This window comes from Ursus americanus, chromosome 22 (assembly GCF_024610735.1).
Source record: "Ursus americanus isolate L20-20 chromosome 22, mUrsAme1.1.p, whole genome shotgun sequence".
NCBI classification, from domain to species: Eukaryota; Metazoa; Chordata; class Mammalia; order Carnivora; family Ursidae; genus Ursus; species Ursus americanus.
In genome coordinates, this window is record NC_142148.1 from 46,496,461 (window position 1) to 46,639,743 (window position 143,283).

Below are 143,283 nucleotides of genomic sequence, written 5' to 3' on the forward strand. Positions count from 1 at the left end.
TAAATGAGAGAAATTTTATCTGTAAGACATTATTGGTTTGGGGCATGTCTCACCTGCCATAGCAGAACCTAATCTCAAGTGAGGAAAAAGATTTGCAACAGGGGCAGACAGTGAGTGTTGTAGGGGAATGGCCCTGTCACAGTGTCCTGGGGAACCAAACTAGACCCAGGTGCCCTCAGAATTCACACTGTAATCGGAAGCAAGACATTAAAATGGTAAATAAATTCAGTTTCAAAGCCACAAATGAAGAGTGGTCAAATCAATCCTACAGATACATGCCTAGCAAGCAGAGACAAGCAGTTTAGCTGAGATGCTGGTGAAATACTTGTGAGATTGGAATTGAGGTCTCAAACCACAGTGTGGAATTGTCAAGACTCCAGAGCTCTGTCCCATAGGGAGGCCAGTGGAGCGGGCTGGGAGGATTAGTGCAGAGACTAATATGGAGGGAGACGCTGGGCTTTAAATCTGAAAGCCCTCCTCCTTAAGGGGTGAGGTAGGAAGCCACCTGCCTCACCTCAGCCTTGGATAGAAGGTGCAAGTCCCATCAGGCCATCAGAGAGCTTGACGTGAAATCTCTGGAGTCTGTGAATCACATTGGCCTGAAAAGTTTCAAGACAGCACCTGTGGGTGTTCCTGTGGGACAACAGGTTTGGGAAATTAAAAGTATAGATGGCATTCTGAAGAGCACCAGAGCACCTCTGGTGGCCTCCCATTCTCCCCTCCTTCAGGAACAATGGAAAGTGGGTTTAGTTGGGAAAGCACTCAGATAAAAGACCAGCCTTCCCTAGACCACAGTTAATGTGCCCTGAGACCCAATGGGGCCAGTGCAGTGTATGAGGAAGGGCTACGAGACACTTCAGGGAAGTCTTCCTGAAAGACTGGGGCAGCCAATCTTTCTTTCCTCCCACCCAATCTTCCTCTACCCTGCCATTTGGAAAGCAGATATGAGAGTTGATGTTCTAGAAGCTCTGTTGGGCCATGAGGCTTATTTGGCCACATGCAAGGGGTGGAGGAATGGGAAGCAGGCCATGAGGTCCCTGTGAACCTCACGGAGTCCCTCACCAGCCTTGCATGACCTCCCTTGGCTCTCAGGGGAAACAAGAAATGCACTTCCATCTTGAAGCCACTGTTGTTTGGGGGCCTTTCTACACGCAGCCAAATGTACTCATCAATAACAAACTGGAGAAAAGTATGTACGACAAAGGACAGGCATAGTATTTCTTTACTATATAAAAAACCTTCAAATCAGTAAGGGAAAAAAATTAAGAGAAAAAAACAATAGCACAAGAAAAGAACAGGCAAATCACAAAAATATATATGGAAGGGTGGTGGGAGGGAGGGAGGGAGAAAGGAAGAAAGGGAGGGAGGGAGGGAGGAAGGAAGATGCATAAACTAACAATTTTCATCCCCCTCCCTATTGTACAGCAACCATCTCAGTGATGGCAGGCGGTACCATCTCCCATCCAGTCAGACTGGCAACAGCCAGGAAACCCCAGACGGTGCTTGCCAAAATGGGCCATCAGGGTGCAAGTGTTGATTTCTTCATATGATGGGTGAGAGATGGTAAAGAAAGTGGAGGGAGGGAGGTTGAGCATTTTGGGGAGAGGTTTACTGAGAGAAAGCTGTCCCCTCACCTCAGCTCCAAGCCCTCTCAACAGGGAAGTGTGGAGAGGTGCCACTTCCCTTGCCTCTAGCCCAGAGAGAAGGGGCTTCAACAAGGTCTGCCTAGCTTGACATGGACACAACCTGAAGGGGCCCAGTGGCTGGTGCTGTGGCATCCACCTGGGATGGCTGGGTTAGATAGGGCATTGCTGCCATGTTGGGAAGGGTCTTACTTCCCTCTGACATGAAGCAAAGGGTTCTGAACCCCGGGGACTGGATGGAGAGCCAGGAGGACTGAGGGGACAGGGTAGGAGGAGGGGCAGCGGCTGCCCCTGTACACAGGAGCAAGGGGTGAGCCTGTACACAGGAGCAAGCCTGGATCAGTTTTCCAGGCTGAGACATGGGCCTGAGCAGGGAGCGCAGGCTGGAGGGCATCAGGGGAAGGCAGACAAGAATGTGGAGGTGGCCCTTAGGGTTCCTCAGAGTTGCTAGGGGAGCAAGAGCCCCCAGAACAAGAGGTCTGTTCTTCAAGGCCAGAATACCTCAGAGATGTGGGGGCCTCAGAAAACCCACCCAAGTGCCCTCGGAGAGGAAAAAATCACAAGTTCAGAAAATGCAAACTCCTTACCAGAACATTCACCTCCAAAGGCTCATGCTTGAGAAACCCAGGAATGACAGAGGTGAGCGCAGGTAGCCAAAGGGGTACCCCTCCTCCTCCAAGATGGTGGCTGACCCAGCTGAGGGACGGGACAAGGCACAAAGCCTTCTACTCACGCTTGAGGCTTTGGGAAGGGAGGTGGAATTGAGGTGAATGCAAGACTGTTTCATCTACGAGTGAGCATATGGTGTCATCAGGATGATGGGAAAGTGCCGCCTCTGAAGGGACCATGCATGGCAGCGTGAGCAGCCCTCTGGCCCCATCCCACCAACAGTCCCATCAGAAAAAAACCCAGTTTTCCCAGGATGGGGTTCCTAGAGGTGGGCTTTCAGTGCTAAGATAAATAAAGTCCTGAAAAAACTAGAACTAGTTGGTCACCCTGCGCTTAGCCCAATTTATGCTGCAGACCAATAAACTCTAAACTGCACTGTGGTCTCTGGAAATAGGGAAGGAGGGGAGTGGTGGGAGCCGCGCCCAGCCGTGCTGAGAACAGGAGGTCATCAGGCTTTCCAGCAGAGTCCTCATGGACAGACATGTCCCACCAGCCACCCGGGACTCCTGAGCACTTGAAATGTGACTCATATAACTGAGGAACTGGGTTTTTGCTTTATTTTAATTAATTTAAATCTGAATAGCTACATGTGGTTGGTTCCGTCTATATTGGATGGTACAGTGGAAGCAGAATTGCTGGTCTAGAGACATTCCCAGGTAGCTGGGAAACCCAGAGATGAGGAAGGAGTGTTACCACCGGGGCCTGAGTGTCCATCAGGGACAGGGAGCTCCTTACCTGGAATATGTCTCAGAACCAGACAGGGTTCCACAGTCCTTATTGGGCACAGGACAGGAAATGCAGACCCCCCCCCCCTTGCATCTCCTAAGGAGAGAATTTCTCCTGCCCATCGAGTTCCATGGAAGCAATGGAGGAAAAACCTCGGCTCCCTGCCTGTGCTCTGCTGCCGTCCTGCTTGGGGCTTTACCGTTACTGTTCGCCTTCCAGTTGGGAGAAGGAGATGAGTCAGGCGATCAGTCGGCTTATTTTCACTGACTAGCACAAAGTATATAAGGCGATCCAATTCCAGAACATTCTTTCTCCTGATAGGGTCACGTGGGAGTGGAAAGGCTAGAGTATGTGCCCGAATCTTCTTCTCTAGCCAGAAGATGAGCTGTTTCACTCAGGAATGCCCTGCATATGTGTGAAATGCTGTGCATGTGGGGGCCAGCTGCCATAGGTGAGCCCTACTCCTAACACTCCTCCAACCCCTCCACCTCCAATTCCAGCCTCACTAACTTGGCAACATTTCCACTGCATTTTTATATTTCAGGATTTCATAACTAGGTCCTTTTATAGGGCAAGGGAAAAAATAGCTTGTTAAAAGGGAATGATAGCCAACTGTAAATTATTCAGCAGATAGGCTGCTCATATTCAAGGTGTGAACTTCAGTAGAGCACAGGGCTCCCATCCACCACAAGGAAAGTGGGGCCTCCACATTACAGACCGTGTAGAGGGCATCCCCCTGTGGAGAGCGAGCCCTTTCTCTACCCCTAGCAGCCCTGTGAAACCTATCTCTGTGTGGTGACCACGTGAGTGGTTTCAAAAACAAAGGTCTGATGGGAGTTGCATTGTGGACAGCCCATAGACCACAATGAGGACACTCATCTGGCCATCTGTTTCTTGGGGCTTCATGGGCTGTCAGTGGACTGTGCTGACATAGAATGAGCAGGAAGGGACAGAGCTGAAAAACCCACCCAGGTCTAGAGATGGGACTTCCATCCCATGTGGCATCCTCCATGTGGCATCCTCCACGTATGGCCAGCTGGTCCCTCTTTTCATCCATGTTGGTGTAGTAAACATTGACAGCTTGGTGGTAGTCAAGCACACCAGCTCATGGCATTTATTGAAATATACTGAAGAGGCCATAATCTTGGACACTGAACAAGGCAGCCTCAGAAGTGCTCACATTTCAGGACATCAGGAGCTGCAACCCTGGGAAGCAGCAGGAGTCTTCAAAGACTGATCCCTATTTCCACATGCACTCTAGAGCACTTGGAGAGAGTGATTCTCTGGACCATTAGCTGGGCCCTTGGACTGGGGCAGGAGACGCAGGCAGGGCCCAGCGATCCATGGCATGTCATTCCTGCACCCTCCCTCTGGTGCTCGGCCTTTGCACTGGCTGTTTCTCCTGCCTGGAGATCTTTTCCAGGTGTCCCCAGGTTGTACCTACACCCCCTTCAGTTTTGAGCCACAAGCATCAGACTGCCCTGCCCCCAACTCTGCAACTCGGCAGGCATCACCTTCTAGCCTTTATATATTTAATGTTCTTATTTGTCAGTTCTGTGGTTGCACAGGCCAGACTGTGACTTCGTGGACCAAGGACTTGTGGAGTGTTTTTTTCACGTGACAAGCGCGATACTTACAGTGGGAGTTGTAGGCATGGGAATCCTGCCTGACAGGATTACATTTTTCTTTTCTCTAGCTTACTTTTTTGAAAGAATATAATATATAATACATATAATATAGAAATATGTGTTAATCAACTATGTTATCAGTAAGGCTTCTGGACAACAGTAGGCTATTAGTAGTTAGGTTTTGGGGGAGTCAAAAGTTGTATGTGGATTTTTGACTACAGAGGGGTCAGTGCCCCTAACCCCCTGTTCAAGTGTCAACTGTTTGAGTATTTTGCAGATGGCCATATACACACACCACATATTCATACAAGATAATTCATCATAGCAGTCTTTGTGATAATAGTGAAAGCATCTCAAATGTCTAACGCTAAGAGATTAAGCAAATTATAATATTCCCACAGAATGGATTATTGTGCAGCCTTGAAAACAAGAGGCAGACCTGTACATGATATGAATGACATGAAATCTTAGAGATTCGTGGTAGTCAGAAAAATTTAAAATCTTTGTAGAATATTCACAATAGTTATCACAGGCAGTGCAATCAACATTCCAAGAACTATTCAAAGTGTTTTGCACTATTTCCAACCTCATTTTACAGATGAGAAAATTGATTTTCATGTTTAAAAAAATGAGATCCCATATAGGCTTGCTCTGTATGCATGGGCTTTCTGGAAGGATTGGCAAAAACTTAATGATGGCTGTCCTTAGGGGTGGATTCTAGGATTTTAATGTGGGGACAAGGCATTTGGTGGTGTATGTTCTCCCAGACCCTCCATTTTTTATAGTGTGCATGTCTTGCTTTTTCAATTAAAATCTCATTTAAGAATTAGGAGTATGTTTTCGTAGGCAGATGTAAAGGGCATTCAAGTTGCGGGCATCCACGATGAGAGGACTCACTCCTCCCCACAGAACAGCCGACCTGAGCATGACTTGGAACAATGAAGTCTCCAGGTTGATGTTTCACTGAAACACATTGGGATCTCACCAAAAAAATACACATTTAAAAAAGTTTTAAATCACGAATTAACCTTGTGAGAAATAACTTAAAGTTCTTATGATCTGTCCAATTTTCAGGCGGATGCTAAAACGCAAAACTCTTAACTGACCCCAAGCTGTGTAAAGACACTTCATTTGAGCTACTGGAATTTAACCTACTACTTTGTCTTTTGGAGCCTGGGAATCCAAACGTTAGGAAAATCACCCACTAGGCGGCGCCGTCGTTCCTCCCCCGGAACCCACACCCCTCCCGGCTCTGGGTCGCAAGGGCCTCGACCGCTGACGGGCCTACTCTCCCCTCGCTGGTACTCGGAGGCCGCCTGCAAACCGGATGCCCATGTCCCCAGCGGCCCCCTGAATCCGCACCTTAGCGGGACTTCCAGCGTCTCACGGATGGCGCCAACGTCATCACCCTGCGACCACCCAGGACGAACTGGAAGACGGCCTGACAGCAGACACCCGCGGGGGCGCGTCCCACGTGACCCAGCACCCCAGTTCCTCCTCATGTCCTCAGAAGAGCCCTGAAAAGGAGAGGTCTCGGCGAGGTGGGGCGGGACCAAGGCCCCGACAACCAATGGGCGCTGAGCCGCCCGGCCCTCACCTCCGCTATGCTCCAGGGAGTCCGTGAGGGGCGTGGCCCCGCCTGCTGGGCGGACTCGGGTGGTGCAGGGTGAGTAGCTGGGCGGTGTCGCGGCGGGCGGGGCCAGTGCTGGGTGGGCGGGGCGTGGCAGTCACGCGCGTCACCACCGGTCCCAGGGCAGTGTAGAGTTCGGTACAGTTCCTCCAGTCTAGTTTTATAGATTCGTTATTAAATCAGATCATTTTTTATAATAGTGTAATCTTCTTTACTCATTATGATATAGTGAGCATTTTCCCAAGGTTTTCCAGATTTATTGAAGTATAACTGGCAAAATTCTATTTATAGTGTACAACTTTATAAATGTATACACTGTGAAATAATTACTAGTTCCATTAAATAATTTTAAACTTTACTTCAATGCATAATAAATCAATGCATAGATATATTGTAAATTATTCACTCCTCTCCTTATGGTTGTTTCTAAATTTTTAGTAATATAAATGCACTCCAGTGAACTCCCTTACGTGAAAATTGTTCACTCCCTTTTACTTCTTCAGGATAGCTAACAGGTAAGGACAGTTCCGTGGATATACAGTTGGATAGTCAGATAATTTTTTTTTTCCTAACTGACCCTGAGATTGCATTTCCCATGTGTACTTGTGCTGCATCAAACGTTATGTTTAACTTTGAGTCAATTTATCTGGATATTGGCCTCTCATTATTTTTATACTATTCCATTTGTCAGTGAAATCTCTGCTATTTGTACTCTTAAGTGTGAATTGTCTATTTGTGTTCTTTGCTAATTCTGTATTGGGTTGTTGGTTTTTTTCTTATTGATTTCCAAAAGTTCTTTAAAGAAGCTTGACATAATTTCCACCTTTGAACCTGATTATGTGGCATTTCTAATGGGAACTGAATATAAAATTTATGATAATCACATCTGGTTTCTTCACTTGGTCAAGCACTAAAGCTAATTATGACTCCCAAATGAAGAAGTCTTTCCGGCAGTGAATGCTAACTAACTTGCGTGGAACACAGAATCCTGGCTGCTTTTGTCCACATGTTGTTTTTATGACTACTTAGACTTCTAGCACATTCTAAATCCTTCATGAGCTGTTTTAAATATTTACATAGGATCCTTGATAGTGATAAAGATTGCAGTATTGTTACAGCAAGGTTTTATTTGAAATTGTTCTATAAAAAGTGGTGCATCACCCTTTTTGACATTCCATGTTGAAGCAAACTTTATTTAAAAGCCAGATTAAATTTATCTAAATGTGAGGGCTGGATTAAATTTATCTGAATGTGATGCTCATGATGAGAAGATATATGCATTTTTAACTCTTAATGGAACCTGAACTTTTTTCAAAATAAAGTGCCATTTATAAGTATGTTTCCCATCTCCCATCGTGAATTATCAGATAGGCTTTTCTTGGAGACATTTTATTTGGGCTCAAATCCTGAACACTGAGAACTGTTTTTTTTTAAACTACTGACAGTATTGAGAGTTTTGATAAAACTATTGAGAATATCATGCTGAAAAGATTATATATGCGTAAAAATCTCTTGCTTAATTCAGTCCATTGTTGAGGATATAGAGAAATTAGAAACAGAATTACTATATGATCCAGCAATACTGGTTCTAAATATATACCTGAAAGAATTGAAAACAGGGACTCAGGTACCTGCACGCCAGTATTTATAGCAGTATATCCACAAGAGCAAAAAGATGGAAACAACCCAAATATCTATCAACAGATAAATGGATAAATAAGACCAGTATATACATAAAATCGAATATTATTCACACTTAAAAGATAATGAAATTTTAACAGATGTTATGACATGGACGAACTTGTGCTAAGTGAAATAAGCCAGACTCCAAAGGCCATAGTTTGTATACTTCCACTCAGATGAGGTCCCAAGAGTGGTCAGATTCATAGAGAAAGAAAGTAGAATGGTGGTCACCAGTGCCTGGGGGAGTTGGACTGGGGAGTTATTGTTAATGGGTACAGAGTTTCAGGTTGGAATGCTGAGAAAGGTCTGGAGATGGATGGTAGTGATGGCTGTAGAGCACTGTGAACGTACTTAATGCCCCAAAGTGCACTTAAACATGGTTCAACTGGTAAAGTTTATGTTATATATATTTCCTCACAATAAAAAAAAAAGATGTAGTCCAGAAGCACTGTAAAACGATTTACAAAGTTCTTCAAGGAGCAGTGCCTTAAAGATAAAAAGTGTTTTTAAAAGGCAAATGGCCTTTCCCCAGTTCTTCACCTTTAGTGCTTAGACAGAGCTTCTGTCACCCGTTTTTCTTAATGCTTGTAGTGAGCTGGAAGTCATGCAGCTGTTGCTGGCAAAACTGGGATTGTGCTGCCAACACCTTGCCGTTCTTGGCAAGCGCAGGAAGAATCTCATGAGCCTGTGTGAGATGAGCTTAGGCCAGCTGAAACCAACAACCTCCACAGCTCCAATTCCAGTCAAACCTTCAACTAACTACATCTTAGAGATCTTTATGGATCCTTGTGTAGAAACTGTGTCCCTCTGTGGGCTCAGCTTTGCCACCAAGTAGCATGCTCTGAGAGAATATGTCAGTGGTCCCCACCCATCACAGGTGTGACTGTCACTGGTGCAAGCCGGGAGGATGGAAGGACGTTTGGAAGTGAGCAAAGGTTAACTTTAAAGAGGAGTGAACTTTAGCCAGACATATAACGCTCTTAACATTTAAACACTTAAAAAATAACTCACAAATTAATATCTGCTGAAAGAGGAGATAGCCTGAGGCCCTGGTCCTCCTTTTCCTTTAGCAGATGGGCCTCCAGAGGCCTGTGAAGACTTTGAAACTGTGTGCAAGATTACGTATGTGTATATGGTTGCTTTTTTTCCAGAAAGAAGATCCATAACTTTCAATTCGATCCTACCAGGATTGTGCATCAATTTAGAGAAGTGCTCATGACACACACTGTGTGGCCGCCACTTAGACATTTTGCAGATATCAGCTGGTTTAGAATCCTAGAAACCGTGATCTGTGATCATAACCTGAATCCAAAGTGACAGGAGCACTACTACTGTATGGAGTACTCCTCAGTGAAGGCCAAGACAACCCCTTCTGCCACTGGGGCTCCAGAGAACCTCAACAGCCTCCCACATAGTAGTAGGTGCATTGAATGCATTTCTCTGGCATTAGGGAAATGAAATGAAGCTGTGTGATAGGTGTTTCTTCTTGCTTAGTGCATCTGAACTGAATTCAGCCAGGAGAAGCAGGAGATAGTCATCTGAAATCTTGGTAGTTGTCTCCAGTTTGGCTTCTTTAGGGCATACAACAATGCCCATATCCCACATCATCACATCCAGGACAGCACTCAGAGTCAATTCTATCAACCAGACAGACCGACCATTGGCAGAAGAATGAGGAGGCTACAGAGGATAGGAAAGGCTGGGAAGCTGCATGGCACCTGCTGTGAAGTTTCCAGGGAACCGATGACACTGGAGGCAGCTAGCAGCCTGGCAGCCTGGGGGGCGCTGTGCAAGAGACAAATGAGTGGCCATTCCTTGATTTATTCACTCACGCATTCATTCATTTAGCAAGGACTTAGGTGCCAAGATGCAGAGTTGGCTGCTAGGGATTCACCATTCTGTGCTCATAAACCCCACAGCATAGTTGGGGGAAGAAAGATTGTAATCCAACAATCGATTACTTGTCATGTGTGTGAGTACTGAGTGGTACCTGGAACTGTGAGTTTATGGAATAGGGCTCTGTCATGGTCAGGGCGCTGGGGTTGGCTTTCCTGGGAAGGAGACAACTGAATGGAGGCTGAAGGGATATGTGGGAACTATGTGGGGAAGAGGGAAGATCAGGCCAGGATGTGAAAATGGCCTGGGCTGGGAGGCTGTGCGGCCACTGCCAGACTGGACCTTGGCCTCGGTGCCCAAGAGTATAGAGGTGAGAGATGGCAGTGAGGCTGCCAGGCAAAGAAGGGCTGGATTCCTGGGCTCTTGCATGAACCACACTTGTCAGTGTTCACTTTTGGATTCATACAAACCGAAGATGTGGCACTTTTCCAAGGTTATTTAATCATACCCTCCCCAGCTCCCTTTGGATTTTTACCTGAGCTGGGAAGCCTTATGGTCTGGGCAGAGCTTGCACTCTGGAGCTTCCTGGCTCTGTGGATCAGATCCTGGCTCTGGCCCTTCAAATCCTTCTCCTCTCTGTGCCACAGTTCCTTCATTTGTAAAAAGGGGTAAAAATACTACCGCTTCATAATTTTGTGAGAAGAACTGAGTAATGCCAGCAATGTACTTGGCATGGTGGCTCACCCACTGTAAGCATGAAATGCATTTTGTTCTTCTTATTAACCTGAGAATTGGGACCAGTTTTGGGGGGAGGTTGCAGGGAAGGGACCTATGTTTGCAATGTTTGAAGGAGGAAGGGAAAGTCCGGGGTCAGGGGAGAAGCAGGAGCAGTCCTGGATTGCAGAAAGGCCAAATCCTTAGTATGCATGGCTAGGGATAAACCCCATCCTTTAGGAACTGAGATGGCATCCGGAAACCCTCTTGAGGAAGGGGAGTGACTGTGGGATCCACTTCTAGGTGAACAGCAGGGCTGCGGGTGGAGGGAGGAGGAGCCAACAGGTATGGGAGGAGGGCGAGAGCTGTTCTGGAATGATCAGAGTTCAGCCATATATATATATATATTAAGCTGGAACAAAGATAGTAGAAACCATAAGTATCAGAAGCTAGACAGTAGGGTGGGGACAGTTGGTGGAATTGCTTTGTCGCTGTTGGGTGTTCACTCCCTGAGGTCACTGACTCCTGTCCACACCCAGTGAGAGCAGGTGTGTGCAGGTAGCTTGAAGGGGGCCCAGAAGAATCTGCCCTGCGTTGAGGAGGAGCCTGTGGCCTAGGCAAGCCTAGCCATCATCACAGGCCACAAAGCTTCCAGGCTCACTGACCCCATGTGCCCTTCCACCACGGCATACTGCTTTCACAAGGCTGAGTCCTTTTCACACTGTAATTCTTCCCCTGAACAAAAAAAGCTAAATGATGGTCATTAAAATTATAGTCAGTTGCTCCAGTTCTGCTTATTTCTTTTTCCTCCCTCTCTGGCCAGACAGAGAAGCAGCAGAAGCTCATGAGTCATAAAGCTGCTGACTGGATCCGAGCGTACTGCATGCCCCTCCAGGCTGGGCCAATCATGGGACTGCGGGCTGTGATGCCACACCCTGCTCACCTGGGGACCCTGGAAGCCTTTCTGGTCCAAAAAGGATCTTAGCTGTTTCAAGCAGCTGCTTCAAGGACTGTCTCAGAAATGAGATGCCAGACGTTGAGACAGATTGTTTTAGATGGCATTTGCATCAAAGAATCTGCCTCATTTCTGGAATTTGTTTACAGTGCACAAACTGAACCAGAAAAATTGCACTGAAAGAGAGGCAGCCAAGAGACCTGAGTGCCAGGGTGTACTGGATATTTGTGAAGAAATGAGAGCAAATGGAAGGCTTGGAGGAACATCGCAGAGCACCGGCTGTGTGAGTGGTGGGGCCTCAAAGTCTGGGGGCCAGGGATAGGAAAAGTAGATGTTTCCCGCCAAGAGAAAACTGTGGCACATGTGTGCACAAGCCTCGTCAGCAGATGGGCAACTAGTATGGTGGGAAGAGCCTGGAAACTAGATATGCCCTGTGGGCAGATGGGAGCGCAGCAGGCAGGGGCTGCTACAGAGATAGCCAGGGAGCGGCCAGGCCTTGCTGGGGAGGCCCATGCAGTCATGGCTGCATTCCCTTCAGACCCCAGGGCCTCGAGAACTGTGGGCAGTCCCGAACGACTCAGTGACTGCAGGTGGGATCAATATTCTCCAGCTGCCAGGAGAGCAGCACTCCTCGAAGTGCCCTCTGACAAAGTGTCAGGAGACTGTCTTGTTCTCTAGGGGCACAGAAAGAGGAAATCCTCCAGGCCTGTCACTTCCTTCACAAAGTGCAGTGTGCCAGGCACGCTGGAACCCACACTAGGAAAAGCCCCGTGAATGTGGATGCTGCAGAGCTGTGCGGGTTCTGTAACGAGCTGCCTGCAACACTCATGTTAGGGACGTACGTGTGTGTGTGAGGGTGTGTGTGTGTGAGAGAGAGAGAGAGAGAGAGAGGAGATAGAGTCTGTGTTCAAAATAAGTTATGGCAAGTTTTGTCAGGGTTTAAACTAATCACTTTGACTTTCTATTGGAATTGCTTAATGAAGAACCAGCAAAAGAGAAAAGACATTTAAATGGCAGATAGAAACATCTGGTTTATCACCAGAGAGCTAAGACTTAAAATTTGATTTTAGAACCTGTGGGCTGGACTCTTGTTTTGAACGTTACAATAGGCAAGTGAATGAATTATCATCTAATGTTGTATTTCTTTATAAGAACTTGTACCAGATATTCATTTGAGGATAATCAAAAATATAAAATACATAAAAATATAAAATCCAATTTTAATAAAAACTATCAGAATTTTTACATTATAACATAGATTCGTTAAAAAGGAAACCTCTTTCAAGTATAAATTTGAATGCAGTGTAATGGACTCATATGAGAAAATGTGACACATATTTCAAGTAGTCGTTTGAGAACTTTGGAGAATTAATTGAGGCCATGATTTAATAAGTTTTCTATCCTGAGAGTATATCTTAGTACCAAGAATTTTCAGAAAGGATCAGAAAGTGACAGAGTTGAGGGGAGGGGCAAGGGGAACCGCTTAAGGTCAAGGTGCTTAGAGGATATGGAATGGTGGACTTGCTCTAGTGTTAGTCCAGGCTCTCCAGAGAAACAGTAGCTGGATATATTGATAAATAAGAGACTCATGACAGGAATTGGGTCATGAGGCTCTGAAGGCCAAGAAGCCCCATAGTCTGCTGGCTGCAAGGTGGGAAACAGGAAGGCCAGGGAATCATTAAGTCTGAGGTCAAAGGCCACTGGTGTACATACTGGAGTCCGAAGGCCCAAGAACTAGGAGCTTCAAGCTCCAAGGGTAGGAGAAGATAGACGTCTTGGCTCAAGAAGAGAGAGAATTGGCCCTTACTTTGCCTTTTTGTTCCATTTGGGCCCCCAATGGATTGGATGATGCTGCCTGCCCACATTGGTGAAGGTGGATCTTCTTTATCAGTCTACTGAGCCAAATGTTAATTTCTCCTACCCCTGCAGACACACACAGAAATACTGTTTTACCAGCTCTCAGGGCCTCCCTTAGGCCAGTGAAGTTGGAACAAAATTAACTGTCACACCTGGGATAAGACCAGAGACTAGAAAAATTGAGGGGAAGGAAAATCTCAATTCTTGAACAAGGAATTTGTGTGTGTGTGTGTGTGTGTGTGTGTGTGTGTGTGTGTGTAATTCATCCTTTATGATTTCCATAAAGAAGGCTGCTACTTGCTCTTCAGCATTTCTGCTGCTGAATTTATGGGTACCTGTCTCCTTGCCTTGGTCTGGAGGCCTCCGCGTGAATCTTGTGCACAGATCACGTGCTTCTTTTATGCTCTTAGAGAATTTTACTCAGTTCTCTCTGGTCTGTCTCTGGTTAATTCTAAGATCTCTTTGGTTCTGTCGTTCTGCAGTTTCATTATCTTGTGAATGTAGACATCTGTCTACATGTGAATTTATTTTTATCTGTCCTTCCCAAACCTGAGAATTTCTTTATTTAGTTCTGGAAAATTATCAGCCAATCTCTTTGAATCTTGCCTCTCAGTCTTTTTTTTCCTTCTTCAAGTCCTATTGGGAGTATATTAGACTTTATTATTCTTTCCTTCATCCTTCTTAACCTCTCTTTCATATGCCCCATCCTACGTCTCCACTACATTCTTGGTCATATCCTCAGGTCTGTTTCTAGCCCAGTAATTCTTCAGTCATGCCGAAGCTACTGCTTACCTCAACATGGCTTTCGATTTTAGTGAGTATATTTTGACTTTCAGAAGTTTTACTTAGTCCTTTTTCATATCTGCTTGCCCTGTATCTTATTCTAACATATTTAAGTCCTCCTTTTGATTTAAACAATGTGAACGTATTTATGGTAGAATCTGAGAGTCCTACTAAAGCTTTTACGGGTCCAACCTGCTGTCTGTTACACTGCTGGCGTCCACTTGCTCAGGAAGCTTGCTCCCTTGTCTGTCCCTCCAGAGCAGTTTTGCATTTGCTTCTACGGGTGCTCCTGGGATGTTTCTGGTCAGAGACCAGGCTTTCTGTTAATTTCCAAGCTAACGGGTTCCCAGGTCTCAGGGGCAGCATAACTTGAACCACAACTCCATGTGCGGAGGCAGGCTCATAGTTATAAACCTTCAGGGGAGCCTTTTACACCCCTAGCTCAGGGTAAACTCAACAGCTAGTGGATTGTGCTGATAGATTTTTTTTTTCTTCTAAACTACTGTTTCTTTGAGGGTATGGTTCTTTGTGAGTCTCAGCTTTATGCAAGGTCTCACTGTTCTTTTCTGACTGTGTGTGTGTGTGTGTGTGTGTGTGTGTGTGTGTAAATCCAGAGGCCTACCTCTATTATCAAGACCAGATCCACAGCCCCTTCCAGGGTGATGCAGCTCCCTCACTGACAGGCTTCATGTTGAGCTCCTTCTTTATTTCTGGACCCAAGATTTTCTAAATTTCTTGCGAACTTGGCCATGAATTCAAACGACAGTTGCTATATTTAAGCTACCATTTATAAGGGTACCATTAAGCGACCATTATAAGGGTTTGTAGCAGAAGGACTGTCAAGTTATTACATAGTTGGCTCTATTGCTTGAATTTTTCAAATCTTGTTTCTATAACTTAATTGGGAAAGATCTTTGGTTCCTGGCAGGGTCAGCAGTTCAAGGTGACACATACTGTTCTTTTGCTTTGCTTGCAAGAACAAAGTGGGGCTGTACTGTAACCAAAGAGACCATGTTGGTGATCTGAGTGACCTAATAACTAGTGTGGGAAACAAAAGACCAAGTAGAGGAGCCCTTAAGCCACAAGTCTGCAGTCAACAATGGGGCATGCCCACTCACTGAGTACATGTTCCATTGGTAGAAAGAACAGGCATGTCTTCTTTATCTCCTTTTCTTTTCTTTTTACTGAAAAATAAGACACAGATACAGAAAACTACACAAAACAAATATTAAGCTTAGTAACAGACCCCTCTGTAACCACCACCCAGGTCGAGATAGATGTGCAGCCAGCCACTCCAGCAGCCTGTCCTGTGCCCATCCCAGAGCTGCTGCTCTACACCCAGGAAGTCTCTGAATGGCACATGCTACTTTCTTGCCAATCTGTGTATGTTTTAGGCTCTCTGCCATGTTTGGACACTAGTTACCAGGGAGCTGGCACCACTAACCCACCGAAGCACGTTCTTTTAGTGTGTTCAACACCACGGTAAAATAAAGTGCCACCTTCACTGGAGATGTGAGATGTTCCCAGGGCCTCCACCTGTCCAGGGGCTCTTAGAGAGTCATGCACTGACAGACTGGGTGAGCTATTTGCCTCAAATCATGTGGTTAAAGAGGAGTATTTTTTACTTGGAACCCACGGGTCTCTCACCAGCCTGTTTCCCCCTTGAGTCTTCATCCCCACATAGAGGATGCGAACTGTACATTACATCTCATTCCAATGTTCACCTTATTTGTTAGTTGTCTAGTTCACGTAAATAAGTGTTTATCTACTGCAGTTATATCTTGTTTTTCTACAGAAAAATACATGAATCCAGATAAGACAAAAACCTCAGCCAGTGTGCTGGGTGGTGGTCCCACTCACCAGCAGATCAGAGGCAAGAGATTATCAAACAGATGTACCTGGAGGAACACAGGGGTAGCAACAGACCCTGGATCCTCAGCCGTAGCCAATCACAGGGAATCTGTTGGCGGTGAAGAGAAGGCAGCAAATTCATTTAATGCAAATTTGAAGAAGAGAGAAAAGATGAAAATGATGATGAAGAAGAACACAGAGGTCAGTTCATCTCAAGAATGTTCTTTAGGATATATATTTCCCCACAATGTATATAAAACTTCCTCTGAGCAAACTAAATTTGCTTTGTTCTTCCTGGTAGACAAAGCTTTATGGCCTTTTTCTCTTTGGCCATCAAGAGTCTCAGAGCCACATCTGAGCCTGTTCTGGACACTATAGGTGCTTGGGGCATCATCTCTGCACCTTCATTCTTCCTGTTCTGCTTTACATTTAGAAGTGTTTTCTGAGCTTAAAATCAGCAGAAGAAACCCAAGAGAAAAGACTGACGGAGGAGCAAAAATTCTAAAACTTCTCCATGAAAAAGGAAAACATACACACTAACCAAGACAGTGTGGTACTGAGGATAGTCCTGTTGATCAACTGAACAGAGTCCATAAGTAAATGGTGGCATTCAAATGATTTTTGACAAGGAGGCCAGACAGTTTAATGGGGGGACAGTCTTTCCAGCAAATGTTGGGACAACTGGATAATCACGTGCAATTAGAATTAAGTAGGACCCCTACCTTGTATGTATACAAAAGTTAACTCAAAATTGATCAAACTTAACAACTAAAACTACAAAACTTTTAGAAGAAAGCAGGGATAAATCATCATGACCTTGGATTAGGCAACAGTTTCCAAAAGAAAAAAAGAAAAAAATAAGATTGGAGTCCATCAAAATTAAATACCCCTGTGTTTCAAAAGCTACCACCCAGAAAGTAACAAGAAATATCTACAAAATATATCTGATAAGGGACTCTCATCTAGAATATAAAAAGAACTCTTACAACTCAATAATAAAAAGAACTAAAAAAAAAAAAATAGAATATCTGAATGAATAAAAATGTTTCCAAAGGAGATACACAGATGGCCAACAAGCACTTAAGATTTAAGTAAGGAAGCAAATCACCTTTTAGTAATGCAAAACAAAATCATAAAATAAAAAATTATTCTGGACCTGGGGCCACAAGTGAAAATTGTGTTCATACCAGTTTCCTGGAATCATGGACTACAAACAGAGTGTGCCTAAGCAAAGATGCCTCTCATTCACTCTTCAAATACTGAGTACCTTGTTGGCTCCTGTTGAGGACATAAAATTGAAAATAAAATCATCTCCCCAAATCTCCGTAAGGGTAGTAAAGAAAACACTTCTATTACTGAACAAGCCTTAAATCAGAATGTGATGTGCATCACAGGCAATTGACAAAGATATCTCACCCTTGCCATGTTAGGAGCCAGGTACAATCTGTCTCAATGTAAACAGTAGTAACTTGTCCTGCAGTAAGAGGACTAGGCAGTACTATTGATCACACATAGTTCATGCTCTCTACCTGGTGACTGGGATAACCATCTAGGTCATCTATTTAGTTTATCCAGAGTAAAAACACACTTCTCATACTTTTATGACAGGAGTTAGTTGTGCAACTTTGGAACACGGGGCCCATTAAAGTTAGTCTCCTAGGAAACTGGGAGATTGGGCGCTTTCTCTCTGGATGTTTACACTGCAAACAGATGGCTCTGGGAGCCCTTGAGCAAGGCTTTTCTAGGTTCTAGGTCCTAAAGCTAACCCAGGGCCTAGGCAGTCTTCAAAAGGAATTAGGTTCATTTCAAAGAGCGAATACTTAAAATGATCACTTTTCTAAACTACATGCTCAAAAAAGAGAGGAAAATATTTTCAACAGGAAGAATTAAGCGTCTTATTTTTAATCTGCGTTTTATAGTCCTACACGTTACCGACACACCCTGTAGGTAAGACACCGCCCAGCGCAAGGCTGGCCGCTGTGAGTAAGAACAAGATCCCGCAAGCTTTCGAGGTGGCTCGCAGCGGGAAGCCAGGGGCCGGATGAACCGAGAACTGGAAGTTTAAGGCAAGTCTTCCAAAGCAGGATTTTGATTAAGAGTGCACAAGGATGCGTGGAAGCAGCAAGATTTTGGGCTGACGGATTCGAAGACAGAGCATGAATTCTTTCCACCGAAGGGCGGCTCGGTCTTTGGGAAGCTCCGTAATGACCACTCAGACCACGTGCATGGCTGCAGACTCCCAGGACACTAAACCGCACGCTGAAGTAAGGTCTGAGGTGGGGTCTCGGCGCTCTTGGGCCGGGGCCGACCGAGGCGGCGACCCTGTGGGAAGAATGCCCACCGAGCACCCGCCCCTCGCCAACCCCGTCCTGCAGCACGTGGAAGCGCTTTGTCCGCCACCCGCCAGTCCCAGGACGCCCGCGGGCCGCCCGCTCCTTTCCGGTGCCGGTCGGCGTTGTAGACCCTCCTTCTCCGTGTGGTGGACACCGCCCGAAACTGCGCGTAGCACACGGACTACTGCCGCCACGGGCGAGTGACCGGAGACGGATCGGAACATGACCACGCACCCCTCCCCCGCTCACGTGACCTTCCGGGGCTGGCCTGTCTTCGCCCCCTCCGCGCCATGAACAGATGCGGAGCCGCCTTTGCTGTCTTCTGCGCAGGCGCAGACCTTGACTCGCGACTGTTGACGCAATCCTGAGCGGACTCGGGCCCCAAGCGTATGTCGACTCACGTACCTCTGCCCGAACGGCCTCCGCAGTCGGAAGTGCGCGCGCAGTCCCCACCCCAAGCCACGGGAGGGGGCGGAGCCGTTTGGGGGCGGGGCGGGCCCTGCGGCGGCCAATCGGCGGCGCCCGCCCTGTTGTTCCGCCCCGCCCAGCCTGCCGTCGGTCCCCGGGGGCCTGGTCCGGCGGACGCGCGGTAGCGGCGGCGGAGGCGGCGACGCCGGCTGGGAGGTGAGTGTGCGGCCCGGAGGCCGTCCGGGCTTTTCGCCCCAGCTGCTACCTCCTGAGTTGTCTGAGCGTGGCGAGTGGGCTGGCCGCGCGTGCCCTCCCGGAGAAGCGGCGGGCCTCGGGGGCGCAGGAGCCGGGGGCGGCCCGGGTTCGGAGGTCCAGGCCCGATCACGCGGGCGCCGTGGATGCCCGCGGCCCAGGAGGCAGCGGATCCGTTTGCAGAGGGGGCGTGTGTCCCTCGGAAGTGTGCGGGTCGGAGGGGCCTAGGGGGCGGGGGCGTGCGCCGTCGGAGCGCGATGCGGACCCGGACGCGGCCGGGCAGGAGCGCCGCACCCTTCTTAGTGCGTTGGAGCCTTGGAGAGCGGCCGGCGGGAGGGAGATGCTTGGGGACGGAGGTGCGGCTGGGCGCTAGCCAATTACAGTGGGAGATGCAGCTGTCACCCAGGCCAGAGGATTCCTGTCGCCATGATCACTGCCTTCCCTTCCTGTGCTCAGACAGTATGGGAAATTGTGCTCAGAAACCACTTTATTGATTGACTCAGAAATCGCTGTCCGGTCCCCTGTAGGTTCGCACGTCTGCTTGAGGGCCCGGTTGGCAGAGGTTTGGGGAAGTGGAAGGCTGCAGGTGAGGATGGTTATCAGGTTGAGAGAGACCTCTGCATCCATTTCTACAAGGCTGGGGCTGAAATCGGTGACAGTCCTTGGCGTACTGTACCGCCCCTCCCCCGCCCCACCCATCTAGGCTTGGTGGGTGTTTTCAGTTGACTGTAGAGTCTTCTTCAGGTGACTGCTTAGGCCTCCTGGATGTTCTTGTTACAGTTGAACTCTCAGAGGGCAGTCTTTTTTCATGTTTTGGGGTGGCTGGTGGTTGTAGGAAGCCAACTGTAGTCCTAGGTACTGGAAACAGTTTCACTGGTGGGACTGGAGAACTGGGTAGAGGTGAGGCTGGTTTTCCAGGAAAGATGACCACCCAAGACATGTTGAATCTGAGGTAACATCCAAGATCTGGTTGAAGGGCAATAGAAAGAGGATGGGTACTTTGGACTGGTGGTGGAGATTTAGGAACCAAAACGTACTGGGAAAAGGAAGGTAGATTCTAGAGCACAAGGTTGGGGTGCATCTTGAGAAAGCACACAGGGAGTCTGAGGAGAGAGTAGCTCCACTAAAGCAGAAGTGACCCATGCTGGTGTGGGGTGCCACGGAAGCCGGGAGAGGAGCCCTTGGAGTGGGGAGTGCAATCTGCAGTGTAGGCAGCCCTGGAAAGATCTAGGGAGGAAAAGCAGCTCTTTGCATTTGGCATTGCTGAGGTGAGGGGCACGCTGAGCAGTTTCAGTGTGAGTCCAGAGTCCCATCAGGTCCAGGCTCAAGCCCCAGCCCAACCACTTACTGTTACCTTGTTAATTCCTCTTCTGTGAAATGGGGATGGTAGTAGCGATAATAGCACCTGGGCCGGGTGTATGGGAAGCCAGTAGCAAGTAGCTTACAAGCCTCAAGTGAGGCTGTAAGCACTTGACATGTTTGGACTCACTGGAGTCTCATTGGCTCTGGCAGTTCTCTGCAAAGGGCAGACTGTGGTTCAGAGAAATTAAGTTAGTTGCTCAGGGTAGCACAGCTCATGAAATTATTCTTGTAGAGTAACAGTAATTCAATTATGAGGTGTTTAGGGGTGCTGGAAATGGCCATGGATTGTCGACTACTTTTTCATGAAGTTTTCCTCATGGAAAGTAGTTATTTATTTAGTTGGTTGTTTTCTTTTCTTTTCTTTTTTTTATCTTTTTAAGATTTTATTTATTTATTTGTCAGAGAGAGAAAGAGGGAGAGAGCCCACGCGCATGTGCCCAAGCAGGGGGAGCAGCAGGCAGAGGGAGAAGCAGGCTTTCCACTGAGCAAGGAGCCCGATGCGGGACTTGATTCGAGGATCCTGGGATCATGACCTGAGCCAAAGGCAGTCAACCGACTGAGCTACCCAGGCACCCCAAGTTGGTTGTTTTCAAAGGCAGACGTGATTCTCTAAGGTTTGGTGGCCACGTGTTTTAATTATTTGGTTTCCTGGTCAAAAAGCTAGACACTATTGTTGCTGTAAATTCTGTTACAGTTTGGAGGTCTGTGTCTGTAAGCAAGTTCGAAAATGACCTAGATAAGCAAATTAGTGCTATAATATATTTCATTAAGCATGACTTTGGTCAATTATGTTTATCATTGGGATAAATCATAGTAATATTTTTTATTGTGCAAATATTATCTTATGAGGGTACATTAGGACTTCACCTGCTAAGAAGTAGTGTGATTTATATCTTTAGATGAAGAAAGCTAGGTTTTGGTTGTTAATCAGTTTCTATCCTCTAGAGAAGTGAAAATAATCCTAATTTTTAATCCTTTCACTTTGGTGTTTGCTCAGGCATGAATAATTCTTGTGTCTGTTTTCAGAGCTGTTATTAGAAAGGAGAAACATGGAAAGTGGTGCAGTTCTGCTGGAATCCAAATCCTCACCGTTCAACCTTCTGCATGAAATGCATCAACTACGCCTTCTCGGTCACCTGTGTGATGTGACTGTCAGCGTGGAGTACCAGGGCGTCCGAGAAGAGTTCATGGCTCATAAGGCGGTGCTGGCAGCCACCAGCAAGTTCTTTAAGGAGATGTTCCTTAATGAGAAGACTGTGGATGGTACGAGGACTAACGTCTACTTAAATGAAGTGCAAGTTGTTGACTTTGCCTCATTTTTGGAGTTTGTGTACACTGCAAAGGTACAGGTGGAAGAAGATCGGGTGCAGCGAATGCTGGAAATGGCTGAGAAACTAAAATGTCTGGACTTATCGGAGACTTGTTTTCAGTTGAAGAAACAGATGTTAGAGTCTGTACTTCTGGAGTTGCAGAACTTCTCTGAGTCGCAGGAGGCAGAAGGGAGCAGTGACTCCCAAGCAGCTGTTGCTCCTGACCCCAGGGCAAGTCCCCCCAGGGACAGTCCTCTCCCTAACGGCCTCGGGGATTCCTCAGATCCCCTAGTGGAGACAGTCAGCAATTGCCTGTTGCCAGATATGCCCCCGAGGAAGTCCAAGGAGAAACCAGACAAGAAAAAAGATGCAGTCAAGCCTCCCTACCCGAAGATCAGAAGGGCCAGTGGAAGGCTGGCTGGAAGAAAGGTGTTTGTGGAAATCCCTAAAAAGAAATACACAAGAAGGCTGCGGGAACAGCAGAAAAGTGCTGAGGACGACATGGGGGATTACCGCAGCCCCCAGGACCCCAACCTGGCAGCCCCAGGAGCAGAGATGGAGCCCATCACGAAGCATGAGGAGTGCGGCGTGGGGGTGGAGGCGGCACAGGTACTGCCGAAAGCAGGCAGCAGGGAGGATGCAGGCCATGGGGAGGACGATGACGACGATGACGAGGAGGGCGAGAAGAGGAAGAGCAACTTTAAGTGCACTATCTGTGAAAAGGCCTTTCTGTATGAGAAGAGCTTCCTGAAGCACATCCGGCACCACCACGGGGTGGCCACCGAGGTGGTTCATCGCTGCGACACGTGCGGCCAGACCTTTGCCAACCGCTGCAACCTCAAGAGCCACCAGCGCCATGTGCACAGCAGCGAGCGCCACTTCCCGTGCGAGCTGTGCGGCAAGAAGTTCAAGAGGAAGAAGGACGTCAAGCGGCACGTGGTGCAGGTGCACGAGGGCGGTGGCGAGCGGCACCAGTGCCAGCAGTGCGGCAAGGGCCTGAGCTCCAAGACAGCGCTGAGGCTGCACGAGCGGACGCACACGGGCCACAAGCCGTATGGCTGCACCGAGTGCGAGGCCAAGTTCTCGCAGCCCTCAGCGCTGAAGACCCACATGAGGTAGGGCCGTGGCCGCCGGCCAGAGCCACTGCGAGGGTGCTCTTTGCCCGAGATGCGGCCTATTTGTGTTCTGGGGATAGGGGTGTGGAGAGATAGAGGTCGTTCTAGGGTTTGACCGACGTGGCTGTGTCTGCAGACGTTTCACTTCTTAATTTGTGCCCTCTAGAAATTGGGGGGCTACTTTGGGACGTCTGTGAATTCTCTTCCTGGGTAGAGGTATCTCTTCTTCACTCAGCCCTCCTACAGGCCCCAGGCTGATGGCTGTCCCCCTCACCCTGTGCCAGCGCGGAAGCCTGGACACGGAACCCTGGCCCCCACCGGTCTTGTCGCACGGCCACAGCAGGCCAGGCTTTCCCGATCCCAGAGTAGCCTCTGGAGCTTACGGTGCCCGCCATGCTTATGCTTGAGGGTCGGTTGGGCTCATGACCTTCATTGATCTTTTCCTGACTCTTCATTTAGAACTTGGGCCTGTGACCAGCTGGATCCCATGGTCCCATTAAAGACCTCAGTGAGAGGACGTTTAGGGCTTTAGGACACTTCTCTGGTCTTAGGTGTTTGTTCTCAGGGCTTGGAAAGTGCCATTGGTTATTCTAACCACCAGATTCAGGACAGTGTTTTCTGTTCATAATTTTTGAACTGTAGGTGGAGTACACCAGTTTTTAAATAGGTTTCCTTCAGTGCTGTTTATGCTTGAAATCCAGACAAGCAGTTTCTCCTCTATTCTAGACCTGCCGTCAGGCTAGGACGTCTTTGGGGTGGTAGTATGGTGTTCACTGTCTTTTTACTGTGTGATCAGTTAAAACCTTGGTGTAGGAAGTGCAGAGTGAGTCGTGGTTGATGGCTGCTTCATACTAGTTGTGAAACTCAAATGCTGATACACACTCCTTCAGAAACCAGCTTTCTTCAGCATTTTGAGAACCGTTCTTTCTGGACTGGTCACTTCATCTTAGGAATCGACAGTAATGTTTTTGATCACATGGTGCTTGGTCAGCTGTAGTCCCCAAGGTGTCTGTGGTCGATTACTGTGATGAGGAAGCTTTGCAAATACTGCACGGTACTATTCAGTGGTGAAGAAAGCGAGCAGAGGCGAGTGTCTGCCGGCCTGGGCTGTGCAGCAGCCCCCTGGCGAAGCGCGGCAGCCGGCTGGCCTCCAGAGGAAACGGACGTGGGGATGGAGGTCATGGGCCTGTGTACTTCCACTTCAGCCATTCTCATTCGGTCTCTTGGAATAACCGTCCTTGCAGGCTAGAGTGGAAATTGTATTGCAAAGTGAGCTTTGAGATACATCCTAAGTTATCATCTGAATGTTGTACTTTCAGAATTCATACAGGGGAAAAACCTTTTGTCTGTGATGAATGTGGTGCAAGATTCACTCAGAACCACATGCTGATTTATCATAAAAGGTGTCACACAGGTAAATACTCAATGCTGTTGTGATTGAATGTCTTTCTAGCTGTAGAAGAAACTGCCATTTAATTTAGAAGTTGGCATCTACCAAAGTGGTGCAGGCTAAAGCCATGATATAGCTTTTCCATCTCGTAAGTGAGCAAAAACAAATAATTCAAATATGCCCATGGCTCTGGTGTCGGCGTGCTCGTGGCAGCAGCCTGTGCACACTGGGCAGTAGGAGTGGCACGTGAGTCTTATGTATCGAGAGGTATGAAACAGTTCCTACTGTTGTAGCCCCAAATTGCATTTCCAGGAATCTGTCTTAAAGAAATTGTTCAAAATATGGGAAAAGCTATATGCTGTCATTCCCCTTCTTGCTCTCCCAAATAACAGAGCATTGGAAACAGCCTGATTGTCCAATCACAAGGAAGTGGTTCAGTAAACTGGTAAATCCATCCCTTCCCGGTGCCCGATGGGGCCACTCCCAGGGCTCTGAATGTTATGAAAAACACCTGTGCTTGGATGTGGACTGGAAAATGCACAATTATGCATACAGCTAATCCCAACTACATTGAAAACCTGCACATAAAAGACTAGAAGAAAATAAATTGCTATATAATGTATTAGGTGGTGGGATTATCTCATTTCTATTTTTCAAAATTTTGTGATGATTTTATTATATGAGGGAGAAAATTTAAGTTGACTTTATTCAAATTCAGCACAACACCTTATTTTACAGGATACAGAATCTAACTGTTGTACACTGCTGTTACCATACTAACCCAGTTCTTAATTGCTTGCATTTTAAAATTTTTATCTCTAAGCACTGCCATATGAGCCTCAAGTTCAAATGCAGGCGAGGCAAAACTGAGGCATTTAATGATGGGATTACTGAGACTCTAAAATGAGAATTGGTACCTAATGGAAGGTTGGGGGTGGAGGTGAGGTCAGGTGACACAAGCAATAAGTGAGAACCGGTCATTTGATGAAAATATTAATGTATTCGGGTTCTGTTAAAGCCAGTATTTTTGTTTTGATGTTTGTAAAGTCAGGGGCACACCTAATAATCAAATGATTGTGATTTGTGGAATTAAAAGGCTCAAACCATAGAACATGGAGTGAGAACATTTTTCTCCTGTTCTGTAACCCAGCCAGGTTGATTGGAGTGGCTACCCTAGAGCAGCCGTCCACACGTGTCCATGTAAACTTCCTCTCCTCTCAAGGGAGACTTTTGTCCCAATAAAGGGCCACACAAGAGCTGCTCTGAAAAATCCAGCAATTCCCCCAAACAAGTTGTAAGATTAATTTCTTGTTTGGAATGACTAAGTTTCCAAAATGTGGGCTGACTGAATGATCTAATTCTAAGCTAGTGGAACCCTTCTTGGGATTCCCAAGGGTATTTTACCAGAACTTTCAGGAATTAGCAGGCATCTTACGCGAATAGATGTTTTAGGACAGTTTTAACTGGAAAACATAATGTGCTGTGCAGCACACGCTTCTGAGTTCATGTGTGTTCTAGAGTGTGGGCCGGCTCGTCGAGTGTTGTGGTGCCTGTATCATTTCTAACTTTCTGTCTCATCTTTTCATGTAGGTGAAAGACCTTTTATGTGTGAAACATGTGGCAAGAGTTTTGCTTCTAAGGAGTATTTAAAACATCACAATAGAATCCATACTGGATCCAAACCCTTTAAATGTGAAGTTTGTTTTAGGACTTTTGCCCAGCGGAATTCACTCTACCAGCATATTAAAGTCCATACAGGTATGGCTGGCATGTCAGCAGGAAAGGGAGTTGAGTGTGGCTAGGATAGGTCCCAAAAGTTTTAGATTTACTAGAAAACTATTTGGAATTTAGCATTGTTTTGTGTGTCATAATAGCATTTTTAAATTTCTGAGTTTCTGGTTTCTGGCTCTCACAAACTGGAAAGGTATGGTGTTTGGATGTGGATATGTGGACATTTTAACATTTTCAGATTAGAATTCGGGGTAATGGTCTATACATATTAGTGTACACACACACAAATTCAGTTATTATGGGACTTGGAATTTTATATTCCGTTACTGTGGAAAACAGGTGAACTTCTGTAGATGTAGTACCAGCTTTCGGCTTTGGCCCTTTTAGGGTGTAGACCATAAATTCCTGGTGTTATAGGGATAGATGTGTACCTGTCAATGGACTCTTGAGTCATTCCCAGCGTAGCCTTCCTGCTGCTGCTTTCCAGTGGTCTCCCAGCAGCATGATTCCAGAGCTTATCAGAATTCAACACAGTAGGCTGGAGAGATCAACCTGAGGCTTTCCTCTCTTCCCATCTCAGGGGAACGTCCTTATTGCTGTGACCAGTGTGGGAAGCAGTTCACTCAGCTCAATGCTCTCCAGCGTCACCATCGCATCCACACGGGGGAGAAGCCATTCATGTGTAACGCGTGCGGGCGGACATTCACCGACAAGTCCACTCTCCGGCGGCATACCTCGGTAAGCAGTAGCGTGACTTCTGAATGACAAATCGCTGGTCCCCAGGTACACGTAACTCTCGACAGTCAGAAGTGCCAGCCATCATCCCATAAGGTGGTCATAGAAGATAGTGGGTCTTTCCTTTTCAGGTTTTCTCTGCAGGGAGTACATTCAGTGTGAAAAAGAACCGAGGCTCAGGGCTCCAAAGGCACAATCTGTGATAAGCGCTCCTTAACAGTGACAGTGGTGGTAGGTACTTGGCCATTAGTGAAAGGGTATTTTGCTACGGTGGAAACTAAGTTGAAAAGAGACTGTTGCTTTAAAAGATGTACTTGTTCAGAGACACGTTGTGACTTCTGTTTTGTGTTTGATTTGTAGATACATGATAAGAATACTCCATGGAAGTCTTTCCTTGTTATTGTAGATGGCTCACCCAAGAATGATGACGCACACAAGACTGAGCAGCCAGATGAAGAATATACGCCATCCAAACTTTCGGATAAATTGCTGTCTTTTGCAGAAAATGGCCATTTTCACAACCTAGCCACAGTCCAAGGCAGCATACCCACAGTGCACGAGAACAGTTCTGCAGACACGGCCTGCAAGTCGGACGATTGCGTGGTGTCTCAGGACACGCTGCTGGCTACCACCATCAGTGAGCTTAGCGAGCTGACCCCACAGACAGACCCGATGCCCACACAGCTTCACTCGCTGACCAGCATGGAATGAGGGCTTAGTTACCTGCCAAGCAGATCCTACGCTGCGTCTCCGCGTGTGTGATTGTTGTATGCAGGCTACCAATAGTCAGGGGCTAAGACAAAGAACTGTCTGGGGGCAGAGTGGGCAAGAATACCTTCTGCACATTTTCCTGAATCTCTGCTAACTTGCACGTCTTTATCAAAGCATTTTTAGAGCTTCCCCTTAAAAATCCCAGTCTGCATGATCTCAGCTATGCTTGATCGACAAACAAGGCAGTTAACATGACCTCACTGGATCCTGGTGCAGGTTGTATGCATAACGCTTGTCTTGATGTGTAGGAAGTTTGGACAGCCACATAACTGTAGAATACAGAGCCCTGGCCCAGCTCATGAAGTTACTGTTAGTGATCTCCCTGGTCTCTCAGCCTGCCTTACCCTTCTGTGTGGGTTTAGTTCCCTGATCATTTTAAGCTATTTTTTCTACCAACTTGAAATAAAACTGGGACCATGTATTTTCAGCTCTTTCCTTTTGCACTGAAGCAAGTCCAATTCGCTCTGGGGACCCTTGAGTTGGACTGAAGAAATGGATGGTTGCATTCATTCCCCTCCACCTCCTGTCTGTAGGCACTAAAAAAGGAATGACAAATTGAACACTTGAAAATGGCTTCGTATAATCTGTACTTACAGCACATTTGCAGCTAGGAAGTTGGCCATAGAATAACTGCTGAAATGAAGTGTGGCTGTTGGGTTTCATTCCTAAAGTCTTATTAGGTAAAAGCTGTCCTACCAAAGATTCTAGCAGCAAATGGTGTTGTAGTTTTTGCAGAGGTGTGAAAAGTGAAGAGGCTTTAGAACACTTGAAACACTGTCCTTTTATTCACAAGTAGCAATGAGGTGACCTGGCAAATCTTAGAACAGAGTGTTAGTATTTTTGGCTAGGTTTTCCTGATTTACTCTGTGATTTTCAGAAACCCAGAATTTCTCATTTACATATCAAGAGCTTGAAACAGGCAAGTAATTCCCACACGTTTGTTTACTTGGGAACATGTGAGCATATAAGCAGAAAGGACCAAAAGCCTTGGAACTTGTCTTTGATTATGCCTTAAGAGTGGATTGTGAAGAACCAGGAACTTTGTCTTCAGTGCTCCTGTGGCTGGCTCATGCTGGCCTTCTGCTTAAAATGAATTTGCAGTGAAGTTAATTCTGCTGTATTTGCTAAGCCCGATTCCTGGTTCCAGTGGCTTGGGTATGTTGCCGCATGCTAAGTGCTTTGACTCACATGTAACCCTAAACATGATAATTTAAAGAAGAATTCTTTTGTTCACTAGTTGCTCTTTTTCTTACATTTTAATTTATTAAACTTGCTGTGAAAACATGTTCATTTTCTAAGAGAAAGGTACTTTATCCTACGTTCCAGGATGAAGGCACAGCTGCACTATGCCAGAAACTAATGTGGGAAGACTCTCCCTAAATGCTTATTTTGTTCTAACTGGTAACATGTTAATAAAAAGCCACTCTAAGATGTTTTAGGTGCTGATAACATGTTTCACACTTGCTCTTGAAGATGGCAGAACTGAATTTTCAATGACGACAGCATATCCTGGTTGTATTTACAGAACAATAAAACTGTCACACAACCATTTTACTTTTGGTAAGAGAATGAGCCTGCCCAGCTGATGTACTGTTTCATGGAATAAAGTCATCTTAATGAGAAGGAATTTAAATAATAGATTATTTTGTTACCTACTGGAAGAATTTTTGTCTTGAATTTGTTTCTCTAGAAATTCTACAAAAAATCATTTAATGTGTTAATAAATGTTTGCTTTCTAAAAAGTTTTGCAAGCCTAGAGTTTATTTCCACTGTTAGAATCTAGGCTCTGTAGGGGCACCTGGGTGGCACAGTCGTTAAGCGTCTGCCTTCGGCTCAGGGTGTGATCCCAGTGTTCTGGGATTGAGCCCCACATCAGGCTCCTCTGCTGGGAGCCTGCTTCTTCCTCTCCCACTCCCCCTGCTTGTGTTCCCTCTCTCGCTGGCTGTCAAATAAATAAAATCTTAAAAAAAAAAAAAAAATCTAGGCTCTGTAGAAAGAAGATTCTTAATTGGAACAAGTATAATTCTCTTCCATTTCATGGGTGATGAAATGCAAATCAGGGTCTGTAGTCTTAGGAATGTCTACATAACTGTCTGGCGTGCATATTGATTAGACGTGAAAGCCTGGTGGTGAGGGAAGCTGGCCTCTGTCTGCAGGGGTGGCCTCCGAGAGGCCTCTTCAGTGTGATGTGTCAGTCTCTGTCACGAATGTGTCTCCAACTAGACCCATGTCTGTCCTTCCCAGGAGGGTAAGGTTACGCCCGAGGGCAGAGAAAAGCAAAAACACTGCAGACGACCCAGCACAGAGGGATTTGTGGAGTGTCGTGATTCCTCTTAACCCAAGTAGTCTTGCTGAGAGAAAGCAAGGCTGCCTTATATATCGGTCCTGAAAGTGTGATCAGAAAGTGCCCAGGGTGCTGGTGCCGCTCCTCCCAGAGCATCATGAAAGGCAATGGAGGGAATGATTTAGTGCCTTCCAAACACTTCGTGGGAAATGCTCTCAGCAGAGTCTAAAGCACTCCGCCACTTTTGATTTTACCAAAATTTATACAGAATTTGAAGAAGCAAGCCATGTGGTGGTGGTGGTGGTGGTGGGGAAACCTATACTAATTGACTTTAATAGAAATGTGGTTTTGCTATAGGTGATAATCCAAACCAACAATTTGAGCGTAAGTTTTAATTCTAACCTGTTCAGTTTTATCTTGCCACACCAGGGACATTTTTTGAGACCAAATGAGTGCTTGTCTCTTTAACTAAACTTGATGGTGTTCATGTTCCTTGAAATAATATTATTTCAGTGGGGAGTATGGGGCCTGGGGAACTCATGCGAAGGGTCATTTGTTCACTTGTACCAAGGTGGCCAAAAATAACCAAGCAGGATACAAACAAACATGGCTCAGAGGGTTATCTGGCATATCATTCTAGTTGAGCCCCAGAAACCACCCACTTACCTCTGCCAGTCTGTACAGGGGCCCTTACCACTGCTGGCAAAACCAGGTTTTTAACCCACCATGGTGGCTTCTATTAGGAAAGGATTCTGAGAAGAGACATCTGAATGAGCTAAACTAGAATGATCAACTTCTCAGAATACTTAGCCTGGAACAGCCTGTTCTACCATTCATTTTTTAAAATTTGCTTTGAATTATCTTTAAGTTGTTGTGAATATACTTATGGACCTGACCACTGTTCTCTGAGGGGAGGAACCGGCCGGTACTAGCCCCTGCCCCCAACCGTATCCTCCTCCTCCCCAGAACTTGAGGCCCAAGTGGCCCGCGGCTAGACCTGCCCCAGGAGCACATGTCGCCCTGTATGGACCTCTGCAGAGTGACACGAACACCCACACTGTGAACAGACTTGAGGGTCTTCAGGGTTCCTCACCCACTCCCACCTAACAGTCTTCTAGAAACCCGCCCTCCCTGCAACTGGCAGGTGACTGTGGCCTGAGGGATGCCACCAAGCTTTTCAGGGATGGCCAGAAAGGAGGACACTGTGCGAACCCAGGGACTGCACCTACAGGCTGGAACCAGGGCTTCCTCATAAACCCTCTGCTGGCAAATCCACCACAGTGCCCTGCATTTCCAAGTGATGGAGGTTCTGAGGTAGCCAAACTCATTTTGGATGGATATTCAAAGAGCCTGGTGAATATTAATGTCCACTGCCTTAAACCTTAATGGGAACAACTTCGAGGAAAGGAAGCTACTCTTGATTTGTGTAAATTTACATAGGAAAGACCCATCAAAATATTATTCATAATCTCCACTTTATTTTCTGTACAGGGTGACATAAAACATACATACTCTTTCTGCTAAGGTAGAGTGATCGTCACATGGTTAGTTTTCATAACATAGTTCCCCACCCAAGAACATGAGGGAGGAGACCCCGCAGTGCCCGACATATCACTTTGCAGGCAGGAGCCTGCTCCAGGCCACAGCTCACACTGCAGGCAGGTGGGTCGCAGGCGGCATGCTGCGCTGCCGGGTCCCCTGAAGGAAGCCACAGATGTTTGCATTTGGACATTTTAAATGCACGGTATCAGAGAAAACAATAAATACACACGCTTTGGTTACAGGGATGTCATCACACACAGTCACAACTGTGCAAAAATACTGTTTTTGAATCATTAAATAAAAAAGGAACTCACACAAGCTATAAAAATGTTGCCACAAAAAGCAAAGCTTTCCTGTAAGAAATTTTAACTGCCTTGACTATGAACTAACCCCAGATTTGCTAAAATATAAGAACCAGAACATAAATAGTCATTATATTTTATTCATAAAGAACATTCTGTAACTCCTGAAAACCTAACTCGGGCCTCTGAGTCATGTTACTACCCTATGTTAATGGGACATTTCAAAAGAAGGAAGTTTGGATAATGTTAATGGGACTTTTTCTTCTCATTTTCCTTTTATCTTCTGGCAGTTCTGTTCTAGCCATTACAATTACTTTCATTTTTTTCATGTGAAATATTAAAAACAAAAAATTCTTAACCCAGCCATTGATCCCAGTGTTTATTTCAAGACAAACAAGCAACTCTCCAACTGACATAACAAAATGGTACCAGTACTGTTTTTACAAACCACACCTCTTTCTCAGACAGGGGTCTGACAGGGACCATGATGAAAGCTAAAGGAATCCTCTTAAGAGAAATCATTCGGTTTTTACTTTAAGTGGTCAGACCAGAAGGTCCTTTTAGCAAGTGAAAACAAACCTTGCACACTAGTGATGAAACAAGCACGCTGGCAGGTTAGGATTTAAATGCTCTCCAGATGGGACAGACTTACAGCCCCATGCCTCACTTTCACAAAAGTGCATTTGGCTGGTTGTGGAACACATGAGGCATAGAAACCCACTCTCTGCTCTAATCATTTCTTCATAAGAGATTCTGACAGGAAGTGAAGAAGCACCAAATGCATTGCATTCCAAATTGTCCCATAAGCGATAGCCAGCTTTCTTTTAAGAATCCCAGACCTTTGAAGGAAGGAAAGTTCATCAGATCCCAGGGTGCAAGGTCAGAGTGTCCATGTCTTCTGGCCCATTCGGCCCGCACAGTGACATCGCTGACCTTCCTCTCCACCAGGCTATGTTGGTACAGGTGACCCCACAACTGCAGCCAGGAAATCCACAGCCACCTGAGGGACAGTCTCCACTACCAGGCCTCAGCTGGCCCTTTCCAGCTACTTTCGTGCTACTTTCTCCTTCATCTCAACCCAACCCGCTCACCATCCCCTTGCCTTCCTCCACGCTCAGCCCTTTTCATGGCCACACTCTACTTCTGCCCAAAAAAAGCCTAACCAAACCCAGTGGAGGGACATTCAAAAAGGAAAACACCCTTCAAATGCCAGTTTCCATCTGACATAACATGGGAAATTTCATGATCTGTCTTTAATGATAGCAGCATAATTTACAAAGATCCACAAGCTAGGACTAGCAAAAAAAAAAAAATGCATGTCAAACTTAAGTTTAAGCATAAAAATACACACAGAGAAGATTCAGAAAACAAGACCATGTCTAAAGCACAGTGTCAGCATGTAAGTTCATAAATCAGTAGAGCACATATTATGTAAACCAAAACGACACAACTAAATTCAAACATACAAGCCAAACAATTCCCTTTAGCCGAGAGGAAAATCAATTCTCCTCAGAAGCTGGCTGCCCTTCTTCCCCAAATGGACACATGGTAAACCTCTGTACTGTACTTAACCCCACCTAACCCATCACGTTCAATAAAAAGGTAAAATTAATGACCTGCTCTCTCCGCAGCCTTGATGAGAATTCACATTGTGGTGACACACCAGGCACCATCTCAATGTGGGCAAGTGTATGAATGTGAAAGTAAACAAAAGGGACATGCCGGTCAAATCACTTCTATGTGAATATAAAGGGTTCCACCCCAACTAAAAGTGGAAACCATCTCCAGGAAAAGGAAAAACTCTGTTTTGTATAATCTCTCGTGTGTGAAGGAGTACAAATCCATTAGACTCACCCTGACATTCTCCCACACACATCAACAAGCCCTGCCAGGAAGCTTCCTTTTCTCACAACGTTAAGTAAGTGATGCTGGCAGACCCCGGCTGTTCTGAATTTTTGCATGCATGTTAGCAAACACAACAATATAAAAAGCAAACAAACGGATCACTAGCACCATCGAAAGAATCACAACAACAACAACAACAACCATTTCTAGCAAGTGGAAGTCATAAAGCTCATTCCTAACAACCATCCTGAACTAAACATGTACACTTAGAGAATATGTCCAGGTGCGAATTTACAGAAAATGTGCAAAGCATCTATTACAATGATTAGGTTGGGTACTCCAGTCCAAGAAAAAGACATAAAAATACATGACAAAGTTACACACGGGCTATGCAAATGTCAAAATAACAGGAATAGGATTCTGAAGTAGTTCTCAGAAAACTCTGGGGGCTCTGACAAGCATGAAATAGCCCATCACACCCACAATAAGCACAGGAGCTTCCCAGCTGTCCGCTTCACGAAGACACAAACACAGGGAGCTTAAACACACAGATGGTTTGGCTCATGTGCAACAGAATTAAGCCATTAAATGGGCATCCCAAAAAGATCATGTGGCCCTAACATGAAACTAAGGAGGAGTCAGCTGCATGCCACAAAGACATAAATGTTCACTTTAGGTCCCCATCTCCTTCTCCATCCCCTTGGATGGACTTTTTGATACGAAGCAACATGGTCGTGAGCCACTGATCCAAACGAGATATTGAGTCAAATTCCTTCACCTAGTTTAAAAAAAAGAGGAACAGTGTATGGAAATACAACCAAATCGCAAAAACACAACACCCCAAGTTGTTTAAACATTTCTAGTGATAATCCTCCAACTTGCTTCACTTAAATCATTCATTCTAGTTTATAACTTTCTTCATGAAAAATGGTTTGTTTAAATCATTCATTCCAGTTTACAACTCTCTTCATGAAAAATGGTTTATTTGTCCTGTGACTATTTTGATGCAGCTAGTGACAAGTTCCTGTGCTTTTTAAACTGCTCTGTGCTAACATGTTGAGCTCCTAACCCCCTTTGTACCTGGAAGAGCATACTTAATGTGACAAAGGAAACGAGACCCTGTATAAGAAGGGAATATGGAAAATTCATGGTCTTCCAATATTCACTGAATGTGAATCAACGTACTTGCAGAGACATGACGTGTGAAAGTGCAATCCCTTTAACTCATTTCCATGAATTACCAGAGAGTGATACTTCAATAGGATGCAAAGAGTTTGGTAGCCAAAGTAAAACGGGAAAACATTCCTTTCCACTACTGCTTCAAAGCCAAGAGTAAATTAATGGAGGATACTGAGAAATCTGCTTGATTCTAAACATAAGATGGCAAATATGGGAAAACAGAAAACTAATGAGTATAAAAAAAAAAAAGTCTTCCATTTCTTTTACGCCAAGAATATAGCAAACTCTAGTGAGAGTTTTTATAGAGTTTTTATATTTTAAGCTGTATTTAAGTGATTTTACTTTATACTTATTTATGGATCAGATTATTTCCAAAGGAAAACATTAAAACAGCAAATTTTAACAGTATGTGATAGTCTCTTAAATTTGCCTCCCAGATAAATTCAGCATGGTTAATGGAATTAAGCGGTTGTAAAGGTTTGTGGGATACATAAAACATGGCCTTGGGGAAATACATCTTAGGTATATTGGAAAAATGTTCAAATAAACGTTCAGCACTCATACAATGAAAAGATGTTTCTGTAGTTTAAACTTCCAAGAATGTACTGTATCCTGAAGACGTAACTTACTGCTTCAGTGTAAGCTTCACTGTTCTGTTCTTCATGAGCTTCTAGAAGTTTCTGGTAGCATAAATATGGAAAAATTAGTTTGGTAAACTAAAAACTTCCATCTATGAATAGATACTTTAAATACAGAAACAGCCTTAGTATCACATTAACTGACATTGCCAAACACCTTACAGAATAGAGGAAATACTCAAATAGAAGCCACGAGTTACCCCAAGTCAGGGACCTAGTTTTTGTGCTAACATTTCTAGGTTGCTTGCTTTAGAACACAACGTATATGTCCTTGACTCTGCTGGCATCTGAGAACTATTCTACAAAAGCCAAAAGCAGGAGAGTGCCAGTGCTCCTCAGAGAATTAGAGTTTCACTTTAGACCCAATCCCACCTGACAAAGGCCTTTTTTCTTCTTCAAAGTTGTGATGTTACTTACTTTCAATAACTTACATTCCCTTGAATCAGTAAATGCTGGAAACATTTCCTCATATTTCTCAAGAGCAAGCTGAAAGAGAAAAGCCACGCATTAATGTCCCCCTCACTGAATCAGGAAATAAAGCCTTTCTATCTGAACATGTTATTACTTCAGTGAGATTTATCTGCAGCCTATTTAAATGTTTAAGAAGTATGCTGTTAAACTCAACATCAAAATCAACACAGGTAACCCTGTTCAATTTGAATTACCAACTTCAGTTAAGAATAAATTTCTAAACCAGTTTTTCTGAATTAGGTTGCTGTAGAGAAGACAACGTGGACCAAATCTACTTTGAAAAAACTCAGAAACCAGGTGTCTGTTTCCATCTACTACATAAAGAAGCTCTTCCTTAACACTGTCCAGATTCCACATAAATCCCAGTCAGACCTCTGCTTGAGGCTGGAAGGACGCCTTTCCTCTCAGCAGCTTTACCTCTGCTCTCCCAGACGCAAACATGCGAGGCTGCCCGTCTCTGCCTCCTGTCTCCCCAGTCCACATTCCAATGTGATTTTGGCGTTTGAAACAAAGGATGCTATTCTACTTTTATTGTCTCTCCCCTTTGCCCCCTAATTCCTTTCTTTCTTTCTTTTTTTTAATTTAAGATTTATTTATTTATTTGAGAGACAGACAGAGCATGAGCAGGAGGGGCAGAGAATCTCCAGCAGATCCCCCGCTGAGCAGGGAGCCTGAAAGAGGGCTGGATCCCAGGACCCTGAGATCACGACCTGAGCTGAAACCGAGAGTCTGATGCTTAACCAACTGTGCAACCCAGGTACCCCAGCCGCCTAATTTCTTTAAAGCAAAACTACTGAAGGGAACGCAGCTACCACTTTGGCAGCGGTTTCAAGATTACAGCTGGGATGCCCAGCGTAGTATTACTGTTATTACTATTAATGCACTCAGTTTGATCTTGCCATGACCGATATCACCCAAAGAAGCACATCATGAATAACAGAGGGACTGAGGCCTGTTCTCATGGGTAAAGTGCAGCAGAAACTGTGCGGGACTCCTTACCTTGGCATTCAGCTCATCTACTATGAAGTGACAGAGGGCAGCTTTAAAGAAGTAGTCCTTTGCACTGTACTTCAACAAAGGATTATCCATGGTGTTTGCCCCAACCTAGGCACAGAAGCAGAATTAGATTTCAAAGGTTTGCCTTCTTATAGTAGGCAACCTGATCCTCATCTGCCCTTTAGAAAATACTTGTGTATCTTACATCAGTTTAGCTATGAATATATCCTTTTAACCCAGTATCACACACTAGAAAATTTTACTAGATAAGAAACAGTATTTAATACATACAGTGCTAACCTGTTAAAAATGACCCAGAAGACTTCTATTTCCAGGAAGATGGAATAGACATTATTTTTCTCTATCCCTTCTGCTAAAAGCAACTGAAAGCCCCAGTCATTTTATAAAACCAACACAAGGAGACTGAAAAATGGAGACAAGACAGCAGACCAGCTAGGGACCTTGAGACACACAGAAAATAAAGCAGGAAGGTCTCTGGGTTTTCTTTTTCTTTCACATATCCCTGACTTGGAAAAGAAAAAGCCAGCAACCCATAAATGCCACGCTAGATGCAGCAGAGAAAAAAAGAAAGAAAGAAAAAAAAAAAAAAAAAGAATACACAGAAGTTTGTTTTCTCTAGCTGAAGGACCGAGAAAAGGGCAGCCTAGCAAGACAAAAAATTTTAGGTAATTACTGCTCTACTCCAGCCAAACACCACAGAACACTATGGCCCCATCCCTATTAACTTCAGTAAAGACCCTAGATGGAGCTGAGATGTCAATGCTTTTGAGACCGCGATTGTGGAGGAACCCCAAACCCCTGCCCAGGTGGCTTCACAAAGGCCCAGAAGGGGGTCCATGCCTTCATGCCTGCCAGCTTGTAATGGCCCACCCTCCTCCACCCCTGCTGCAAGGCAATGGAGCCAGTGTGGGAAGCCTGGGCCTTGCTTCCACCCAGGAGGAATGAGGTATCATCCTTCATCTCCCAGCAGTTATGGTCTCAGAAGAGGCCTAGTGGAGGCTTAAGACTTCTATCACCACCCAGCAGTAATGAGAACAATCCCAATGTGGTGTTGGTAGAGAGCAAGCAAGGGCGGGAATGGCCACCTCCGCCCAGCAGTGAAGGAACAGGCTCCTTCTGCTGCTAGAGCAGGGTCACAGAAAACCAGCGGAAAGAGAAGGTTTATTTATTTATTTTAAGGAGAGAGAAAGAGAGCATGAGCAGGAGGGGCAGGAGGAGAGGGAGAGAGAATCTCAAGTAGACTCTGGGCTGAGTGCAGAGCCTGACACAAGATTTGAACTCATGATCATAAGATCATGACCTGAGCCAAAACCAAGAGTTGGACCCTTAACTGACTGAGCCACCTAGGCACCCCTGAGAGAAGGTTTAAGTATGATCCAGTCCAGTTGTCACAGTAACTCACAACACTAGGAAAGGAAATCTTAAAGTGAATGAAAAACAACAACAAACAGATGACAGCTCTGAGGTGACAGAAATGTTAAGATTACACAACAAATATTTTAAAGGACCTCAAAAAAATGCTTCAACAGGCAATTTACAAAAATGTTTAAAACTAAAGAAAAAACAGAAAGCATCAACAAAGAAAAATTTCCAGCAAAAAAACCCCCATAAGATCTAAAGAAGAAACAAATGGAAATTTCAGAACTGAAAAGCAAAATAACTACATAAAAAGTGGATGGGCTCAACAGCAGAACAAACAGGAGAGGAAACAATCAGTGAATTGATTTCAGGAACTATTCAGTCAGAATAAAAGAGAGCAGATGACAGACTGAAAAAAACAAATGAACAGAGCATCTGGGACCTGTATAAAATAAGGCCTAACACTCAGGTTGTCTAAGTCCTGGTAGGAGAGGATAGCGAGAAGGGCTGAAAAAGTACTTGAAGAAATAATGGCTGAAAACTTCCTAAATTTGGCAAGAAACATAAACCTACAGAGTATTCAAGAAATTTAGTGAAAAGCAAACAGGATGAAAACAAAGACACCCAAGCCAAGCAGCATAAACTTCCGAAAAAATGAAGCTAAGGAAAAAACTTTAAATGTGGCCAGAAAAAAACAATACCTTACCTACAGGAGAAAAGTAACTTGAATGAAAGCAGATTTCTCATCAGAAACCACGGAGGCCCTATGTGGCACATTTTTCTTTAAGAAAAGAATTATCAACCCAGAACTATATACCCTGGGAAGACATGCTTCAGGAATGAAGGGGAAATCATAACATTCCCAGAAGAAGGAACACAGAGAATCTGTTACCAGTAAAACCTGCCCTAAAAGCATGGCAAAGGGATGTTCTCTAAATGCAAAGCAAACAATGAAAGATGTAATCTTGGAACATCAGATGAAAAAAAGAACACAATAAGCAAAATATGTGTAAACACAATAGACTTTTCTTCTCCTCTTGAGTTTTCTAAATTATGTTGGAAGATTGAAATTAAAATTATATAATTGACTGAGGTGGCTCTCAAAATACAAAAACAATTTATACTGAATGGGTAGGACAAAGGGACAGAAAGTAAGAACTCTATATTTCACTGGAAATGGTAACACCATCAGCTTGTGATAAATCAGGTACCTGTTACACCTAGAGCAACTACTAAAAACGGCTAGTCAAAGACATTTACTCAAAAATACTACAGATAATCAAGCAACCCACTATAAGGTAGGAAAAAGAAAACAGGAAAACAAAACAAAAAAAAACCCAGAGCATAAACAGAAAACAATAAATAAAATGGCAGACTTAAGCCCTAATATATCAATAATTACATTAAATGTGAACGCTCTAAATACACCAATTAAAAGACAGAGTTTGGGAGAATAGATTAAAAAGCATGACACAACTATATGCTGTCCATAAGAAACTCACTTCTATTACAGTAATAAAGGCAGGTTCAAAGAAAAAGAATGGGAAAAGATATATTATATAAATATTAATCAAAAGGAAGCAGAAGAGGCTATATTAATGTCAGGTAAAGTAGACTTCAGAACCAGGGACAGAGGGGGACATTACATAATGATAAAAGTGTCAACTCACCAAAAAGACATCGTAATCCTAAACATGTATGCAGCAAACAACAGAGCTGCAAAATATGTGAAGCAAAGACTGATAGTAATGAAAGAAGAGAGACAAATCCACAATCACGGTCAGAGACTACAACACTCCACCCTCAGCAATGGATAGAGATAGAAAGTCATCAAGTATACAGAACTCAACAATGCCATAAACCAAGAAGATCTAATCAACACTACAGAACATGTTACCAAGCAACAGCAGACCCACAGAACAAATGTAAAGTCAGACCATATTCTGGGCCATAAAACTTTAACAAATTTATAGGAATTGAAATCACAGAATGTATTCTCCAGCCACAATGGAATCAAACCAGAAATCAACAACAGAAAGATAAAGAGGAAAATCTCCAAACACTTGGTAATTAAGCAAAACACATCTAAATAATCCACAGATATCAATACATACAACAAAATAAATAAAACAATGTAACAGAATTGTGAGACATAGTGAAAGCAGTGTTTAAAAGGGAACTTATAGCACTAAATATGCATACGCAACAAAGAGGAAAATCAATAAGCTCAGTCCTATCTCAACTCCCTAAAAAGAGAAGGGTAAAATAAATCTAAAGAAAGTAGAAGAATGAAATAATAACATTAGAAATCAATGAAACTGAAAACAGAAATACAGAGAAATCATTGAATTCTACCAATTGTTTAAGTAATTGTAAACCCTATCAAATTCCAGCTGGGGACAAACTGATCCTAAAATTCATATGGAGATGACAAGGCCCCAGAATAGCCAAACAATTTTGGGGGGGAAAAAAGATCAAAGTTGGAGAACTAAAAGTTCCTGATTTCAAAACAAAGCTACCTAATCAAAACAATGTAATACTGGCATACAGACAGACATGTAAGACCAATGGGACAGAATAGATGGTCAAACAGAATATCAGTCAAATAATTTCCAATGAGGGGGCCAAGACCATTTAATGGCAAAGGGACAGTGTGTTCAACAAAAAGTGCTGGGAAAACTGCATATCCACAAGCAAAAGAATGAAGTTGGGTCCTTACCTAACACTATATATAAAAATTAACTCAAGATGAATCAAAGACCTAAACCTAAGAGCTCTAACTATAAAACTCCTAGGATTTCATCAAAGCTAAAAACTACACGTCACAGAAAATCAACAACAGAGCAACGCACAGAATAGGAGAAAATATGTGCAAATCACATATCCAATAAGGGATTAACATCTAAAATATGAATTAAAATATAAATAAAATATGAATATCTAAAATAAGAATTTTCTAAATTCTTAGAAATAAGAATTCCTAAATGCAATACTAAAAACCAAACAACCCACTTCAAAAATGAGCAAAGCAATCGAACCAACATTTTTCCAGTGAAGGTATAAAATGGCTAACAAGCACACAGGGTCTCAACATCACCAACCATGGGGTAATGGAGGTAAAAACACAACGAATCACTTCATACTCATTAGGGTAACTATTACCAAAAAACCGGAAAGTACTGGTAAGGATGTGGAGCAACTGGAATCCTGGCACATCACTGGTGGGAATGTAAAATGGTGCAGGCACTGTGGAAGAGTCTGGCGGTTCCTCAAAAAGTTAAAAACAGACCTGCCACATAAACTAGCAATCCCAATCTTAGGTATATAACCAAGACAATGGCAAGCCTCCCCTCACAAAAACACGAACACAAGTGTTCAGAGCAGCATATTTCATAAGAGTTCAAAAGTGAAGAAAACTCAAATGATAAACATTCACTGATAAACAGGTAAACAAACTGTGGCATATTACTCAGCTATGAAAAGAAAGGAAGTATCATTATATGCTAAAACAAAGGTGAACCTTGAGAAAACTATGCTACGTGAAAGGAGTCAGTCACAAAAGGCCACCTATCCTAGAAGGCCTAGAATAAACAAATCCACTGAGACAGAAACTAGATACTGGTTTCCAGAGACTGGAAGGAAAGAGGTGAAGGGAGAGAAGGAGGAGGAAGGGAGAATGCAGTGTCTCCCCATGGTGAATAATGAAAATGTCTTGGAATTAGGTGCTGGTGATGGTTACACAAGTCTGTGAATATATTAAAACCCACTGACTTGTATTCTTTACCAGGATAAATTATATGATGTATGAATTATATCTCAATAAAAAGCAAAATTAAATAAAATGTATAATTAAAAAAGAACAAGATACAGTGATTTCTATCTACTGGAAGTTGGTGAGACTGCAGCAGCCTCACCTGCTCGTAGATCTCGATGGCTTTCTGGTACTGCTCCAGCTGGGCGGCATACGCTGCCACTTTCAGCAGACACTTGTTAGCTGAACTGTAATCAAGAACCAGAGCAGAGCGAATAACAATTCAACAGAAAAAATTAAAAGGCATCCCAGTACACCTTCATTTGGTATGCCCGATATGCTCACAGAGTACAGTAAAGGTTTGTCTTTTATTGCACATAATAAAACCCATTTAATTATATTAAGAAAAACAGCACTTGCCTGTTGGATTCTTCCCCTTTGTAATAATCAGCCGATTGTTCATAATGCGCAATAGCCTGAAAAACACACATGTATTTTATTCAAACTACTTCTCTGAAGAGCTACATTTAAGAATTACATTCGCATAGGTATTATTCCTATAGATAAACCTATTTCAACAGCACACCTTTCACAACTTGGCCTCCTTTATTTGGGGAAGACAAGAAAGCATGTACATCCAGAAGCCTGGTGGCAGAATACTCACCATCCATCAAAATCTCTTCTTCCCTTCCCCTGAAGCAAACACCTGGCTACACCATTTCCCCAGCCCCCAGTGCAATTCCAGGCAGCTGTAACCTGCTTTTTCAACAGAATGTAGAGGCATGCTGTAGGCTTCTACCAGGCTTGGCCTGTCCATCTAACTGTGCAACTTTCTCCAGGCCTCTTCCCTTCCCAGGAGCTAGAATGCCAATGACCAAGTCTGGAGTGACAGTGGAAGCCACAAACTGAAGATGGCTGAACTACTGCCTGGTTCCTAAATAACTACAAAGGGCAGAATGTACTTCAACCACCATGTACCCACCGCTGCCAAACCCAGAACAGCTACACTGGATGGTTATTTTAGAGGCATATAAAGCCCTATTGCATTTTAGATCTATTGCTTGCTACAGCAGCACAGACTTTCCTCATCAACACCTAAAGTTCATCTAGAATAAGGGTGTTGTGTTGCCTTCAGTCTAAAATGTGTGGTGCTGAATTAACAGTCAAGTGGAGAGGAAACAAGCTGCAGGCTGGAAAGCTAGAAGCCCTTGTCCTGTTGTAGCATATGATTTGGTGAAATCAAGCATACAACAACTCAGAAGACAGAACACATCCCTATTGGAGCCAGAAACTCCAAGGGAAGAAGCTCTATGGAAAGAGACAGACGAAGGTGTATAATGCTGTTTTCAGCAAAGTTTTGTAAGAGAGAAGAACTCTGGAAAGAATTAGCTTGTTTGTAGGTAATTATAAAGGGAATAGACAAAGTCCAGTGACAGGGCCTCGAAACTGGAAAGGCCAATTGCCTCTATATCCCGAACAGCAAACGTAACCCTGAACAACATTTTAAACTAGGGGTCTGACAAACTTTTCTGTAACAGCCCAGATTATAAATATTTAGGCTTTGCGAGCCATATGATCTGCTTCAGCAACTTAGTTCTCCTGCAGGGCCACAAAATTGGTGTGTCTATGTTCCAAAAACTTTACTTATAGACAATGAAATGTCAACTTCACATGATTTTTATGTGTCATGAATTGCTTTTTTCCCCAACAGTGATTAAAAACGCAAAACCTTAATTTGTGGGTGTATATAAACAGGTGGTGGATCTATAGACCTCTGCCTTAAATCTCAAGGTTTTCCCAGTAAATCCTAAAGAGGAAGCTAGCATTATGCAAACATAAGACTACAGGTGCTCCCTTCCCACTAAGCCCATAGCTTCAAGGAAGTCCCACCTAATGACTTAAGAGAGAGGCACAAAGACAAAACAACAAACAAAACAGGCTAGGGAACTATGTTAAAGCTTTGGCTATGGTTTCTGAGAGCTGAATGGAAACAGACAGACCTGGCCATAAAGCCTCAGCCCCCACTTTCTGCAGGTACTAGTGCAATGACCAAGACCAATAATGACTTGGTTTACAAAATCTGTTTACCTCTAAGGCTTCAGGCTGAAGGGGCCACAGCCAACATTAGCCATGTCTAATAGGGACTGCAGAGCACCACTGAGTGTGTGAAAAACTGACATTTCTGCGTCTATTTTATTTTTTAAGATTTTATTTATCTATTCGATAGAGAACACACGTAGGCAGAGCAGCAGACAGAGGGACAGGCAGAGGGAAAGGAGAAGCAGGCTCCCCGCTGAGCAGAGAGCTCGATGTGAGGCTCGATCCCAGCACCCTTGGATCATGACCCAAGCCAAAGGCAGATGCCTAACCAACTGAGCCACCCAGGTGTCCCAACATTTCTGGGTTTAAATAATTATGTTTTGGGTCTTTTTGGTCAGCCTACCCTAACTAATATGCTCCCTAAACAAATTTTCTGAGTATTATTTACAACGGGGCAAAACTGGAAACAAGGTTAAGGTGCTAAACATAATAGCCTACAGTGCTAAGATTAAGAATAATGACACAGCGACTGGGTGGCTCAGTCGGGTTAAGTGTCCAACTCTTGATATCAGCTCAGGTCTTAATCTCAGGGTTGTGAGTTCAAGCCCTGTGTTGGGCTCCACACTGGGTGTGGAGCCTCCTTAAAAAAAAAAAGATACTGAAAGAGATAATCAATATGGAAATTTCTTCATGAAATATTAAATTAACAAATAGCCATGAAAGAACAGATACACTGTGGCCTTCATTTTAGAAACACATAAACACATACAAAAAACATCTCAGATAGATTCCTCTGGAGCATTTGTCAGACTGTCACATACACATACCTGTGGGATGATCTGATCAATGTATGTATTCTCCTACCAAAATGTAAATTCTGTGAGGGCAGGCTTCATGAAAGTTTTGCTCACCATTATGTCGCTGAGCGTAGCATAATGTCTATCATACAGTAGGTGCTCAAAAAATAGATGCTAAGTGAATGAAGGCAAGCTGCATTTCAAATGATGGTCCCCTATTAAACTACTGCCAATATCTTAATCTTGAATGCCCACAAAAGTTTTTCAGTGAATTCCTAATAAATCAAAAATAATCTTTTTTGAACACTCCCCAAGCTCTAAAGTATTTGGCACTCTTTTCCATCATAATAAATGGGCTAAAGTATGAGAAACATGACCAAATCACCAGTTAAGAGTATCAGATTACATAACCTCCTGGGGGTAGGGTGGAAAGTGTCACTACTTACCTTGCTAGTTCTCATAACACCAGAACTCAATGGGTAGTGTTGGGTTGAACTGTATGTAACCGCTGTTTTGGGAGTAAAAATAAATGGCCAAATGTGGACAATCTGGTTTGACCTATTTAATAGTTCTTGAATAATGATACTGGTTCATCAAAATGTTATAACTGTAAACTGGCTAGATTTATCATAGTAAAAAAGAAAACTAAAGCTTGGCTTTTAATAATGCTAGTTAAACCAATAATCAAAATTTTATGATATTCCCAAGTTTTGACAGAGGCTGCAGTTGAAAGGAAAGCTTATCTAGTGGCTTAATAGAGAAGTTCCAGAGAAAAGAGGCTGTCACAGGTCATCTTTGGATGTTCACACCTGGTTTAGAATTTTAACATGTAGTGAAATTTACCAGGCACAAGTAGACCCTTCCACATTAGAAATCTGCTTGCTGTTTCTTACAATTTCAAAGACCGCGATAAATGTCAAAAGTAGAACATAGCCACCAATAACAACAGCACACATAACAATAAACCAGACAAAAAACCAGCTCGTTATCTTGTTATTTAAGTAGCCCACCATAGGGATTGCAATAATACTTCTTCTTCGGGAATCTGGTAAGTGTCACGATGCTGGAAAATACACGAATCCTGAAATGAGAGACAAGACCCTCTAGGACTGCAGTCCTCATCAGTGTCTCAAAGCAAATGTAATTTCCAAGTCTCAAGAAGAGTCCACTTTGTAGGTGGACTTAGATATTCTTCAGATGGGATCAATTCTTTTAGAACATATACCCCCAGATAGGACCTAATATGAACTTGCCACAGACATACTACATGATATCAAACAGTACTAAATCATGTTCTTGAGGGTCTGAAAGAGAAACGGATCACAGTTCCTCTGGGTCATTTAAAAGCCCATTTAGGGGCACCTGAGTGGCCCAGCTATTTAAGCATCCAGCTTGTGATTTTGGCTCAGGTCATGATCTCATGGGTCATGGGATAGGACTGAGCCCTGAGTCAGGCTCTGTACTCAGTGGGGAGTCTGCTTGAAGATTCTGTCCCTCTCCCTCTGCCCCTCCCCCTGCTCTCTCTTACACACAGGTGCACGTGTGCACGCTCTCTCTTTAAAATAAATAAATCTTAAAAAACAAATAAAAAATAAAAGCCCATTTAAAGAGGACCCACTTATTATTTTGTTTTATTTCATAAAATCAAAGAAATAATGTGAGCCTTTGAAACTTCATACACTTTGTTGTTCACTAGCTAACATTTGTGAATGAATCAGAGAACATATAGCAGCTTGTATTAAAAGGGAAAAAATTCATTTGTAATAGATGAAATGTAAGGTACCTTACATTATAAATATACAACTGATTTTTCAAACTTAATATATATAACTGATAACATAACTGATTTTTTAAACTTAAACTTCAAGTACCACTGACTACAATCTGGTGAATCCCACCAGGGAAGCAAAGGCAATGATGTTTCTAAACACAGGAGTCCTTGGGGCACCTGGGTGGCTCAGTCAGTTAAGCGTCTGCCTTGGATTCAGGTCATGATCCTGGACTCTCTGCTCAGTGGGGAGCCTGCTTCTCCCTCTGCCTCTGCCTGCTGTTTCCCCTGCTTGTGTTTGCTCTCTCTCTCTGTCAAATAAATACATACAATCTTAAAAAAAATAAATAAATAAACACAGGAGCCCAAACATCAGGGAACACCACAAAGTAACCCTGTGTGTGCTGAGTAATACTCTTAAATTGCTTTTAAAAGGGCACATTACATCAGTGAAGGGAGATGCCACCTGCTGGTCAACTAGTAGAATGGCAGGAAAACCATGAGTTTACGAGCTTCAGAAGCTGCCATGACAAAATAACTTTTTTTAAAAGAAGGAAGACAAGAGTATGCTATAGATCATTTTATCCACCCTGAATTTCAGGGAGACCCATGTGTGAAGTAGTTGCCCAAGAACAGACCTGGCAGAGAGGCAGCACAGTGCTGTGGGCTCCTGCCCTCAGAGTGCTTTCCTGACCACGCTGGGCAAGGAGTCAACAACTCAACCTCTGCTAGAAAGACACTTCTGCAAGAATGCTATCCCCCCAAGATGATTCAACATTAATAAAGATAGTATGCCCAAGACACCCTGACCAAATAAATACGCCAGCCACACAAGGCCCATCTCGTTTCTGTTCCATCATCAATTCTGCACCAGGGAGAAAAGAAGGGCTCAGGCCTGGGTCTCCTCATCCTCTCCAGAGTCTACAGATAGCTTCTCCAACGAGAAGGGGCACATGCAATGTACTCAGTGGCCCTGATTTAGTCACAAGCAAAATATCCTTAGAAAAACATGGCATATTATGACAAAAATGGCCAAATCATGAATTCTATGTAACAAGTCAGTGAATTTTGTGCTGGTGGAGGTCAGCATGAAGTCAGAGGGCAAAGGTTAACAATGCCAATCCAACTTTAGCAGTAACAGACATCTCCCCAAACCAAGATTCTGTGTGTTTTGGAAAGTATGCTGCTATGGCAGAGATGGGTGCGTCGTTTGCTTATTTATCGGAGCCTAATATGTCCCAGAGTTCTGGGCTCTTGGGATACATCAGCAAACCAGAGGCAAAGCTCTGTGCTGATATGGGCACCCACTCTAGTGTAGGGAAAGATGACAAATAACAGGAATGATGAGCAAGCATTTGTAGCATATGATGTAAGGTGACAAGTGTGCTGCAAAAAAAGAAAAAGCTGAGGTGGGGGAGGCGCCTGGGTATGTATTCGTGACAGGCTGGGGTTCCAATTTTAACTAGGTGGTCATGATAAGTCTCATGGAAAAGGTAACAAACGAGCAAAAATTTGAAGGACAGGGGGAGTAAGCCATGTCGGCATCTGTGGAAAAGCCCCACAGAGGAAACAGCAGTGCAAAGGCCCTGAGACTGGAGCTCATCTGGCATGTGTGAAGATCAGCAAAGAGGTCATGGTGGCCAGAGCATGGTATAGCATGAGGGAGGAGGGTGAAGAAGAGCAAGAGGAGAGTTCAGAGAGGCACAGGAGTGAAGAGGCAGATCAGTGGGGCCTTGGAGGCCATCTGCAAGGCTCTGGCTATTCCTCTGAGTGAAGAGGAGGCAACATCAGGTTGTAAGCAGTAGAGACACAATCTGATCTACTTTTGACAAGGATTGCTTTGGCTGCTCTGTAACACTGGGAAGTGGGTCACTATTATCGACAGTATCAAAAACCAGTGTAACATATATGAAATTATCATTTCATATCAGGAGAAAATTTCTTATGTTGGCAATAGTATCCATCTTGCTAACTTGGCTGACATATTACACCTATCCTCTTGATGGTCCCCCTGGGATTTTGGTCAACATGCTATTTCTCAGTATAAAGCCCCCTTTCCCTAAGAAAATGCACAGAAGCAGAAAAGGAGAGAGTGAATCCAAAAGGAAGGGTGATGAGGACCCTGTGCCCAGGGCTCAGAACTCCAGCAGGAATAGAAGCAGGGAGGCCAATATGGAGGCTCCTTCCAGAGATCCAGGGAAAGCTGACAGCAAGGTAGTAAGAGATGCCCAGACTTGGGAGCATGGAGGACAGCACCACAGAAATTGCCCACTGGCTGGATGTAGAGAAAGAGAGAAGGCAGGGATACCTGTGGTTTGGAGGGGAATATCAGGGCAGGGTATCAGAATTCTGACTCAGACACACTGGGTTGGAGGTGATGGTCGGCAGACAGGAGGGTAGAGGAATCTGAGGTGTAGAGAGAGGTGCAGGCTGCAGACAGACTTTTGAGCCACTGGCATAGAGATGATCTGTAAAGCTATAATGCTAAGTGCAGAGAGAGTACCAAGGGAGCAATGTGAAGCGAGAGAAGACAAGGTGTCAACCCCAGGGTGCCCCACACTAGAGGGTGGAGAGAAGAGAAGGCACCATTAGGCATCTGTGCCAGAGGAAAAGAGAAGGCATGAGACAAAAGAGAGGAACAGGGACTCCTGTCTGGCTCAGGGAGTGCTCTGACCATTCAGATAGGACACAACTGTACTCCTAAGAGCATGCCTGGTGCTCATCAGCCTGCCAGAAACAACCAATGGCCTCCACTACCATTTCTCCTTCTCACTCACACCTCCTGTCTTCCACGGTAGTCAGGATAGTGTTACACAAACATCTGTCTCCAGAGCTGAGGCAGCCTCTGGAGTCTGACAAATGTCTTCCTCTTGCCAAGGTGTCCTGAGCCCTGCTGGCAATCTCCTGACTCAGAAGACAGTGTAAAACAGGAGGAAGCTCAGTGCTGGGGCCAGCTTTGCTTCAGCTCTGCTGGTTCCAACCCGAGTGGTCCCAGGCAGTACAGTCCTTCTAAGCTCCAACTTCACAGCATGCCAGCAAGAACAGAGCCTGGGAAAGAGTGGTGCTCAGTGAGCATTTTCTCCTGCCTCTCTTCTTTTGCTGCTATACACCACAGCTCAGAAAACCGGACCTGCATGAAACGGGTGTGGCCAAGCTGGCATTCAGCTCCCTTCCCCCTCCAGGTCAGGGTCTGGATATAAAGGTGTGCACGTGCCTACAGTCCTGAAGCTTCCTTCACGGGGCCATAGAGGCCTTGGCGACCAGGAGCAAGACTTCTGCTACCACCACCATCCTGACATGAATCACCCAGAGCAGAGATAACAGGCAGGCCTGGTAAACCTTACCCAGATCTCAGGTGCCAGGTGCTCACCCCAGGAGAGGCCCACCAAGTCCTCAGCCTGTCAGGTCCCCCACTCTCCACATGAAGCCATCTCAAAGGCTCTGCACCACTCAACTCTGCTGGAAGGGGGAGGGCTCCCCAAGTCATGTCATCTACCTGCCTCGTACCCAGCTATGGAGGAACTGTGCCCTGGCTTACCTTCTCGATGTCTACCAGTTCGGTCTCATAGATCTCCGCAATGGTGATGTGGTGCTTGGCTGCGATCGTAAACCTTCCCTGGGGGAAGAAACAAAAAAACAGAGTCACATTCTACTTTTACCTTTTTGAATGCCAATCCCTTTGGGAAGAAAAAAAACAACAACAAAAGTATAACTGTAAGCCATCTCCAGGATTCCACCCCACAGCCGCTCAAGCAAGGCAGTGTCTTACCATGTCTGTGTAAATGTCGATGGCTGCATTTAAGCAGTTGATAGCCTCTGAAGCGAAGGCATTTAAGAAAAACAATGAAAAATCCATTCAGTCAAAGAGGCTTCCCGGGATCCTATCCTCCTGGCTGTTACTAGAATGTTAAAGAGGTTGCATTTGGGGTGGACGGTGGGCAGGTGAGTTAATAAAAAACAAGCAGAAATCACACACAAGGCCGGACCCCTCAGTTTGCTCAGTCCCCAGCAGGGGTAGTGCAATTTAGAGAACTGGAGCTGGCGTAGGACTGGTTCAGCACTCTCAACCTTACAGTGAAGACCCCATCCAGGGCCAAGACTGCATTAAAAAGCAGACAAAACCATGCAGGCTGTCATCGACACTGATCAGCTCTAGCTGCTAAAACATAAATGTAAATGCATTCTTCACTGATATCATGTATATATATGAATTCTGGAAGACGGTCCTTCTTAAGGAAGATCATTTCAATAGACTGGACTCTTCACGTAGCCAAAATCAAAAGCACTCTGAAATACCTGTTCAAACAATTCTTAAGCGAAGTCAGCATTTCATACGATGTTAAAAGATGCTAACTTTTGGTGTACCAATATATGCCAAAAGGAAGAAGAAAAATCTAGTAAGTGATACTGCTAGTAAAGTCTATTAATTTTCTAAACACTGAGCCAACAAATTTCCTGTCACAAAATGGTGGTCTTTATAATGCTGATATATGGGTGACAGCTCCAAATCTATTGCTTTTGCTTTAAAGGAGGTAGCAAAAAGGCTTGACTGAAGAATTAGAAAGGTACACAGATTAACAAAATTAAAAGCAACTTCCTTCCAAGCTATATTAAGAAATGTGGTTTGTTACACCTTTAAAAATACAGAAAAATAAGCACCCACAATGCCACTCAAACCAACTGCTAGTATTTTGATGCACTTCCTTCCAGTGTTTTCTGGATGCATTTCTAGGTACACACATTTCTTTATAAATTTGAGATCTCGATTCTCACATTTTTCTTTGGTTACCATGTGGGCACTGACCAGGTCATTGAAGAAGCTCTGAATCCAGGGGCTTTAATTCTTGCATCATAGTCTAGAATACTCATACATTATAATTCTACCATTCTATCCTTGCTGTTCATTTAGGCCGTGTACAGTTTTTCACATTCAGAAATAGAATGTGATTAATCTTTATACAAAAGCCCTCAAAGCATCTTCATTCTCAATGATATATTCATAATAAAAGTTGGGATTTCTGTGTTAAAATGCACTGATAAAAGAAAAAAATGGGAGACTCCACAGCTACCAGCACATGTGCTACAGGAAGAAGTTAGTACTTTTAATTGCTAAGTGTATACTATCAACTAAAAAAGAAATAATATTTGCAAAATTTTGCCACTTCAAATACCCAAGTTCATTCTTTCTTCAAAACCAGTACTTTGAAAAACACTCTTTAAAAAGTCAGATGAATATTGTGTGAATAAGTTGTTTTTAACTATCAGATATTATAATCTCCCATTAACTTGATCTTAAAATGCACCAGGTATTTAGGAGTGAGGGGCCATTCATTTTCTTTGATGAGTAATAATATATTCATAAAACTGAAAAACAGTGCTGACAACTAAACAGCCAGGAAAAATTTAACATCATTTCCCCTCATAAAAGCTCAAAACGATTATGGAAAAATCCCTGAAGTTACTAAAATGTCCATTATCTCAAAGCACAAAAATTTGTTTTTACCAAGGTCCTTTCCAAGGTCCAGCAGCATACCCTGTGAGAAAGTCCCTGATATCAAGGACATCTAGTTGCGCAGATGCAGGCATGTCTTACCTTGAGGGTCTGCCTTCTTGTAAGCATTGCCAGCATCCACAAAGCTGGTGGCAGAATCATGCTTGCTCTGAAGCTGCATATGGAGCTTGGCTGCCTGACAAAATGCATTTCCTGCAGCTGAAGAAGACAAGTCACTACAATTAATCACAGAGGAGCAGGTGTCCCCAGGGTGGTCCATGCTCTAAGTGCTGGACCTACCCCTAGAAAAGTTCCTTGTCGCTGAAAAGAAGCATTCTAGTCAGAAGCACATGTAAGTGTGGTCAAGTGCACCTCAGGTATGTGTGAAGAAACCAGAACCAAGTTCAATGGTGACAAAAGCTTCTCTCAGCCCCAGGAAACCTCCTAAGTGGCGTCTGGGCAACAGGCCTCCATTTAGTACCAGAGCCAGTCATGTTCAACTCTGTCCCCCAGCATATACTAAACACTGACCGGGGCTTCAGGCCACAAGTGTTTAAAGAAAGGTAGAACACTGAGGTTAAGGATACTTATTTGCTCATCTTTCTATCTCACAGTATCCACTGGACTTGGCTGTAATTGTTGAGAAAGCGCTAATGGAGGCTTCTTAGACAAAGTAAGTATCACAAAGAGTGAAAATTAGACCCACAATTTCAAAAATTCAAAGTTTCTTAAGTTATAACAAAACCTGACTGAACTTCATATGGGGTTTAACATGTCTTTATCTCCTACTTAGTGTGAAAACTTGCACATTTCTTGTGCGATGACGAATGGTTACAAGGTGCTGTCCAGGTTTCTGCTGGGAAAAGGCATAATGTGAAAGGTTTATGCATGTAATTTTTTCAGAAAAGGTTTTGATCAAGGACTGTAGCTTCCGAAGTAGCAGAAAAGAATGAGGGAAGGAATCCTTAGCACAGGAGTCACACGAACAAGGAACAAATGGCTTGAAGGCAAGGAAAGGCTGGGAACAGAGGCCAGTGACAAGTCCATGCTACCTGCAGGAGGAATGAACAGAGCAGGCAGGGGAGGTGAAGGCTGAGGACGCCATGGCGCCAGTTCTGGAGGCTTTAAACGCCAGCATGAGGAACTTGGACAGGGATGAGCCCCACTGTCATGAAGTTCTTGGCTCAGAGAGAACCACCACAGACTGGGAAGCACGAGGCCTGTGGAGTCACAGCTCAGTAGGTCTGGAGTAGGGAAGTCAGCACTAACAGGAATGGATGGGAAAGAGATCCCTCCATTAGGAAAAACATGATGAAGAATATCATAAGACATTTTGGTACTTAAAGAGTATTTTTAGTCATTTCAAAAACATTCAGAAAAGTACAGAAAATTGTGACAGACACCAAAAAACCCATTGCTGCTATTAAGAAATAAAGCATTCAGGGGCGCCTGGGTGGCGCAGTCATTAAGCGTCTGCCTTCGGCTCAGGGCGTGATTCCAGCGTTATGGGATAGAGCCCCACATCAGGCTCCTCCGCTAGGAGCCTGCTTCTTCCTCTCCCACTCCCCCTGCTTGTGTTCCCTTTCTCACTGGCTGTCTCTGTCAAATAAATAAATAAAATCTTAAAAAAAAAAAAAAAAAAGAAAGAAAGAAAGCATTCAATTCCACAAAGCTTTGGTTATCATCCCTTATTCTGACCCCTCTTCCAGAGGTAAACACACAATTCCTACTCAGGCTTCTGGACTTCCATCTAAGGGAAAAGAAGCAGTACAGGCTCCTGATCCAGCCTGCCCAGGCTCAACTCTTGCTCTATACCAGATAAGAAGAGTGCCCTGGCAGTGCTGAAAATACTCAGCCATCAGTGTGGCACAGGCACTGAGCAATCAGAGAGAAGTGGCCCCCAGTTGGAGCTGGGACTGGAGAACCCCGCCCACCAGGCTTTAACTCTTAAACTGGTGAATCGTGGGGTTGGCGGTCCCAGAGGAGGGGCCAAGGCTGCTGCCAGGGGAGTAGCCAAGCACATGGGTACCTGTGGCAGCAGACACCTGAATTGCAGCTCTGATGGGCTCGGCCTCAGGAGTACAGTAATAGCTTGGAATGCCCAAGTAAAGTGCTTCCAACAGACTGGCTCCTGTTTACATGCATTGGCCAATCTCATTAGTACATGGGAATCTATCCTTAGACCATACTCTTATACCATATAAAAGATACAAATGCTGAGACAATGTTCTTCTCTCCTCTACTGTTTTCAATATGTTATAATTCAAGTGTAAGTACATTTTGAAAACATAACATATCCTTTCAACCTAAAACTAAACCTATAAATGAATTTTAGTCAAAAAGGACCTTTCAGATTCATGTATTTCTACAGCAATTTCTTCACTGGAATGCTTTTAAAGTGTCAGCCTTGACTAATAAAAAATAAATAAATAAATAAAAAATAAAGTGTCAGCCTTAATGGGTAAATCAACACAGTATACACCCTAAGCTTACACAATGCTATAGTCCGTTATATCTCAATAAAGCTGAGGGTAAAAAGCAGATGGGGAAATGATTTGTAGAGGGCAAAGGCCCTACTTTAGATCATGCAGCAGGAGCAAGCCAGGGCTAGAGACCCAGTCCTTGCTCCAGCTGAAGGCAGTCTCCATTTTCACTATAGAAAGACCCTATCACACAGAGACACAATAAGCCCCTTTTTCATGGTAGGGGATGAATTTGTTTCTCAAATCGGTGTTAAAAAGAGTCATCTTTTCTCAGACCAATAAAATAATTCCATTGTTTTGGAATTGGTTTTGTTATGTGTAATTTCACTGGATAGAAAGCATTATGTTAAAAAGTGACAATAAATCTGTTGGGGTTTATAGAAATAACACCCTCACTGTCACATTTCTCAACAGAACCTCAATCAGCTACCACAGAGCTGTTCCCACAGTAAGAAATTCTCAACCAATGTTTAGGTAAAGGAAAACAGGCGTTGTTCACTTAGAACAAGGTTCTCTTCTCCCAGACCACGGTGGCCACACTGGTTATTCCAGCATGCACACCTGTCTCAGCCAACAGGTAGAAATGTAGTTACTTCTTCCTTCAAGATGATTTTAAAGTTATTTTCCTGAAAAGCAAACAAACAAAAACTTTATACATACCACTCCAATTTTTAGCCATCTTGAACATATTTGCAGCTCTGGTATACATTTCACAAGCCTCTTCTATTTTTGTGTTTCCTCTGAGAAAAATTAAAAAACGAGGTTAAGTTTTACTATAGCAACCATCCACATCTCTAATTCTCCCTCCCTCAAATAATAAGCATTTAATGAGTACTTACTATGTGCCAGACAAGTATAGAATCTCAACAGCTGCTCGCTCAAAGGGTACACTCTTAGTATCCCTGCTTTCCAAATGAGGAAACTGAGGTATACAAAAGTAAAGTAACTAGCCCAAGGTCACACAGCAAGAATGCCACAGAACCAAGACTCAAATACAGATCTGGCTGATCTCAGAGCCACACCCTTAACCAGAGTTCTTTCCATGCATGGAAATTGAAGTTTTAGGTCAGTCAGAGAAATAAGAAATACATCATTCAAATGAGATTAAATTTTGAAGGTTATGGACATTTTTAGCCTGTTAATTTTTAAGAGATTAGCACTATGTTTATTCAGACTTTAAAAACAAAAAAACAAAAACAAGAACAAAAACCTGAAGCCAGAGCATAAAAGAAGCGCCATGCTTTTTGACTGCTATATTATCACCTCTGGCAGGAGACAAGCTCTTCTCCAACATGGAATGGGCCTCAGGGTCCAGCCCATCACCCAAAGTGGAAATGCATTTTACACATCCTGAGAGAAAGAAACTCTACTGCTGCTTGAATACATACTGTTCTGAAAAGTTCTCCACTAGACAGCTGATTTCACTGAGGGACAGCTTTAGCTGTCAGGTATTTCTTCTTACACAAACGTAAAAATAATCCTCTGTAAACTTGCACCAGAGTTTTCTAATTTGACCTCATTCTTCCTAAGCTAAACTAAGACCCCTCTATAAATGATGTTTCTCTACCTTGTCTATCTATACTATAAACATAAATAACCAGAGAATGAAGACAAAGAACGATGTGCAGTGCACATGAGGAATTCAGAGTGGTTTAAGGACATAAGGACTAAGAGAAAGGGGAGAGCAAGGCTGACCCTTGGAGAGTGGGCACAATATGAACAAGAGTGAGCACATATGCATATGCCAGAAACTCAAAGAGGCTCCAAGCTCCGGCAGAGGGGCATAGACAGCTCTACAGCTCTGTGTCAATATGCGTCTCAATGAAATACACTGAGGCTCAAGCGTGACTCTTACTACTTAGGCATTAACTACCAACTGTCTCCCCCCAGGCTAGTTCTTTAACTCCTCTGGGCCTCAGTTTTTGCGTGTGTAAACAGGGGATAACGGGATCTATACTTGTGGGTCATTATAAAGATCAAAGGAAATAATCCATATATAGCCACTGCAGGGCTTGACCCAAAGCAGGTACTCAATTTCAGGATGATTATTGTAATTAGATCCGTGTACTAAAGGCATAACAACTTTTGGGCATATTTGTACAAATAAGGGATATGTCTGCTAAGGGACTTATATCTGGAATAGGTAACGAACTCTTACAACTCAACAATAAAATGACTAATAATTAAAAAAAATAGGCACCTCAAAGAAGATACACAAACAGCCAATAAGCACATGAAGAGATATTCAACATCATTAGCCATCAGGGAAATGCAAATCAAAACCACAAATGAGATCCCATTTCACACCCACAAGGATGGCTAGAATCAAAAGACAGATAATAACAAATGTTAGGAAGGATGTATAGAAGCTGGAACCCTCTTATACTGCTGGTACAAATGTAAAATGCTGCAGCCACATTTAGTCTGGCAGTTGCTCAAAAGGTTAAACATAGAGTTACTATATGACCCAGCAACTCCACTCCTTGGTACACACCCCAGAGAAATGAGAAAGACTATGTCCACACAAAAACTTTATACAAATGTTCACCCTAGCATTATCCATAACTGCCAAAAAGTGGGAACAACCTAAATGCCCATCAACTGATGTAAAGATAAAAAAAAAAGTGTGGTTTATGCATACAATGGAATACTGGACAATAAAAAGAAATGAAGTATTGATACATGCTCTAATATGGATAAGCGTTGAAGCCATGAGCATACTGTAAGATTTCACTTCAGAGTAAGCAAATCTATAGAGACAGAAAACAGATTAGTGGTTGCCTAGAGTTTGGGAGAAAAACGGGCAGGGGCAAGGAGAATAGAGTTTCTTTTTGTGGCGATTAGAATGTTCTAAAATTTATTGTTATGATGGATGCACAGCTTTGTGACTATGCTAAAAACTATTGAACTGGATACTTAAAATGGATGAATTATATGGTATGTGAATTATATCTAAAGCCGTACCACTCCCTCCCCCGCCACACACACACAAAGAAAAAATCGTTTGGGGGCTATGTCACACAGTGAATGACAGGATGGCGACAAGCCACACCAAAAATGCAGTGTCAGAATTAGCAAAGCTTTCTTTCAATCATAACTTTATATATTAAAACAACAACAGCAAAACAATTAGCTAATTACCCCAATGGAAAATTCCTAAGTTTTTGATCTTAGCCATAACTCCTTAGAGCTAACAAAGGCTTACCACTTTCATGTCTCATTTTTCTAAAGTGTACCAGGAATCTTGCACTGTAATTATACTTCAATCATTCTTATTAAAGGTTTCCAAATAAAACTAGCTTAATTAAAATGTACTTTACCCTATTATTTTTGGAGACAGATTCAGCTAGGAATAATAGAACGCCTACATTATGCTAGGTTTTATGCTGGATATTTCCACATGTTATGTCATTTTCATATCACAACCACAATGAAAGATGCTAACTCCATTTGACAGAAGAGAAAACTGTATCTGGGGGCACCTGGGTCAGGTCATGATCCGGGGATCTTGGGGTTGAGCCTTGTGTCAGGCTCCCTGCTCAGTGGGGAGCCTGCTTCTTCTTCTCCCTCTGCTTGTGCTCTCCCTAAAATAAATTTCAAAAAAAATCTTAAAAATAAAAAAAAAGATAGAAAGAAAGAAAAGAAAAAAGAAAACTGGATCTGGAGGTCAATGGCTCACCCAAGGTCATCCAGCCACGGTCAGTGGTAGAGCTGACCCTGATGTAAAAGTTCAGTAATCATTATAAAAATAATGAATATACTTTTATAAAGACTTAAGACCCTCACCTTTCCTAAGACAGAATCACGAGAAGTATACTCATTTTAAAAGCACTAGAAAAACTCACTTGTCATAAACACAACATAAGTTTAACAATTCATGAAAAAATGTACTTCTGAAATCATTCCTAATGCTTACTGTGTTCTATTCATGTGAAAGTTAATGTTTCTGAGTTTTAAGGACAAATAATCAGAATTCATGTTCAAATAATTCAAGTGATTGTTACTCAGGGCCCCCATAAGCAAGGTATAAGATCCTTGAAAATAAAAACAAGTTTTTATGAGGGAATCTACATTATAAAGTGATACAATATAAGGACAGGGCACTGAACTGACATTAAGAAAAGCTAAACTGAGCCAAACTTAACTTAAACTTATTTGGGGAGATTATGCTACCATGAACTTGAAGAAAATGCTTTCTGTGCCATGCAAGGAAACAGTGACCAGCCTAAGAATCACCACTGCCACCACCATTACCTCCAGCACCATCACCTAGAGCACCTTCACCTCTACCACCACCACTACCACCCCACCCCTGCAGCCCCAACTCTCAATTCCAGAGGCAAGGCTGACTCCCTTCCCTTCTTGACCATGCTTACTCAGGGGACATTCGCTGAGATCAATAAGTGTCAAAAAACACTAAGAAAAGAATGGTCTTGCCCACGAAGAGATCGGAATACTAAGGACAAAATATGTAACAACTTCAGGGCTTGGAAAACATCTGACTGCCCATCCCACCTCCCATGTTCCACTGAAGAAACATGGTCAGAGCCACAACATGTCTCTCCAGGAGCCAATGAACCACAGAGATGTGCCTTGAGCCCCGCCTGCAAGTCCCTGCCTTTCTTCACAATTCCATCCTGTCTGTTCCTATTCAGATGCTGGGGGGCATGGGGAGTAAAACCCATCCTGGGAAACTACAGCCCACTATTTCAAAGAGCTCTGATAACATCTACACACAGATAAGTCATTGATCTTTTAAAAACTAATTAATCCTCAAATAATCTAAAGTCTTGATTTTTCCTCATCCTGAGTAAGAACTATTTTTGGAGCACATTACAAAACACTGGCAACCATAGTACATGCTCTTCTAGGACTGTGGGTGGGAAGAGGGGGACATTAAAGTAGAATCATGGGGACGGATGGCACACACATCATGAGATGTACCCAAAAGAAAAGGAGGCAACTGAGGGAAAAATAAAGTTGCTTCTAAAATCAGAGAGTAGCAGAAAAGAAATATCATAAAAAGTGACACTGACAGTGTTGTGAGAATGTGAAAGCAGAACTAGAGCCAAAATTCAAGTCTATCATCGGAATATCCTGAAGGGATGTCAAACTACGTCAGGGGACTACAAACAGGGATCAGTCTTCCTAGTGCCTGAGACCCATGAAGGAAAACTCCACCAACTAGGACAGCTCCTTACTTTCACTATTTATGAGCAACATTACTTTAGCTCTTAGGCAGACCCTGGGGACAGAGACCAGCACAGGGCCTGGCACACAGGTCTCAATAACAATGCTGACCGTTCAGGGACTGGACGGAAGAAACAACCCACATTACATCTTTTTGGAAGTTTACCCAAATAACATTCAAAACAAAAAGCAAACACAAAAAGTATCCAGAAAAGGAGAGAAAAATTAAAACTCTGTTTAAAATATCTCCACCATTAACAGAAACACTGTTTCTCTATTCACAACACTTTTGACACCAAATGTGGGTTTTCCACATCAAGCCATTCTCCAGTGCTCTGCAGGCACCAGCTATGTGTCCTACAATTCAATTCAATTGTGACATTACCCACAGGATATGGGTATCAATGCAAACCCCACAGGATAAGGGCCCAGTCCCACAAGACTGCCCCCACATCAGACAACAATCTCAAGTAGCAGGTCCTCAAGGTAATCACATCTCTAACTTTTCTAAAAATCAGGAGTTCCCACAACCCCCTCCTCAAATTTGATTAATTTGCAAGAAGTCACAGAACTTAAGAAAACATTTTACTTATGATCACAAATGATACAACTCAGAAACAGCTAATGGAAGAGATGCACAAGGCAAGGTATACTCGAAGTGCAAGGAGCATCCCCACCGTCTCCAGATACACCACCTCCCAACACCTCCACATGTTCACCTCCCCAGAAGCTCTCTGAACCCATCATTTAGGGTCTGGGAAGATTCTTCACTACACAGGCAAGACTGATTATTTCATGACCACTATGATTAACTCAATCACCCAATCCCTCCCCTCTCCAGGGAGGTTTGGGGGTGGGACTGAAAGTTCCAACCCACTCATCACATGGTTGGCTCCTCTGAGGACCAGCCCTCATCTTGAAGCCACCTAGGGACCCAACAGTCACCTCATCAGCATAAATTTTAGTATTGTTGAAAGAGGCTTATTATGATAGAGAAGATGCTTCTCTCACCCTTACCACTGAGGATCCCACAAGCACTTTACAAGTTCTGTGCCAGGACCCAGGGATGAGAAACAAATATATATTTCTTATTACATCGAACATCACAGCCACATAGAACTATTTATTCTGTTTTTTTTCCTCCAAGAGTATTTTTTTTTCATCTGTACGTCATTTCTATAATCTCCAGATTCTAAAAACTGCAATTTTCCTAGATAAACACAACCATTTCAAGATTAATTTATTGCTGGGTTTACTATATTTCTAAAGAGTCCAACTTCTTTCATGTGATGCAGAAAGCAGAGGTATCTGCAGCAAGGAGGTAAACAGGCCCCAGAGAGATGCTCTTCATCAAGTTACCTTGAACTCTTATGCCAAATGCCTGTAAAACCACTAGAGCAAGGTCCTTAGTTTTTTCAGGAACCAGTAATAGGAGTAGTGGCAAGAACACAGACTTTGGACAAGGTAAGACAACATACAGAGGAATGCTGTCATTTATTAGCTAGGTACTGCCAGCACAGAGCAGGCAGCCCCTCCTGGGTCTCAGAGAAATTCCACCAGAGCCGCCGACAGAAGCTGAGCAGGAGTTACACCTTTACCACCAACGCAGTCTCAGGGCTCTCTGCCTTGGACTCTGGATTCCATTTTCTAAGAACTTACCACTTTATTTCTACTTATTTAAGAAAAACAACAATCCTAGATTCTCAGACACAGGAAACAATCTGAGACATTTAAGGAATGGCTGACAAAAGTATCTGTGTTTAAGCATAATTTCCTGAAATGAAGTTTGTGAGAATATGTACAGCAAAGAAAGCTAGTTGGTCTTTATTTTGGTAATAGTTCCAATGCCTCGACTTGATATGGAAAGTCACCTTTCTTACAGAGGGGAAAATGTATAGCTGGACCTATTAATAAATCAAGATACTTAAATATACAGGAAAGCTAAGAACAGTAATTATTGGATGAACTCAGAAATGACACATACAACATGACTTGCCACAAGAAGTTTTTCTATTTGATTTCCATCTTTATGAAAATTCAATCTTCGAACTAAATCTCAATCTGTAAGAAATCCTGGTGAGACTTGTGAATCCCACAGGATAATGGTGGCTGCCTAAATACCAACTTGTCCTTATGTCCTCCAAACCCAGACAGATCAACAAGCAGTGGATACAACCACCTGTAATCCATGCCAACAGCAAAACTAGGAGACAGAATTCAACAAGACAACTGGAGAAATAAAACCCCTGAACTAGCAGAGCCACTGACACTGCTGCTGCTGGAAGTCAGGAGGAAATGCATGGACACAAGACGGGGTGCAGCCACAAGAGACTATGGACTCCGGAAAAGAAACTGAGGGTTTGGGGGGGGTGGGGGAATGGACTAGCCTGCTGAAAGGTATTAAGGAGGGCACGTATTGCATGGAGCACTGGGTGTTACACGCAAACAATTAATCATGGATCACTACATCAAAAACTAATGATGTACTGTATGATGACTAACATAATAATAAAAAAAAAGAAATATTGTTTGTACTATTGAGAAGTAACTTAACTGTTTTGGAAGTCTTTCAATAATTTCTACTGAGATGATATCACTGGAAAATGAGCTACTCCATTTTTTCGTACACTGAAGCTGTTTAAATCTCACTTTCAACCTCTTGCAGATAGCTCTTTCAGACTACTTCAGAGACCTTATGCTTCCTTTAGAAATTCTACCTAAATACCAGTAAGTTGTTCTTATTTTCCAATTAAATTATTTAGCCAAATTTATTTATGACTATTTCTCTGAGATGGTGGAGTAAAATACTTCAAATATTCTACTTGAGATGTGATCTGTAATGTGTATTCTCATACACTGTTAGCGGAAATATAAATTGACAGTTGCTTAAGGTCAATTTGAAAACAACTACCAAATTTGAAATATGTATAATACGTATTACTCTTATAATTTAAATAATTTTTTAAAGAAGTAGTTTCTTCCCATTCTATCCTTCGAGGTGAACAAGTACAGGGTCCCTAGCTTCAAGGACCTCATACTTGAAGGGTGAAGGAGAAAAGAATGATATCTTGTGCTCTGTACATAGAGCATATTTTTAAATTGTTTTGAGGTGTGTTTTCATATTTTAAATATTAATTATAATCCATAATTATAACCCACACAGAAAGTGTGAGCAGAGTCTAAAAAATTTTGGAATTGCCTTAATTCTACATTTTGATATTGAAGATAATTTTGTATTAAACATAAATAAATCCTCAAACTAAGAATAAATGGGTTGTTACACTATTCACAATAAAAAAAAAGGGGGGGGGGCGCCTGGGTGGCACGGCGGTTAAGCGTCTGCCTTCGGCTCAGGGCGTGATCCCAGCGTTACGGGATCTAGCCCCACATCAGGCTCCTCTGCTATGAGCCTGCTTCTTCCTCTCCCACTCCCTTGCTGTGTTTCCTCTCTCGCTGGCTGTCTCTATCTGTGTTAAATAAATAAATAAAATCTTTAAAAAAAAAAAAAAAAAAGAGGGGGTGCAGCAGGGTCCCACAACAGCAGTTCACAGACAGCAACACCCTAGCAAGGAAGGGCTGCACAGTGGGGGAACACAGAGACCAGGTGTAAGAACAGAGGGCTGGAACACTGGAACTGGGGAACTGGAAGGGGAACTTGGCTAGAGGTGTGGCCTCTAGAAGATCCACTTCTGGGAGAAGCAGAGGCAGCTTCATGGAAACTCAGTAGTGAAGAGAAAGAAAACCAGTGATAGAAAATAAACTAACAGTCTTCTGAAACAAAGGAGTATCACAGCACTGGGAGTCACACTAAGCCCCTACCCACCCTTCCCTGACACTTTTCATCAAAAAAAGTCCTTAATGGTATCAACAGAAGAGAAGATTTAAACTAAGAAACCTGTGAAAGCACCCAAACCCCTCATCTCACATTACAGAAACACATACTACTATGAGCCCAAGAAACTCCAGGACACTCTAAACAGAAGAAGGCAAGCAGCATCCATACAAAGCTACCATGTAAGAAATAAGAACAAAACCTTTGCAGGTGACAAAAATGTTGCCCCAAACTACCATAAGGCAGAGGAAAACAATTCCATACAACTTAAATAGTATTAAACAAATACTTACAGATATGAAACTACATCACAGGTCAGGAATCCAAAACTCAGAATGCAAGAGCATGCAGGGGACCAGAATATGCCACCCCAAAAAACACCACTTCGGCATAAAGATTATTTTGAGCTGGAGGAAAATGAGAATAGGAGATACAGAAAGACACCTTCTCAGAGCTTCCCCTATCTGACTAAATACAGAAACTTCTAAGAAATGAGGACTGCCATAAATCCCCTCTCCTGGGAAAGTTTTACGGCCATGAACCAGATGGAAAGTTCATACAGAGATGGGCCTGCACAAACAAATCTTACTCCTTTGTTTCCCAGTTTGCAGACCTTGGAAGCCTAAAACCTTTCATCCTGACACTTATCTACAAATACACTGCTCTTTGTTAAGAGACTCTAAGCCTAGTTCTAATCACCCCTTTGAGTTACTCACTGCTGACCATGTTCGGTAAACTATTTTTCCTTGTTAGTCTGTCTGGAGAACCTAGGAGAGTAGAGAACAAAAAATAAGACCATGAACTCCTATTTCAAATTATAGAAGGAAAGAAAGTAAAAGACCAAGTCATCTCAGAAATGAAAACTTAGCTAGAACATACCTATGGGGAGCACAGATTCTACTGACACTGAGGAGAAAAATGAAAACAGCCAAGAGCATGGAAATGAAATAAGGGAGGGAAAAGAATTCAAGAAAAAGTGATAGGATAACTACAGTCCCTGAAAAGGGGAGTAAAACAAAGCAAAATACTGAAACAATATTTAAAACTACAATTTCAGAAAATTTTATGGAAACAAAAGAGGATGTGAGTTTAAATACTGAAAGAGTCTGCCATGTACTGGGAAAACTGACCCAGTGAAACACATCTAGTAAGAATATTAGATTTTATAAATCAAGAAAATCTCTAGGCTTCCAGGCAAAGTTACTTACAAAATTAAGGTTAGCTTGAATTAGACTTCAACAGCAACATACAAAGCAAGACAACATACAAAGCAAGATGACAAGGGAATAACATTTTTGAAGAAACTCAAGAGAAAAAAGTGTGAGCCAAAGATCACACAGCCAGCCAAGCCAAACAATAAGTACGACCGATCGAAGCATGAACTTAAGGAATACCGCACTGGCTTCCAACTATGGACATGACTAAGGAACATCAGTAAAAAGGCTGGTGGTGGTGGCATTGAATATGTTTTACTACAGATCAAAGAGGGGAAAAAAGTAGAGACAGGGTAGAAAAATAAAATAGAGACATCTGTTCCAACAAAGTACAAATAACTGAACCCTGCCCTCCCACACACATACACTGGTCAGAGAGGAAAATTCAGAACAGGCTCAGGGACTGGCATATAGGTAATGGGTGTTTTCCACATCAAATACTAGATGCTTAGTAGGGCTAAGGGCATTAAAAAAGATTCATAGTATAAAGGTTACCAGTAGAACAAAAATACAAAATTTCCTAAGAAAAAAAAAAGCACAGGAAAGAGTTCACATGAAGAAAGAAAATAAAATCATACGTAATGAATATAAAGACATAATATAACAAAGCAGGATGACAGATTTAAAAACCAATCATGTATCAGTCATACAAACAATGTAAATGGACTGAAGATTTTTAGTTTTGCTCACAAAAAACCTGTGTGCTCAATAGGAGACATACAACTAAAATAAAGCTATTCTGAAAGGCTTAAGATTAAAGAGATGGTCAAAAGTATACCACATACATCAACCAACTTTTGTTTGATTTGCTGCAATAACAAATAACCCTCAAATCTCCAAAGGCTTCTTTCTCACTCACTTTACCTGTTACTGCAGGCCATTTGTGCTGGTTCTTTCTCCATGTGTCATCTCTCTATTCTGGAATGTAGCCCTATCAGGAGTATACACTTTTTTTTTTTTTTTCTTTTTTAAACCAGGGCAGAAGCAAGGGATGACCCCTGCAGCTTCTGCTCAGGTAGTGTGTGCATCCCCCTTCCACTCACTCCCCCAGAGTCAGTCACAGGCCAGAACAGACTTAATGGGGATGGCAAATGCACTTTTCCCAGAGCCAGGCAGCACAGGTCACAAGGCAGCAGGCAGAACGTATAATCCTCTTACATAATACAGTCCTCAAGCAGGCAAGCGCAAATAATAAGAAAGCAATAATTGCTACTCCAGTATCAGACAAGGCAGAATTTGGGCTCAAAAATACCGAATGAAAGGAAGAAATTCACTTGTTAATGCTAAGGATACAATTCATGATGAAATTATATTAGTTGTGAACATCTACTTACCAAAACATAGCAGAAACTACAAGAAATGCAAGATAGACAGAAATGCACTTATAAAAGGAAAAATGACTATATCCCTTTTAGTCCAAAGCAAGTCAAATGGACAAAAAATAAACACAGATGTGAAAGGCCTTGACAACGTAATATCTAGATCTCAGGGATCTCTATCAAGGCATACACTCTGATAAGAGAACATCTGCCTTCTTCACAAGTGATCAAAGGCCATTCATAAACATCAATCACATATCAGGTGGCAAAGAAAACCTTGTAAGCTCTCTGATTATAATGAAAGAAAACTAGAAATCAAAGCACCTCTACCTGGAACACAACCCATAAATTCTTGGGTTAAAGGGGAAATGAATTACAATAAAAAACACTATAGGGGCACCCATTAAGCATCTGCCTTAGGCTCAGGGCGTGATCCCAGGGTCCTAAGATCAAGCCCAGCATCAGGCTCCCTCCTCCGCTGGGAGCCTGCTTCTTCATCTCCCACTCCCCCTGCTTGTTGTGTTCCTTCTCTTGCTGGCTGTCTCTCTCTCTGTCAAATAAATAAAATCTTAAAAAAAAAAAAACTAAAACACTATATATCAAGATTGGGGGGATATAATTTAAAACATTAATATGGTTTTAAAGGAAAATTCATCTACCAATATTTGGATCTATATAAATACAATAATGGAAATACTGAAATAAATATCATCTTCCATTCCCCCAAAAAGCCAGAGGGGGAGGTAAAAGCAGAAAACAGGAAACTAATAAAACCCATGAGTCAAAATATTAGTTGTTTAGATGAAAAGGATCAAAAGAATCAAGAGAGAAGGGTAAATGAAGAAACACAGAAGTGACAGAGGGAAGTAACTACTGAACTAAAGAATGTTCAAGAAAGTCAGTTTGAGGGTTCCACTTAAATCTTCAAAGACCATAGCGTGGGGTAAAAGGAAATCTCTACATTCTTTTTATGAGGCACCTGTAACATCGATACTTCAACCTGATCGGCTATACACAAAAGAACTGTAAAGAAAATAATTCAAAAGAAAATAATTAGAAACAGAATTGAATAGCACATTAAAAAATAATACATTATAATCCAAAGGGGTTATTCAAGGAATGTCAGGACAGTTTAATATGAGGATATCCATTCATTAACATATTAGTAACTAGGAAGAAAAATCATGTTTGTCTTCACAGATCTTAAAGGGGCCTTCAAAATATAACTTGGGGCGCGCGGGTGGCTCAATTGGTTAAGCGTCTGACTTCAGCTCAGATCATGATCTCAGGGTCCTCAGATCAAGCCCCATGTCAGACTCCCTGCTAAACTTCTCCCTCACCCTCTGCCCCTCCCCACTCATGCTCTCTCTCTCCCTGTCTCAAATAAATAAAATCTTTAAAAAAAAATTACTCTTCAATCTCTAACAAAACACTCATTAAAACAGACGTTGACAGATACTTCCTTATCATGAAAAAATACGTATTTTAAGCCAAGAAAGTAATGATCTATTAGTTATTTTGATTTTAATTAATTACCATTACTTATAATAAGTTCCATTTAAATACAGAAATGGTCAGCATTCTGAAATTCTACTTCCAATGTTTCCTTACTGTGAACCCTAAGGGTTAGTCATTGAAAATGCTTTGAAGTTACAGAAGCTTTACTGATCTTACCATCTAATCAAATGAATACAAAGTGAAGTGTAAGAACAGACTGCAAAGTCTCCCAGAACTTGGATGATCCTGTGTCCTGGCTGGATGGACAAACACCCTTGGCTTATACCCATCTTCCTGGCATCTCAAAAATATCTCAATTTGGACAACCTACTCATGGCCACTCTGTAACTCACAGAAATAGAGAACTAATGGAAAAAATTAAAAGCAGAATTACAGTTTAAATATGTTATTCATATATAAAAGTTAATATTTAGAGATTGGAGGTAAGAGAGAAAATCAGGAGGTAAGAGAGAAAATGCAAGGCCATGTAACTATCCATTATTTTTAGCAGAATCATTAGATACTGTCTAAAATTAGGATGTCAGGAAGTAGAAGCATTCCAAAATTATTTAGAATTACAGTGGTAACCATCAGAGGAATTAAACAGGAAGTTAAAAACCATTACTTCTGGGGAGTACAATTTAGGAAAGGGGAGACTCGGGGAATACTTTACTTTTTAACTGGAACTTTTCCATAGTCCTTGCATTTTTCTCACATATGTAGTAGCTACTGTGTTTATAATAAACACATATTTAAGTAAAACATAGAAGAAAGTGACATGAACTCCACTTTGTTGCCTTTGCTCTTGAAAACTAAACAAGAGAAAAGAAAAAAAAATCAACATAGTAGAAGCATTCACACATTCTCTCCACCAATATTCACCAAATGCCTACTGTGTGGCACACACCAAGTGAGGTGTGGGGCAACAGCAATGATATAAGACAGACTCCCTAGGAGCTTACGTTCTGGAGCCGCATACCACCATGGGTCCTCCCTACCTCTTCTAAACAAGTGCACCTCACAGGGCTCACAAGAATGAGAGAATAGATTGTGAGCACTGCAAATGCGAACAGAATAAGGCGAATCTAGAAAGATTTCATCATTTGATACACGAACTATAACTTGGCACTAAAACTAGAAAACCAAAAAAAAAAAAAATTTAAGGGGGGAGGGTTTGGAGAGGGACACTGGGAGAGGGAAAAAGAAAATCTCAAGCAGGTTCCACACTCAGCAAGGAGCCCGACTCAGGGCTCAATCCCACCACCCTGAGATCATGACCTGAGCTGAAACGAAGAGCTGGACTGTTAACCAACTGAGCCACCTAGGCGCCCCTAATGCTTTACAAGTGCTATCATATGTCCTCACCACATTTTGGCAAAACTTAAAAACAACCTTTGTAGAAATAAAGCTGAGCGAAGAATACTAATAATTAATAGCCTACGATATTTAAGAAATATTCCCAATTTTTAAAAATAGTTAAGAAATTATAGACTCATAATTGTGTCAAGATAACCCAATAGGGTCTTTCATTAAATTCGGCACTGCCAAATTCGTGGCTCTTTACAAACTTTATGACTGGGCAACATCCAAAAGCAGAAGACAGCATTAGCCATGCAGAACATCTTCCAACTGTCATTCTTAAGCAGCCATTTTCTTTGATGTGCACTGTGCAGGCTATCTCCCAATCTGGCCTCCTATTAACAAGAAGATAGTAAGAGAGACCTTAGCAATTCAAAACTACTTTACTGTCATGCTCAGGCCAATTTAAGATCTTACTGGTAGTTCATTAAGATGCTACAATCGAATTTGAAATTAATTACAAAATTCCATAGCTCATCCTTGGGAACAAATGAAATGAAAACACTACTCTTTTGGTAGTAGTTTTGCTACACTTTGCTAAGCCCTTCAGAAAGAGTAAATTTTAATTCAATACCACAGCTATAAAAACACACCACTATTTAACTGGCAGTCAAGCAGAAAAGCAGAAGACCCATAATAGGTATTTTGTGATGGCTGCATCCCTCAGTGGCTCACTAACATCTTGCAGACAAGCAAGGGACTTGTGCCTTGTACACAGAATACATGATTGACATTTCCCCAGGAATATACAATGTGTATTTTCATATCATTTTACTGAAAGCAACAAAAAAGAGCAATAGAATAGTGAGAATACAGTATTGCCACAAAACCTGTGTGGGTGGTGGATAAACGGGGTGAAGAAGATAAGCTCCTAATACATTTTAATCTGCAGTTAGGATAATGAGAATTACTCCATGCAAAGTATGCTACAATATGCTCACCACCTTCTAATGGCTGCCACATCCTCGAAACAGCATCACCTGTCCCCCTGTAAAGCACTAACTGGTCAGCTCTTAATACATGGTGCTTGGACAATACTGATGATACTCATGTCAATACGTGTGTTCTGTTAATTCAGGAGTCTGACATGGGGAGATGGACTACACTGTGGTTTCAAGAAAAGATAACAAGTAGATGGGAAAATTTTACATTAAAGGAAGGGTAGCAGGGTGGACTAACATGTGCTCCAGCCTTTCAGAAGGATGAGGTCAGGTACAAACAATGCCAGATATAAAAGAAGATCCTAAACATCTAAAATTGATACAGAATCGGTCTTCCTACTGTAACTGACAGAGACACTAGGCCTGGTTTTTTACTTCAAGTGATTATATACTATTAAAATTCACAGAACCCTGAGTACTCTTCTTCCCTAAGCTTTCCTGGAGCCAACTATCACTGAAAATAACACAGTTCCCCACAGGATAAATAATACTTACATGGTACAAAGCTCTTTCAAATCTTTAATTAAAAGACCAAAGATCTAGTCCTAAAGGTCTTCGGCTCTGAAGTTCTGGCAGAGTCACTTAATCTGTCTGGCTCTCTGCTTCCTTGGTAAATAATGGCTGACAATTTTGATGAATATGCTAATTAATATTTCATAATCACCATCTCCAATGGTTCTAAATGTTTTACAAGCAGAAACTCACTGAACCCTCACTATGAAATATACTATTATTACCCCTTTTTATAGCAGACAAAACTAAGGCACAGAGAGGCTAAGTACCTTGCCCCCCATCCAAAAGCTAAGACAATCAACTGGCCTGCCATATCCAGGCCAGGCCTAGCATACAATGACTTTTGTACAAACTGAGTGTGAAGAGTGAAGGTGAAAGTCTTCCTATACCTCCTGTCAGTGAAACAGGTGATCAACAATCAAGGAGAAAACAGATGTTTATAAACAAAAGCTTTTTCAAAATCCTTTTAGGATTATTGGCTCAAGACTTGGCCTCCTTTCACAAAAACAATAACGCAACACCTCTTCACAAAAAGGAGGGTTCTCCTGAGACGAGTATCAAATGCTGTAATGTTTTCCTCTGCCAATTACAGATTCTCTTCCAGGGAAGTACATCCTGACTTGAAATCTCCAGTAACATTAAGATCATCTCTAGGCAGGAGGTGTTAGGACATTAAATTTTATTTGAATATATTTTAAATGTTTTGTGAATCACAGAAAGGAGCTATTGTTTGGTGTTAGAATCAAGTATGAGGCAGTGTGAGGCAGTGCTCCTTAAGTATCAGCGTATATCAGGGTAACTTTTAAAGGGGGAACAAACTTATGATTAATTGCTACGTTTGGAACTACACACCCTACGAAAAATTTAGAAACCGGCTAGGATAAATGTCCTGTGAGAGGTTCCTGAAGAACCCTTACCTTTATGCATCTTTGCATCCTGTACTACTGTGCACCGCATGAAACCTTTACCTAAGCATTTCCTGGAGATATATCCACAACTGCAAAGTGTTATATTATAATCAAAAGAACGAAGGTAGCAAAACAAGCAGATTTCAAACTGAATTTAGTACACAAATAAAACTGTCTAATAATGCAAAGATTAAGTACTGGTCCTTCTCAAACACAAAAATATGCTCCTGCTGTCGGCAGATATTTCACTTTCAAAAAGAAAAACAACAACAACAACAAAACCACCAGGAAATTTCAGCCTTTCTAATCCTAAACAGCTGAATCACTCACATATTCAACCGTCCAGAACTGTCAGTGCAAGCTCTGTTTTTTGGGAAGTCCGAATTTAAGATCTTCCCTAGGAGAACACTGAAGAATTACAGAAAATTAACGGGATTCCCAAAAGACGCCGACTTGACAGGAGCTGCGTTATCCTTAATCAAACAGGAGGCCCTGGCGAACCTATCACTCTCTGGTGAAGTAAAAATACCATGCTGAGAAAACGTATTCGTTCTCCAACGAACGTTTATTAAATGTCTACTTGGCACAAGGCAAACGGGCACACGATCTCTGGAATGGGGGCGCCGCGCCAGTCTGCTCCTCTGCGGGGCCCACCACCCCAGCCAGCCAGACGCGTCCAGATGCACCGGCCAGGAGCCGGGGCGGGGGGTCCCCGGACCCGCCCCTCCGGCTCCTCCTGGGCTCGCCTCCCACCAACACGGGTCTCCGAGAGAGGCGGCTTCAACCGTGGCGAAATGAACAAATCTGGCCCGCCGCTGAGGCGACAGCACCCCTCCAGGCGAGGCCGTGGGACACCCCCCCCTCCGCACCAACGCGAGGATAACGCCTGGCTGGAGGGGGCGTGGAGGGCGTGGGGGCCCTCTGCGGTCCCCAAGGTATGTCTGGAGGGTGTGTGGGGGCTGAGGGACTCCGAGAGATTCTGGAGGTTCCAGCGGACTTACGGGGGTGAGGTCTGGGGGCTCGAGGGGATCTCTGGGGGGCGCGCGGGGGTGTTGAGAGCCCCTGGGGCGTTCTTGGGGAGGTGTCTCTGGGAGGCTCTAAGGCTTAGGAAGCCTGGAAGATGCAGGGGAAATAAGGGCCCACAGGCGTCTCAGGGGAGAGAGGGGATTCAACAGGACGCGCGTGGGGGCGGCTGGCTGGGGAGGGAACCCGCGACGGAGACCCCCCCCCCAAGGGCACTCGCGGTCTGGCACTCACCCAAACAGCCCCCGGAGGAAGGAGTGGGAGGCCTTGACTCGCTTCTCGGCCTCCGCCATCAGCTGCACCGCCTCACGCTCCTTCCCCGCGTTGTCCATGTTGGTCCCTGCCGCCGCCACAACCTCCACACCCGGCTCCGACGCGCCTTCCGCGCCTTCACCCTTCTCTCCCAGAGGCGGGGAGCGCAGGCGTGGCGCGCAAGGCCTGTCGGGACTTGTGGTGCCGGGTCGGGCCCTGACGGCGGGGATGGGTGAGGCGTCAACTACAATTCCCAGAAGGCTGTAGAGCCGGGCGGGGTGGGGATCGGAGGTTGCAGACAGCCGGCGCCGGGGATTTTCGAGGCGAGGGGCGTGACTCTCCGTAGGGGTCTTAGTCCAAGGTGAACTTTAGTCATTTAAGTATGGGAGGAAATGGAAGATGACGCATGGCTTTCTAGTAAGGATAACCTCAAACACGGAGCATCACATTGGCTCAGGAATCCCTTGCTCACCACGATTGACACCTGGCAATGGAATGGAAGAGGACACGGGGGATAGCAAATTGGAACATTCAACCTACGCGCAAGTTCTGGAAAAGGGAATCTAACGCAGCCACCAAAAGCAATTTCATTAACCATGTGATGCCCATCCACCCACCCACCCACCAGCAACAGCTGGCAGAGAAAACCATTTTTATCTCCAGAGCAAGGCGTTTAAGAATGTATCACTTTCCCCAGTATAAATTCAGAGTTATTTTTCAGTCTCTTCGTATTATGACTTAATGTCGGTCCTGTCGTAGTTGGTTATAAATAAGTTGCATTTATACTATAAATGCATAATCCACTCTTTTAATTGACAGAATTATTTTCCATGGATGAAAAGCTTTGAGCTCTCTTATTCTTTAAGAATGTATCACTTTAAGAATGTATCACTTTCCCCAGTATAAATTCAGAGTTATTTTTCAGTCTCTTCGTATTATGACTTAATGTCGGTCCTGTCGTAGTTGGTTATAAATAAGTTGCATTTATACTATAAATGCATAATCCACTCTTTTAATTGACAGAATTATTTTCCATGGATGGAAAGCTTTGAGCTCTCTTATTCTTTACATGGTGCTGGCCGTAGGGGCTGAGTCTCCTGGGGCACAATTTGGCCTGCCCCAAGGACTTCTAATTTCCTAGCAGAAGTATCCATAGATAGATGCTATCGTGTGCCAACAATTTCAAGGTATGTCCTGGAGGGAATGGATTTTCTTGTTTTGTTTTTGTTTTATACAAAATCTAGACCAACTTACATTTGGCAATGCTAAAGCAGAGGTGGTGAAGCAAATATGATAATCACTGCCAAATGAGAACTTTGACAATGTCAAACTATTAATAAATACACTGTGGGCACTGGCACATGAAATACGTCTAAGAAAATGAAGTCTATCTTTAGAGAGCAAGGCAACAAAGGCCAAACTCCTAGAAAGGTAACTCAAGCATATGTTGCAGAGTTCATACATCGGAGGCACGCTAGAGATGGAAGGAAGTATCAGATCTTCAGGCAGAATTTATTTACTATTACTACATGCAATACTCTAACGTCGAAAACCTAATTTGTGTTCTTTTGAAGCAGTATTGGAGAATAAGAAGGCAGGAAATTAGAGGTGTCAGTAAATGTAGTATTAAAGAGAGAAACTGCAAAATCAGACATAAGCATTTGAGAAGCAGTGCAGTCCATGGGGATTTCATGGAGTGGGGCCAACTCAAAAGCTAAGTGCAGCATCATTATGTTGATTAAAGCAGCTCCCAAAGCTGGCCCAAAGTAAAGGATGTTCAAGAAAGACTGATCCCTAAGCTGCTAGCTTTTTATGTCAGGATCTCCTGAGGTTGGGGTCTAGGAAGTGTATGTTTTGTTTTAAAAAGAACTCTCTGCACTATTGTAAAGCATACAATTCTAGATTCTGAAATCTGTGGTCAGCTTAAAAGGAGGTAGAATGGACTGCCTCCTCTAAGCCAGAACATGCAGCTAGGGGTGGCAGGGTACATCTTGACATTTTTTAATATTTCTGGGTATTTCCTTCATTCTTTTCTACTGACAGGCACGCCCATCCTTCCCCAGTCCACATCCAAGTGGGAAAAAAACTTCAAACCCTAATTGTTGTGTAGAGCACTTGTTTTCTTCTTCCAGAGGCTAGATAAGGGGAGGTGGCAGGGCAGAGAGAAAAACCTCAAAGAATGAGGATGACTGAGAGACAGATGAGGAATCCTCCAACCAGGAGGGAAAAGGAGACATGCTGTGCTGTGGCCAAGGAAAGAGTGAAGCCCCCAAGTAAAAGCTGTCCTAAAGTAGGTCCAAAGGACCCATGACATACACCTGTGCTGACCAGCATGGTGGCCACTCACCACAAGTGGCCATTTAAACCTAAATCAAATAATATGAAATCAAATGTAAAATTTTGTTCCTCAGTCTCAGTAGCCACATTTCAACTGCTCAATTGCCGCATGTACCTAGTAGCTGTCATATTGGAATGCATAGATACAGAACGTATTATTGCACAAAGTTGACAATGCTGGCCTAGACATATCTTGCCTTTCAGCAACTCTGGATATGGGGAAGAAAAGACTTCAGACAGTTTCTGAGAAGATGAAACAAGAAAGGAGGGGACTGCACCCTTTACCAGGCAGAACCAAGCAGAACCTGCAGGCCTTTCCCTATGATTGGGGTAGACTCAAGTGCATTTAGACCAAATGAACACACAGGAAGTTAAATTGGAATGTCAAGTGTCCAACTATTCACCCTGAGAGGTGCTCTGCAAAGGCAAGGCTGAAGCCATCTTCAGCTGTAAGAAAGGCAGGATCAGAAAATGATCCCTGTGAAAAACAAGGTGTGGCCCTTTGCATGTATTCATAGAAGGGGGTGCAGCATGGGAAGAGTCCTGTGTGGAGATCAGCACCAAGGGAAGGTGCAGTGGGCACAAATGCATTGTACCTCCAGGATTGTTTGGGCTGGTGTCTTGAGTGGCCAGTGCAGGGGCCCAGTGCACTGGGTAAGTATCCCCTGTGCCGCTGGCCCCCACTACCACTGCCTGCCCCTCAGCTGAGCAGCAGCTACCAGGTCCTGAGTTCACTTAGTGTCACCCACCTCCCCTCCCTTTGATTCTAAAGTCTGCAGGAAACTTCTGGCCATGACTAACATTGAGTGTTCCTATGCCTGTGGGTCCCAACTGCCAGAACCTGCAATTCTCCTGAGGGTTTACTTTGGCCCTCCCAGCCTGCTCTGCTTGAATGCTGAAGAAGTGGGGAGGATTAATAACTATATTAACAAGGAAATTAATGCCTCTTGGCCTCCCAGGAGCAGTCCTCAATCAACGAGTGTTGGAAAACTGGAAGATAAATACCCTTCTGGTGGGATAACTTCGAGCAATGTTTTACACTCTCTCCCATAGGGGTTCCCAGTGGCAATGAACTCCAGCTGCTCGCAGTAGAACATTGCTTCTTCTGTACTCTTTATTGACTTTCTTCCCTTGCCTTTCCCCACACTCCTACTGGTGCTGCCTTCTGGTGTCACCTCCCAGGAAATTGCTTTCACTAGAATCCTTGTCTCAAGCTCTGCTTCTGACAGAACACAAACTAAAACAGGGAGCGTATGCACTGAGGACCAATAGGAGTGTTCTGGTACCCGGGCCCAGTCATGGTGTTCATTACAAATTCATAAATCGGTATTGTCATCTGTGGATAACTGTATACTTGGGGTTCCGGTTGCCACTTCAAACTTAGGGCTGTAAAACTATAGTAGTTGTTTATTATTGTTATCACTTGTGGTTCTGGGGGCTGACTGGGTTCAGATGGGTGGTTCTCACTTGGGGGTCTCTCAGTCAGGTGGTAGCTAGAGCTGGAGTCATCTTAGGGCTTTCTACTCATGCCTGCTGCCTGAGATGGGAAGACTCGAAAGGCCGAGGCTCCTCCATCTCTCTCTGAATGTTTACATGGTGGCCAGGCTGCAGAGGTGCTAGGGGGATGGGAGCCAGGCAGCTGCTGAATCACCTTTATGACTTAATGACTTAACATCTCAAGTTCTAAGGCATCACTTCTGTTTCCCTGAAGCAAATTACTCAGGCTCACCTGTATTCAAGGGGAGGTCTCAAAGGATTTGCAGATGTGTTAAACGCACCAGAGTTATGTTCCAGGGAGCCTGGTTGCACTGACAAAACTGTGAACTGGAACCCCCAGGCTAGGGATCAGCCCCTCACCTCCAGGGACCTTGGAACCCCGGGATGCTCTGCCCCATTTTTGGCTACCTCCTCCACTGATGTCTCAGCCTCACTTCTGTCTGTAACCTAAGAGTGGCTCAAAGATGTCAGGAGGGACAAGGCCGGGGCTGCTCCAGTGTGGTCCCCTTTAGAAGGCAGGGAAGGAAAGAATTCATTCCAGAAGGCTCTTTATCCAAAAGCATCCAAGTAATGAATTAATAAAAATAAACGTTCTCTATTCATGTTGATGAATATGAATATTCATGTTGGGCTTCTGCACTTTGTGCAGCTTTGAAAATAGAATTTAATTACTCTATTTATGGTGATTCTTTTCATTTTCCTCATGGACGTGAAAAACCCAAGAGCAATTGAATGGGGAACTTCAGAGTGATAATTAAATAAGTGGTTTTTATTATATTTTTTAAAAATTTCAAACCAATAGTAGTTTGTGTATGTGTGTGTGTGTTTGAGATATTTCACACTGTGTCAAAATTGGTACAAATATTCCTGAAGACAGCTTTGTTAATATTACTTACCATTTTCTTAAAGAATTATTCCATGAAATTTAGACCAAAGCATTAGAAAAAGCAAAATTAAATGTACAAAATATCTGTCAGAGGAAATATAGAAGATGGTAAATTACGTTCAAGTAAATAGTTCCGAAAAAGTAATATTATGTCATTAATTAATGTTATTCTTTTCATTAACTGATATGAAATTCCACCACACAGTTTGAAATTAACTGGATGTTTTTAAAAATGGCAAATGGACTTAAAAACCAAGATGACCCAACTTTTATTTATATAATCATATATTCTAGACTTTTCTTCTCAATAGTTAATATAGTTCTTGCCAGAATTATGGTTCTAAGTTGCAGGCACAATGGCGTACAGAGAAAAATGGGTGTATTTCCTGGACTGTTTTGATTTCCTTTCACATTATTATTTTAATTAATTGATTTAAATTTCTTTAATAAAAGAAATTTTAGGAAAAGATTCACGCATTTCTACTCATTTTTTATCTATATGTTTCTAGAAAATCTTTATTAAACCTACAAATATGCAGGTATTATTAAAATGTATATTTGTTTGCATTTTGTTTGTTTAAGATACATAAGCATTTTCTAGATTGCTACTAGTCTTTGCAATTAAGTGTTAATGGATAATAGTTCATTGCACCAAATCTTATATAACCCTTTCCAATTGTGACGTATTTGGGTTTCATCCTATTTGCCTATTACCAAAATAGGTCTGTTCCAGAATAAAGAAAGGGTTTCCTATCAGTGGTCACACTGTAACAGGTTTACTTAGGGTGTGGTGCTAACATCTCATACTCAGTCTGAAAGAGCTGAGTCTTCATAAGCCCACTCTGCACTGTTGTGGTGACTGCATTTGAAAATACAGTAAATGCTCAGCATTCACGGATTTTATATTTGCAAATTTGCCTCTTCGTTAAAATCCATTTGTAACCCCCAAATCAATGATATGCATTTCTGCAGTCATTTACAGACATGTGCAGAACAGTGAAAAATTTGATTGACATGATAGACATGTTTTCAGCTCAGGATAGACAAAGCAACACTACCTTTTTTTTTTTTAAATTCATACTGTAAATAAGTCTCCTGGTGTTCCTCAGCACAAGAAAGCAGTGCTGTGCTTTAGGGAGAAGATATGTGTTAGATAAGCTTTGTTCAGGCACAAGTTATAGTGCTGTCGGCTATGAGTTCAATGTTAACAAGTCAAGATATAGGGGCGCCTGGGTGGCACAGCGGTTGGGCGTCTGCCTTTGGCTCAGGGCGTGATCCTGGCGTTGTGGGATCGAGCCCCACATTGGGCTCCTCCGCTGTGAGCCTGCTTCTTCCTCTCCCACTCCCCCTGCTTGTGTTCCCTCTCTCGCTGGCTGTCTCTATCTCTGTCGAATAAATAAATTAAAAAAAAAATCTTAAAAAAAAAAAAACAAGTCAAGATATATGTCAAATAAAGTGTCTTTAAACAAGGTTATGTGTTAATGGGCTGACAACTATGTGACCAGAGACTCAAGGGAGTCAAACCTGAGCTTTCCTTAGGAGCAATGGTCCTTGTTAACTCAGTGTTTGTAGTGATTTTCTAGACCATAACTACTTCGATGGATGAGAATTGGCTGTATATTGGGAAAGAGTCCAGATAAAGAAAATGAAATTAAGCCACATACAGACTCTCTCTTTCCCAGTCCCTAAAAGACATGGAGAGAAAAGTAACAAACTAGCAACTCTTCCAGGGAATTAAGACAGAGGGAAATGCCCTCGTGTTTGATCACATTGACCCCTCCTCCAGGTCCCACTCCCTACCTTGCTTTATGCTGCTCTCTGCTCCAAGATGCTGATCTGTAGGGACTCCACCAATAAGGTCCTGTGTCCTATGACTTCTGGTGCATTAGGCCAATGAGGCACCCAGCCTAAGGTGGAGGGCAGAAGTGAGAGAGATCATGGCATTTGTTCCCTGGTCCCTCTGCAGGGTGGTCAGCTGAGGCTCCCTGACATCTAGATTGCTCCCCTCATCTTCCAGCAAATGACAGCCCTGTGCCCTGGGATTCACTTGCACCTGCCTTTTAAGTACCCCCTATAAATAAACCTTCCTATTGCAAGTGTGCCTCTATTTACTGCAGGGACCCTGACTGACATGTTCCCCAGCTTATTGTATGAGGCGCAACCTTGAGATCCAGACTAGAAAAGGCCTGTAGGAGAAAGGTAAATCTTGGGCCAGTCTCACTTAGGAACATGGATACAAGAATTCTGAATGAGATATTAGCAAATATACCTGGCACAAAAATATTAATGATTATGGACATAAGTGTGAAATGCTTAATTTTGAAACTAACATTTTTTTGTTTCATTTTATTTTTATTGAAGTGTAGTTGACACACAATGTCACATGAGTTTTGGGTGAAAACTTTTAGAAGTTTTAAATGAAAATATAAGAAAGTAGCTTCATGACCTTGATTTCCTAAAGTGAGGTATCAAAACTGCAAACCATAAGAGAAAAAAATCAATACGTTCACTCCATTAAGATGAGGGATTTCTTTTCACTAACATAGCATATGAGTCAAATGAAAAGACAAAACCACAACCCAGAAAAGATATTTGCAGCAAATATACCCCAAAATAATTATTACTAAGGATAAAGAAATCCTACAAGTCAGTGGGAGGCAAACAACCAAATAGAAAAGATGGACAAAGGACTCGAACACTTGAAGGTCACAACAAAGCTTTGGCCCTCTTCAGCTTTTGTTGCTTGTTGCTTCAAGAGGATGGCTGCCTGCTCACGGAAAAACAGAAGTACAGCCGGAGATCAGAAGCAGGAGCACGGCAGTCTGCAGAGCCTGTGTGCTTTTTATTCACATTCAAAATGAGACATGATGGTTACTTAAATGAGTAGCCTGTTTAGGAACTGGTAAACCAATGTTGCACCAGGGAGAACAGCCGCAGAAAGGAGACCAAAGGCTGCATGAGGATGATGGCCTGCCGACAAACCCTGTCACTCTCTGTCCCCAGGTGGAGGTCCTACAGAGACAGTGAGAATGTTCCTTGTCTTGTGACATCTCTGACTTTCTGACCCTTGTGATTTCTCAGGTTTCCTTGTCTGGAAAGGGAAAATGTACACTGAGCCTTTTGGGGCAATGCCAGCTCTGAGCCATCTGTAGTACCACCTTGTCATTGTTGACATTCTGCGCCTGCTGCTGGCCTGCTCCCCAGGACCAGCAGGCATCTCCAGCCAATGTCAGCCGTGTCCTTCTGCTGCAGCTCCAGGGATGAGGGTTCAGGGGCTCAGGGCTGCAGTTGGGGCTGGCATTGGCAGCCTAGGCAATGCTCCCCTGCAGCAAAGCTTGGTAAAGTCCTTAAGCAGGTACCCAGACTGCAGATTGCTCTTTGCTGGGCTGGCTTTGAAGGATTTCTGGTGGCAGGGTGGCTCTCAAATAGATTTGCTTCTTATCAAGGTAATATCCAGGTCAGCAGCCAGGTGAGAGCAGAACAAAGAAGAGTTTATCAAACAGTGCTCAAATAAAGAAATAGATAAATGAATGAATGAATGAATGAATGAATGAATGAATGAATAAATAAATAAATAAATAAATAAATAATAATAAGATGGGGAGAAGAATCCAAATGAGATCAAACCTGCTGTTTGCAAGGGCATATTTGTTCTCTGAGAGTTATCACACCGTGACTCTTCTCTATGCCCTATGTATGATGTCAATGGCAACAGGGATGGAGAGAGGCCAGGAGGGGGAAGTTCCCAGGAAATAGCCTGAAGCCCCAGGGCAGTTATACCTGCTTCACCTCCAAGGCTTCTGGAGGAGGTTTCCCCTTCTTATTGAAATAGCCAACATGAATGAGCCCTGTGTGCCGGGCACCGCTAGGTACTTCTGTACCTTTTATAACAATCTGATGTATTTACTCTGCTATGGATTTTATAGATCAGGTAACTAAATCTCAGAAGGTGAAGCAGCTGCCGGTCACTTTGGAAGGGCAGCCCCATGTCTCACTCAGCTCTGCAGCTCTCTTGCTCTTCACGGTAGCCCCTGGCCCCACAGTGAGACCAGAACTGACCAGCCCGGATGGCTGGGCTCAGTTCGACTGGGCAGGGAGAATGGTCTACCTAGCTACCTGTCCTGGAATATGCCCAGCATCCTGAGGGATGGATTCTCACCTGCCAGATGACATCCAGGCCTCTTCCCATTTTGGGGAGCAATGGCATCCCGCTTTGGGTTTCCAATCAGAAGCAAATCACGATGAGCAATGGTTTTGACAAGACTGTTGAGTGGTTTGTGCAGGCCCAAGAGAACTGGGGTCAAGGAAGAGCCTGTGAAGTTCATCTGGGGTGGAGGGGCAATAATGACAAGGTAAGGAAAGGGGTAGATTAAAAGCTGCAGCCAGGAAACTCCCAGTCTCCAGACTCCTCAGCCGACACAAGCAGAGCCATACTGCCTGCACTGATAAGATACATTCTCCCTCTGTTTCCTGCTAATTTTTTCCCTGGGAATAGGCTGGCAAAGAATTTCCAAGCCTGGTTGGCAACAGACAAAACCAAGAAGTTGTGCAGCTTACCGACAGCCTATAGCCTATCACCATGTCACCCATACACCACACAGCTGCAGGTTGATCTAAGACAAATCACATGCCCTTGCCACTGTGACTGCTCCAGCAGTGGCCCTGCTACCAGGTTCAGCCTATGAGTCAGAAGGCTAGGTGTGCTGGGCTTTTGGGAAAGATGCTTATTCTTTCTTAAGCACCAACTACTAAAGAGGCTGTCTTCCTCTGAAGGGTGCAGCAGCAAGTGAGAAGGTGGCCTGGGCCCAGGCAGGTGAGAGATGCTGAGGTGCAGTCTTCACTATTCTCATACTTGCCCCTGCGTGGCTCTGGACAAGGGTAGCTTTTTCTTTCTCAGTGCCCTGGGTGTCAGTCATGGAAGGGGGCACAGTGGCAGTCATGTCTGTTCCATAGGAAGCTCTGTGCTTATTCCTGGACACCATCCATCCATCCATCCATCCACCTGTCCAGACATCTACTTGTTCACCCACCGACCCGCCCACTTATTCATCCATCTATCTGTTCCTCTGTCTACCTGTCCATTCACCCACTCATCTTTTTTTTTTATTTTAATGTTTTTTTATTATATTATGTTAGTCACCATACAGTACATCCCCGGTTTCGGATGTAAAGTTCGATGATTCATTAGTTGCGTATAACACCCAGTGCACCATGCAATACGTGCCCTCCTTACTACCCATCACCAGTCTATCCCATTCCCCCACTCCCCTCCCCTCTGAAGCCCTCAGTTTGTTTCTCAGAGTCCATAGTCTCTCATGCTTCATTCCCCCTTCTGATTATCCCCCCTTTCTTTATCCCTTTTTTCCCCTACCGATCTTCCTAGTTCTTATGTTCCATAGATGAGAGAAATCATATGATAATTGTCTTTCTCTGCTTGACTTAGTTCACGTAGCATTATCTCCTCCAGTGCCGTCCAAGTTGCATCAAATGTTGAGAACTCGTTCTTTCTGATAGCTGAGTAATATTCCATTGTATATATGGACAACAGCTTCTTAATCCAGTCATCTGTTGAAGGGCATCTCGTTTCCTTCCACCATTTGGCTATTGTGGACAATGCTGCTATGAACATTGGGGTGCATATGGCCCTTCTCTTCACTACGTCTGTATCTTTGGGGTAAATACCCAGTAGTGCAATGGCTGGGTCATAGGGTAGCTCAATTTTTAATTTTTTAAGGGACCTCCACACTGTTTTCCAGAGTGGCTGTACATACTTGCATTCCCACCAACAATGTAGGAGGGATCCCCTTTCTCCACATCCTCTCCAGCAATTGTTCTTTCTTGCCTTGTCGATTTTTGCCATTCTAATTGGCGTAAGGTGGTATCTCAGTGTGGTTTTGATTTGAATTTCCCTGATGGCTAATGATTTTGAACATTTTTTCATGTGTCTGTTAGCCATTTGTATGTCTTCATTGGAAAAGTGTCTGTTCATATCTTCTGACCATTTTATGATTTGTTTATTTGTTTCTTGTGTATTGAGTTTGAGAAGTTCTTTGTAGATCTTGGATACCAGTCTTTTATCTGTGGTATCATTTGCAAATATATTCTCCCATTCCGTGGGCTGCCTCTTAGTTTTTTTGACTGTTTCCTTGGCTGTGCAGAAGCTTTTTACCTTGATGAAGTCCCATAGGTTCATTTTATCTTTTGTTTCTCTTCCTTTGGAGATGTGTCATGAAAAAAGTTGCTGTGGCCAATGTCGTAGAGGTTGCTGTCTATGTTCTACTCTAGGAATTGATGGATTCCTGTCTCACATCAAGGTCTTTCATCCATTTGGAGTTTATTTTTGTGTATGGTGTGAGAGAGTGATCAAGTTTCATTCTTTTGCATGTAGCTGTCCAGTTTTCCCAGCACCATTTATTGAAGAGACTGTCTTTTTTCAAACCGGATGTTTTTTCCTGCTTTATCAAATATTAGTTGCCCAAAGAGCCGAGGGTCCATTTCTGGGTTCTCTAATTCTGTTCCATTGGTCTATGTGTCTGTTTTTGTGCCACTACCATGCTGTCTTTGTGATCACAGCTTTGTAGTACAGCTCGAAATCCGGCATTGTGATGCCCCCAGCTTTGTTTTTCCTTTTCAACAGTTCCTTGGAGATTCGGGGCCTTTTCTGGTTCCACACAAATTTAAGGGTTGTTTGTTCCAGTTCTTTGAAAAATGTCATTGGTATTTTGAACGGGATAGCATTGAAAGTGTAGATTGCTCTGGGTAGCATGGACATTTTAACTATGTTAATTCTTCCGATCCATGAGCATGGAATATCTTTCCATCTTTTTGTGTCTTCCTCAATGTCTTTCAAGAGTGATTTATAGTTTCTAGAATATAGGTCCTTTACGTCTCTGGTTAAGTTAATTCCAAGGTAATGTATGGTTTTTGGTGCTATTGTACATGGAATGGATTCCCTAATTTCTCTTTCTTCAGTCTCATTATTCATTTATAGAAATGCAACTAATTTCTGAGCTTTGATTTTGTATCCCGCCACATTACTGAATTGCTCTATAACTTCTAATAGTTTGGGAGTGGATTCTTTTGGGTTTTCCATATAGAGTATCATGTCATCTGCGAAGAGAGACATTTTGACTTCTTCTTTGCTGATTTGGATACCTTTGATCCCTTTTTGTTGTCTGATTGCTGTTGCAAGGACTTCTAGTACTATATTGAATAATAGTGGCGAGAGTGGGCATCCTTGTCGTGTTCCTGATCTTAAGGGAAAGGCTTCCAGCTTTTCCCCATTGAGAATAATATTTGCTGTAGGCTTTTCATAGATGGCTTTTATGAGATTGAGAAATGTACCCTCTATTCCTACACTCTGAAGGGTTTTAATCGGGAAAGGATGCTGTATTTCGTCAACTGCTTTTTCGGCATCGATTGAGAGGATCATATGGTTCCTCAATCTTTTCTTCTTGATATGATGTATCACGCTGATCGATTTGCGAATGTTGAACCACCCTTGCATCCCAGGGATGAATCCCACTTGGTCATGATGGATAATCCTTTTAATGTCCTGTTGGATTCTATTAGCCAGGATCTTGTTGAGGATTTTGGCATCCATATTCATTAGGGAATTCGGTATGTAATTCTCCTTTTTTGAGGGGGTCTTTGCCTGGTTTGGGGATCAAGGTAATATTGGCCTCATAGAATGAGTTTGGTAGCTTTCCTTCTGTTTCTATTTTTTTAAATAGCTTTAGGAGAATAGGTAGTATTTCTTCTTTGAATGTTTGGTAGAATTCCCCAGGAAAACCGTCCAGGCCTGGAGTTTTGTTATTTGGAAGGTTGTTTATCACTGACTGAATCTCTTCAAAATTGATTGGTCTGTTTAAAAAATCAGTTTCTTCCTGTTTCAGTCTTGGTAGTTTATAGGTTTCCAGGAAGTCCTCCATCTCTCCAGATTGCTTAGTTTATTGGCATATAGCTGTTGATGAAAATTTCTAATAATGCTTCCAATTTCATTGGTGTTGGTTGTGACCTCATTTTTCATTCATAATTTTATTAATTTGGGTCCTTTCTCTATTCTTTTGGATAAGTCTTGCCAGCGGTTTGTCAATTTTATTGATTCTCTCAAAGAACCAGCTTCTAGTCCTGTTGATCTGCTCTACTGTACTTCTGGTTTCTAATTCGTTGATTTCCACTCTAATTTTGGTCAACTGCTTCCTCATGAGTGGATTAGGCCTGTCCCTCTGTTGCTGTTCCAGCTTCTTGAGGTGAGAATATAAAAACTGCATTTTAGATTTTTCTATTCTTTTGAGTGAGGCTTGGATGGCTATGTATTTCCCCCTTAGGACTGCCTTTGCTGTGTCCCATAGGTTTTGGACTGTTGTGTTTTCATTCTTGTTGGTCTCCATAAATTGTTTAAATTGATTTTTGATTTCCCCGGTTTATCGAGTCATTCCTGAGTAGGATGGTTCTTAGTCTCCAAGTGTTTGAGTTTCTTCCAAATTTTTCCTTGTGGTTGAGTTCCAATTTCAGAGCGTTGTGGTCTGAGAATATGCAGGGAACAATTTCAGTCTTTTGGTATCGGTTGAGACCTGTTTTGTGTCCCAGAACCTGGTCTATTCTTGAGAATGTTCCATGGCCATTAGAATAGAATGAGTATTCTTTGGTTCTGGGGTGCAGTGTTCTATATATATCTATGAGGTCCAACTCGTCGAGTATGGCATTCAAAGCTCTTATTTCTATGTTGGTTTTCTGCTCCAGTGCTCTGTCTATTGCTGATAGTGGAGTGTTGAGGTCCCCTACTATTAACATATTTTTATCTATATGTCTCTTTATTCTGGTTAAGAGTTGGCTTGTGTATCTTGTTGCTCCCCTGTTGGAGGCATTTATAATTGTCATATCCACTTGTTGGATACATCCTTTAAGAATAATATAGTGCCCTTCTGTGTCTCTAACTATAGTCTTTAGTTTAAAATCCAATCTGTCTGATATGAGAATTGCTACCCCAGCTTTCTTTTGAGGTCCATTGGCGTGAAAGATGGTATTCCATCCCTTTACTTTCAGTCTGAATGTATCTTTAGGTTCAAAATGAGTCTCTTGTAGACAGCAAATGGATGGGTTATGTCTTTTTATCCAATCTGCAACCCTGTGGCATTATGGGAGCATTTAGGCCATTTACATTGAGACTGATTATTGAGAGATATGATTTTAATGATGCCATGTTGCCAGTAAAGTCTTTGTTTCTATAGCTTGTGACTTTCTGTTCTGTATCACTCTTGGGGCCATTTTACTTTTATAGAACCCCCCCTTAATATCTCCTGTAGGGCTGGTTTCGTGGTTACGAAATTGGTCGATGACTGGCGATTCTGGAAGGTCTTTTTTTCTCCATCAATTATGAATGACAGCCTTGCTGGATAAAGGATCCTTGGCTGCATGTTTTTCTCTGAAAGAGCTTTAAAAATGGCCCCCCAACCCTTTCTCTCATTCCAGGTCTGTGTAGACAGGTCTGACATAATTCTGATACCTTTGCCTGGTACGTGAGAAATTTCTTTGCCCTGGCCGCTTTCAATACTGTATCCTTGGATCTAATATTTGTGAATGCACTATGACGTGACGTGGCGTAGGTTTGTCATGGTTGAGCTTCGGAGGGGTCCTCTCTGCCTCTTGGACACGAATGTTTGTTTCCCTTGCTAGATTAGGGAAGTTTTCAGCTACAATTTGTTCAAATATCTCTTCTAGACCTCTGTTTTTCTCCACCCCCTCGGGGATGCCGATGATTCTGACCTTGGAACGTTTTACTGAGTCAGTAATCTCCAGTAACCTACATTCCTGAGCGTTGATTTTTTTGAGTCCAGATTCTATTTTAGCTTTTTCTTCTACTAACCCATCCTTCAATTCGCTGATACGTTCTTCTGCCTCATTCACCCTGGATGTCAGAGCCTCTAGTTTTGACTGCATTTGGCTCATAGAATTTTTAATTTCTTCCAGATTCGCTCTCATTTCCGCCCTTAGAGATTCTATATTCTCATTAACATTTTTGTTAATACTTTTTTCAAGTCTACACATCATCTTGACCATTGTTACTCTGAATTCCATTTCTGATAATTTGGTTCTATCCATATCCATTAGTTCTGTAGCAGAGGCCACAGACTCATTGTCTTTTCTTTGCTGGGGGGACTTCTCCTTCTCGTCATTCTGATGAGGAGAGGTTGCAGGGTTGTCCAGAGCCCAAATTATTGACCGGGACCCAGGCAGTGGGCCCTTGTTTTATAGGGATCTTAGGGATGTGGGCTTGTTGATTTTTCAGCCTGCCTTCTGTGGAGGGGCCTGCCGCACCGATACTCAGGCAACCCTGTTTGGGTAGAGTCTCCATGTCCCCTGCGAGGGCGGATGGAGCGGGCACACTGTGAGCCAGTATTTCCAGGGTTTTGTTCTCTGGGGGCTTTCCCTGGCGGTTTGCTGTGCCTCTTCTCAGAGTCAGAGCAGCAGTGGCCAAATCTCAGCCTCTGTTTCAGAACAGAGGGATCGCGGACCATTCTCCATGGATGTTATGGCCACTTTAACTCTGTTTCTGTTGGTGCTGCTCAACCCTGCAGCATCCCGGGATGTTCGCCCCACACCCAGCGTCCCAGCCCTCACTTCCAGGGCCTGTGCATCTCTGTCCTTTGTGATTCTAATACCGCCAGCCCAGTCTCCCTGCACGCTCCGAAGCTCTGTCCGTCAGTCTGGTCGCTCGCTGCGATCCCGGCTCAAGGTCTTAGTCTGCTCTCTCGCAGGTGCCAGGTGCTGGTCCATGAGTCCGCCCGCTCCCCAGTGCAGGTGGCTACCGCTTCCCAGCGCCCAAACGCAGCAGCTCCCTCCCCCTTCCGTTTATCTTCCGATATCTGTGCATGGTTTCATGGCTCCCCACTTCGTACCTCAATACTCAGCGCTGGAGATGTTCATTTGTAGAGCTCTAGATGTATCTTCCTGTGTCTCAGGCTGATTCCATGGATGTTCATGCTGGTCTGATACCTGTCCAGCTCGACCCAGGGGACCGGCTGAAGAAGCGGTCCCCTACTCCTCCGCCATCTTAACTCCCGTCTTAACTCCCGTCTCCTCCTCTCTAGTTCTGGAAGCTAGGCTGGAGGCTCAAGGATCAAAGTATCGGCAGGATTGGTTTCTTTCAAAGGCTTTTCTCCTTCACTCCTAGATGGTAATCTTTTTGTCATTCACCCACTCATCTATCTGTCCATCCGTCCATCCATCCATCTACCCAAATAGCTTTATTGAGGTATAATTGACATACAATAAACTGCACAACTTGATGAGTTTCAATGTGTATCACCTGTGAGATCATCACTATATTCCATACAGTGAGCACATTTGTCACCCAAAGTTTCCTCATGCCCCTTTGCATTCTCTCCCACCCACCCTTCTTTATTCCATGGACATACACAGATTCCTTATTTCTTATAATTTCAGGTTATAAGTGGGGCCCCCATTTTCCCTTCTTTCATTGACCAAAATGGGGCTCCTATTTTTCACTTTTCCTGTGAACATAACCAGCCCACCTTATGTACTTTTTTTCCCATGGATAATCAGTTTCCCTATTTTCCTCTTATCCCACAACTGTAACCAGGCAATGTAATTTCCTATTATTCTATGGAAATAAATAGGTTCTCTATTTGGCCCTTGTTCTGTGGACATTACTGGGACATATATAGAGCCTGTCTTCTACTTCCCTGTTATTTTACAGACGTAACCAAGTTTTCATTTATGGGATAATAGAAAATACATGTATTGGCCTCTGCCTCCAGTTCCTGGCACAGAACTCCCGAAACCCTTGTCGTGAGTGGTGAGAGTATGAAGAGCATCTTTTGTTCTAATATTTGGTCCTTGATCCTGGTTCCTGACACAGAGCTTCTAAAATCCTTATATTTCCTGGGTGACAGGAGTGCCTTTTGTTCTAATGAGGTGACTTTGGGTGGGCTCCCTGTTGGGGCTGGTCACCAGACAGAACAAACCGTTGTTAGAAACTTGGAATTTTCAGCCCTGCCCTTTATGCTCCTGAAAAGGGAGAAGGGCTAAAAATGGAGTCAATGATAGTTCATGCCTATATGATGAAGTCTCCATAAAGTCTTAAAACTACAGTGTTTGAAAAGCTTCCAGGTTGGTCACCACATAAAGGTGCTAGGAGAGTTGCCCTCCAGGACAGGGCATGGAAGCCTTGCACCCATTCCCACATACCTTGCCCTACACATCCCTTCCATCTGGATGTTCATCTGTATTCTTTGTCATATCCTTTTACAATAAGCTGGGAAAAATTGTTTCCCTGAGTTCTATGAGCCACTCTAGCAAATTAATTGAACCCAGAAAGCAAGTCATGCGAACCTTGGATTTATAGCCAGTTGGTCATGAAGCACCATTGACAACCTGGACTTGGACCTGTCATCTGAAGATGGTGATAGTGGGGCAGTCTTGTAGGACTAAGCCCTTCATCTGTGGGGTCTGATGCTGTTTCCAGGTAGAGTGAACTTGCAGGACACCCAACTGGTATTGGAGAGAATTGTTTGTGGGAAAAACTCCACATATCTGGCAGCCAGAAGTGTCAGAAAGTGTGTTTTGCAAGATAGAAAAGGAGACTTGCAGGAGAGAAAGAACATAGGGAAGATCTGGAGTTTTCTCTACCTACGAGGGAAGCTGTATTTCCTTTTTACCTACTTTCCCCCTTTCCATAGAAATGTCCAGGGACCCTACTTTCTTTTCCACTAATTCCCTAGACATGACTAGGCTCCCTGTGTCCCCTATTATATGGATATTATCGCCCCCCCATGTCTTCCTTATAAACTTTCATAGACTTAACCAGGCTGCATGTTTTCCATTATTCCACGGACATGGCCATGTTTCCAATTTTCTTCTTATTCCTGAATATCTAGGGCCTGTATTTTCCCTTTATTCCTTGGAAAAGCAATCAGGCCTCATGCTTTTCCTTATTTCATGGACAATATTAGGCTTCTTATTTTCCTCTTTATGCATGGACATGCCAGGTCCCCTGTTTTCTCTTCTTTTGTGTGCAGAACTAGAGCTTTTTCCTCACATTCTATGAAAATAACCAGGGTCCCTATATTCCCCTTACTATGTGGACATAGTCATTGTCTCTATTTCTTTTTCTATGGACACAATGGAGCTGCCTATTTTCCTTTCATTCCATAGGTATGACCAGGGCCCTCTGCTTGTCCCCTTGTTCCACTGACATAATCAGGCCCCCTAATTTCCCCTCATTACACGGACACACCCAGCCCTGTATTTTTTCCTCTTTGCATGGAAATAATCAGGCCTAATATTTTCCCTTTCTATGGATTTCATCAGGCTGAGTATTTTTCTCTTCATTCATGGACATTGCCTTATTTTCACCTTTTTCCATGGACATGACCGGGGTCCCACATTTCCCCTTCATTTTATGGGCATTATATTATTGCCTTTTCTCACAATCTATTCTGGATATAACCAGGCCATTCATTTTCTCTTTATTCCATGATCTTAACTAAGCCCCTGCTTATCCCTTATACCACAACCATTATTGGAATCCTATATTCTCCTCATTCCGTGGACATGACCAAAACCACCATTTCCCCCTGAAGCTATGGAAATCTTCCATCCTCCTGTATTTTTCCACTGATTCATGGATATAATACTGATCTTCAACTTATCCCATGCATATTATCAGGTCTCCTAGTTTTCACTTATTCCACAGACATAGCCAGGATTCCTATTTTCCCTTTAAGCATGGAATTGATGAGGCCTCCTATTTCCCCTCATTCCCATGGATGTGTTTATTTCTCTTTTTTCCCATCTCTAGGGACATGACCAGGGCCCCTGTTACCCTCCTTCCATGGAAATAATCACTTTTCCTATTTTCCCTAAATCCATGGTATGGTAGGCTGAAAAATGGTCCCCTGGAACTTGTGAGCATTGTCTTATGTGGTAAAGAAGGACTTTACAGATGTGCTTAAGTTCAAGATCTTGAAATGGGCAGATCATTCTGGATTTTTCAGGTGGGCCTTAAATACCATCTGTATATCCTTACAAGGGGGAGGCAGACAGAAGAGAAGGAGAGCATATGCCCACAGAAGAGAGACTGGAGTGTTGTGGCCACAACCAAGGAATGCTGGCAGCCAGTGGATTTTCCCCCAAAGCCTCAGGAGAGTAGAGCCCTGTCAACACCTTAATTTTGGTCTAGTGAAAATGACTTCAGATTTCTGGCCTCCAGAATTATAAGACAATGTATTTCTGTGGTTTGAAGCCACCAAATTCATGTTAATTTGTTACAAAACCATGAGAAACTAATATACATGGACACACTTGTACTCCCAATTTTCTTCTTATTCTGTGGACAATTTAGTGGGTTGAATTGTGTTCCCCCCAAAAATACGTGCAAGTTGTAGCCCCTAGTACCCATGAATGTGAACTTATTTGGATATAGAGTCTTTGCAGACATAACTAAGGATCTTGAGATGAGATCGCATTGGATTTAGGGTAGGTCACAAATCCAACGACTGGCATTCTTGAGAGAGAGGAGGGAGAGATTTGAGACAAAGAGCCAGATGAGAAGGCCACGTGGAGAGAGGCAGAGATTGGAGTTATGCCACCATAAGCCAAAGAACTCCAGGTGTGACAGATACCATCCCCTTTTTCTGTTTAATTCTATGGGGATAGCCAGGGTCTATATATTTTTTCTTATTCTATGCAAATTGCTGGGGCTTCATTTTTCCCTTACTTTATGGATATTGCCAAGGTGCGTATTTCTTTAAGTAGACCAATTTTTTAAATGTATTTGGCCACGTGTTCATAGATTTTCTAATATGGTCCATTGAATATTACTTTGTCTTCCTCAGGTCCACAGTCCAATGGGCATATCTCAGGTTTCCAGGGCAGTCTGCACACACATTACTCAGAATCCTTATGTATCTATTTGACAATGGTACTCCTGCAGCTCTGGCTCAGGGTGTTCCAAAGTGGCCACTTCCATCAGCTGGATAAGTCCTACAAAGCAGGCTCTGAGGCTCAGGGAGGATGTTGTAACAAGGCCTAGTAGGATTTTCACACTGGAGGGTGGTCTGGATCCCAGGGCTGTTGGGGTCTGACAGACCGTGGGCTTCAGTGTGTGGGTTCAGAGTCATGAAAGAGTCACCCAGAGGATGTTTCCAAGCACTGACCAATGCCTGGGAACAGGTTGTTTGGTACATGGATTTAGTCTCCACCACAAACCAAGATTAGTAGTTTTTCCCATTCTCATATTATAGATGAAGAAACCGAGGCTCAGAGATGAACTGTCTCTCTGAGTCACCCAACGAGGGATCTGAACCCCGGAGAGTTGAACTGCAAGGTGGTGCTGCATGTGTGCTGCTTCCCAAAGACTAAGGTCCTATTTATTTTAGAACATTTTAACCTTTATTTTGTGGAATTTAAGAAACAAAACAGATTAACATAAGGGAAAGGAAGGAAAAATAAAATAAGATGAAATCCCAGCAATTGTACTACTAGGTATTTACCCCAAAGATACAAGTGTAGTGAAAAAAAGGGGTACCTGCACTCCAATGTTTATAGCAGCAATGTCCACAATAGCCAAACTCTGGAAGGAGCCAAGATGTCCTTCAACAGATGAATGGATAAAGAAGATGTGGTTCATGTGTACGATGCAATATTATGCAGCCATCGGAAAGGATGAATACTTACCATTTAAACTGACATAGATGGAACTGGAGGGTATTTTGCTATGTGAAATAAGTCAGTCGGAGAAAGACAAATATATGGTTTCACTCATATGTGGAATGTAAGAAATAGTGCAGAAAATCATAGGGGAAGGGACTAAATGGGAAGAAATCAGAGAGGGAGACAAACCATGAGAGACTCTTCCCTTTAGGAAACAAACTAAGGGTTGCTGGAGGGGAGGTGGGTGAGGGGAATGGGGTAACTGGGTGATGGGCATTGGGGAGGCCATGTGATGTGATGAGCACTAGGTGTTACGTGCAACTGATGAATTGTTGAACACTGCATCTGAAGCTCAGGATGTAGTATGTGTTGACTAATTGAATTTAAATTTTAAAAAAATAAGATGAAAACAAAGAAAGAGGCAAATCATAACAGACTCTTTCCTCTAGGAAACAAACTGAGGGTTGCTGCAGGGAATTCTATCCCTGAAACCAAAAATACAGTATATGTTAACTAAATTGAAATTAAACAAAAAAAATTTAAAAAATTAACCTTTATTTTGAAATAACTTCAGACTTACAAAATGGCTATAAAAATAACATAAAATGTTTACCCCACTTGCCCAAATGTTACCATCTCATGTAAATACAGTGCAATGGTAAAAACTAGGAAGTTAAAATTGGTGCAATGCTATGAACTGATCTACAGACTTGATTCACATTTCATCAATTGTCCCACTAATTCTTTTTTTTTCTTCTGCAGGACTCCATTTAGGATCCCACCTTAACAAAAGTTTTAAAAATGGGGAGCTATTACAGGCTTCTGGATGCAGGTGTTGGGTTCAGGACATGTTACGCCCAAATATGGCTCTTTGGTGAACTGAAGATCTTAAGCCTAAGGAGTTTGAGAAAATGACAAAGCAGGAAGGACACCCTGATCACCCCCCACCCCCCACTTGGAGCCCTTCTTCCCTGAAAACAGAAGACAAATCTCCCATGTGAAAGATACCTTCCATGTACCAGGAAGATGGAGGACATCCTTCTCCCCAGAGATGGGGGATACAGCTGTATAAACAAACTTTGTTATTTCCTCACCGTTTTTTACCCCTACTCCAGACCCCCTTGTCTTGTCTATTCTTCACAGATATTTATTGTTTCTTCGTCTACAGGGTATATAAGCTTTTCTTTCTGGCCACTTCTTCACGTCTTCATTTTCTTGTGAAGGTTCCATGCATATATAAAATGTCAATAAAACCTTATACTTTTCTCCTGTTAGTTTAATTCTTAGGCCCAGCCAGAGACCCAAAGAGGGTTGAGGAAAATTTTACCTGCCCCAAATAAGCAATACCTAACTTCCAGGCATCTTCAGGATTAATTTATGAACAAGGATCAGAGTTTATTTCCCCCTCACAGGGAGGCTAATATTACCTCACAAAGGTCTGCTAGGGTCACAACCAAGGTAGCAAGAGCTAGTGCCAGGGCCTGCAGGTACAGTGGGATCCAGCAGGCAGAAATCTGTGGTGAGAAAGCAGGCAGGAGAGTAAAGAGAACCTATCTCTAAAGGAGGCACGGGGAACAGTTGATGGCTGGGTTAGACAGGTAGAGCCCACAATAGGTAAGTAGAATATATCATGCCCTGTCCCATATCCTGATTCCTCCTATCTCAGTTCTCCATAAGTCTTCCCCAATTCCCACTAATGACACTTCTTTGTCTAATATACTTTTTATGGCATAGCACTGTAAAGCTCTGTTCTGGGAGTTCTCTTCCTTGATAGATACGAAAGCAAGGAGAGGGTCTTGCCCATCTTGGCAGGTGTTTAGAAATTACACTCACCGGAATAATGGGAGAACCAAGTGGGTATCATAAATATGTGAAAAATGCACAGACTTGAAAGAGAGTTGAGTAACCATGCAGGAAGATTTCCTGGGTTGGTCCTTTTGTCAGACTGGGGGCAGAGCCTTGAAAGGATGAGGCTGGGGCCTCAATCTCTGCTTAACCTGGGCAAGCCCTCTGGGGAAGGGCTGCTGGGGGAGGGTGAGTAAGTTGCAGTCTGGCTCCAAACCCACCCTGGCAGGTGCAGTGGATAGGAGGTTTCCAAGGCTGCAAGATGGGAGTTGGATGCTGGAGGAACCCTCTGTTGCTGTTGGCTGCCCTGGTCCTGACAGCCAGACTAGGTCATTTTCAAAGGTGGGAAGGCTTCCAGGAGAAGTCCATGAGCAAGACAAACATGAATTCAACACTTCAATTCCTCATGGAATCCTACAACAATGCTAGCAATGACACCTACTTATTTCAAGTCGACAAGCTACTTCGAAGTCAAATGCAGGTTTGTGCCTCAGTTTCTTGGGATGTGGGCAGTGCCCACTTGGACATCTGGGGACGTGGTATGGCTCCCAGAGAGAACAAAGGTGGGGGGAGGTTTCATTTGGGATGAGCATGCTTTGGAGTTGTTTGGACCCCAGAATTGCCTTCACCACGCTTTCAAAATGCGAGCTGAATGACTGGAATGAAACCCTAACTCTGTTACTCTTGGCCTGAAGTAAAAACAGCTTCTGAGGTTCTCAACTGTTCTTTCTTGGGAAGAATTGCCTTTTGTTCTGAAATTGTCCTACCAGAGTGACAGCCAACGAGGATGACTTTGTCTCCTTTAATGGTCTGCTTTGGTGAAACATAAACATTCTCTATAGGTTTCCCCTCAACATAGTTTTTCAATGTCCAGGGCTATAAAATCTGAACTTTCTAGCTGTATTCTATAGAAATCTGGAATTGCACAGGGCATTTTTTGGGGTGGAAGGGAGAAGGGAGAGTGAGGGACAGACTTCAACTAGATCATCTCTCTTTTTATGTGTTTTGCGTACAAAGTTTCTTTGAAATATATCAATTGAGGATGATGGAGGAGAGAAAAGTTGTTTGAAAACCACTTTTGTGGGTCCAACTTCCCTTCAAGTTTACACAGTAAACTATATGTAAGTTAGGGCAGAGGCAATAGCACATTTTAGTTCAATTAACCCGATCTGGGAAAAAAAATAAATAAACAGGAGAAAAGATCTCTGGCCGGGAGAGAGAGGGGCAGTGGGAACAGGAGAAACCAGCAAGGGTGGGGTGCAGAGAGGGGCAGGCCATGTTAGTGTGACACGAAGCAGGCCTGACATCACAGTGTGGACATCAGCCTGTCCCTATTTCAGTCACATACTCTTGCCCCAAGATGGTGGCTCATCAGGGCTGCAAACACTGAGGTGACTTGGCCACAATGTGGTGGCTGTTGACCAAAGTTCTTGCCAAGTTGGCTTGTTCTTCCAGGTCAGTGTTCCCAAGGATAAATCTGAGACTCCCAGGAGGGGGCTGTCTTGTGGAATCAGTCCATTATCATTAACAGTTAACTCTAGAAGAATAGTTTATGAATGAACTTTTAATGTCATTCTGATGGATAAAAGAACAGAGTATGTGTGCCCCTTGGTAGCTAGGTGACCTGGGTCCTTTTGCTACATGATTGTGTGCTTCCTAATACCTCACAGAGGGGTATAGGAGGTGGGCCTGATGGGCTGCCTGCACCCAGGTTCCAGATCCCTCTAATTGTGAGATCTATGTCAAGCTCCATTCATACTCTCTAGGCCTGTTTCCTCACCAGCAAGTGAACAGAATAAGAGTGAAGCAGCACTTGTGAAAATATTTGTATCACTATGATGATTCCTCTTATTACCTAGCAATCCAGTCTAATAATAAATACGAAATAATAAATATGAAAAAACTTTGCACACTGGAATGTCAGTAAAATTTATGGTCAGTGTTTTAGATTTTTCATACCTATGGAGTACGCTGAAGGTCAGTGTGAAAACCCTGCAAGATGCCAACACCTGGATAGAACCACCCTTTGATGAAGAGCTTGGAGCCCTGCATCCTGAGGCTCTTCAGGTGGCAGATGCTGGGACCAGGATGGCCATAATGCCCTCAGACCTCCTTCCGCTTCAACCACCCTGAGCTCTTCTGGGGGCATTTTCCTCCAGGGGGCATGTGGGTGCTCTCTCCCTCTACTACCACCAGGGAGAGTACCAGGCCTTCTTTGGTTTGACCCTGACATAGGGACAAGAAAGCAGGGAGCTTCCAGGAGCTTCTCCCCTCCCCAGGCAGAGCTCTCTATGCCGCATGTTGACTTGAGGGACCCAGCCGTTTCCAATAGAGGACATGAATCACCAAAGCATTTGTTGGAGTTTCGCTTCAGGGTGTGGGTCCTGCCACAAAGGGCTTTCCTGCCTCAGCCTCCCTGCCTCCAGAGTCCTTACGACCTGGCACTTGATCATGAGCACAGCAAGACAGATCCCAACAGCTGGGAATAACCCTGGTGTGTGTTCTCCATGGTTTACACATTCACTGTTTGCATTCCTAGGAGGGAATTGGCACTGTTCTCCCCATTCTCTAGGTGAGGAAACTGAGTCAGGGAGGTGGCAGGGCTTGGCCAAGGAGACAGAGATAGCAGGGGATAAGGCTAGAACTTGAGCACAATTCTTCTGTCTTCTGTTTCGTTGCTTTCCGAACTCCATAGCTGCTTCAGAGTAATGTTCCCCACACTTTGCTAAAACATTTAATACTTCGTAATGAATTATTTTAAAATTTTCTTTGTGCATTCAGTGAGATGCATGCTTCTCTTTAGCCCATGCAAAAGCTCCTTGAGCAGGCACAATTATTATCTGAACTCTATAGTTGAAGAAAGGGAGGCTGCTGGGCATTTGCTCAAGGGTGCAGTGTTAGTAGGAGGGAAATATATGCCCCAAATCAATTCAGTTTCTAAGCCTATGTTTTTTTAGCTGTGTTGCTAAACTGCTTTCCATCAGATTAGTTGGGAAGGAGAGTAGGGAGGGAGGACATGGATGAAGCCAAGGAACAAAATGTGCTCCTATGCATTCTGAAGATCATGTGTATAGATATGGGGGATATTCTGGGGCTGCCGGGCAGCCAAGCTCAATGTCTTGCTAATCCCTCATCCTGAAGATGCAAGTGAGACAGGTGAGAAGCCATCTGTGGCTGCAAAAGTGAAGCTAGTCCAGAGCAAGGGGAAGGGCTCTGCACATGTTGGGGGCCAACCAAGGGCCTCAGCTGTCACTGTGCCTCTTCCAGCTGGGAGGAGAAGAGGGAGCCATGCTGTTACTGGATGATGGAAACAGGTATTGTGGCTCCTGGGGCTTCATGGCCTAGCCTTTCTTGGCGAGGGTCAGTAACTGGATGCTTGGAGTCAACACTAACAGTGCCACTCACTGTTTCTCAGTAGCTCACAACTGGAGTGGAATATATGGTAACTGTGAAGATCAGCCGGACCAAATGCAAGAGGAATAGCACAAGTAATTCATGCCCCATTCAAAGCAAAAAGAAGCTGAAAAAGGTATGTGGTGGGAGTCATTTGAGCAGGGACTGGTAATCAAAAGGGGAAAAGTAAAATTTTAAAAAGTAGACCAAAATTGGACATTGACAGCTTTTCTGGCCACGTGGATTTGGCCGTAGGTCTGCCTGATGCCATTGGAGGTGCCCAGAGGTGGGAGGAAGGCCCTCTAATTGGGCAGTCTCCCCACCCTGAGCTGTCATAGTCCTGGCCGCAGGCCTCCAGTCTCCTCCCCTGGCAGTCTCATCCCTGGCCCTCAGGTGGAAGTGATTTACTTTCCCTGGGGCTTCACTCTGGTCTTGGCTCATACTCTCCAGGTCGCTGGGAATTGTCTAGCTTCCTTCTCGTCTTCCAACCTCTGCCCATCTTTTCTAGCTTTTCCTGGTACCTCCTGGTGCAACCACCTGCAAGCTGGCTGACATGAGGGACACTCTGTGTCTGCATGCAGGAGCAGGAGGACTGGTTCCGTAGACAATGCCGCTGTCCCAGGTTGTCCTGCCCAGATTTCATTCCAGCATCCTACAGGGCTGCAGGCTCTAGGTGCACCTGCTCCAGTCCCAAGTGACTGGAATGGGGGCGCCCAGGGTGACATCCCTGTGCAGGCTGGCCCCACTTGGCCCCCACCATGTGACTGTGAGCAGATCCCCCTCACCTATGGGGTCATTGAGCAGACACAGAGACTGGTCCAGATTCCCCAGATAAGGGCTTGCTGAGGGGCAGGAGCTTTTTGTTCACCTTCAAAAAATATTTCTCTGAAAGCTGTTTTCTTTCTCCTTCCAGAGTTTCATTTGTGATTTTTTGGTGTACACTGTGCCCTGGATGAACTATTACCAACTCTGGAACAACTCTTGTCTGGAGGCTTGAATGCATTGGTGTAAAGATGTTTGATGAAAACTTAGATGGTCACACTGTGCACTTTCTATTAGACTCCTGAAGGTCCTCACCCCCCTCAGCAGGGTCTCCACACACCTGCTCACACTTGTGCATACATGCACACTCACACATGTGCACATGCACACTCACAACACACTTATACACAGGCACACTCACACATACGCACTCACACACTCATATTCATGTACACACTCATGTGCTCACACACTCACACTTACTCATGCACATATTCAGTGGCCCTTAGGGGATGGGTGCATTTGAACAGAAGGATGTTAACTCTCTGGAGGAAACTCATAGTTTTTCTACTTCAGTGCATGTCTCTGAGGTTTGTTGTGATTCAGGCACGTTCTGACCACTGGCCTGAGCTTGCAGGAGCTCTGTTTCTTCCCCATACTCTCTGTGACTTACATATTTTTGTGAGTGTAGCTGAGGTCCCCACGTAACTCAGTAGACAGACCCTCAGGACTCAGCACACAGTTGTACTCACAGCTATGACTTATTACAGTGAAAGGGTATAAGACAAAATCAGCAAATGGAAAAAGCTAATGTGGAGAAGTTCCAGGGAACTAGATGCAGGTCTCCAGAGCTCTTTCCTGGTGTAGTCAGATGATATGCACTTAATTCCCCAGCACTGAGTTGTGATAACACATGTGAAATGTGTTTCCCAGGGAGCTCATTAGAGACTCAGTGTCACAGGTTTTCCCTGGAGCTGCACACATAGGCAGCCTCTGCCTAGGATGTGTCCAAACTTCAGAGTCCCAGAAGGAGAAAAAGGTATTCAGCATAAACCACATTGTATAAACAGTATAGACACAATGAGGTCCTCTCATCACTTAGGGAGAGCTTTATATCAGTGTAGGGAACTGTTTGCCATTCAAGTTCCCACACTTCAATCAAGGCCAACTTTGCAAGTGGGCCTTCCCAAGGACAGCAGTCTGGGCTGGCCATGTGAACTCTTCTCTTCACAGGGAGTTCCTGAGCCTCCAAGTGCTGACTGCTGCGGGAATGAGACCTATAGTGTCACCCCTCATGAGACTCATAGTTGAGCAGGGTAGGTGTACATTGGACCAGAGATGGGGAGCAGATGAAAGCTGAGAACCTTCTCAGTGACCAGACCCACTAGCACACTTATAATAGCAACTTGAGAGAGGATTTGCAAAGGGGAAGAGTAAACACACAAATAAGAACCTCAAATTCACCTGAGCGGCTTGAGAGAGAAGGGAGGGTGGAGGTGCAGTGTTAAGGGTGGTGAAATTCTCATGCAAGAGAGAAGCCAGAAGCATCCAGTTCTGCAAATCTAATGTCATTGAGGGCTGAGTGGGTGACTCGGAGCGGCCTGCTGTTCTCACTTTCTCATTTGGTTATCACAACAACCTATGAAATAGCAACTCTCACCTACATGTTACAGGTGAGGAGCCTCTCTCCAGATTCTATCATCCTAACTGAGTTTGGGCTGTGGGTTGAACTTTAACAAATGGAATCGTACAGTATATATTCTTTTGTTTCTGGCTTCTTTCATTCAACATATTTCTGAATACTTTCATGTTGTAATTGTAGCTTACTTTAAGATTGTGTAGAAATCTATTTTGTGATTATACCACACTATATTTATCCATTCTACTGATAATGAACTTTATGGTAGTTTCTAGTTTCTAAGAATAATAGCTATTAAGTATAAATATGCATGTGTGTTTCTAATGGTAAACATATGCATGAGTTTCTCTTGAGTACACAAGTAAGAGTGGAATCGTGGATAATAGGATATGTGTACATTCAGTCTTAAGCTCATTTACTCAAGATGTCTTTAACATTTTAAAATTTTTTACTTAATTTACCTCTCTAATGCTATTTAATTATTGATTTAAACCTTGTTCAGCTTCCAAGTTCTTACTTTTTAAAATATCTTTTAGTTATATGACCTAATTGTTTTATTTGTACCTTTGTTTTATGTAATTTCAAATGATACTTTATTCTTCTGAAAATATTTTACCAAACCTTATGGCTTTGCTTTGAATTTTTAAAACAAACTCTCATATAAGTACCGTGCACTAACTGATTACGCCACTGGAGGCTGGTGATAGGTAGGAAGGAGGGCACGTATTGCATGGTGCACTGGGTGTTATATGCAACTAATGAATCATTGAATGTTACATCAAAAAAATTTTAAAAATGACTGTTTTAGTAAAAATAATAATAATAATAAAATGAGCTCTCCCTACCCCACCCACCTGCCTTGCTTTTATGAATGGCAGCTAGGAAGGACAGGCACAAAGTAAGACTCTGTGATAGGACTGGGGAGTCTAGGCCTTGAGGTCTAAGAGACCCACGACCTTATAAGAGAGAGGCAGAGAAGGATTTAGCAGAGACAGGGTGGATAAGGTGTGTAAAGACAGAGGCAGAGAAGGTAGTGATGTGGCCACAGCCCAGCAAAGCCAGCAGCCACCAGAGGCTGGAAGAAGCAAGGAACAGATTCTTCCCTAGAGCCTCTGGGGGGAGCACAGTCCTGCCAACACCTTTGATTTCAGACTTCATGGCTCCAGAACTGTGTGAGAACAAGTTTTGAAGTCACCAAGTTTGTGGATATTTGGCAGCAGCTATAGGAAGATTATACCCTGGGTTTCCTTTTTGCTTTGTATCTCAGACTTGGAGATGAAGAAGGTAGAAACCTGGAAATGACAACAGCGGCAGATAAAACATCTCAGCAAAAGCCTGCTCTTTCCAGCCAAAAGGCCAATATGGGGCAGCCCATTATGACAGACAGCATTTAGATAAGTGCTTTGCTCCAGGCAAATACTGCAGGAAAAAATGAGGCTCCACAATCCCTTGACACCCTGGCAAAGGCTGAGTAGGGAATGTAGATTTTCATCCTCTTGAGACTATAACGAGGAGCCCAACACTCATGTTGAAATGGTGTCAGAGAACGCCAAGTAGGGTACAGAGCTTTCACCTCACCAAGTGTCAACAAGCCCTCCCACTCCCTGTGGTGACAGTGGAGGCCACATGGAGAACCCGGACTTCTGTTTCTCCATACTGAGCTAGTGTGAGAAAAAGCATATGGGGAGTAGTGATGAGACACTCCTGCCCTTTCCAATGAGAGCAGTATCAGCAGAGGCCTGGATGGGGGGGGGGGGGGGAAGGCTGAATTCCCACCCCGTCCAGCTGTAATGAGGAATCCCCCCACCTGTGTCAACAGAGGCTGAATGAGGAACATAGCCTTTAGTCCCCTCTGTGCAGTGATGAGGTGGTGTCCCTCTTCCCTGCAGAACACTGCCAGAGGAGGCCTGCTAAGAGACATATAAGTGAAATCCAGAAGGATATGAAGACATCCAGGTTTTAATACTCAATCACTTTTCCTACTAAGAATGAGGAAAATGTCAACTTAAATGAGAAGAGACAATGAACAGATGCTAACATAGAGATGACACAGATCTTAAAATCATCTGATAAGGATTGTGGATGGAGCCAAGATGCCCTTCAACAGATGAATGGATAAAGATGTGGTTCATATATACAATGGAATATTACCTAGCCATCAGAAAGGATGAATACCCACCGTTTGATAAGAATTTTAAAGCAGTCATCATAAACTGCTGCAATGATCAATTATCAACATGCTTCAAACAAACTAACAAATGGGACATCTCAGTAAAGATACAGACAATCTCAGCAAAGAAATAGAAGATTTGAAGAAAAAAACAAGTGGAAATATTAGAATTGAAAAGTACAATAACTGAAATACAAAATTAACTGTGTGGGCTCACCAGTGGAATGGATTGAATAGAGGGAAAATAAATGAACCAGAAGCAGGAATAATGGAAACTATCCAATCTGAATAATAGTGAGAAAGTTGACCAAATAGAAATGAACAGAGCATCAGAAATTGGCGAAACTATTCTAAAATATCTAACACATTGGAATTGCAGAAAAAGAGGAGAGAGGGGGGCTAAAAAACTACTTGAAGAAATCATGACTGATCACCTTCCAAATTTGGCAAAAGACATAAACCTATAGGTTCAAGAAAGTAAATAAATCCTAAACAGGATAAACCCAAAGAAATCTATAGCAAAAGGCATCAGAGTTAAACTTCCGAAATTTAAAGACAAAGAAAAAAATCTTGAAAGCAGTGAAAGAGAAACCCCCAATTTGAATGACAACAGATTTCTCATAATAAACCATGGGAGGCCAGAAGTGCTGCAATGTTTTTTAGGGGCTAAAAGAAAAGAAAACTTTCAATCCAGAATCCTATATCCACCAAAAAATATCCCTCAGGAATAAAGGGGAAATAAGTCATTCGCACATGGAAGGAAACTAGAGAATTTGCACCAGAAGACCTACATTAAAATAACAGCTAAAAGAAGTTCTCTAAATATAAAGGAAATTTAAAAGAAGGATCTTAAAGCATCAGAAAAGAAAAACATAAAAAGTAAAAATATGGGTAAAAAGAATACGATTTCTTTCTCCTGAGCTTTCTAAATTATGTTTGATGGTTAAAGCAAAAATTGTATCTTTTTCTGATGTAGTTCCCAATGTATGTATAAGAAACACTTAGGACATTTGTAAAGGAGGAGCATAAAGGGGTGTAAAGGGGGCTAAACTTTCTACATTTCCTTCAAACTGTAAAATATCAACACCAGTAGACTGACAAGTTATGTATTTATAATGTCATATCTAGAGCACCCACCTAGAAGGCTGTGCAAAGAGATATACTCACAAACAGTATAGGTACATAAAAATGGAATTATTTAAAAAATGTTCAAGTAACTCACAGGAGGGAAGAATAAATGACACAAACAAAATACAGAGGGAAGAAAATATGAAATAACAGACCTAAGTCTTTTCAGCAACTACATTTACTGGAATGTGTAAACTGCATGTAAATGGTCTAAATAAGCCAATTAAAAGACAGAGATTGGTAGAGTGCATTAAATAAAACATGATCCAAATATATGTTTTCTACAAGAAACTTACTTCAAATATAATGTTATGTGTAAGTTGAAAGTAAAAAGATGAAAAAGTTATATTATGTAAACATTAAAAGAAAAAGAGAGAAGCTATATTAATATCAGATAAAGTACATCTCAGAGCAAAGAAAATTACCAGGGATACAGAGGGACATTACATAATGATACATCTTTTGGAAAATAGTTTGGCAGTTTCTTTTTCAAAAAGAGAAAATCCTAAAATAAAAGGTGCAGCAATTGCGCTCCTCAGCATTTAACCCAGAGAAATGAAAGCTTATATCCGCACAAAAACTCATACATGATTGTTCGCAGAAACTTTATTTGTAAAAGTTGAAAACAACAAACACATCCTAAAATAGATAAATAGTTAAACAAACTGTGGTGGTATGGTCTAAAATAGATAGATAGTTAAACAAACTGTGGTGGTATCATATACCATGGAATACTACTCAGTAATTAAAAGAAACAAGCTACTGGTACCATGAAACACATTGGATGGATCCCAAGGGCATCATCACAAATCTCAAAGGGTCACATGCTTGATTTCATTTATATAACATTCTCAAATTGGCACAACTAAAGAGATAGAGAATAAATTAGTGGTTGCAAGGAGTTTCAGATGCTGGAGAAAGGGAGGTGTGACGCTATAGGGGATTAGCTAGAGCATCTTTGTGGGGATGGAATAGTTCTATATCTTGATTGTGGTTACAGTCACACAAATCTACATGCACGACAAAGTGACACATGTGCAAACTATACCAGTGTCAATTTCCTGCTTCTGATATTTTTCTATAACTATAAAAGATGTGACCGTGCAAGGAAACTAAATGAAGCATACAAGAGACCTTCTGTACTATCATATAACTTTCTTCTTTCTATTGTTTCAAAATAAAAATTAAAAAAAAAACAACTTTGGGCTGAGAAATCCAAAAGATCAATCGGCACAAATGCTCTACCTTACCTTTATTCTACCCTTCAGACAAAGCAGCCAAAATGCCAGCGGAGAGTTGCATGACTAATTAATATTAAATTACTAGTGCTGCTGCCAATATTCTTACTAATCATTAACACTTATTTGAGTATTTGCTTTGTTAAGTAATTTACATGTGCTATCATCATTAATATTTGTAACTACCCCAAGAAATGGGTACTGTTATTTCCATTTAAAGATGAGGAAACTGTAGGTTAACATTTTCCTGAATAGTTGGTGGAGGGAGTCCTATCTGGGCACCACCTGAAACAGTGTCCTGAGCATTCCAGAATTTTGGTAGGAAGCGTAGAGGACAAAAATATTGTTCTTTCCAAGATCCCAGCTATCTCTATCTGTTAGAGACTTGATGTGTTTGTTTTGCATTTCTGTACACAGTCCACATGTAGAAAGAGTACCCTATTGGCATTTCTGTCTTTATCCTCCCACATCTTATCTTTCTGTGCACACTAGCTCCAAATGCAGCACCTATGCCCCTTTATCTCTGGCTGCCTTCTCTGCCATCAAGCCACCCCAGGCCAGTGGTTCCAGGGAGTTAATGCCTCCTACAAGATTTCTGCAGCCAATAACTGGGGCTATTGCATAAATTCCCCCCTCTCTCTCCCTTCAGGTAGATGTGTGTGTATGTGCATGTGTGTGTGTGTTTGTGTGTGTGTAAGAAAGAGAAAGAGTTGTGAGTATGAGTGTGTGTGTGTAAGAAAGAGAAAGAGTTGTGAGTATGAGTGTGCGTGTGTGTGTGTGTATTTTATAATGCCCCTAGAGTTCTCCAGTGGTATTAAACCACAAGGCTTTTTCCTCAATTCCTGGGGATGAGATCTTTTTCTCCCCTACTGGATATGAATGAGGACAGATGTGACCCAGCTGGCAGCCCTCTGAGACCACATGGAGGAAGTAGAGTGAAGAGATGAAATTGGTGACATTGTTTGAAATCCTGAATCAAGCTGTTGGCTGTGTGTGTGTGTGTGTGTGTGTGTGTGTGTGTGTGTGTTCATTCCCTACTGCTAATATGACACCTATGGAAAGGAAGTCCCTTAACATAGCATTCCCAGTTTCTCCCCACGCTCAATCATTTCTCTCCTGGTGGAATTATTCTGATTGGTCTATCTGGGATGAATAAAGTAGTTATCATACCCCGGTCCTCCTCCTTCCCACATGGGCACATATTTTCCTTGGTAACTCCCAAGCGAGGAAGTCCTCTGTGAAGAGACCTGCTCTGGTCCAATTTTGCTTATGTTAAGTGTGTAAATCTAGAGTTTGGTATTAGACCGTTCATTTTCCTGAAAAAATAACACACATCTCCCAACTTAGTCCTTATCAGTAACAAAGATCCCCATCTTTTAAAATTACTTGTATTATTTGTCCTTGTTCGACACTTTAAGCAAGGAAGGGGTTACTCCTTATCGGGCCCCTCAAAGAAGGCATTGTAGGCCATACTTGCAAACAGCTTTTGTCTGATCAGGTAATTGACCTATAGCCTTTTCCCTCCTCCTCCTCCTCATCTTCTACTTACTCTACAGTCTGAAGATTCCTACTTTAAATGAGGCTGGGGTTTAAGTTCTGCTATCATGCAGGTATAGGCTATAAGGTCAGGAATTATCCACATTGCCTCATTAGAATCCCCAAACTGCCCTAGTCCAGAGTACTTTCAGATTATATTATTATGAACTGAAGAATTTGGCAAAAAGCGGAATCATAAACATTAAGAGTGTTAAGATAAGAGCATTAAGATAATAGTTTGACAAACATTTATTTTCTATATTGAGAATTACTGCTTATTGCACGATTCTTTCATGTATAGTGATTGCAGGTGCGTTCTCCAGGACACCTAGCCATCGGTGCAGTTTTTGTTCAGAATTTTGTACTTTTCAAACCAGGGAAGAACAAACACTGAGTAGAAGCACACAATTTGCTAAAAAACAAAAACAATATTTTAAAAAGGTCGACATGCAAAGTGAAAATTTTAAAGGAGCAAGAAGAGGACATAACACGTGTAGTTGGGGAAAATGACACCACCTCACCATGCCTCCAATCCAAATATAATTTGATGTTTATTTTTATTTCAATCACTTGATGGTATTACTGAGATCATCCCCTCAAATGTCCTTCTGTTTATGGTGATAATTGGAGACTAGAAATAGGATGCATCCTGCCATACTCACAATAGGAATTAGTGATTCTTTTTTCCTCTTTATTTTTACTCATGCATCATTAACTTCACACGTTCCCTTACATGGCCTCTGCTGGCATCCATCCATCCATCCATCCATCCATCCATCCATCCATCAATCCATCCAACCATCCATTCATTCATCATCCATCCATTCATCACCCATCATCCATCCATTGTCCATCCACCCATTATCCATCCATCCATCCATCCATCCATCCATCCATCCATCCATCGTCATCCATCCACTTGGACTCACCCATCACCATCCATCCTTCCTTCCCTACACTTTTGTCTGTTCATCCACTGATCCATCACACCCTTTCCCTCCTTCCTTTGTCCCCATTCTCCCTCAAGATTTTGCTTTTCTTTTTCACTTCACTCTTGTCCCATAATGAAAAATTAATAAACATAATTTCTTAGTTTGCTTTTGTTTTCTTGCTCTTCATTTGAAAGCCCAGGGTTGAGGGGTGGGAGGCTTAAACACTTACATTTCTCCTAAAATAGAAATCAGAACACCAATTTCATCAGTTCAATCACTAACATCAAGAAGATCCTCTAATTTTACTCTATTGTTATATTCAATTATTCAGCCACCTTGGCTTGCCCTGTCTGGACCTCTTTTACCTCCCATAATTCTTTCAACAACAAAGGAACAACACCTGCCAGGCAGGATCTTGGTCACTTTTACCTTCATGTTTCCTCTTTGAGCAAGCTGGTGTTATCTATGCATTCTCTTCAAGCAGGCTTGAATATACCCCCAGTAACTCTACCCTACCTCATCCTAAAACCACCGAAAACCCCAGTGAGTTCTTTCTGAATTAATGTATATTCACCCCGTACCTTGTAAAGCTCCCCTTCCTGAAAGGAGCAGTTAGTAGTCTCAAGCTTTTGACAGGTGGTCCGCCGCATTTCCATGTTCACACGATACTCCATATGGTCAGTAATCTGTGGGGAGCAAGTGGCAAGGAGATAAAAGGATTTCTCCTTTCTCTGTAGCTTCTGGTGTCAAGAAATCCTTTTCATGGTGCCCAAGATCAAGGACTCTTTCCTGTACAAATTGGTGGGCTTCTAACCTTTCTATCTGACTTCTATCCTTTTGCCATTCAAGGAGAATCTCCAGAAGCCAGTCACTGGGCAAAGACACCCCTTGGACAACTCAAATGATACTAATTGTTTTGGGCAAGGATCTGTAAACTGTCTGTAAAGAGCCTGATAGTCAATCTTTTAGGCTTTGCAGTCCATGCATTCTCAGTTGCAAGTACTCAACTCTGCTGTCATAGCTCAAAAGCAGCCTTGGATGATGTGTACATGCATGGCATGGCTGGGCAGCAATTAAACTCTTTACAAAAATAGGCAGCAGGCATATTTGTCTCCTGGGGTATAATCTGTTGACCCCTGGTCTTAGGTATCATTTAGGTAACTTCATCCATGCCAGTGAATTTATGTTTCTCTTAAAATTCTCACTTGAAACTAAATGAGGCTGAATTTCACTTGTATGGGCATCCCCTTTGGACTGTCCCCTTTGGAGAGGCATGGCTAGGAGAGGGGCCTGCACTGACCTGCTTCTGGACCCTCAGGATGCGCACAATCCGGAAATTGTATTTGTCATCACTCTTCTTGTTGAAGTCATTGGTCACATACTCCATGGTGGCTGTCACAAAGGGCTCTGATGCAGGAACTTCTTTGACACTCAGAAAGGTTTTCCTTCTTTCTTGGTAAGTGAGGACCATCAGGGCCACCAGGATGGCCAGCAGGAGTTGTGGGGCCTGCCAGAGTCTGGCCATTGTCCCTCAGCTGGGGAGGAATAGGAAGACCCCACTCCTTACCCTCCAGGGCCCAGCAGGATCCCACTGACCTTCCTTGCCTGGCCAGATTTAAATGGTCAGTGGTGGACACCCACTGCCCTCCTCTTCCTCCCTCTCCATCTGTAGCTGGACCTGGTGGTTGAGCAGGAACACTCTGCCATGGTTGGCAAGTTCAGTCCACTTCCTCTTCTTCTTTTTGCATATGTTCATCTCTCACACACATACACTTATGCAAATACTCATCTCTTCTCTTTTGGGGGGCTTCTGTCTTAGCAACACACACCCTCCTGCTGCCCCAGCATTATCTGGGTCGAAGCCAGGCCAGGGGCTTCTATCTACTGAACCCACTTCAGCCAGCACTGTGGGTGGTCTGGAGTGACAGGAAGCAATGGAGACATGGGGGATGCTGGATCACAGGGCAGTGGAGCACAAACAGGTCAGCCAAGTGAATACCACATCCTCCCTGTCCTTTGACTTTCCCGTGGACTCTTCTTATCACCCTTTCCCTCTTCCCTGCCTGGCCAGGATATCACTTTTCCCTCAGGCCCAAACCTTGGTCTCTTCCTGTGTGTTAATACTTCTTTTCTTTTTAAAAAATATTTTATTTATTTATTTTTGAGAGAGAGAGAGAGAGAGAAGGAGAACACGAGTGAGGGGAGGGGCAGAGGGACAAGCAGACTCCCCGCTAAGCAGGGAACCTGATGTGGGCGGGGCTCCATTCCAGGACCCTGAGATCATGACCTGAGCCAAAGTCAGATGCTTAACCTACTAATCCACCCAGACTACCCTTGTGTTAATAATTCTTAAATTTGGGAGATGCATGGTCCCCCTTGGAGAAGCCAATGCTCCCCAGAAAACAGAGGATGTACCCCATATGGGCAGCAGACTCCATGTATGGTTGAAGTCAACACACGACTTTATATTCACTTTCCACTGTCCTGCTGAATGGACTCAACTGTGCTATTTGTCTCCTGTAACCTTTCAAGCCACTCTCAGACAATACATATGGTCTCAATCCAGTAATCAAGAACCAGTCTCTCCAGGTGGTCAGAACTTGGAATGTGTTGTAAAGCTGTACTTCTCCCTCCTGGAGGCCTGCCTATGGGGAGGAGTGATAGCTCCTTTTTCGTTTTCCCCATCTGTTCTATTTGCCCCATCTTACCATCTTACCTCAGGACCCTTCTGGTATGGGGACCAGGAGAAGAAGAAGGGGTGGCGGTACTGAGAAGTCCCTACTTGGCTCCAGCTGCAGTGCTCCTGGACTTGTCAGGAATTGTGCAGTATACTGTTCTGTGAGTCCCTTCCTGGCTCTGCCCCAGCCTCCACTGCTAATAACCTCTCCTCCACAGCTCTCTTAGAAGTTGTGTTAGTTTGCTAGGGCTGCTTTTGAGTTACCATCAACACTGGCTTAAAACAACATACATTTATTATCTCACAGTTCTGGAGATTACAAATCCTAAAATTAAGGTGTTGGCAGGGTTGCATTCCTTCTGGAGGCTCTGGAGAAGAACTCATTTCTCTCCTTTTCCAGCTTGTAGAGGCCACCTTCATGCCTTAGCCTGTAGCCCCTTTCCCATCTTCAAAGCCAGCAGTGCAGAATCTTCAAATATCTCATCTGACCTCTGATTCTTCTGCCACCTGTCCTTCTCTGACTCTCTACCTCCCTCTCACAAGCACCCTTGTGATTATGTTCAGCCCACCCAGATAATTGAGGATGATTTCTCTACCTCAAGGGCCTTAACTTAATCACACCTGCAAATCCCCTTTGCTTTGTGGAGGCAGCCTATTCAGATTCCAAGGGTTGGACAGGGACATTTTGGGAGACATTATTCTGACTGTCATAGCAGCATAATGCTCTGTCTTCTAGCTGGTTGCTTGCCCAGTGGGAATCCCCTGATTTCTCTTGGCTAAGGTGTGTGGTGGGCCTTCCCACTTCAGCTCTCTCTGCTCAGACCAGTTCCAGCCCAGCCCCTTCTTGGGTGCCCAGCTGGAAAGCATTGAGTCAGTCTCAGCTTGTAGCTTTGATGAGGTTCATATAGGAGCCCCCCTTGCTTAAAACTTTCCCTCTGCTCTCCAACTTCTGACTGTTTTGTCTCCTCAATATCTGTGGGTCTTCGCCTACTGTGAGAAATTTCAGTCTTCCTTGGCACCTCATTTTGAAATCCGTTTCAATTAAAAAGTCCATTTGAGCATTCAGTAACATCTACATAAAATATTGCATATAACTTTAGAGGGGTTATAGATCCCCAAATTACACCACAGTCATGGGCTCTGAATGAAGAACCCCTTTTCCACACTCAAAGCTACTAAGAATTTGGCCACACTCAATGCTTCCATAGAGGGGACCCTAATACATCTGCCTTCATGCCAGGTCCTTATTTTGAGATCTGATCTTATATTTCTTTTTTTTTAATTTTTTTTATTTTAATGTTTTTTTATTATATTATGTTAGTCACCATACAGTACATCCCCGGTTTCTGATGTAAATTTCGATGATTCATTAGTTGCGTATAACACCCAGTGCACCATGCAATACGTGCCCTCCTTACTACCCATCACCAGTCTATCCCATTCCCCCACCCTCCTCCCCTCTGAGGCCCTCAGTTTGTTTCTCATAGTCCATTGTCTCTCATGCTTCATTCCCCCTTCTGATTACCCCCCTTTCTTTATCCCTTTCTTCCCCTACCAATCTTCCTAGTTCTTATGTTCCATAGATGAGAGAAATCATATGATAATTGTCTTTCTCTGCTTGACTTATTTCACTTAGCAGATCCTATATTTCTACCTGGTTGCTGCAAATTTCTTTGACAGTCCCACTGTATACTGAAACTCCTCAAACCCAGGACCAGGGTTTTTACTCCCTTCACACTGCACTTGTGGGAGTACCACATACTGTCCCTTGGAAGTCTCAAAGGCAGCCACCAAAGCCAATCCAGTCCTCATTCATTATTTCCAGTCCACCTCCTGCCATGGATCATTTATGGGTAACATGGAGCAATGAGTTTATTGCCATGAGACAATGCATTTATGGGTATACTTCTCTAGCACATTTATCTTATAAAAAAACAAACAAACAAACAAACAAACAAACAAACATTCTTCCTGGCAGCCGGCTTTCCACATCCCACTGGCAGTTGGTTTGGAGGCTAAGATTAAAAGCGGAGGGAGGATCACTGCCTGCTGTCAGAAAGTCTTCCGCTCAACCTTGAACAGGACACTTAGTTTCAGGTTTACATGGATTTGCTTAATGTGCCTCCTGCCACAGGCTTGGATGTGCTCTGTTAGAAGATGTTATCTGACCACCACACTGTCACCTCAGATCGATGGACACGCTGAGGAAGATTTGTTTCTAAAACTCACACACGCTCCAACTCTAATGATTTTGTAAGTTCTCTGGCCATGTCAACCTTAAAAATAAAATTGCCAGTTATCTTACTGGCAAAGTGAGTTTATTTGGGGATAGCAGAGGAGTCATAATTCAAGACATATACACTATGGTGAACCATAAGAAAGTCCTAAGAGACAAAAGGAAGGTCAGCTTTTATTAGGTTTTAAGTGGAAATCAGGGACGGTTATTTTGAACAAATTATCATATGATTGTATGTACTGTATGGTGACTAACATAATATTATAAAAAATATTATTATTAAAAAAAAAAGATCTTCTCTAGAGAGCATCACTGATCACAAGTCAGGATTTTCCCCTTTTAGTGCTTTTGTCCCTTGTGGACAGGAAGGCCCTGTCCTGGCTGTCATGTCCCATGTTGGAAGGAAAGTACACTAATTGAAAACTACTCAGGCCACATGTGAGCAACAAGGAAGGGTAGGAGGGAGGACTCTCAGGCCTTTTCCACCTACAGTCTGTATCTTATCAAGGTGGTAGGCATTGGAGATCATCTCCAAGCATTGAAACAACCTCGCCCTCTTTGGTGTATCACTTCTGCAGACATTTGACAGGCAACAGGTACGAAGAATTTCAAGAATAATTATGTAAAGCAAAATTAGAAGTAATATGATAAATCCAGTTTGTATGATGATTCTAAGCCAGGAGCTCAAACCTGAAGGTTTGAGCCAGTTAAATAGATCAAAAGACAATGGAGTGTGAGGAGAAATTTGTCATGACCTGGGTGCTTGTTCTCTGATCTTGTATAATTGAATTTCTACTTCTCTAGAGGTGTTTATCCATGTACAAAGGATGGAATTCACTACTGCATAAATGCCTCCTTGTTCAGTAAGTAGATAATCAAGGGCCATGTGATTGTCCATAACTACTGTAGCCAACGAGTCAAGTGCTCATCACTGGGCTGCTATTGCTTTGGCTGTGGGATTCGCCAGCTCTCCTAATATTAGGGAGAGATTTCTGGTCATGTGTTGATTGGCATACGAGAAAGATTCTCCCTATGGAGGCAAATCTGGAGTCATGTATGCCTCCTGGAAGTTTTTGTTGAAGGTGGCTATGGAGACTCAATGGCAGGGCAAATGGGAAGCTTCTGATTTGTTATGGACGCTGACATTAAATGTCCCTATAAGCATTGACCCCAGCTATTTAAACATTCATACACCCATGGGAAATGCTGTCTACTGCAAACAAAAATGAAACCAGTTAAGGCACAAAAAACTCCAGCTTAAGTTTGGTTATTGGTATATTCATTAACTGGAATTTCTTGATTGGCCCTTTCAAGTCATGGGTTGGGGGAGTTTGGGATAATATTTGTGAGAAGCCATCCCTTCTAAAGGAGTCTTTTCTAAAAACCTCACAAAGAGGTATAAACAACTTCTAAACTTTGGCAGAGGTTTAAATATCTAGGATGCTGCTCCCAGAATTCTCAGCCTTATAAGTAATCATAGCAAATGGAGGAAGTCCTTTTAAATAAGGATCATTGTCTGACAGCAAATCTGAAAAGACAAGGCAACAAAGAGTGATTGTAGCCTGGTCTTGAGGAGTTAAGATGGTGTCTGTACAGAACGGAAATAGAATGGTTGTTCTTGTACTGGCCTTTTCAGCTGGCTGCACAGGCACTTTTGTTGCTTAATGTACTGGGGTATAGACATGTTGGATCATTCCACAGGAAGAAATATAGTGTATATTATGGTCCAGCACATACCTACGTATATAAAACCATATAAGTAACTGAAATAAAAGTTTAATGAACTGATGTGTATTTCCTGTTTTCAGTATAGGCCATGCATGCACTCCATTTTATACCGTATGGAATTATTTTTAAGTTTATATATAGATCATAAATAAGTCTATAATATATCATCTATAAATTATAGATAAAACTGAAGATATATTATCCATTTATTTATGTAGATACAAATAATATGCATATTTTCTATTTAAATAGATGTTAATCATAACTCAGCAACAGTCTGAAAAACAAAAAGTCACAGTAAATCCTTCTACAGTTGATACAAGGCTATCGTGAAAGTTCCATGGCTTCTCATCTTCCAAAGGAGTGTCAGCGGCTTTGTCCACATTCTTTCAGCTTCAATGCAGTTTGTGCAGAGTTAATTTATGCATATTACTTTAAGTGTGCTGACATTTTCTTTTGATTTATTTTGTGTTCTCAGTTCTTCCAACCTTTTTTTTAAATTAATTAATTAATTTGAGAGAGTGAGAGAGATCACAGAAGGATAGGGAGAAGCAGATTTGATGCTGACCAGGGAGCCTGACTTGAGGCTCGATCCCAGGACACTGAGATCAGGACCGAGCTGAAGGCAGACACCCAGCTGACTGAGCCACCCAGTCTCCAACCTTTTACACGTAATCTTTGCTCTGCTGATCTTGGCTGCTTTCTTTCATGTGTCGGGGGCCTCAGCTGGGTTCACTTGGTTCTGTTATACATGGCCTTTCATGCTTCAGCAGGGTAACGTAGGCATGTCCCACAGTGGTGACAGGCTTCCAAGAGAAAGAGAGGATGTGCTCTAGATCCTTAGGACTTAGGCTTGGAATTGGTTCACGGACACTTCGGTCACATTCCATGGAATAGGATAATAGACCCCACCTCTAAGTGGGAAGAACTGTAAAGTCGCCTTTGCAAAAGGCATGGATATAGCGAGGCTTAAAGGACTGTAACCATTTCGTCAATCTAGCACAGAGTATTAATCCCAAATAAAACTATACTTTCCTATTCTTTTTTTTTTAAAGATTTTATTTATTTATTTGACAGAGAGACAGCCAGTGAGAGAGGGAACACAGCAGGGGGAGTGGGAGAGGAAGAAGCAGGCTCCCAGCAGAGGAGCCTGATATGGGGCTCGATCCCAGGGCCCTGGGATCACGCCCTGAGCCGAAGGCAGGCGCTTAACGACTGAGCCACCCAGGCGCCCCTATACTTTCCTATTCTTAAAATGATAATCATACCTGCTGTTCAAGACTATTATCTGTTCACTACTTCTCTCCTAAAAGATGAACTCTTTAGACCTATTTTTTTTAAAACTGCTCTTCTGTTCCCCCGAAGATGAGCATGGTAGGATGATTTTATTTCTTCCTTCCCCCATATTTACTCCTTGAGTTTGAGGTTCATTTATTGCCCAAGGGAGCTCAATTATTCCAACACCCTTTGTTGAAAAGAGTGATTTTCTACCTTGAATTGCCTCTTACATCAATGTAAAAAGCGAGTAGGCTCTCAATGGTTATATTTCTTTTTTTTTTTTAATTTCTTTTTTAAGTTTATTTTTATTTTTTGGGCTCTCTACATCCAACACGGGGCTTGAACTCATGACCCCGAGGTCAAGAGTTGCATGCTCTTCTGACGGAGGCAGCCAGGTGCCCCTCAATGGTTATATTTGTTGACTATTCTGTTCCATGTATTTATCTACCACTTTGCAAGAACCATACTCTAGCTCTATAGGATTTTGGGATAGGTTCCGTGGGATTTTCACAACATGATGCATGTAATCATACAATGTTTCTAGGCGTACGTATAATCATGCTATATGTGAGTAAGGAGAGCTTATAGTTAGGTCATACTTTTATTCATTTTGACAATCTCTTTTAATTTAGATCACTTACATTTCATGTAATTATCGGTATGTTTGAATTTAACCTACTATTTTAGTATTTGTTTTTGTTTGCTACTTCTTTTCTAATTTTCTGATTTTGCTAATATTTCCTACCTTTCTATTCATTTCAAAAGTGCTTACCTTTACTTCCTGGAATGTTCTGTAATAGTTGCTTTAAACTCCTTGATATTGCATTCTTTCAGCATTGGTGTCTTGTTTTTTAATTGAAGTGTAGTTGCCGCACAATGTTACATTAATTTCAGGTGTACAAAGAGTGATTCAATAAGTTTACATGTTACACTGTGCTCACCACCAGTGTAGCTACCATCTATCACCGTACAATGTTATTAAAATACCATAGATTCCCTACGCTGTGCCTTTCATCCCCATGACTTATACTTCCATAACTGGAAGCCTGCACCTCCCACTCCCCCATCAGCCATTTCACCCATCCCCCTATCCTCCCCACCATGGCAACTGCCAGTTTGTTCTCTCTATTTATGGCTCTGTTTCTGCTTTTTGTTTCTTTGTTTGTTTTGTTTTTCAGATTCTACATATAAGTGAAATCATATGATATTTGTCTTTCTCTGACTTATTTCATGTACCATAATACCCCCCAGGTCTATCTGCATTGTTGTAAATGGCAAGATCCCATTCTTTTTTTATGGCTGGGCAATATTCCATTTTATATATATTACATCTTCTTTATCCATTCATCTTTTAATGACACTTGGGTTGCTTCCTTATGTTGGCTACTGTGAAAAAGGCTACAATAAACAGAGGGGTGCATATATTTTTTTGAATTGGTGTTTTTGCTTTCTTTGGATGAATACCCAGTAGTGGAATTACAGGATCATATGGTATTCCTATTTTTAATTTTTTGAAGAACATCCATACTATATCCAGTGTGGGTGCATCTATTTACATTCCCACCAACAGTGCACAAGGTTTCTTTTTTCTCCATATCCTTACCAACACCTGTTATTTCTTGTATTTTTAATTCTAATTTTTGAGTCTGTTAATTGTTTTTTTTTTTCCCCATGAGAACTGAAATTTTCTTGGTTATTCATATGCTGAGTAGTTTTGGATTATATCCTGGGCATTTTGAAAGTTATGCTGTGAGACTCTGTCTCTTGTTTAAATCCTATGGGGTTAGGGTTAGGGTTAGTCCACAATAGCTAAATTGTGGAAGGAGCCGACATGCCCTTCAACAGATGACTGGATTAAGAAGATGTGGTCCATATATACAATGGAATATTACTCAGCTATCAAAAAGAACGATTTCCAACATTTGCTGGAACATGGACGGGACTGGAGGAGATAATGCTAAGCGAAACAAGTCAAGCAGAGAAAGACAATTATCATATGGTTTCACTCATTTATGGAACATAAGAACTAGGAAGATTGGTAGGAGAAGAAAGGGATAAAGAAAGGTGGGGGTAATCAGAAGGGGGAATGAAGCATGAGAGACTATGGACTCTGAGAAACAAACTGAGGGCTTCAGAGGGGAGGGGCTGGGGGAATGGGATAGGCTAGTGATGGGTAGTAAGGAGGGCACGTATTGCATGGTGCACTGGGTGTTATATGCAACTAATGAATCATTGAACTTTACATCAAAAACCAGGGATGTACTGCATGGTGACTAACATAACAAAATAAAAAAATATTATTATAAAAAGTAAATAAATCCTATGGGGAATGTTGTTTTTTTTTCTTCCCCAAGCAGGCAATTAACCCTGTTGGGTCCAGGCTGCAAATTCTGACTGGCCTCCTGTGGGTTGTGGTCTCAGTCAGTTCTGTGTCAAAGCAAGCCTCTGCAGTGCTATTTGGATGTGTGTTGAGTGTGGGTCTTCCAGTGTCCATTCTGGCTGGGTGATACTCTATCCCTTCATTCAGTTCTACAAGTCATTGCTGTGCTGTTAAGGATTAAACCCACCTGGTGCAATTCAGGGTTCCTGCTTCTGAGATCCTCACTCCCCACTATTTCTCCAGTACTGTCTGGTTCCCTGGACCTCCCCTACCCTACTTCACCATGCAGGCCCATGTCTACACCCAGTTCTGGGGTCACATAGCAGGACAGAAAAAAGGAAAAAAGCAACAGGGATTTGTCCAACTTTCTTGGACCCACAGCTGCTCTGATCAGAGGAGGCCCCTCTTCTGAAGCATTTTATGTATCTCTAGGATCCCCTGCCACTGCTGTTGTGCTCTCTGTTTCCACCACAGGAATGCCCCAGGAGCCAGGGCATCAGAGAGCAGAGACTAGAAAACTCGGAGACAATTCCCACTGTCTGTCTCATGAGTTCCTTGCCTGCTCCTTGAGCAGGACTTCCCAGAGCTCTCTCTTCATGCCCAGGTGCCCTCTTCTGAGTTCCTGGCTTCTTGAGACCCAGGCTGGGGGACACCAGAGGAAAAGCAATGATAAACCTTCCCTGTTCTTTGGTATTTCAAATTCTTTTGTCTTTCTGCTACTACGTATGGTTCAGAGCCTCTGGGTGGCTGTTCCATGCATTCTGTCCAGGTTTTAGAATTGATTCTTTGGTAAAGTCAGGGTGTCATGTGTTGACCCTGTCTTACCTGGAGCCAGAACATTCTCCTCTCAATATTTTAAAAGCCACTTTTCCACTAAACACTCTATATCCAAGGAACATCTGTCCTGGGACTTCAGGCTTGTCCCTTCTTCTGGTAATTGACTACCTTGAAGAGAGCATAGAGGACCCTTCTTTTCCTTTCCCTTTGGGAAGGCCTTTGGAAAACAACAACAACAACAAAAAACAAACAAACAAACAAACAAAAAAAAACTCCCAGAATTCTAGCTTCCCTTGGGGACCCAATTCTTCCCTTGTCTCTAGCCATGTTTGTAGGAAGAACTGAGCCCACCCCTATCAGGGATGGTCTCCTACGGAATCAGGCTGATCAGTGCAGGCCATGGCCCTACCTATACACAGGCAGGGACAGGCACACCTTCCCAAACTCCAGCCAATGGCAGAGCATCAGCTGTGTGCTGGCCTTCCTAGAACATGGAACCATTTCCCTCTTTCACAGGAACTTCCAGAAAGGCCTCAGTCTCCCTTTGCACTGGATGGGTGAAGGATATGGGGCTGGGTTGATGCAGCCAGCCTGCTCCAGTGCATGGCCAGCCATAGGACAGGGTCGATCCCTGGGGGAACAGAGCAGGGAAGATTCTGGGCTTGTTTTCCAGGGGAATAGACCAGACTCAATCTTTTTTCATTCACACTTGTCATTTAGAGGAGGACTTGGTGCACGCTCCATGGCTTCGGCTGAAGCTTTCTCTGGCACAGGGTGCATTTGCCCATCATGGAGTAGACCAAAAGTGGCAGATGTACGCACTTTGGAGCAGCTGCTATACATGTCAAGACAGGAGCTGGGGACTCAATATTCTAGATTGTTTGCCCCTCAGATGGGCCACTTCTGAGGCATATGCTCGGTATTGTCTCTCAGACATCCCCACGGTACAGAGCCCCAGTTGCTCACAGCAGTCACCTACTCACTAGCAGCCTTAGAACTGGCTTCCTTCCCTGCCTCTCTCCCTGTGCTTCCTGGCACTAACAGAACCTGCTATGCAGCTGTCGATGGGCAGGTGTGACAGACTGCGGACACTTCACTTGCCTGAGAAAGCACAGCCTGAAGCCTGCTTGAGTCTCCCTTCTGATGGCCCTGAGGGATTTGTTTAAGCCAGAAATAGCAGGTAGAGGAATTGCCATTAGGAGCGTCAGCTCAGCTGTTCAACCTCTCTGCTTTCTCATCTTCATAGAGGTGGCCTTGGTCTGTGTTTTAGACACCTATGGCTGTAATAATGTGTGATCCTTTGTCAGAAGCAACCGAGGAAAAAACAGAAGTATTTTCCTAGGGCTGAATCAGGACAGATGGATCACAGTACTCCACAGGGACACACCCATCACTGCAGTGTGTGTCCCCCAGTGCTGGACAATGTCCTGTCCTACTGGCTCATCTCCCTACCTCTCTCATCTATCTTTGTGTGCTGAGGGAACTGCTGTGTCCGTGTCCTGACAAGCTTTTTTTTAAATAATAATATTTTTTTATTTTATTTTTATGTTAGTCACCATACAGTACATCCCTAGTTTTCGATGTAATGTTCCATGATTCATTACTCGCGTATAACACCCAGTGCACCATGCAATACGTGCCCTCCTTATTACCCATCACCAGCCTATCCCATTCCCCCACCCCCTCCCCTCTGAAGCCCTCAGTTTGTTTCTCATAGTCCATAGTCTCTCATGTTTCATTCCCCCTTCTGATTACCCCCCCTTTCTTTATCCCTTTCTTCCCCTACCGATCTTCCTAGTTCTTATGTTCCATAGATGAGAGAAATCATATGATAGTTGTCTTTCTCTGCTTGACTTATTTCACTTAGCATTATCTGCTCCAGTGCCATCCATGTTGTAGCAAATGTTGAGAACTCGTTCTTTCTGATAGCTGAGTAATATTCCATTGTATATATGGACCACAACTTCTTAATCCAGTCTTCTGTTGAAGGGCATCTCGGCTCCTTCCACGATTTCGCTATTGTGGACATTGCTGCTATGAACATTGGGGTGCATATGGCCCTTCTCTTCACTACGTCTGTATCTCTGGGGTAAACACCCAGTAGTGCAATGGCTGGGTCATAGGGTAGCTCAATTTTTAATTTTTTAAGGGACCTCCACACTGTTTTCCAGAGTGGCTGTACCAACTTGCATTCCCACCAACAACGTAGGAGGGATCCCCTTTCTCCACATCCTCTCCAACAATTGTTGTTTCCTGCCTTGTCTATTTTTGCCATTCTAACTGGCGTAAGGTGATATCTCAGTGTGGTTTTGATTTGAATTTCCCTGATGGCTAATGATTTTGAACATTTTTTCATGTGTCTGTTAGCCATTTGTATGTCTTCATTGGAAAAGTGTCTGTTCATATCTTCTGCCCATTTTTTGATTTGCTTATTTGTTTCTTGTGTATTGAGTTTGAGAAGTTCTTTGTAGATCTTGGATACCAGTCTTTTATCTATAGTCTCATTTGCAAATATCTTCTCCCATTCTGTGGGCTGCCTCTTAGCTTTTTTGACTGTTTCCTTGGCTGTGCAGAAGCTTTTTATCTTGATGAAGTCCCACAAGTTCATTTTATCTTTTGTTTCTCTTGCCTTTGGAGATGTGTCATGAAAAAAGTTGCTGTGGCCGATGTCTGAGAGGTTGCTGCCTATGCTGTCCTCTAGGAATTTGATGGATTCGTGTCTCACATCGAGGTCCTTCATCCATTTGGAGTTTATCTTTGTGTACGGTGTGAGAGAGTGGTCAAGTTTCATTCTTTTGCATGTAGCTGTCCAATTTTTCTAGCAACATTTATTAAAGAGACTGTCTTTCTTCCACTGGATTTTTTTCCTGCTTTGTCAAAGATTAGTTGCCCAAAGAGCCGAGGGTCCATTTCTGGGTTCTCTATTCTGTTCCATTGGTCTATGTGTCTGTTTTTGTGCCGGTACCATGCTGTGTTTGTGATCACAGCTTTCTAGTATAGCTTGAAACAGGCAACATGATGCCCCCAGCTTTGTTTTTCCTTTTCAACAATTCCTTTGCGATTCAGGGCCTTTTCTGGTTCCACACAAATTTAAGGGCTGTTTGTTCCAGCTCTTTGAAAAATGTCATTGGCATTTTGATTGGGATGGCATTGAAAGTATAGATTGCTCTGGGTAGCATAGACATTTTAACTATGTTAATTCTTCCGATCCATGAGCATGGAATATTTTTCCATCTTTTTGTGTCTTCTTCAATGTCTTTGAAGAGTGATTTGTAGTTTCTAGAATATAGATCCTTTACGTCTCTGGCTAAGTTAATTCTGAGATATCATATGATTTTTGGTGCTATTGTAAATGGAATGGATTTCCTAATTTCTCTTTCTTCAGTCTCGTTGTTCGTGTATAGAAGTACAACTGATTTCTGAGCATTGATTTTGTATCCCGCCACATTACTGAATTGCTCTGTAACATCTAGTAGTTTGGGGGTGGAGTCTTTTGGGTTTTCCATATAGAGTATCATGTCATCTGCGAAGAGAGTGCAGTTTTTATATTCTCAGCTCAAGAAGCTGGAACAGTAACAGAAGAACAGGCCTAACCCACACACGAGAAAGCGGTTGATCAAGATTAGAGCAGAGATCAGGGAGTTAGAAACCAGGAGCACAGTAGAGCAGATCAACAGAACTAGAAGCTGGTTCTTTGAAAGAATAAATAAGATCGATAAGCCATTGGCCAGAATTATTCAAAAGAATAAAGAACCCAAATTAATAAAATTATGAACGAAAAGGGAGAGGTCACAACCAACACCAATGAAATAGGAAGAATCATTTGAAACTTTTATCAACAGTTTTATGCCAATAAATTAAACAATCTGGAAGAAATGGATGCCTTTCTGGAAACCTATAAACTACCAAGACTGAAATAGGAGGAAACTGATTTTTTAAACAGACCAATTAATTATGAAGAGATTGAAACAGTGATCAAAAACCTCCCAAAAAACAAGACTCCAGGGCCTGATGGATTCCCTGGGGAATTCTACCAAACATTCAAAGAAAAAATAATACCTATTCTCCTGAAGCTGTTTCAAAAAATAGAAACAGAAGGAAAACTGCCAAGTTTTTAAAAAGAAGTTTTATGGATCACTACATCAAAAACTAATGATGTACTGTATGGTGACTAACATAAGAAAATAAAAAATTTAAAAAATAAATAAATAAAAGAATCTTAAACTTACAGAAATACTGTAATTACAATGCAAAGAGCTTTACTCCTAGAACATTTGAGAGGAAGTTGACGTGATGCTTTATCACCCTGAATATGTTAGCGAGTGATTCCTACAGGCACGTTTTCCTCACTAACCACAATGCAACCATGGAATCCAGAGATGAACACAGAGGCATACCTCCTGCCTTATCCTCAAACCCTGTCAAGTGTCAGGGGGTGGGCATGCCTCCCCTAGCCTCAGCCAATGGCAGAGCAGGTATGATGGGAGCAATATGGCCTTCCCTGAAGAACCATATACTCTCCTTTATAATTCAGAATTTTCCTGAGCCCCTAATATGTATATATAATGTTTTTTATTGTAACAAAAGATACAGAACATGAAATTTATTGTTTTAATCATTTTTAATTGTGCATTTCATTGGTACATTCACATTGTTGTGAAACCATCACCCCCATCCATCTTTAGAACTTTCTCATCTTCCTAAACTTAAACTCTGCACTCATTAAATGATAACACCTCATCTCTTCCCACCCCCTTGTCCCTGGCAACTACCTTTCTACTTTCTGTTTGTATGGATTTGAATATTCTAGGTACCTCATGTAAGGGAAGTCATACAATATTTGTTCTTTTGTGACTGGCTTATTTCACTTAACATAATGCCCTCATTGTTCACTCATGTTATACTTTGCCACAGAATTTCTTTCCTTTTTAAAGCTGAATAGTTCTGTTGTGTAGATATAGAATATTTTGTTTATCCATTCATCTATTGATGGATATAGGTTGCTTCAGACTTTTGACTATTGTGACTAATGCTTCTGTAGACATTGATGGGTATATATCTGTTCAGTCATAAGCCCCATTCTGGAGCAGTAACTGTTGAACTCCAGTAGAACTCCCAATGTCCCTGACCTGGGCAGTTCTCTGCTCTGTCTATGAGCTTCCAGTAAGTCCAGTCACCTGGAGGGCTGACCTTTATGGGGAAGGATGGAAATGGCCCTGCTGACCGTTCCAGGGACAGTGCTGGACCCTGGACCAGAGGCTAAAGACAGAATGAAGAGAGCTTAAGGTAGAGCCAGGTTGCAAAGTTCAATGCTCTTTCAAGTGGAATGAAAATTTTCTTCTTTTCATACAAACCTCCTGAAAGTTAAGGATTATAGGAGAATTGCCCAGGAAGCAAGGACCACGTCACTTCTGCTTCAGACTCTGGCCACTGGGCTCACAGGGCTCAGGCATTCTGTAGATGGGCCATATCCAAATCTTAGAGGCACAAGAGGGTGACCTAAGGAGGTTCCCCCTACCTATAGATGTCCACTGGGGTACAGGGGCCACCGGATTGGAAGAAAGCATTCACCAGGACTGCAAATGACCTTAGAAGGCAGCAGCTCAACTCAGCACATCCCTACCTGCTCCTTCATGCTTAAGCTCCCTTGCCTGGGGACTCAGCCTAGTCTTCATGGCGAGAACTTAGACTCTAGGCATTACTTACTGCCCCTGGGAAAGACAGGTGGTGATGGACACTCCCTTAGAGTGGAACTGTATCATCTCTATCTTGCTTGACTCAAAGCAAGACCTAGAGAGGAGAGAGTGGTGAGAGGGCACCAGGGTGTAAATGGAGGAGTGGGAGGCAGTGGCTTTCAGTGCCCTGGGGAAGAGGTGTTTCTTTGCCTCAAATGGAGGACAAAACCTAGAGTTCAGCACCTGCCAAGAAGAAGAGTTGTAGAAAATATCCCAGGATTTCAGTTGAGACCGTGAGGGTCCACATCCTGCCTTTAAAAGTCAATTGGAAATAGACCACTTTAAGAAGTGCCACTTCGAACCTTCAAAGATCTGAAATGAAAAAACTAACTACCTAGAACCCTATAGTCAGCAAATCTTGAACAATAAAGGTAAAATAAAACCATTCTCAGACCATCAAAAAGGAGAGGAATCCAAAAATTTTAAAAGATCAAAAGGGTTCAGAGTATGTTTTCTGTTCACAGTAGACAACTGCAATAAAAACTTAATTTGAAAAACTCTACATCCTGTAAATTTAGTAGTATATTTCTAAATAAGCCAAGGGTGAAAGAAGAAATCACACAGGAAATAAGAAAATTCTTTGAATTGAAAGATAATGAACATATGGCATAGCAAGGCTTCTGAGATGCAGTCAAAGCAAGGCACAGAGGATAATTTCTCACCTTAAAATCCATATATTAGCCATGCTTGAGAGACATGGTGGGGAGGGGGGAAACCTAGCTGAACCCCTAGGACAAGGCCACCCATGGAAGTACAATTGTTTAGTGAGAAGACCATTTTTTGAAAAAATAAACAAACAACACAAATGAACAAATTAACTAACTAAAAGATGTATTATCAAGACCCAACCAAAAATAAATCCTTAAAAGAGTTCTTCAGGGGATAAGAAATAACCTCAGTGAAGATAATGTTGAAGGAATGATGCAGAGCAGAAAGGTAAATATGTTGCTAAATCCAATTAATTTAAGACAATCATACTGTCTTATGGGCTTTCGAATATATAGAATTTAACCACCTGACAACAATAACACACAAGGTGGACAGGGAGTTAGGAGTAACAGTGTTCTAATGTCTTTCCCCCATCCCTGAAATGGTAAAAATACTAATTTGCAGTAGATACAAGTAACTCAGTGACGCTTGTCACAATCGCTAATGGTACCACTAAAAGAAGAGTAAAATAAGGGGTAAATAAAGCCATTGAGAGGAAGAAATGGAATAATAAAAACATCTTGAATAATTCAAAAGAATGCAAGAAAGGAGAAGGAAGGAACAGACAATGATATGAATAGAAAGCAAATAGTTACATGGCCGATTGGAACCCAAACATATCAATAGTGGTAATACAAGTTGTCAGTGATCAGTAATATGAGTCATTGTAAATGGAATAAATCCTCAAAATAAAAGACTCCCATACTGATTTTAAAAACTGTTTGCTGCTCACAAAGCCACATCTTAATGATTAGGATACCATCCACGAGCAAAAAGATGGATAAAGATATATCATGAGAACAATAATGAAAACAATGCTGATGTAGGAGCTCTGACATCACACAAAGCAGTTTGCAGAGCAAGAGGAGTTCCTTGGGATAGGAAGTACAACTAACTCATAGTGGTAAAATGCTTGACCGCCAAAAAGGTTAACAGTTCTATTTGTATAAGCACTTAATGACAGAATCTCATAACACGTAAAGCAATCGTTGTGAGAAAAGAACAAATTCACGATGAATCACAGTGAGAGATTTTAACACATTTCTGAGCAACAGACAGAGAAAAGAGATTCAAGCCCAAACCCAAACCAAATCAAACCAAACCGAACTCAATATAACAAAACAAAGCAAAAAAGGTAAGGATATGGAAGGTTTGAACGAAATGGTGTACTGAGAGGTATGTAACTCCTAAAAAATACAGAATACACATTGTGTTCAAGAACATATAGTGTTGGTCATATTCTGGGCAATAAAACAAATCTCAACAAATGTCAGAGAAGATAAATAATAGGATATTTTCTGACTACAGTGGACTTCAGCTGGAAGTCAACAGGAGAGAAGATGATTAGAAACTGGCTATGGTGGGAATTAAACAACACAGTCACAATAGCCCACAGATCAAGAAGTCACAGTGAAACTGAGAGCACACTTTGAAGGGAGGGAAAACTAATTATACCAGACTAGGAGGATGAAGCCAGGTGTACCCTCTGGCAGAGGAGGGTCCGGACAGTGGATAGGACAGCTCCCCAACCTTCCTCATTGTTGGCTGCACACCCTGTACTCCCCTGGGTCTGGCTGGTGGTGAGTTCCAGGCAAGGTTGTAGGCAGCCTTGGCAACTGCCTCCAACCCCAGAAATGGGCTCATTAGAGTTCCCAGGAATCCGTGTGACTCTGGCAGTTGATGCATTGCCATGGGAGCAACCAAGGTGGATATAAGGCTCTGCAGGAGTGGGGCTGAAATAGTATTTCAGGCAGGCAGCCCTGGAAGTGTGCAGGAAACATGTGCATGCATGCCCTGTGTCCAGGGTTTTTGTGACAAGGGGTGAAGATGTGACCCCTTATTCTGCTTTCTGTTTGGTGATGTGGGAGGGACAAGGCAGGTAGATGGAAAGGCAGAGCTGGATAGAGGTGCCAGTCAAAGCGGGGAGGTCAGCAGATCTGAGGGCAGGGCTGTGTGGGATCTGGAGATGTGGAGGGCAGTCGAGAAGCTGCTGCTACCCCTTCCTCCCATGTGTCACCAGTCCTTGGTTCTAACAAAGGACAGCATGTTCCTGAAGACGCCTCTGCTTCTGGGACTCATTGTGCTGGGCACTCATGTCTGGACCATTCAAAAAGAATTTGTAGACGTTAGTAAGAACCATGATTATTTTGTGGCATCTGTGGAGTTTGCTCTGACTCAGTTCAATGAAGACAACATGGAAGAACACTCATACAAGTTGCTGGAGGTTGGGTGGGCCCAGCAAAAGGTGAGTTTCAATCATAAAGTCCATGCCCAGATTCTGGTCCCTGCATGAACAGCCCTGAGCTGGGTGCCATGACAGCAGGACCCTGATAGAGAGGCTCTCACCTCTGCACCACACTCCTGAAGAGACTGTGCGTGGCCCCTCCCTGCACGACGCCCACCAGCTTCCCTCAGTCTTTCCCATTTCCTGACCTTCTGCCTCTTCCTTGGACAGCAGCCAGCCCTGGACACCTGGAGGCCACAGGAGCTCCTTGGACATAGATACTACGCCTGTTCTCCCAGCCCCTGTGCCCTGTCCTAGCTCAGGGTCTGGGGACCATGCATGTGAGGCTGGGGGACATGAGTGTGTGTGTGTGTGTGTGTGTGTGTGTGTGTGTGCGCGCGCGCACGCGCATGAGAGAGAGAGAGAGAGAGAGCTGTTGATGTGTGTTAGGGTACAAGTGAGTATCATGTGTCAGTTGCAAAAACTGAGCCCCGAACAAAGAAGTCAGCCTTCTAGATAATTTCAGGTCAGTCCGGTGAGAAGTACGTTCCTCCCCACAGTGGCTTCTGACTGCATTTCTAAGCTTGAGTTCTTGCATTTTCATGGACTTCTGTTTAACAAGACGAAATAGTAACTTTTGAGAACTTCTGATAGAGACCTAACAAAACAAACACATGGGACAGCATCTACTTTGTAAATACCTACCTCAAGGAAGGTTAGCAAGAAGAGCCCTTCTGTGCAGCCAGCTCCCACAGGAAGACGCAAGCATTCCCAGCGCCCAGGCCCCCTACATCCCTGTCTAGATGCTGCCCGGAAAGGGGTTGCCAGCTGTGAGGGCTAATCAGTGGACTAACACACCTGTTATCCTAGTCTCCAGAGGAGGACTCACTGGTGTGCTCCCCTTGTGTCTGGCTGATGCCACGCAGGCATACAACTGAGAGATCAGTGGTGCTGTCAGTGTTGCTGGAGCCCATGCAGGCTCCTTGCTGTGCAGCCTCTGATCCTGAGCCTGTTACCTCCTGTGCAGTCACGGCACCATGGATGTGACTAGCAGGTGCAGGCCATCAGGAGTGCCTCAGGGAAGATTCTAGTACATGCTTTAGGGACACCTTTCTGTTAATCATATACTTACAGAGAAATTGCACATTATTTGAATATTCTATTTATATGTATATTCTAGTCTTTTACCCACTTTTCTATTTGATTATCTACCCTTTATTCATTAATGGAAAGCAAATATTTAGCAGCTGTTTTATAATTTCTTCTTGACAGAGGTGGACAATGATATTTAATAGAGTTGGAGTTGCACCGCACAATTTGTAAAAAACAGGATGAAGACCAAAACAATTGCCCCTTACAAGAAGGTCCAGGAGAGAAAAAGGTGTGATAATAAAATTAACAATAATATTAAAGAGGGTCTATGAAAGGAATCTTTGAGAAGTTGTCAAGGATGATCCTGGGCCACAAAGAGGGTCTTGGCCCCTCTCCCTCCAGGTCCCAGGGCTCCATCCAGAGAGGGAAGGTGGTCACACTACACACACAGAGCTGCTTCCAGCAGAGAAGTGAAGCTGAGCCCTGCACTCACCTGGCTGGCCCACCAGGAATACTCTGCAGATACTCATATGACCTTCCTCCCAGGATGAAGCCCTCACCCCAGAGCACAACCTGAATGTTTCCTGAGACTTTGGGTTCTGGCAGACACTGCTCTGTCTCCGCGGTCCTAACTCTTCCTTTGCTCCTATATTTTGGTTTTGGAGCACTGTTTAGTTTGTCTGGTCATCCCACATTCTCCTCTAATACCCTGGGTTTCCAGGACATGTCACAGTCTTCCCTGCACCCCAGCCTTGGGGAAAGCCTCCCTTCTGGGTAGGTTTGCAGCTGACACTGAATGTTCAGTGTCCAGCTGGACCGTCTCCTGGACAGTCTGCTGGCTCCCTTAGAACTCATGGGGGCAGGGGGCATCCAGGCAGTGTCATGGGTACTGGCAGGACCCCCGAGGGGCAACTGATGGTCCCACCAGGCACCTTCTCAGGAAACCCTCTCCCACATGTGCAGATTCAGCAAACCCTGCCCATCATTCTGGTGGAAACTTGAGCTCCTCAAATCCTATGCCACTGTTTTGTTTTTGTTTTTTGCTTTTCATCATTTGTAGTTTTCATGCACCTTGAACTCCTACCCAGTCCTTCATGCTAAGTGCTCTCCCTGTGTTAAACTGCTCTGATCTCATACTTACTTTTTTCAGGTGGACTGCACCTTTATTGTGGATGCCAGACCATGGTTTTCCCAGTTCACCCTCCTGAACAGTACCTGCATCCAGAAATAGGAAGAGAAGCAGCCCCTGGCTCCTCAAGCAGAAGTTCCCTGGGACTCCTGGATGGCTCAGTCAGTTAAGCATCTGCCTTCGGCCCAGGTCATGATCCTGGGGTCCTGGGATCAAGTCCTTCTTCAGACTCCTTGTTCAGTGGGGAGCCTGCTTCCCTCTCTGCCTGCTGCTCCCCCTGCTTGTGCGCTCTCGCTCTCTCTCTCTGTGGCAAATACATAAATAAAATCTTTAAAAAAAAAAAAAAGAAGAAGTTCCTTTCCCTCCGGAGAGCAACAGTCGTTCTGTAGTCCCAGGAGGTCTGTTCAGTATCAGGGGAATTAAAGGTATCTCAGAGCACTTTCTGGGTCCCTGTTTGTCTTGCACTCTCCCGTGTCTTTTATATTTTATAAATGTTGCTGCCTCTGACAAGGGGTAGAGAATTGATCATCATTATTGTTCTTACCTTGACTGTAGGTGCAGAGTGTTGAGTCAATCAGACTCCTCAGCTCAAGGGAGGCTGCCCCAGTGGTTCTTGCAGGGTCCCCACTGGTTGTTTGGTGTACTTATTCATTCATTCATCCATTCGTCCATCCATCATCAGTTGTCCATCTATGTATCCATCCATGTATCCATTCATTTATTCATTCCTCCTCCAATCTCTCCATGCCTCCCATCCATCCCACTCAAAAGGAATGCAGACAATATTGCCAGGGAACAGCCCGTGCTTGCTTCTTCTCTCTTCCAGCTCTGGGGCGAGGCTCATGGGGGGGTGGTCCTTCTGAAGAGGGGTCATATCTAGTCACAGGGATTGGAGGTGGGTGAGTGAGGCTGAAGAAATGCTCTCCTCTCCATGGACACCAGTCAGGGCATCTGCACATGAGCCCCTTGACGTTAAAAGGTTATCTCAGGGCCTCTGAGGACAGCTCAGGAAAAGGTAGCACCAGTCACCATGTCCCACCTGCTCCCTGATGATGCCTGTATCCCCCTTGCCAGCCCAGCCTGGCCTCCATGGCTGTCAACACCAATCACTACCCCTGAGATAGGCACTGTGGTGACAGACACCCAGCATGACGAGCAACTCTGTCTTCTGGGATCCTTGTGGGGAGTAGCCCTGGAGAGGCAGAGTGAGGGAGGGTGTGGGAGCACCTTGGGGCATGACTGGGACACAGAGGCCATGGCAATGACGCTTGGAAGAATCCTTCAGCATGGAAGGGTTAGGGGTTACCTTCCTTCCTTTTGGTTTTCTAGGGGGTCTATTTTGAGTGTGGTTCAAAGTCTGTCCTTTTCTTTTTAATGTATTTCCATGCTGTGGCTATAAACACCGATAAGACAGATTTTCCACATATTCTGGGCAGCTTCATTGGGCACAGAATAAAGATGGTGGCCTGAGCCAGGTTTGGTCCTTTGACCAGCTTGTGCATAGAATTTCTGACATCTCCCCACAGTTTGATAGGGGCAAGTATAAGCTAACAAGGTAAATGTGTGTGCAAGTGACAGTGGGACATGTTGGTGTATATGATCCACATACATAAGGCAAGGAATAACATTTTTGTAAATTAAAAAAAAAAACAAGGTAAATGTGTGGTCAGCAAAGCCAGCCTGTTATCTGCCTTTGGCTTAAGATCACTCGGGTTCAGAGTGGTCTAGCAGTTCATTGTTCAGAGGTCTGTGTTGGCTGAGGACAGCCAGACCTCCCTGAGCATCAGCTGTTGCTGCTCATGGGTGCCCCTCACAGGTGAACACCTTCATCTTCACTCCCATGTCACACTGGAAGGCCTGACATCTTGTTCTTTTCAATTATGCTGTGCTTTGAGCTCAGATACACCTTACATGCACCTGGGGGCATTTGAAATGTCCCTGTGTTAGTGTCATGTCCTTCAGTGGACCCAGCCACTGGGATATTTTCAGCCCTGCACGATGATTCTAATGAACTTCCCGTTGGGCACCAAGGTGTGAATATAGGTTCATAACTCTGACTGTGGCCTCTTGCAGCTCTAAACAAATATGGGATTAGAAACATAGCCTTTTGGGACCTGAAGGTCACAGCTTTGCTTGAATATAGAAGTTACCACAGTTCTATCCTTGGGCTACCTCTTATGATCTCCACATTGGTGAAGCCAGACCAGAAAGGGCTAGAAGAAGAACGATCAAATCCCAATCCAGTAACTGAGAGAACCCATCAGGTAAAAATCAGAACACATATACAAAAATTTAAGAATCCATTGAACAAATTTGATTTTTGATATTGTTGGGAGTTTAACTAAGCTGCTCAATGGTATTGCTGCCTTGGCATCTACTACGTATGGCCAGGAGACCTGCAGGGTCCTATGACTGACACCTGCCTCTCATATAAGCACAAGCATGTGCCTTAGATAGCATCCTGCAGAGTCACAAGTAAATGGAAGCGCCTGATGTGACTTCCCCTGCGGTCCTTGTGAGCAATGTCTCCTCTACCTCCCAGGACCTCCCCCTTGTACACCCTTAGATAAGACCCCCATGGGGTTTACCAGAACCTTGCCCTTTGGGGTTGAGTTGGTCAATCTGGCTCTATCCCAAGAACCCTGAAGTACTCCACCCAGTAAGCAGATCCTGTGGCTCCATCTGCATTGTGCCTTGACCTCCCCATGTGGCCCCTTCAGCTTGCTGAGTACATCCCCCAGGACCTGTGAATGATAGCTCCTCTAGTTCAATGTCTCCAGTGGTCCTTTGTTGCACTGAGATTTACCATGCATAACCCTGTGCTCCACTTAAGTGTTAATTTGACACATTAATCACAATTATATAGAATATTCACTACCAACTATAGAACATGTATTCTTCTTGAGCTGATAGAATATTGATCCAAACTGAACATATTCTGCTCCATAAAGTGAATCTCAATGAACTTGAAAGAACTGATATCATATGGAATAAGGTCTCTGGCTGCAGTGACATTTAGATTGCAATTAAGGAGAAAAATTGTTGTTGAGTCAGCAAAACACCTTAAGATAACACAAGTAATCTCAATTCTGATCAGGGTATATGATCAAAGGAAATGATTAAAACTCATGACGTGACAAGTATAATGTGGTGCTGCTGGGATTCAGCCTCAAGGGAAGTGACAGTCTGGACAGGCACACACAGAAGATGGGCACGAGAATGACCGGTGATCACAGTCTCTCTCAAGAATGGAAGGAAATTATGACCAAAAAAGCATAAAGAAAGGAAAGAAGAAACAGATTGATAGAGAAGGTCAAGAAATGCAACAGCTGGTCCATTGTAGGCCTCATGAAATCGCTGACCCCTGGTGAGAGAAATCTGCAAGTGAGGCAGTCACAACCCATGTCAGTAGTGTCCTGCAGGTCTTGAAAGATGACAATGGCCACTCTAGTCATCCTGCTGCTGGGAGTGGGGAGGAAGAACCAGCCACATGGAGACCTGAGATCCTTGGGGGAAACAACACTCAGAATCAGACAGCCTTTTAAGCAGGGCGTGGAGTCCTCATCATGATTCCTTAGACACCCATGCCACCAGCTATCTACTGTTGTGCAATACTGAAGGTGGTCACAAAGGTGTCTGTCATTCTGGCCACATTCCCATCTCTTTCTGGGGTAGCCCCAGTCTGTACTTATGGCCTATCCAAACAGCTGTGGCCCTGGTCCTGTACCCTTTCTGGGATCATCATCAACGTGTAGGTGTCTGTTTACTCCATGCCCAAGGTGGGAAAATCCTTCCCTTGCAGAGTGTCCTCACATGCATGAGCAGCATGTCATATTTTCCTGGTCTACTCACTCTCAATGCCTTGTATGAGGCCAGGCAGGACACTCACAGGTACTGTGGTTCCTCCGAGAAAAGCCCAACAACAATGACTTGGCAAAGGCCGTGGGACCTCAAAGTGGCAGAGCTGTGTGGAAATGCACGTTGGATAGGGCTGGGCAAAGCCTGTCTTTCCCAGTCCCTGATCCTTCTCATGCCCATGGCTGCCATCCACATCCATTCCAGCAGAGCTCTGCCCTGGGCTGATATCTGTCTTGTCCTGGGCATTCTCTCCACCCACCCAGGACATTAGAAACCCCTCTCCCCACTGCCAAACACAGCTAGACCTCACTGCAAGCAGGTCAGCAGGTGCCAGAGGTGGTGGAAGGGATGGTAACCCTTCCCTGTACCCTCCTTATGGCTGCAGCCATGGTCAGAGGTAGACCTGGTTTTTACCTCAACTTCCGAGAGCCCACCAGTATTCCTAAGAGCTCCTGTGACTTGGCAGTTGTAGGATACACTACCATGAGAGCAAGGGAGGTGGGTTCAAGACCCCCATTCAGAGACTATTAGGCCTGGGCTGGGGCAGGTGGAAGCAACCCTGGAAACAGAGCATATTGCATGCATGTTCCTGAGTCCAAGGCTTATGGAACAAAGCAATGGAAATTGTGAGCCCCTGCTCTACCTTCTGTTAGTGATGATGGGAGGGACAAGGCAGGCCATGAAGGGGAGGAGCTGAACAGAATACTGGCCAGCAGCCCAGGGACTCCTTGGGGTAGGGCTGTGTGGGATACAGAGCTTCAGAGAGTGGCCCTGCACTAGCTGCCACCCGTTTGCTGCTGGCCTCCAGGGATGACGCCAGACAGCACGCTCCTGAAGGCCCCTCTGCTTCTGGGGCTCATTGTGCTGGTGCCTCATGTCTGCAGTTCCGACTTTGTGGACATTGGTAGGAGAACAAACTACTTTATCCTGTGTGTTGAGTTTGCGGTATTTCATTTCAACCAAGTCTACCCAGACAAGTATGCGTATAAACTGCTGTGGGTACGGCGAAGCCAACGCAAGGTGAGTTAAGTGTCCTCCTTCCATGTGGCTCCATGTTTGCCCTGAGACCACCCTTGGGAGGGGCAAGTCCTTGATCTGCAGAAAAGAGCAATGGATGTTTTAATTTGGAAAATATTGTTTAAAAAGTTACAAGGTTTTATGAGAAGTGTTCCGAGTTTCTGATTTGTTTCCTTCATGTAGGAGGTCCCTGAATAGCACGGGAAAGGAAAGAAGGTGAGCAGAAAGCAAGCACTGAAGGCGGAGATCCAGCTGGGAAGTGAGGGAGGGAAGAGCTGCTGATGAGGTGGCTGGGGAAGCCAGAGCAGCAGGGAGACAAGAAACCAGAAAGACTAAGAGAAGCAAGAGCTAGGAAGTGCCAGCCTGAGAAGGAAAGGCATCACAAAGGCTGAGCTGTGAGGTTCCTGCCTGAAACACTGTGGGTCCAGGGTGGGCAGGAGACAGCAAAGAAGACAGATTGGGACATGTTCTCCCGAGGCTGTGGTGCTGGTGAGGACAGGCCAATGGCCCCCAAGTTCATGAGTTGGAATAGTGGAAGGCTGGGGAAGAGCAGCAGATGTGGGGGCCCAGGGCTGGGGGGGGGCTGGGGCATGGGGGGAGTCAGGGATGGCATCTCAATGATGGGTACTCCTGAAAAAATCCAGTCACATGGAGGTTGGGGATGAGAAGGGCAGGCAGCCCCGGAGAGGACCCTGGATGGGGACAAGCTACAAATATACTTGCGGACAGCCTGAAATTCTGTGGACTGGGGTTGTTGGGAAGGAGGTGCAGAGAGGCAGGAGGGCAGGAGGTAGGGCTGGGGGCACCTCAGGGCCCCAGGTGGAGATTCGAGTTGTTATCCTTGAAGATCTGGGGATCCACTGAAGGAAGTTACTCAGAGCTCCACAGCCCATGGCAGGCTGAGACCAGAATACAGGGGATGGTTCCCTGGTCACTGGGAAGTAGAAGTAGTGCTGGCTTCTGCATCTGCTGGAGGTCGATGTGGGGTGCACTGGTGTGAAGGTGTAGAGAAAGAGGGGGTCAAGTATGGATCCGTGTTTTCCCAGAATATGTGGGTGTACAGTAACTCCATCAAATGAAAAGACAACAGAGTAAGGTTGGAGGAGACATGGACAGATCTGGACAGGGCACATCACATTTAGGATTCCTGAAATAGCCCATGCAGAAAAAGGCCATGGGTGATGAGCATTAGGTGTTTTATACAACTAATGAATTCTTGAACACTACATCAAAAATTAATGATGCACTATATGCTAGATAATTGAACATAATAAAAAAATAGAGCCTTAAGAGTAGAGAAAACTTTGGGCCTGATAGAAATGTGTCCTTCACCTCTGTTGGGCAAACCTTTCTCACTGCTGTTTATTCTTATCACCTGGTGCTTTTTTAAAACAGAATACAGACTGCTGTCCAGAACTCATTCTGTCCACACCCAGATTCTGGTCCCTGCATAAACAGCCCTAAGCCAGGCACCATGTGTGCAGGGCCCTGATGGAGAGACTCACCTCTGCATTACACTGGGTGTGGCCCCCTCCCTGCACGTGCCCACAGCCTTTCCTCAGTCTTTCCCATTTCCTGACCTCTGACTCTTCTTTAGAGAGCAGCCAACCCTGGACACCTGGAGGATGTGAGAGCCCCTTAGTCATAAAGGCTACAGCTGCTGCTCCAGCCCCTGTCCTAGCTCAGGGTCTGGGGACCATGCATGTGAGGCTGGGGGACATGAGTGTGTGTGTGTGTGTGTGTGTGTGTGTGCACACACGTGAGAGAGAGAGAGAGAAAGAGAGAGCTGTTGATGTGTGTTAGGGTACAAGTGAGTATCATGTGTCAGTTGCAAAAACTGAGCCCCGAACAAAGAAGTCAGCCTTCTAGATAATTTCAGGTCAGTCCGGTGAGAAGTACGTTCCTCCCCACAGTGGTTTCTGACTACATTTCTAAGCTTGAGTGCTTGCATTTTCATGGACTTCTGTTTAACAAGAAGAAATAGTAACTTTTGAGAACTTCTGATAGAGACCTAACAAAACAAACACATGAGACAGCATCTGCTTTGTAAATACCTACCTCAAGGAAGGTTAGCAAGAAGAGACCTTCTGTGCAGCCAGCTCCCACATGAAGAGGCAAGCATTCCCAGCCCCCAGGCCCCCTACATCCCTGTCTAGACGCTGCCCAGAAAGGGGTTGCCAGCTGTGAGGGCTAATCAGTGGACTAACACACCTGTTATCCTAGTCTCCAGAGGAGGACTCACTGGTGTGCTCCCCTTGTGTCTGGCTGATGCCACGCAGGCATACTATTGAGAGATCAGTGGTGCTGTCAGTGTTGCTGGAGCCCATGCAGGCTCCTTGCTGTGCAGCCTCTGATCCTGTGAGCCTGTTACCTCCTGTGCAGTCATGGCACTGTGGATATGACTAGCAGGTGCAGGCCATCAGGAGGAGTGCCTCAGGAAAGATTCTAGTAAAAGCTTTAGGTGTACATATGGACATCTTTTTGTAAGAAAAAATGGAGAATTAAGAGGAAAAGGTGAAATAATAAATCAATTTAAAAATAAGAAAAATAAGAGACATTGTACATATATATGTCCTTATTCATTTACGTATGTATATTCACAGTCTTTGCCGGTTTTCCTTTTGGTTCTGTTTTTCTTAATTAACACAAAGTATTTCATTACAGTTTCTACAATTTGTTCTTAACAGCAGTTTACCTTCATATATTTAATGGAGTTGGAATTGGGCCAAACTATTTGTACAAAACAGGATGAAGATCTGGAAAACTGTCCCTTGCAAGAAGGCCCAGAAGAGAAAAAGGTTAGAGAATATGATGAACATTCATATAAAGGAGGGTTGATGGGAGGAGGCTTAGGGAAGTTGTCAGGGATGATCACGGGCCAGAAAGAGAGTCCTAGCCCCTCTCCTTTGAGGTCTCAGGGCTCCCCACTGAGGGAGGATGTGGTTATTCTAGGCCAACAGACCTGCTCCCAGCAGAGCAGCCAGCTGAGCCCTCTGCTCACAGGTGGCCTGTGTAATGACCTTCTTGTGTCATTATCTATGAGCTGATATCGTCCAAGGGACTCGGGCCCTGGGCATGAGGCTAAGTCAGTATGACACCCTCAGTGGGCCTTGTCTCAGCCCCACCCCTTACTCCAGCCTGAGGGGCAGCCTCCCTCTGGGTAGGTTTGCAGCTATGGCTGAGTGTTCAGTGTCCAGCCGGACCACCTCCTGGGCAGTCTGCTGGCTCCCTCAGAACTCATGGGGACAGGGGGCATCCAGGCAGTGTCATGGGTACTGGCAGGACCCCTGAGGGGCAACTGATGGTCCCACCAGGCACCTTCTCAGGAAACCCTCTCCCACATGTGCAGATTCAGCAAACCCTGCCCATCATTCTAGTGGAAACTTGAGCTCCTCGGATCCTGCCCTAAGCCACTGTTGTTTGTTTTTTTTTTTTTTTTTTTTTTTTTTGCTTTTCATCATTTGTAGTTTTCATGCACCTTGAACTCCTACCTAGTCCTTCATGCTAAGTGCTCTCCCTGTGTTAAACTGCTCTGATCTCATACTTACTTTTTTCAGGTGGACTGCACCTTTATTGTGGATGCCAGACCATGGTTTTCCCAGTTCACCCTTCTGAACAGTACCTGCGTCCAGAAATAGGCAGAGAAGCAGCCCCTGGCTCCTCAAGCAGAAATTCCCTGGGACTCCTGGGTGGCTCAGTCAGTTAAGCATCTGCCTTCGGCCCAGGTCGTGATCCTGGGGTCCTGGAACCAAGTCCTGCATCAGACTCCTTGTTCAGTGGGGAGCCTGCTTCTCCCTCTGCCTGCTGCTCCCCCTGCTTGTGCATGCTCTCTCTCTCTCTCTCTTGCTCTGTGGCAAATACATAAATAAAATCTTTAAAAAAAAAAAAAAGAAGTTCCTTTCCCTCCGGAGAGCAACAGTCGTTCTGTAGTCCCAGGAGGTCTGTTCAGTATCAGGGGAATTAAAGGTATCTCAGAGCACTTTCTGGGTCCCTGTCTGTCTTGCACTCTCCCGTGTCTTTTATATTTTATAAATGTTGCTGTCTCTGACAAGGGGTAGAGAATTGATCATCATTATTGTTCTTACCTTGACTGTGGGTGCAGAGTGTTGAGTCAATCAGACTCCTCAGCTCAAGGGAGGCTGCCCTAGTGGTTCTTGCAGGGTCCCCACTGGTTGTTTGGTGTGCTTATTCATTCATTCATCCATTCATCCATCCATCATCAATCGTCCATCTATGTATCCATCCATGTATCCATTCATTTATTCATTCCTCCTCCAATCTCTCCATGCCTCCCATCCATCCCACTCAAAAGGAATGCAGACAATATTGCCAGGGAACAGCCCGTGCTTGCTTCTTCTCTCTTCCAGCTCTGGGGCGAGGCTCACAAGGGAGTGGTCCTTCTGAAGAGGGGCCATATCTAGTCACAGGGATTAGAGGTGGGTGAGTGAGGCTGAAGAAATGCTCTGCTCTCCATGGACACCAGTCAGGGCATCTGCCCATGAGCCCCTTGATGCATAGAAGGTTATCCCAGGGCCTCTGAGGACAGCTCAGAAAAAGGTAGCACCAGTCACCATGTCCCACCTGCTCCCTGATGATGCCTGTATCCCCCTTGCCAGCCCAGCCTGGCCTCCATGGCTGTCAACACCAATCACTACCCCTGGGATAGGCACTGTGGTGACAGACACCCAGCGTGATGAGCAACTCTATCTTCTGGGATCCTTGTGGGGAGTAGCCCTGGAGAGGCAGAGTGAGGGAGGGTGTGGGAGCACCTGGAGGTATGACTGAGACAAAGAAACAGTTGCAATGCCACTCGGAGGAATCTTTCAGAATAGAGGGACTGAGGCATCTTTCTTTCTTCCTCTTGGGTTTCTAAAGACTTTGATTTGAGTGGTTCCTAGTTGAAAGTCTGCCTGTGTCCTGGACAATCCATGTTCTTGAAGTGGTCATAGCAATGATGTGATAGGATTTTCCAAGACAACTGGGGATAGTTCCATTGGGCACAGCACAAAAGTAGTGGCCTGGTTTAGCTTTGGCTTTTTGACCAGTCTGAGTGTGGAGTTTGTAACATCTCCCCCACTTTGATAGGGGCAGACACAATCTTACAAGGGTAAGTCTGTGTGGTCAGCAGAGCTGACCTATTACCCACCCTTGCTTTAGAGCACTGAGGTTCTGAGGGTTTGAGCCATTGTTCTTGGACTGTGTGGTTTCAGCCGAGGAAAGCCTGGTGTCCTGTTCTTTCTCACTATGTCTGTCATGTTCTCTCTTGATTCTCATGAGAATGCCCTTGGTTTCATTTTACAAATCTAGAGACCAGGCCGTACCCCTCCTCTACTATAGAAGAATCTTTGTGACCCGACTTCAGAAATATATAAAAGCCCCATGTGCTTGGCACTGTGGCCACAGTTGGGAAATAGTTTTCCATGAAACTGCAATATTTAGAAATGTGTGAATTGTAGTTGGTATTTTGTTTGTGACCTATGTCTTTCCTCTGGTTCCTGCTCTGATAGAATAGGGGATTAAGAACATGGCCCCATTCATGGAATTGATGTTCACAGGTCATGGTTTGTGCAAGAGTCTTTGGTAGGGCGGGTAAATGTGCCTGCCACCATTGCCCACGGTCAGCCCATATTAGTAGCTTTTGAATGAAGCTAATCTGTCCAAGGTGAGTCAGCACCAGGGGCAGCCTGTCCTGTGTTATCATGTCCTGGAAAGACCTCTCCAGATCCAGCACAGTCACTCATTGTCCCAAATCAGTAGGGAACAAAAATATACTTGGAAGTTGCAATACAAGCACACACATAGAAACATTGACACACATTTCAGAAATTATCAATTTCCACAAAATCCAGAATGTTTTATGGGACTTCCTGGCCTGAAAGAGTAGAGCTCCCTGGAATATATTTGTGAGACCCCCTCCTGAAAATAGGGGCTTTACCAAAATCTCAGCACTGGGGTCTTCAGGGAAGCTTCAAAGGGGAAAGGGAGGAGGTGAAGGAGAAAGAGGAGAACTGTGCTCCCTGCAAGGTCAATGTCATAAAATCCAAGTTATGAAATGATCTCTATTAACCCTCACTGCCAGGCCCCTTCCCCGTTTCCCTATCAGTGCCCTGGTAGCTAGCCTCATGATTCTTTACTGTGCTTTTCTTTTTTTTTTTTTTAAAGATTTTATTTATTTATTTGACAGAGACAGCCAGCGAGAGAGGGAACACAGGCAGGGGGAGTGGGAGAGGAAGAAGCAGGCTCCTAGCAGAGGAGCCTGATGTGGGGCTCGATCCCAGATCCCAGATCGCTGGGATCACGCCCTGAGCCGAAGGCAGAGGGTTAAGGACTGCGCCACCCAGGCGCCCCTACTGTGCTTTTCTTAAGTTGAGCTCACAGACTGAGTCCAGCTCCTATCACCCATGTTAACTCTTTGGTTTCCAAATGCAAATATCCACGGGCGTTAGCAAAGAAACTAAGGCTTGGAAGTACGTACAACTAGCTATTTGTTATCTCTATTTTGTGATGCTTTCCAAATATTATTTTCTGAACAAAATTACTCACCACAGATACTATTATTTATATGCCTTCTTGTCCTCTCTTATGAGGCCACATTGTCAGTCCAGCAATACCATCAGTGAATCAAAACCAACAAATCAATGTCCCAAAGCCTCACATTCATTAGGCTGGCCCCTCACCTCTATCTTCAATTGCCCCACACTCAAGTGCCATCCCGCAGCATCTGCCCCAGTGTCCTCCTAGTGTGCCCCATAGACCCCGTACAACTTCTCCCTTTTCTCCAGTCTCCTGGCTGCACTCATTTTCAGGATCGACTCTTTAGATGATGACATTATTTCTGAAATGGTCTATATTTTACATAGATCTGTCCCATGGCTTACATCCTGTGCATTGTTGTCAGATCAAGGTAAAATATTTTCTAAATCATGCAAGGCCTCGATTAGTTCTACATGTTTAAAACACAGGATGTCCAGCACCCAGTCAAAAACAGTAAGAAAAAAAGACAAGACTTGATGGGTAAATCAAAAGCAAAATTTAATAATAGAAACAAACTTGAAAATGTCTAGACAGTGCAGTTATCAGATATGGGGCTTTAATGTCCTCATGATGAATAAGCTAGGGGAAAAAAGAAGGATAATACTGGAGAAAAGTTGATGCTACCAAAAAGACTAAAAGGAAAGTTCTAGAACTGAAAAATATAATAACAGAAATGAATGATGTGATAGCCAGGTTAACCTGCATGGGAGTTAGACAGGAGGGAGGCAAGCCAGAGTAGATGCAGGATGGGAAGCATGAGAAGGGTGAGGTGAGATCTGCCCCACAGGGGAAGAAACTGACAATGGGGCAGAAGCAGTATTTGAAAATGTAAAGCTTGAGTTTTCTAGAACTGACCAAAGACATCAAACCATTGATTTGAGCAATGTTACAAACCCTAAGCAGGATATAATAAAAGAAACCCACAACCAAGCATAAAAGAGTTCTAAATCAAATTTAGGAAGAAAAATCTTAAAATCAGCCAGAGGTAAAAAGAGCTCTTATTTTCAAATAAACCACCATCAGGCATTTAGCTGACCTCAGATAGGAAACAACAAAAAGTCAGAAGTTATTGTCATGCACTTGCTAACCACTGAAGGAAATTAACCATTGACCTACAATTTCTCCGGCAACGAAAGTCTTTCTCAAAAATGCATACAAAACCAAGTAATTTTAAATAACCAAAATGGACTGTATTTGTTGCCAGGAGAACTGTTCTAAAATAATAACTAAAGAGAATTCTCTGGGAAGAAGGAAAAACAAACCCAGGTGGAAAAATAGTATGGTAGGAAGAAAACAAGAACAAACACATCAAAAGGATAAATATGTGGATAAATCTAGGTAATATTTTGACTGTAAGAAATGATATTGTATTGAAGATTGTTAAATACATTTGGAATTAATATACTTGAAAATAGTAGTGCAAAGCTGAACACTAGTCATTGTGGCTAGGATGATGTAAATGAATTGGGTACTGTAATTAAAAGGCAGGGTTAGTTGACCATTGAAAAAATACAAGAAGGCAAAACAAAAAGGAAACACATTTCAAATATAAGAACACAGAGAAATGAGAAAAATAAGAATGGCTTAAATATACTATGTCAATGCCAACCAAAAAATGTCAGTGTGACAGTACTAAGACTCCATACAATAAACTCTAAGACAAGAGGCTGTGCTTGAAATAAAGGTGGACATTTTACTGATGGAAATATTTATTTTTTAGGAAGATATAACAACTCTAAGTGTGTAGGTACCTATCTCAGAATACTCAAAGCAGAAACAGAATGAATAAAAAGGAAAGATAATCAAATCCACAATCACAGTGAGAGAGTACAAACATAACCCACAGCAGCTGATAAAACTCAGCTGAGGCAGGGTATCAGCCAAGTTCTGAAGTTCCCACAGAGACGTATCAACTTGTCCTTCACTTGTGCTGAACACCACTCAAACACTGACCATGAATACATGCTCATTTCATTCAGTCATTCTTTTTTTGTTTGTTTGTTTGTTTTTATTTTTGTTTAGACAGAGGGAAAGAGAGAATCTTAAGCAGGCTCCACACCCATTGTGGAACCTGACGATGTGGGGCTCGATACCACAACTCTGAGATTATGACCTGAACTGAAATAAAAAATCAGACAATAAACCAACTGAGCCACCCAGGTGCCCCAATACATGTTATTTTCAAGTGCACATGAAATATTTCCAGAATTGATCAATTGTGTACCACAAAGCTATTCTTAACAAAATTTACAGGCCTGACACCTTGCAGACTATTCCACGCCCATGATGAAATTAAGCTGGAAATCAATCAATAAGAAAATGTTAGAGACTTCCAGAGATCAGAAGAAGCTTCCCTTGTTTCTGTGGACCCTCCCTGTCCTCTGTGTTGGCTTTCTCCTTGAAGCAACTTGGAGAAAGGTGGATGGAGTTGGAGTACGTGTTGCAGAGAGAGACTTCTGAGGGGCTCCTCTC

General features: G+C 43.4%; 6 protein-coding genes and 1 long non-coding RNA gene across 10 annotated transcripts; 5 read left to right on the plus strand and 2 right to left on the minus strand.

Annotated features, from left to right (window-relative positions):
- Positions 1 to 5,581: 5,581 nt before the first annotated feature.
- On the plus strand, positions 5,582 to 11,767 carry LOC148108075 (uncharacterized). The gene is made up of 2 exons (XR_015720974.1): positions 5,582 to 6,332; positions 11,353 to 11,767. It is a non-coding gene; the product is annotated as an uncharacterized LOC148108075 (long non-coding RNA).
- A 4,157-nt stretch (positions 11,768 to 15,924) lies between these two features.
- Positions 15,925 to 29,334, plus strand: GZF1 (GDNF inducible zinc finger protein 1). 3 transcript variants are annotated; one of them, XM_045776785.2, is made up of 6 exons: positions 15,925 to 18,932; positions 21,357 to 22,755; positions 24,075 to 24,169; positions 25,736 to 25,903; positions 26,457 to 26,614; positions 27,018 to 27,277. In XM_045776785.2, the coding sequence occupies exons 2-6, from the start codon at positions 21,380 to 21,382 to the stop codon at positions 27,135 to 27,137; spliced, it is 1,917 nt and encodes a 638-aa protein (XP_045632741.1). In that variant the 5' UTR covers positions 15,925 to 18,932; positions 21,357 to 21,379; the 3' UTR covers positions 27,138 to 27,277. The 3 variants fall into 3 exon arrangements, with proteins under 3 accessions (XP_045632741.1, XP_045632737.1, XP_045632740.1); XM_045776781.2 differs by having other exon boundaries at positions 15,927 to 18,932; positions 26,972 to 29,334; XM_045776784.2 differs by lacking the exon at positions 15,925 to 18,932 and adding an exon at positions 20,680 to 20,944 and having other exon boundaries at positions 26,972 to 29,334.
- Positions 29,335 to 31,122: 1,788 nt separating this feature from the next.
- Positions 31,123 to 72,543, minus strand: NAPB (NSF attachment protein beta). Of its 2 annotated transcripts, XM_045776778.2 has the most exons (11): positions 72,380 to 72,543; positions 55,010 to 55,089; positions 51,969 to 52,085; positions 50,145 to 50,191; positions 49,914 to 49,991; positions 42,191 to 42,246; positions 41,934 to 42,018; positions 36,643 to 36,747; positions 35,590 to 35,658; positions 35,164 to 35,214; positions 31,123 to 34,133 (listed from the first exon to the last, which is right to left on the minus strand). In XM_045776778.2, the coding sequence occupies exons 1-11, from the start codon at positions 72,475 to 72,477 to the stop codon at positions 34,023 to 34,025; spliced, it is 897 nt and encodes a 298-aa protein (XP_045632734.1). In that variant the 5' UTR covers positions 72,478 to 72,543; the 3' UTR covers positions 31,123 to 34,022. The 2 variants fall into 2 exon arrangements, with proteins under 2 accessions (XP_045632734.1, XP_087709907.1); XM_087853781.1 differs by lacking the exons at positions 50,145 to 50,191; positions 55,010 to 55,089; positions 72,380 to 72,543 and having other exon boundaries at positions 51,969 to 52,028.
- Positions 72,544 to 94,902: 22,359 nt separating this feature from the next.
- CSTL1 (cystatin like 1) lies at positions 94,903 to 99,030 on the plus strand. The gene is made up of 3 exons (XM_045776807.2): positions 94,903 to 95,121; positions 98,059 to 98,169; positions 98,947 to 99,030. Exons 1-3 carry the CDS (start codon positions 94,903 to 94,905, stop codon positions 99,028 to 99,030), a joined length of 414 nt encoding a protein of 137 aa, XP_045632763.1.
- Positions 99,031 to 106,834: 7,804 nt separating this feature from the next.
- CST11 (cystatin 11) lies at positions 106,835 to 108,963 on the minus strand. Its single transcript, XM_045776808.2, has 3 exons — positions 108,739 to 108,963; positions 108,020 to 108,124; positions 106,835 to 106,918 (listed from the first exon to the last, which is right to left on the minus strand). The coding sequence occupies exons 1-3, from the start codon at positions 108,961 to 108,963 to the stop codon at positions 106,835 to 106,837; spliced, it is 414 nt and encodes a 137-aa protein (XP_045632764.2).
- An 18,038-nt stretch (positions 108,964 to 127,001) lies between these two features.
- Positions 127,002 to 129,504, plus strand: LOC123779071 (putative cystatin-16). Its single transcript, XM_045776809.2, is given in 4 exon segments — positions 127,002 to 127,202; positions 128,454 to 128,470; positions 128,472 to 128,562; positions 129,424 to 129,504. Coding segments are annotated over 4 exon segments (390 nt in total).
- Positions 129,505 to 134,055: 4,551 nt separating this feature from the next.
- Positions 134,056 to 138,104, plus strand: LOC123779047 (putative cystatin-15). The gene is made up of 3 exons (XM_045776777.2): positions 134,056 to 134,280; positions 136,965 to 137,075; positions 137,835 to 138,104. Exons 1-3 carry the CDS (start codon positions 134,071 to 134,073, stop codon positions 137,913 to 137,915), a joined length of 402 nt encoding a protein of 133 aa, XP_045632733.2. The 5' UTR covers positions 134,056 to 134,070; the 3' UTR covers positions 137,916 to 138,104.
- The last annotated feature ends 5,179 nt before the right edge of the window (positions 138,105 to 143,283 follow it).

Coding starts and splice junctions, on each gene's coding strand:
- GZF1 (XM_045776781.2), top strand. CDS start 21,380: ATGGAAAGTGGTGCAGTTCTGCTGGAATCCAAATCCTCACCGTTCAAC. Junction 24,170..25,735: donor TCATAAAAGGTGTCACACAG/GTAAATACTCAA, acceptor CTTTTCATGTAG/GTGAAAGACCTTTTATGTGT. Junction 26,615..26,971: donor CTCTCCGGCGGCATACCTCG/GTAAGCAGTAGC, acceptor TTTGATTTGTAG/ATACATGATAAGAATACTCC.
- NAPB (XM_045776778.2), bottom strand. CDS start 72,477: ATGGACAACGCGGGGAAGGAGCGTGAGGCGGTGCAGCTGATGGCGGAG. Junction 50,192..51,968: donor CAAGAAGGCAGACCCTCAAG/GTAAGACATGCC, acceptor CCTTCGCTTCAG/AGGCTATCAACTGCTTAAAT. Junction 35,215..35,589: donor GGGAATGTAAGTTATTGAAA/GTAAGTAACATC, acceptor TTATGCTACCAG/AAACTTCTAGAAGCTCATGA.
- CSTL1 (XM_045776807.2), top strand. CDS start 94,903: ATGGGAGTTGGATGCTGGAGGAACCCTCTGTTGCTGTTGGCTGCCCTG. Junction 95,122..98,058: donor TACTTCGAAGTCAAATGCAG/GTTTGTGCCTCA, acceptor GTTTCTCAGTAG/CTCACAACTGGAGTGGAATA. Junction 98,170..98,946: donor GCAAAAAGAAGCTGAAAAAG/GTATGTGGTGGG, acceptor TTCTCCTTCCAG/AGTTTCATTTGTGATTTTTT.
- CST11 (XM_045776808.2), bottom strand. CDS start 108,963: ATGGCCAGACTCTGGCAGGCCCCACAACTCCTGCTGGCCATCCTGGTG. Junction 108,125..108,738: donor TCCTGAGGGTCCAGAAGCAG/GTCAGTGCAGGC, acceptor TGCTCCCCACAG/ATTACTGACCATATGGAGTA. Junction 106,919..108,019: donor AGGAAGGGGAGCTTTACAAG/GTACGGGGTGAA, acceptor TTTGTTTTTTAG/CAAATTGTGTGCTTCTACTC.
- LOC123779047 (XM_045776777.2), top strand. CDS start 134,071: ATGACGCCAGACAGCACGCTCCTGAAGGCCCCTCTGCTTCTGGGGCTC. Junction 134,281..136,964: donor TACGGCGAAGCCAACGCAAG/GTGAGTTAAGTG, acceptor TGTTCTTAACAG/CAGTTTACCTTCATATATTT. Junction 137,076..137,834: donor AAGGCCCAGAAGAGAAAAAG/GTTAGAGAATAT, acceptor TACTTTTTTCAG/GTGGACTGCACCTTTATTGT.